Source organism: Enhydra lutris, unplaced genomic scaffold, assembly GCF_002288905.1.
Source record: "Enhydra lutris kenyoni isolate GAN:26980312 unplaced genomic scaffold, ASM228890v2 scaffoldscaffold31, whole genome shotgun sequence".
In the NCBI taxonomy this organism is placed as follows: Eukaryota; Metazoa; Chordata; class Mammalia; order Carnivora; family Mustelidae; genus Enhydra; species Enhydra lutris.
The window spans coordinates 8,850,156-8,994,334 of NW_019154115.1; the positions used below are offsets into that span (position 1 = coordinate 8,850,156).

Sequence of the window (144,179 nt, forward strand, 5' to 3'; positions counted from 1 at the left end):
TCTTGTTGGATACACCCTTTAGGAATGATGTACTGTCTTGTATCTCTGACTACAGTCTTCAGCTTAAAATCTAATTTATCTGATATGAGAGTCGCTACCCCAGCTTTCTTTGAAGGCCCGTTGGCATGATAGATGGTACTTCATCCCTTCACTTTCAGTATGAATGTATATTTAGGTTCAAAATACATCTTGTAGACAACATATGGATGGGTCCTGTCTTTTTATCCAGTCTGCAACCCTGTGCTGTTTTATGGGAGCATTTAGGCTGTTCATGTTGAGAGTGATTATTGAAAGAAAAGTTTTTATTGTCATCATATTGCCTGTGAAGTCCTTGTTTCTACAGATTGGCTGTGTAAATTTCTCTCCTATATCACTCTTGGGGTCTTTCTTCTTTTTTAGAACCCCACCTTAATATTTCTTATAGGGCCAGCTTGGTGGTCACATAATCTTTTAGACTTTGCTGGTCTTGGAAGCTCTTTATCACCATCCATTCTGAATGTCAGCCTTGCCGCATAAAGTATTCTTGCTACATATTCTTCTCATTTAGTGCCCTGAATATGTCTTGCCAGCCTTTTCTGGCTTGCCAGATTTCTGTGGACAGGTCTGACTTTATTCTGATGGTCCTTCCTCTGTACGTAAGGAATCTCTTCCCCCTAGATGTCCTTAAGACATCTTCTCTGAATTTACAATTCACAAATTTCACAATCACATGTCTGGAGGTCTTTCTATCCTCATTGACCTTGTGGGGTGCCCTGACTCTAGGACACAAACACTGGTTCCATTCCCCAGATGAGGTAAATTCTCATCTAGGATTTGTTCAACTATACCTTGTAGTCCTCTCTCTCCACCCTCTCAGGGATCCCAATAATTCTGACATTGGAAATTTTCATGGCGCCATTTTTTTCCCTAATTGTTTTCATGACTTCTAAGATGTTTGTTCCAGGCCTCCTCCTGATCCTTCTTTTGTATCAGTTTGTCTTCTAGATCACTAATTCAATCTTCTGCCTCATTTACCGTAGCTGTTAGAGTATTTAGATTAGACTAGATCTCATTGATAGCATTTTTAAGTTCTGCCAGATCAGTTCTCACTTCTACCCTTAGAGATTCTGTTGCCACTAGTGGTCTTCTCCAATTTAGCCATTGTCTGGACAATTGTTACCCTGAATTCTATTTCCAACATATTTTATGTCCATATCCAGTAGTTCTGTGGCTGAGGTCGCATATTTATTTATTTAATAAATAAAGTTTTGGAGAAATTGGAAGTCATCACCAAAAACAAAAAAAGAGGGGGGAAAAAAGGAGAAAGGAAAAAAAAAAGAGAGAAAGAAAAAAACCAGCCAAAATGAGCCCCAAAAGTAAGATTTATAAGGCAGAAAAACAAACCAAAAGACCAACAAAAGAAAAAGAAAAGGAAAACTCAGCCAAAATGAACCCCAAGAATAATATTTATATAATACAAAAACACACAGAAACACTGACAAAAGAATAAGATGGGAAGGTGGTTTTAAACCCTCAATGTGGTCAAGGAATATTATTTCAGTTCTTGCTGGTTGTATCTTATCTTCACGAAAGTACTCAACTTTCCAGAGATACAAGGAAATTAAAACTGGTTCATATATAGGGATAGTATTGAATAGGAAAAAAGGACTACCTTGAAGCATATATATATATATACACAGAGAGAGAAACAGAGGTATACGTATGAAAAAAGTTCAAGTTAAAAAGTTATTATGGAATATGTTGTATTAAACATCTAGTTTAAATGGTAAGTAGGTAAAAAATAAAAGAAGAATCATGATAATGAATTAGAGAGAGAGAGAAGTTGTATCTATGAAATATATAGTTTGGGGGGCAATCCCGGGAGCTTAATATATTGTCTTCCCCTAATGTTGGAGTTTTATTTTTGGGGGGACCATGTGGTTGTTGTCCTCTTGTTCTTTTGGCTTGTCTTCTGGGGGTGGGGCTTGCTACACTGTTTTTCAGTCAGTCTTGCTTGGGCTGAATCGCCCGTCCCCCTATCAAGGGGCCACGCTCTGTGGAAACAGGTTTTTCAGGCTCTTGTTCTCTGGAGGTTTTTGTTTTCTGGTGGCTTTTTGCACCTTTCTGGAGGGTCAGAGCAGAGTAAACTGTCCACAGCCAGACCTCTGCATCAGAGAGAAGCCTCAGTCTGCTCCCCTCTGAATGGTCCAAAACACAGACTCCCCCTCTGCAAACTCTGCTGAACACCACAACCTCCCACAGGCAGTGTGCACCTCCAGCCACCTGTCTCAGTGGTTGCCCGAGGGCCCCACTTGTCTCTGCATCTCTGTGCCACTAAAACCACAAGGGATACTGGTCTGGGCAAGCCCAATCCTGGTGGTTGCTGTTCCTGGGACTGCTGTCTGGAGCCCATGCCCACACCAGGTGCACTCAGTCCCAGCAGTGTTGCAGGCAGCGGGAGACTGCGGGCCCAGGGACCACCTACTGGAGCCTGGGCTGGGCTCTCTCAGGCGCAGGTGGATGCCAGCTGTGGCTGCCCTGGGACCATGGGCGTAGGTCCATACCTGTGGCCACCCAATCCCACCAACTGACCCTTAAGTCCCTTTGTTCTTTTTGAGTGCTATTAACCAGTCTCCAAGCTAATGCTGGTCCCCAAGCACACAGCACTTTTGTGTTGGGGTACCACTTTCCAATGGGGTCATTTCCAGTGGCTCCCTTCCCCTCTGTTAATCCTCCAATATCAGTCCAAGCACTGCCCCTCCTCTGTACCTCCCTGGTGATGATCTCCTGCCTCCATAGAAATCCAGAAATGTATAAATTTACATCTCAGGCTGAATTCTTGGGTGCTCAGAGTGTTCTGGTAGATATTTAGCTCAATTCAGGGGACCTGTTGAAACAGGGTCTCCTATTCCTCCACCATCTTGCTCCTCCCCCTATTTTTAACTTTTCAAGAAAGCCTCATACTGTTTTCCACAGTAGTCGCACCAATTTACCCTCACTAACAATGTACGAAGGTTCCTTTTTCTCCACAACCTCACTGTTTGTTTTTTCTTGTCTTTTTGATACTAGCCATTCTGAAAGGCAAGAAGTGATACCTTGTTGTGGTTTTGATCTGCATTTCCTGACGATTAGTGACTTGAGCATCTTTTCATGTCTATTGGCTATCTCGGTATCTTCTTGGGGCAAACGGCTATTCACATATTCTGTCCATTTTTAAATCAGATTATTTGGGGTTTTTTTGGTTTTTCGTTGGTTTTTGTTTTTTTGGTTTTTTTTTTTGTGTGTGTTGAATTGTATAAGAGTTTCATATATTCTGGATATTAACCCCCTTATCAGATACCATTTGTAAATATCTTCTCTCATTCAGCAGGTTCCTTTTTCTTTTTTTGATCATTTCCTTTCCTTTCCTTTTTTTTATTTTGGTGTAGTCCCCATAGTTTAGTTCTGCTTTTGTTTCCCTTCCCTGAGGGAACATATCCATAAATATGTTGCTAAGGACAATGTCCAAGAGATTACTCCCTATGTTTTCTCTTAAGAGTTTTATGGTCTCAGGACTCCCATTTAGGTCTTAAATCTACTTTTGTGGGGGGGGTGGTGTTTGATCGGGGGAGCTCGGTTGGTGTATGATATAATAAATCAGTTCAGTTCATTCTTTTACATGTAGCTGTCCAGTTTTCCCAGCACCACTTATTTAAAAGACTGTCTTTTCCTCATTGTATATTATATACAACATATATTGTATATTACTGCCTCCTTTGTCAAAGACTAATCAACCATAAATACATGTAAATTTATTTCTGGTCTCTCTATCCTGTTCCATTGATCTATTTGTCTATTTTGTCTATTTTTCTATTTTGTGTCAGTACCATACTCTTGATTATTTTATCATAAAATCTAGGATTATGATATATCCAGCTTTGTTGTTCTTTCTCAAGATTGCATTTGGCTATTTGAGATCTTTTGTGGTTCCTATACATTTTAGGATTTTTCTAGTTCTGTTATTATAGTATGTCTTTCACCTCCTTAGTTAAATTTATTCCTAGGTATTTTATTCTTTTTGGCAAAAATGCAAATGTAATAGTTCATTTCCCTTTCTCCTATTCATGTATAGTATATAGAAATTCAACATACTTCTGTATGTTAATTCTGTATCCTGCAATTTTACTGAAATCATTAGTCCTAATAGTTTTTTAATGGTATCTTCAGGGTTTTCTATATATAGTATTGTATCAACGGCAAATAGTGAAAATTTTATTTCTTCCTTACCAATTTGGATGTCTGTTATTTCTTGTCTGATTGCTATGGCTAAGCACTATGTTGAATAAAAGTGGTGAGAGTGGAGATCCTTGTCTTATTCTTGATCTTAGAAGTTTTTTACCAAGATGTTAAGCTTCCAATTGTCCATATATGGCCTTTATCACACTCAAGTATATTCCCTCTCTACCCACTTTGTTTTTATCATGAATGGATATTGTATTTTGTCAAGTGCTTTATCTGCCTCTATTGAATGAATTTTCATCTTTTTTATTGTGATGTATCATGCTGATTTATGAATATTAAACCATTCTTGCATCCCTGTAATCCTAGTTATCATCTTTTAACATATTCTTGAATTCTGTTTGCTAACATGTTGAGAATTTTTGCATCTTTGTTCATCAGAGATAAGGGCCTATAGTTTTGTTTTGTTGTTTTTATAATGGTGTCTTTGTCTGGTTTTGGTATGAGGATAATGCTGGCATCATAGAATGAATGTGGAATTTTACTTTAACTTTTTTTGGAATAGTTGTAGAAGGATACGTATTAACTCTCCTTTAAATGTTTTCCAGAATTCACCTGTGAAGCCATCTGATCCAGGGTCTTGTTTGGGGGGAGTTTTTCTTTTATTACTGATCTAATTTTATTGCTGGTAACTGGTCTGTTCAAATTTTCTATTTCTTCCTCAGTTTTGGAACATTGTATGTTCCTAGGAATTTATCCATAACTTCTAGGTTATCCGATTTGTTGGCAAATAATTTTCTTAATATTCTCTTATAATCCTTTGTATTTCTGTGGTCTTGGTTATTTCTCTCCCCTCCCAGCTCATTTTAAGGCCTCTTCTTGCTAAGTCTGGCTAAAGATTTACCAATTTTGCTTGTGTTTTCAAAGAACAAACTCCTGGTTTCATTGATCTTTTCTATTTTTTTCTCTATTTCACTTATTTTTGTTCTAATTTTAGTTCTTTCCTTCTACTAACTTTAGTCTGTTCTTTTCTAGCACCTTTAGGTGTGAGATCAGGTTGGCTGAGATTCTGGTTTCTAGAGGCAGAGTTGAATGACTATAAATCTCTCTTAGAACTACTTTTACTGTGTCCCAAAAATTTTGGACCATTTGTTTTTATTGTCTCCATGTGTTTTTATTTATTTCCTGGTTCTGTGTTGTTTAGCCTCCATATATGTGTTCTTTCCAGATATTTTCTTATAATTTCTAGTTTCCTACTTTGTGATTGGGAAAGATGCTTGATATAATTCCAGTCTTCTTACATTTATTGAGTCACGTTTTGTGGCCTAACATGTGATCTATCCTGGAGATGTTCCATGTGCATTTGAAAAGAATGTATATTGTTTCTGTATTAACTGTACTATATACATGTTAGGTCCATCTCATCAAATAGGTTATTTAAAGCCACTATTTCCTTGTCGCTTTTCTGTCTGTATGATCTTCTGATGTAAGCGGGGGGTTTAAACCTATTATTGTATTACTGTCAATTTTCCCTATGCTAATATTTATGTATTTAAGTATTGTTTTGTTAGGTGAATAGATATTTACAAGTGAAACAGCCTCTTCTTGGATTGACCCCTTTATCATTATGCAGTGCCCTTCGTTTTGGTTTTTTTGTTTTGTTTTGTTTGCTACAGACTTTGTTTTGAAGTCTTTTTTCTGATAGAAGTATTGCTACCCATTCGGCCAATGTGTAAGTCACTTAGCTAGCTTCCGGATTTTTTTCAGCAATAATTGCTTTGTATTTAACTATCCCTTGTGTGTCCATGGAAGGAATAAAGTTCAAGAGGCTCCGATGTTGCCATCTTGGTCAGCCATCACCTGATAGCTTGTTAAAAATACTAATTTTTTTAAGACTGTAAGTTTCAAAAACATTTCATTAGATCTGCTGTCTTAACTATACAAAAGCTGGGACAGATGATCACCTGTCAGTCCTGGAAGAACTGGTAAGAAAAAGGATTCATTCTAGTCACAAAATAAAAAACTACTTCATAACAATCTATCCGATTCTCCAGAACACCTTCTTTTACTGATAGATTTTTTTTTCCTTAAATGAATAAACATATTGAGCACCAACTGTGTCCAGGCAACATACTAGATGCTGTTTAGGATATCAGCTAGTGACTAAGTCAGACTGAGCTTAATTCTAAGCTCTGCTAGTTGTGACATGGAGCAAGCTATTCAATTTCTTTTAACGTCATGTTCCATATCTGCAAAATCAGGACTGACCTAAAGGGTTGTGAATATTCTAAAATACTATATGCAATATACCTGGCTATAGTAACTGGCATTAGATTCTTACAACTCTGGAAGTAGGTGGTACTACATGTTTGCAAATGTGTGAGCAATGGTACTAAGAGGTTGTGACCTCTCCTTTGAGATGTTTTCTCCTGCACAATTTTTATTTCCATTAAAAATGGGGGAAACTGTACTACTACAAAGTCAAAAGCTACTAGCCCTGGTGTTTGGCAGTATGAAGAATCAGAGCACTGAAGAGAAACTCTTAACAATACAAGGTACACACCTATAGTTTAACAAAGTATGTTGTATTAAATGGCAAAACCTTTTAATCAGGTGGGCTTTTATACTTGCTCACTCCCTACACTCCATTCCTTGCTTTCAAAAGAGGAAATACAGGGGTACCCAGCTGGCTCAATTGGTTAATTGTCTGACTCTTGATTTTGGCTCAGGTCATGATCTCAGGGTCCTGTGATCAAGCCCCAGACTGGACATCACACTCAGCGGGGAGTCTGCTTAAGGATTCTGTCTCTCCTCCTCCCCTTCCCCCTATTTGGGTGCACTAAAACTTTAAAAAAAGAAAGAAAGAAAAAAGAAATACCTAAGTCTCATTAGATTTACACTAGAAAATTGTGTAGAGTAACTCAGACTAGAAAGGCATACTTCACTTGTGTTCCTAGGCGTCTCATGGCTTGGCAGCAAACTAATTATCTATCATTTTATTGTAACGTATTAAAGCAAGCATTTAAAAGAACTGAAAACTGAGTTCCTCAAAAATACTAAAGAACCTGTCCCTTGTATTTTTTGGTTGGTTAACATTTTTTTAAAATATTTTATTTATTTATTTGACAGAGAGATCACAAGTAGGCGGAGAGGCAGGCAGAGAGAGAGTGGGGGAAATAGGCTCCCTGCTGAGCAGAGAGCCTGATGCGGGGCTCGATCCCAGGCCCCTGGGATCATGACCTGAGCCGAAGGCAGAGGCTTTAACCCACTGAGCCACCCAGGCGCCCCAAGGTTGGTGAACATTCTTTAGGTATTAACCAGTTCTTCCCAATTCATTGTCATTATTTCTATTTTTATACTTTGTGGCTCCTGAAGTATTTCTTCCATCAGCAAAGCAAGGTACAGGCAAAACTTTTTTTTTTTAATTTTTTTTTTTTTTAAGATTTTATTTATTTGACAGAGATCACAAGTAGGCAGAGAGGCAGGCAGAAAGAGAGGAGGAGGAAGCAGGCTCCCTGCAGAGCAGAGAGCCCGATGTGGGGCTCGATCCCAGGACCCTGGGATCATGACCTGAGCCTAAGGCAGAGGCTTTAACCCACTGAGCCACCCAGGCGCCCCCAGGCAAAACTTCTTTAAGGACCTTGCCATACCAGCTTATGCTCAATCCTTCCTGAGATTTCTTGACGTATAAATGCACCAGCCAAACCCAGACATGCAGGTTGATCTATCACCACTAAACAAGTAGACATAAGCAAAATCTGGTAGGCAACCTAAAGCAAACATTGTTCCTCACCAAGTCTCCCAACAATGCAGATCTGACTAATACTGACAAAAAAATGCTTCCTTTCTTAATGTAGTTCACTGCTGGTAATTTATTCTTTTATCTTTCACGTTACTGGTTATTTAAAAAATAAACTCCAGTAAAGCTAGCACATGGCTACACACTGGTTTCCCATTTAGTCACACTTACCATTTATCTTCCATGCACCAGGGACCTAATATGTGCCTGCGATAAGATAACCTCCCTGTACCCTTGGAGATCATGACAGTAGTGGGCTGCCTTGGTTTGCTGCAGGATGGAGATATGTATTAGTCAAGATTTTTTATCACAAACGTTGAAAAAGTAATCTACTGGCAAGCATAGGGCCGCCACAGAATGAGAGATTACAGAATGATATCCAGTAACTGGTACCATAGGGAAGGTTGTATGGTAGAAATACCGTCTTCAGTCCCCACATGACGCCTTCAATTAAGATATAAAACCCAGGGAATATTTTGGTGCAGAATAGCTCAAACCCGAGGCTCAAGTAGTGGCACCAGAATGTACAGATTTTTACATTCAGAACATTAAGAATACATTCTTAAGCAAAAGGTCACTTCTTAAAAAGAAATTCATCAATAGACACAACTGATTCAAATCAACATGAGGCTAATGATATTGAATATAAAGACATGCAGGGCAAAATTTATGAGTTGCCTTTTCAATTTTGTTACATATCAATAAAGAAATACTGATTTTTGGAAAATTCTTCCTATAGACTTTGAAATTGTGTTCTTTTTTGATACCAGTTTTCCCCTTATCAACAGTTTTAATACAGCAAGCTACAGTCTTAATTTTTACAAGGTAGTCTTCATTCAGTATTAGAATTTACATTATAAATATTTGTAAAGTCTAATGTCTTTTTTCAATCTCCATTTAAAATGTAAGCTAAGGGGGCGCCTGGGTGGCTCAGTGGGTTAAGCCGCTGCCTTCGGCTCAGGTCATGATCTCAGAGTCCTGGGATCGAGCCCTGCATCGGGCTCTCTGCTCAGCAGGGAGCCTGCTTCCTCCTCTCTCTGCCTGCTTGTGATCTCTCTGTCAAATAAATAAATCAAATCTTTAAAAAAAAATAAAAAAAATAAAAAAATAAAATGTAAGCTAAGGGACAAATAAGTTCCTTTATATAAATTAGCCCTTAAAATAGTGGGTGACAATTCACTGTTTAAACTACTAGCTGACAAAGAAGAAATGTATTGCCCCTCCCAACCTTCGTAACAGAGAATGGGGAGTAAGATGCTCTTAATAAGTGAATTTTCTAAGTGACATTAAAAGCTAAAACTAATGTTTTAAACTCTATGCAACCCTGTCTGCAGTGTAATTAGTCCACAAATTCAATTTAGCTATATTTACCCCCAAACACTAATATGCTCCACCTTTGTCCTAAGGCAAAGCCCACTGCTTTGAGTTTTGTGTGGTCACATAGCCAATCCTAAGAGCTAACATTTTAACACTTGCCACTATGGTAGTGACTTTGAAAAAACTATTTTACAGGGGCGCCTGCGTGGCTCAGTGGGTAAAGCCTCTGCCTTCAGCTCAGGTCATGATCCCAGAGTCCTGGGATCGAGCCCTGCATCGGGCTCTCTGCTCAGCAGGGAGCCTGCTTCCTCCTTTCTCTCTGCCTGCCTCTCTGCCTACTTGTGATCTCTGTCAAATAAATAAATAAAATCTTAAAAAATATATATTTTACAGTATTACCTAATTGGATCCTCATAAAAAAAATCCTCAGGTTAGTCATATTATCATTTCCATTTTTCCAATCAAGAAATTAAGGCACAGGGGCGCCTGGGTGGCTCAGTGGGTTGAGGTCTCTGCCTTCGGCTCGGGTTGTGATCTCGGGGTCCTGGGATCGAGCCCCGCATCGGGCTCTCTGCTCGGCGGGGAGCCTGCTTCCCTTCCTCTCTCTCTGCCTGCCTCTCTGCCTACTTGTGATCTCTGTCTGTCAAATAAATAAAATCTTTAAAAAAAAAAAAAGAAATTAAGGCACAGTCAAGTTGAGCATCACTCAAGTAACCTATAGTCCTCTCTCACAGCCATCAGCAGGACTTGTAAAGACTGGATCTGAGGCTCTGGATAAATCCTTTTTAGACACTGGCACTTGGATGAATACAAATTGCTACCTCCTCCATCTTCTGTGTGAAAAAGAGGCAAGTTACCTAAAACTGTTGGCATCTATAAAAATAGAGTGCTACTTCACTGGGTGTTAGGAAATAGGTCAGTCCTTAACGGAACTTTTCTACCAGATAAACATCTTTCAAAGTTTTATTTTTTTTTTACGGTTTTCTATTTTTAAGAAATGAGATTTAATAAGTTTCCTTTAAGTATACTATACACCCAACGTGGGGCTGAACTCAAGACCCTGACATCGTGAGTTGCATGCTCTACTGACTGAACCAGCCAAGTGCCCCTTAATGTTTCTTTTTGCTACCCTACAGGGTTTTGTAAGGCAAGTGTGTAAGGAAATGCTTTCCAATGACTTCCAGTGTTTTATTACCCTAAAGCAATTGGAGAACATTAAAGTTCTGTGTATCAAGTGCCTGGAAAATTTTATGCCTTTCTATTACACTAACTGCCCAGCAGAGGTCTCAATCAGACAAATAGAAACAACAGTACTGTACCAGGCCCCTTCTCAGGCAACATTTTAAAGGGACAACTCAGTGATCCAACCAAGTTTAGAGAGTTGCAGGGGGTAACATGTGGCATCTGCATCCATAGTTTATAATGATACCTGGGGTCTCAAAATACTATGAATTCCTGATAGTTAAGAGAACAGTCTGGATGTTAAGCTTGAGATGCCATGTCAGTTCTTCCTTTTAGCTCAATTTCCCATATTGATGGACTTAAGGCAACAGCTTGCTAACTAACAAGGTAGGAAATCTAACAGGAGGTAATCTTTAATATGTCTATATTAAAGCAAACATACATCTATGGAGTGAAAACTTCAAATAATTTAACAAGTCTTTGGTTTCTTACATTATTTCCCCTATATAACCCTAAGATTGTAATTTATTCTAGATTCTGTCCTCAAAAAACAATACAACTGAGTTACTTAATATCTTCAAAGTTGCAAATAGGGGCGCCTGGGTGGCTCAGTGGGTTAAGCCTCTGCCTTCGGCTCAGGTCATGATGCCAGGGTCCTGGGATTGAGCCCTGCATTGGGTTCTCTGCTCAGCAGGGAGCCTGCTTCCCCTTCTCTCTCTCTCTCTGCCTGCCTCTCTGACTACTTGTGATCTCTCTGTCAAATAAATAAATAGGATTTTAAAGTTGCAAATAATGTAGAAATATAAAAACATTACATATCCAGAATATATTTTTAATTAAAAATGTATCTATTTCAGTAGTATGTGGGAGTGAGGGAATTATTTTCTTCCCACTAATACTTCCTTTACTTTTTTCTAAACAAAAAACTTGTAGTTATGTTACAAAAAAGGATCTTATGTGCAAATAATTTGTGATGCTAAAACCATAAATTCTATTTTCCAAGAACAATTAGGAGCTTTATAAAAGAAAGCCACATATCTTAAAAGACACTGCAATTCCTCTGCTTTTAAATCATTGCTATGCTGGAAAAATGTATTTGGTTCTATCAGTAATCTCAGAATTAAGTATTCTCCAAAGTGGAAAGTATACGGTGCCACTTCAGGAGCACATTATTCAGCTCTTACCCCCAGGATTAAGAGCTGCCTATCAAAACAGTTAAAGCAGGTCAACACAGTCCAACATAATTAAGTTTCAATATGTGAGGCCAATATGCTCTTCTAAGATGCTAAGAAACCAAAACAAATACTGAAATCAAAAGATTACTTACAGCTAATTATCATACAGTTTAGTTCTTTGTTGTAAGCCCCCTTTCTATAATATTAATAAAGGGAATACTTTACTGCAAAGAAAATTTATTTTACATATTGCTAGCCATGACTTTTGTTGTTAGTTCACATAAATTTGCCTAGTACCACTATCCAAACAGCAGGACCATTGTATGTCCACATTTGTATTTACAAAGAGAATTTGCATGACTTACATAAATATAACTCTCAGTAGGTTTAACAATGGAGATGGAATCTAACAGCCATAATGATAGCAATGTAGGAGAGATGTATTTTTAATTACCTTTCATTTGAGTGACCTTATTTAAAATATAAATTGATAACTCAAGTTCCTGGTCTCCTAAGGAGATTTTCAAAAACACTTATAGAAACAGTGAGATTTTTAAGAAACATCCTCCATGTCCACATCCTGTTGTAATTTCTGCACCATTTTTTCTTCCAGCTGCTTTCCTTTGCCTTAAAAAAAAAAAAAAAAAAAGAAAAAATTCAATGTGACCTTGCCAAACTTATACCAATACTTAATAAAGGATCTTAGATGTTAAGAAATTTAAGTATAGTTAACTAAACTTACACAGGTCTTACAATCTGCCATGCATAAAGTAAGTATTCCATACACCCTCCTAACAACCTGCATTTTAAATGAGGGAACAGAGACCTAGAGACAGATGAAATTGTACCAAATCACTAAGTAAGCCCATTAAGTCAAAGAGCTAGGATTGGAATCCTGGCCCTCTGGATCCAAAGTCCCTGCTTTTAACACTGTACTTATCTACCCTCAGTGTTACCTAAAAAGTTAAATAACAGTTCATTCCTGTTGTTTGGGGGTCAATTCATATCACCTATACATGAAATAATGCTCCAGGATTTTGTTTATTTTGTTTTAATAAAATTTGGTACAAAAATTAATCTATTTAACCTATTCAACATGCAGTTTCAGAATTTGACCTTTACTAAAGTTTAGGCAGGGAATCATTCAGGAATCAACTCTTCAACTAAATCTCACCCAAATTTCTTTCCCTTCAGGTAATCTGCATAAGTAAATTATATAACAGATGGTATCTGGTGCCTGCTGAGTAAAAACTGGTTTTCCAGCACCTCACAAAAGAAACTATGCACACAAACGACTGCCCAGATGGATGACCACAGGCAAGTTACATAAACACACAAAAAAGGTTTTAAAACCCAAAACAGCAGTTCTCAAACTTGAGTATCAAAATCAGTGTCAGAACCCAGAGAGCTACGAAGGAATGGAAGCTCAGACTCAAAAGGCCTGGGCCTCCATATTTATAAATTCCCCCAATTAATTCCCATTCCTACGAAAGTTAGAAAACCACTCCTATAAAACAGTGTTCTTAATAAAAACAAATAGAAGCAAAGTCTATGAAATTGTTACTTGAATCTTTGGACTAGCTGATGAAATATGATTCTATGAAGAGGGAAAGAAACACCATATGCAATAAAATTGGAACTGGGAAATACACTGTATAAATCATATTTTTAAAAACCAAGTTGTATCATAAATCAGGTATTTACATAAAAAAACATAAAAAGCTGATACTCATTTACATAGACTGCAACAATGTAGATTTTTCATCTCTCTACTGAAAGAGAACTCCTGTGTAATGTAGTACTTACCTGCAAGAGGGGCCCGGATAAGATGAATGTTTTGTTTAACTTCTTTGATGTCCTGAACTTTCTGTAATTCTTTATTTTTCTTTAATCTAGGATAAAACATATCAAAGCCAAAATTTCAGTTACTTCTTTAAAAGATATTAATAATTTATAAAAATAAATTTTATTAGCCACACAGATAAGCAATGAGAACTCAAAATTATTTTCTAGTTCCTAATAAGCATAACAAATCAGGATTTCTACACTACCAATTTGTTCATTGATTATATCCCTAGTACTGAGTTGGGGATAAAGTGGAGATTAATATATATATATTGCTGAGTGAATGAAGAAATGTGATTGAGAGAAAGAATTAAATCTCAGACATCAATGTCTATTATACAAATAAAATGCCTAGATCTTTTCTCCTCAAACTGAGAATACACTGTTACCTAATTTTTTTAAGTCAGTAATTATAAGAACACAAAACATGTAAAACATTCATTTTAGACAAACAAGCTAACAGTCTTTCTCAAACATTTAGGCTCCCTTTTCGTAACAATTCATTTTTTTAAAGCCAGAAAGCTGTTTGCACATGTTTTCTAAGACAGATTTAAATAGTGATGAGATAAAAAATAAGTAAATCTACTTTAAAAGAAAGACCAATTCTAGGCTAGGGCCAGGGAAGTGTAAGATGAGGCCACATCTTGTTAGTCATAAAGAAAGGACCCAAAAAAAGATGAGAAATTGTCAAGATGACATGGAAGCCTGCCTGAAGGAATTCCCACCGGCCAATCTGGAGCACTTAGAACATCAAAATAAATAATGACAAATAATTATAACCCACTGAATACCATAAGAATGAATGAATACACACAGATCTATGAATAAACAATAAAGGAATACATTTTGAAATTGTAAAAGGGAGACGTTCTTTTATATGGGAAAGCCAACTAATAAGTGTGGAAGAAATTACTGAATTGGAAAAATCACCATTTAGCAACAATCACTATAATAACAGATTCAGACAAGGTTCCACTGGATGCTAACACCAGTAGGCATCAGTTTGAGAAATAAGGGACTCTTTGTAGAGTGTCAAAGTATTCCCCTAAGATATGTACTAATTAAAAAGGAGGGAAAGAACTTTCCCTTGGAGAAAACTGGCAGACAACCCTTAACCAAGTGATCAGTCACTTGGGATAACATGTGCCTCCTAATCCGTATGTCTTTCTTATGTATCATTCCTATGATATTCTGGCCAAAAGTACCTAACCTGAATCTAATCATGAAGCAAACATTAGACAACCACAAACAGAGGAAAAGTCTATTAAAATAACTGAACTGTACTCTTCAAAAATGTCAATGTCATTTAAGACAAAGACGAGAAAGTGTCCAGATAAAAGGAGCTTGAGGAGATATTACCATTAAACGCAATGAAAGATCCAGGATTGTCTGTTGCTATAAAGAACATGACTAGAACTGCTCAAATCTAAATAAAGTCTGTAGGTTATTTAATAGTATTGTTGAATATTAATTTCCTGATTTTGGTAACTATACTACAGTTAAAAAAGAACATGTTCTTATGTTTAGAATATATGCACTGAAATATCCTCAGGAAAAGGGCATTATGTTTTCAACTTACTATAGAGACAAGGATACAGTAAAGAATATACAAAAGTTCTTTATAGTATTCTTAATTTTCTGAGGTTAAATGAAAACAAAAAGTGGAAAAAAAAATCTCTGGATTTCTAGTAGTAATTATTTTTCCGAGAGTTACTTGATACATATATTCATACCTGTTCATTATAAATTTAGCTTGGCGCTTCTGTTTGATCTCTTCAACTCTCTTCATTGCATCAACTACAAAAAAAATTCATTAAGAGTTAGCAAATTTTTGCATATCCAAGCAAAAGCTTTAATGATCACTCCCCTTTATTCCCATTTAGAAATGTATTAAATGAAAAACTCATTGTAAAAACAATCCCTACTAAAATAGCTGAAGAAGGTAAATACTCTTGGCTGACATCACTGTTAACTATCTTTCACAAATAAATCTCTATTTTTATTTTACAAAAGCCTTTATTGCTACTAAGTTTTCCTTCTACTTTAAACTAGCCCAATGCTTCTCAAACTTTACAGAGAATGGATTAATGGCAACTAATCCCTTCTTAGCTTGTCCTCTCCCTTAATAAAAGCACCATTCTGGGCATAAATACTATTTCTCTAAGTGCCTGGGATATGATCTGGACAGGATGAATACTGACAGAATAAACCAATCATTTTACCATGTTCCCAACCACTAAAATCCAACTGTTCTGGGAATTGTGTAGAGGAGCTGAATCCAAATATGCTCTAGAATCTATACCAGCACTAAGAGAAACCACACATATAATTTTAAATTTTCTGGCAGCCACATTAGAAAATAAAGAACAGGTCAAAATCTAATAAAAGATTTTGTTTAACCAACATATCCAAAATACTGTCATTTCAACATAGTATAATTACTGAGGTTATTTTATGCTTGTTTTCATCTGAAGTCTTCAAAAACTATTTATTTTACATTTACAGCAAACCTGGATTTAGACTAAACACATTTTTTTTTAAAGATTTTTATTTATTTATTTGACAGATCACAAGTAGGCAGAGAGGCAGGCAGAGAGAGAGGAGGAAGCAGGCTCCTCACTGAGCAGAGAGCCCAATGCGAGGCTCAATCCCAGGCCCCTGGGATCATGACCTGAGCCGAAGGCAAAGGCTTTAACCCACTGAGCCACCCAGGTGACCCTAGACTAACCACATTTTAAGTGCTCAGCAGCCCCTGTGGCTGCCATATTGGGCAAAACACTCCCAATCTAATTTCTTATATTCTATGGATCTGAAGAGGAGCAGGATATTCACATAATCTTAAAATAGCTCCCCAAAATATACTTATTAATTACAAAGGATAAAATACTAACTTTACAGTGAGGAAATGTACCAGAGGCCACCTTAACCAAGGATCAAAGTTAACATGGCCAGAAATTGGACCCCAATGGATAGCATATGCCTCCATATGGCAGGACATAATGATAAGAACTCAGCATCACATCTATGGTATTCTTACCAAATGTATACATTACCCAAATCTAACCTTGAGGCAGTATCAAACAAATGCCAAGTAAGGGATTTTATACCAAATGCGTGACTCACACTCTTCAAAACTATGAATGTCATGAAATATCAAAACTCACAAAATATTAAAATTTTGAAGAGAAAAATAACGCATGTACTATTCTTACACAGGTCTGAGATTAAATGATAATACTAATCAATGCTAATTTATTGATTTTAATGACTATGGTTCTATATGAGAATGTTCTATTTTTTAGGAAATATTGTATTTTTATAGTTCTATTAAACCACTCAGGGATAAGAACATTATGTATTGTCAGGCGCCCCTTAAGTATATAATTTAAGTTCAGAAAATTATAGAAGGAAAGAAAGGGAGAGAGAGAATAGGTAAATTTAGTAAAATGTCATTTGAGGAATCTGAACAAGGGAATTCTTCAACTTTTCTGTTGTCTAAAATTAACTCAAAATAAAAACATTTAAGTGTAGGATGCCTGGGTAGCTCAGTCAGTTAAGCATCTGCCTTTGGCTCATGTCATGATCTCCGGGTTCTGAGATCAAGCCCCACAGCAGGCTCCCTCCTCAATAGGGAACCTGCTTCTCCCTCTCCCTCTGCCTCCCCTCACCCCCGACTTGTGCTCGCTTGCTCTCTAATAAATAAAATCTTTAAACAAACAAAAACAAATACACATTTAAGTGTAACATACTTTTAAATGTATTACTTAATACACATTTAAGTATAATCCGGGGTCCAGCAACATTGGCATTATCTGAGAGCTTGTTAGAAATGCAGAATCTTAGGCTCCACCCAGACATGCTGTATCACAATCTGCATTTTAATAAGACTCCCCAGACAGCCCCATGGGGGCACTGTTATTAAGATGATGCTTCTGTGAATAGTATAAGACAAAGTCAACTCTACATCTGCACATGCTAAATATGCCAGATATACAACTTTTTCTTTCTTTGCCTTTCAAAAGAAATTAAGGATAAGGTCTAGTACTCAAAAGTATTTCTATACCTCAGAGTTACTCAGAAGGGAAATAAAAACACAGAAGTGGCAGGTAAATCCTTTCCAAACAGTAAGACACTACATTTCCAAATATTCCATAAGATTGAAAAATTTTAAATGTAAGAAGCACCTGATACTAAAAACTTGATCTAAAATACAGAGACATAAGGGATAAAATACAAACTATTCTTACTTAGTATTCTTGTTTTGGAAGTTTTCCTACTGTTGACATCAGCATCCTAACAAAGGCTGCTCAGTCCCTATCTTGACACAATTTAAAAATGTAAATAATGAATATAAAATTATTGCCAACAGATTAGCTTACAGACCTATGATATTGAAATAGGGGTTGTGGGAAATCAAATCTGAGGAGGCTATCTTGAAATAGTAACAAAAAAGAAAAGGCCAAAATAAAATTCAATGGGATATAGAAATGCTTTAGGACCTCTAAAAATGTCCTTGACAAGTTTGCCTTTTAGAAACACTGTAAGAATTCGTATCAAAAATGTGTGGTGACAGATGTCAATTAGATTTACTGTGATCATTTCACAATATATACAAATATCAAATCATTACATTGTACACCTGAAATGAATGTTATATGTCGATTATATCTCAATTAAAAGAATCCTATTAATCTCTTCTGAAATCCTTGAGTTTGAATCCATTATTTTTTTAGCAAATAAACCTAGTAAAATCCACTGCTCTTCAGAAATTAACTCTTCCTCTAATTACAAAACAGAAGGAATGACTTTATTTAAAAAAAAACACCAAGAAGCAAAATACTTAAGGCCATGTGGAAAAGGCAATTCCAAAACTGGACTCTGAAATCTCCACATGGTCCAGGAAGATAAAAATCTTTTAGAGGGTGGCAAGTACTACCACAAAGCCCCTAATTTTTCAATTCCTCCCCCAAAGTGCTGTGACTGGGCAAAAGGAGATAAAAAGCCCTGCCTATGAACCATTCAAATCTGATAAAGTCGGGGCACCTGGGTGGTTCAGTTGGTTAACTGTATGCCTTCAGCTCAAGTCATGATCCCAGGGCTCTGAGATCATGCCCTGCACTGGGGATGAGGGGTGGGAGGGTGGAAATCCCTGCTCAGCAGGGAGCCTGCTTCACCCTCTCCCACCTCCCCTCTGACACTGTGCTCTCTGGCTCTATCTCTCTGTCAAATAAATAAATAAAATCTTATAAAAAAAATTGGCAAAGTCCACAGGACTCTGAGCCCTAGGAACTTCTAATTAACAAAACCAACTATATCACCTCTACACCCAAGACTAGAAATGGCTAAAGACTGCATAAGACAGCTGTAGGGAGAAGAAAAGTCAAAGCCAAGAGCCTCAAACATACACATAGGGGCATCTACAAGCTAGCTTAAGGAATTTGGTTTTACTACATATGGGATTTTTTTTTTTCATTAGTCTCTGCCTACTTCGGAAAAATGAAAAAGACAGGGAGTAGTTATCCTTGCTTTTAACTTCAGTAGTCGATAGCTTGATTTATACCTAAGTCATGCACTTAGAAGTTCTCTTAGGAAATATAATTACCATCTTAAGTACTGTACTTTTCAATTTTACAGAAGCATTACATTTTATAAGGTATACAGAATATAATGTTTATAACCCTAACCAAATTATTTAAACTTGTAAAGTATCTTAGGTTTTGTGTATATTTTACCTTTGCCACTCACCCCAAAAAAAGTATTCTCCACCTCTATTCTCAGATTTTTAAATCTTTTTATATCTTTGTATAGACACTTCAAATAATATAAAATCTAATAATTACATTTTTAAAAATATTTTATTTATTTATTTCAGAGAGCAGTGAGCAGTGGGAGGAGCAGAGGGAGAGAACCTCCAGCAGACTGCACACTGAATGCAGAGCCCAACACAGGGCTCCAACCCACGACCCTGAGATCATGACCCGAGTTGAAACCAAGAGTCAGATGCTTAAATGACTGAATCATCCAGAAGCCCTTACATTATTTTTATAATGGACACATCAGCCAATTCTGAAAAGGATTTGGGGCAGCTTATCATAAAAGATGCAAGTACAACAGAACCATTAAATGAGGAAAAGAATAAAAGCCAACCAATGAAAAGAAACTTAATATTTAAATATTAAACATTAAATTCAAAGCACTATCCCAAAATAGTCTCTCCTCAAAATTCCTGGTAATTTTTTGTGACTTACTAGTTTTATTCCATAACTCTCGCTGGTATTTGACAGGTTCATTTCTACGTTTTTCAAATTCAAATGAATTATCCTGTAAGAAAAGGAAAAATATGGTTCTAAGAGAGATACAAAAGGAAGCATTTCTTAAAAACTTCTCTTCGTCACAAGAGTTGTGTTTCAAATCACAGACACATATTAAGATTTCCCTAGGGTGACCCTAGCAAATGCCAAGTTTTCATATCACTTCTCATTTACACACCAGATGTACAAGACAGCCCTACTGAAAACATCAATATAAAAGTGATTTTTAAGAAGACAAGAGAAGGAGGGTATCAGCCCCATCCTTCAGAGGGTCATATTACAATCATGAAAATTTCCAACAAACTGAAGAGGCTTCCCTAATTTCCCATTCCAAGATAAGACAGACTCACAGGCAGAAAACTTTCTATTAGGCTGAACCATATGAATTACCACTTTTCACAGATCAAAAGGAGTCAAACTTTGAGAACTTCACATTGTTGAACCTATACACCTATCATGTTTATACATTTCAGTATTGATATAGCTTTATTATAACATCAAAGTGTAAAACTACACATCTTCAAATAAATGTGGTGCTGCTCTGCATGACAAAATTTTCTCCCAGAAATTTTTCAGGCCCTCACTAAATGTAGGTCGTATTTTGACAGTTAATAAACCCTACTTACCTCAAAATATGTGAAACAATTTTAGAGAAACACTACAAATTTCTTCGAAAAACTGCAGGTCTATTTCTTAGTTTTCAAATCTATCTGAGATAGGCAAATGGAACAGCACTAACTCTGTATTTACCCATTTCATTTACATTTACATGACCTGTTCAATCACAATAACCTCAGCAAGGACAAGGCAACTAACTGGTCACCAGCAAATGACTGTGACTGGCATCCTTTCTTCTCTCATGAATTTGTCACTTGCATTTGAAGTGCTGTTTATTCTCATCCATACCGGAAATTATTTTTGTGACAATAATTGTGAATTGGCTTTGCACCTTGTCAAAAAATATTCTTCCCATTCACTGAAAATGAAGCCAGGAAAGGTCTTCATAGCAATTGCATAGAGACTGACCTTAGGAACCCTCACACACTGTTGGTGAGAATGCAAGTTGAGCAGCCACTTCAGAAAACAGCATGGAGATTCTTCAAAAAGTTAAAAATAGAGCTACCCTATGATCCAGCAATTGTACTACTGGTATTTACCCCAAAGATACAGATGTAGTGAAAAGAAGGGCCACATGCACCCAATGTTCACAGAATGTCCACAATCGCCAAATTGTGGAAGGAGTCGAGATGCCCTTCAACAGACAAATGGATAAAGATGTGGTCCATATATACAATAGAATATTGATCAATAGGACGAATACCCACCATTTGCATCAACATGGATGGAACAGGAGGAGATTATGCTGAGTAAGTGAAGCAGAAAAAGACAATTACACGGTTTCACTTTTATTTGGAACATAAGGAATAGTATGGAAGACATTAGGAGAAGGAAGGGAAAAATGAAGGGGGGTAGAAATCAGAGGGAGAGACAAACCAAAAGACTACAGACTGCGGGAAACAAACTGAGGGTTTCAGAGGAGAGGTGGGTAGGGGAGTGGGTGAGCCCACTAACGGGTATTAAGGAGGGCACAGACTGCATGGAGCACTGGGTGCTATACACAATGAATCAAGGAGAACTACATCAAAAACTAATGATGTCCTTATGGTGACTAATATAACATAATAAAAAAAGAAGAAAGAAAAGAAAAGAAAGAGATACTACCCTTAAAGGAGTAGAGAGGTGGGAAAGAGGAAGTCATGGAGGGAAGGAACAGTTTAAAGATCTTCCTCCTTCAAAGGCAGCTTGGGCAACAGCTTTCACCTCCTCCTTTTATAGGGGTCAAATGTGGACAAGCTTCACCAGGCCCTTGTACCAAACCAGTAACAACCTAATGATGGACGCTCATGCGTGAAATTCCCTCACCCATGACTTCCCATTATTTCTCCTTCAACACACACTTCCCTGCTCTCAAAGTCCTGTAAGGAAATCCAGAAACTAACAAATGAGTCTACAATGAATCTCATCAGAGCCCTCAATGGTATTAAGGAATCCTTTAATCTGTTAGCTTCCTCTTAAAATCCTTGATTAGTAATTTCCAACTTCACCCCAATCCATTTAAATTATCTTCCCTTTTGTGTGCAGGAACTAAAAAATGGTTTTTTGAGAATAAGGAAAATCACTTCCATAAACTGAATTAGGAATTTTTTCCTTTACAGAATTCTGCAGATTTATGGTTTTTAGGATGTTACAATATTATTACAATCGCCAAATACAAATAAATCACTCACCAATCTTGTCATAAAAATTCTTGGTATAGGTAAATTACATTTAATACCTAATAATAACCTTCCCATACCAAAGTTAGTAATTATACTGATAGCTAACTATACTCACCACTGTAAGCTCTTTACCAGCTGCTTTACGGAATGCTTTAGTCCACCTGACCTTGCGAGGATTCCGCTTCTTTTTAAAGTTTTTATGACACTTGGATTTACAGAATCTGAACACCTACAAAAAAAGTTAAAATACTGGAGTCAACATTAAGAATGTTTCTATCCTAGGATGTTATGCATGCCATAAAAATATAGTGCAAAGTCTGAGAAATGACAATGGTTCTAACAACTCCTTCTACTTACAACACCATTTAAAAATATGTGAGACATATAAGATTAAATGTAAAATGAACTATTCTTTTTTACTATTATTTGACTATCAAATATCATCACAACTAATGGCTCAAGAGCCCCAAGTATATGGTTAAAAATCACCAGTCATTTTTATAGATTAACAATAAAACCTTAAAATCATCATGAATAATAACAACGGTTTCAAGGAAAGTCATTTATTTAAATCCCTTCCTACTTAATAATAATTCTCAAATTTCACTTGCTATATACCTCAATGGGGGTGAAAGTTTCAAACACCTATTCCAAAATCTCCTTTGGTTCTTTCCATCTTTTTTGTTAACAGCACAAAATAATTTCAAAAAAGCAACTAACATTGGGTATAGATTTGTGTTCTAAAGTATTTACTCACAGGTCTACTAGGAAAGTTCTTCAATATTATAATTCTCTACCTTTATGCCAGAAGATATGACCCTTTATCAGTGCTAACTTATGATTTAATGATGCTTCAATGTGCCCCTGAAATGGCTTACTGGGACTCACTGGAAGTCTAAAATACTTTATTCCTTTTTAATGTCTTAGAGCACACTGCAATTTGTACGTGTAGAGGAAATCTGAAAAGAAAAAGTACTACTTTTAGAGTACTAGATCTTGACAAAGAATCTTAAGTTTAATTATCCTACCTAGAAGATGTGGCCCATAAAAAAAAGTCAAAATGAGGTATAAATATTTCAAATTGTGTGTACAGATCACAAACCTGTGTGTATATATCACAAGCCAAAATACTTTTCATTTTATATACACTTTGCTCTATGGGGGAATTCAAGCAGGTCCCTATACACACTAGGACACAGTTTTCTTAGAACAGTATAATACTAGTTTAATCTGACCCAGGTAAGTACCTCCTAGAGAGGACAGGAGTCAAAACATGTCTATATTGTTGAATTAGTTTCAAGGCAAATGGAAATATATGCATACAAGTGGATCTCCTAGAATATCCCACTATGAATTCACTATCAGTAAATTTTTTAGTATTTTCAGGCCAAAGGACTATTAACTTTTTAAGTAAAAGCCTCCTACATTTAACACCTTCTAGATAACTCCTAGACAAGTCCCCATTTCTGAGATATACCGAATGAGATGCCTGAACTGAATCCTGGGTCTCCTCAATTCCAGAGCCAAGGAGAGTTACAGAGAAGTCTACTTGAACTCTATATCTAATAGATGTTAACTTTAAAAGAACAAGGAAGTATCTGAAGAGAATGGAATCACTGGAGATGTGAAGGGAATTCAATCCACAAATAAGGTTCTACTATGTACCTGATATTATCAGGTGCTAGAGATACAAGAACAATTAAAATATGATACTCTACCATGAGAAGCTTAGACTAGCATTATTAATAGTCTCGATTTACAAAGGAGACATTGAGATCAGGATAGGGCATACACAATACATACAATGATCATGTTTAAGTAACATGGAAATACAAAATAAGGGAGTGATTTAATCTATGGTGGGGTAGGTGATGGATAGATTGTGAGGCAAAACTTCATAGTCCTCTATCATCATCCTCAGTTTGCAACAAATGATCTAATATTTCAGCTTCAAAGTTCTTCAACTCTTTCTTAAATTCCACTGATTGAACACTTATTAAGGACTCATTAAGGGCACGTGTATTTTCTATGTTTGCAAAGTACATGAAAATATGGAACATTAACACTAATTCTACCATTAAGAAGCCACCCAAGAAGCCTAAGAGGGGCGGTTTCTATGAGAAACAGTCTCAGATGCTAAGAGAAAAAAGGCAAAAAAAAGAGTGGCTATAAAAATGACCAGTGCCTAATCTGGAACCAGAGTGGGATGGCAGAAAGAAAGCAAAGACCACTATACTCTGCACAGGCAGATCGATGACCTCATAACTAAATGAAAGGTGCAAAGATGATTCACACACGTCTAGCAAAACTGTCTAGACATATGACAGTGGTATTAATTCAGAAAACAAAAAAGATCTGAGGTAATTAGGAATTCTTTCAATAGGCTCACTGCTGGTTACAGACAGGATCTCCGCATCCAGTGGAAAATTCAGACTAGAGCTAAAAAGATACAGATTTGAGAATCATTAACACAGAAAAAAAAAAAAAAAAAAAAGAAATACCTATCTTCCTTAGAGCTTCAGGATCTCTGCTTCTTATATCCCCAGCTAACTCTGTTTGGGATCCACGGGTCTTCCCTAGAGTAAGATGGCTCCCAGCCAATTCTAACCTGTCCTTGCTAGCAATACAGACTTCCTCATCAATAGGAATTTCCACTGTGTCTGCCAGATCAACACCCAACTCTAGATAGCTCCCATGATCTGTTGTTTTAATTCCTATACCCACCTGAGAAGCAGTGCTCGACAAAAATCATAAAATTATGATGACCAGATCATCTACAAAGCCATTGTGCCCACTGTGAATTAAATGCCAGCCTAACAACTATTTAGTTCGTTTCTATAAACTTTTTATCATGTTCTGACAACAGATATTCAAAAATCTTCTGCATGTTCTTTCAAGTTCCCAAACCTAGCTTTGGTCCCACACTTTCCGCAGGAACCCCTTGCTCCTAACTAATGACGTCAATATCTTCCACCTGTAAGAGATATACGGTGATGACATAGGATCTGTATTTCTTTAGCATATCAAAGTCACCTGTTTGGAATCCTAGATCCTCTTCTCCTCCCCACAAAGACACCAATTTAACAGAGCTAGTGGAAATGAAAAATCTTTTTTTTTTCACCAGTGCCCAGTGATTCAGAAACAAATATGAGAGGTCGAATTCTGAGAAACAATGTATTAAATAAGCATAGAATGAGATTCATTCTGCTATAGGACAAATTCATGTATCATTCAAAGTCTTTCGCAACCAGGCCTCGTAATTACGTTTATATTTTATGTTTACGTACGTAACTTTTTGTATACAGACTCATAGGTGTATTTATAGCCTTACCCCTGGCCTCTATCACGATATACAATGCACTCACTTCCCTAGAGGCTGCTTCGCAGCGCCTCTACTCAACCGTTCACTTCACTTGCACTTAGAATGCACTCTCTTCCCTTTTTTACGCAACATTCAAGACCCAGGATAAATGACATCTCCTTTCTGAGCCTCTTCGTATACGACCCTCCCCAAGTCACCTGCGCCTTCGTAATACAGGACTACTACTAAGCTACAGGTAACAGTTCAATCAACTTCTACACGTCACGGACATTCTCAGGTTTTATTCGTCTCTGTGGACACAGGCCTTAGTAATGATGCTTGACTGGGCATACATTCAACAAAGTCTGCTGAATTCAAGAACTTCACTCACGTACAAGAGAAACCAAACAGCCCAAACACAGCCCCGGATTCCATTCGGCGCTGGCTCAAATAACTGGGGAACCTCGCCGCCGCCAGCCTTGTCCAAAGCTGGGCTGCTGAAAGGGCTCGGTTTGGGACACCCACAAGGAGTAATGCCCTCAGGTCAAGGACGAGGCCAGAGCTCCTTGTAAAATCACCCTCTTGTGAGGACAGCGCATAAGACCCGAACCAAACGCTCCAGGAGCAGGAGAACCCGGCCTCGAGCCCGCCCCGCCTCACGCTCGCTGGAGCGTGGCAGAGCGCGCGCTCGTCTTGGGCGTCTCACCTTGCAATCGTTGCGTACAAACATCATGCCGTGGCCGGGGTAAATAGGGCCCGAACAGAAATAACACTTCTCAATACGCATGTTGAAACCGCGTGAGGTCCCACTGCCCAGACGCCGATCTTAAGTGGAAGTGACGCAGCTGGGTCACAGGAAGTGATTCTCTTCAATACCCGACCCGGAAAAAGCGAACGTCCTACTTCCTTGAGGGCCCTGGGATGCTGTCCGTATGTGACGGCGCCACCCAGCGGCCGGGCAAGCAACAGCGCTGCCGTTTGGCGCAGGCGCAGAGCTGCAAAATTGGCCTCACGACCCTCGCTTTTCGGGAGTGAAACGTGCCGCTGTCTCCTTTCTGAGCTCGCTTCCACAACGCCTAGTTTTCCTATAACGTACCCTATAACGTCATACCCTATAACATCAGCATTTACTCATATCTTATATGGTTTGTGCTTTATCCCCGGCTGACTCCACCCACTGGGACGCCTCTAAGAACTCCTTTCTCCGCTGCCTGCCCTTTTACCCGCCCATGATTGACGTCCCCAGCGTAGCCGGGTCGCCAGCCGCACTGAGAACCTACTTCGGACATTAGGACCTACACATAGGATTCTCAGAGGCTCAGAGAACGTTACCAGCAGTTGTTTAAAGACTTGTAGTAATTTTTTACCTTTTCTCCCCCTTTTATTTAATATACATGTGGTAAAAGGGAAAAAAAGACATTTTTGTAGGAAACAAAGTTTCGTTCCCTCGTCAGACCTCGAGATCTCATTCCCGGTGGCAATCGGCTCCTTTTATTACCTGTCAAAGATTTTCTGTGCGTAGACAAACATGTTTATGTCTGTGTGCCTGTGCCTCCCTCTTCTTTTTAACACTAATGAGCATCCTATTCACCCTTTTCTGCATTTCACTGTGATCTGTCCCCTATTATTGGAATAAGAGCTCCAAGAGGATAGGGTTTTTGTCTTTTTGTTCAGAGCTACAGCTCCAATATCTAGAATAGTTCCTGGAACATAAATATATATTTTCTTATTAATGAATATTTAACATTTTTTTAAGATGTATTTATTTGAGAGAGCGTGTACACCTGTGAGCGGGTGAGTGGTGGGGGGAGTCCTCCAGCAGACACCTGCTGGGTGTGGAGCCCCTCACCAGGCTCAATCCCAGGACCCTAAGATCAGGACCCGAGCCAAAATCAAGAGTGGGTGGCTTAACCGAATGAGCCACCCAGGGGCCCCTAACATTCTTTTTCATAGTTTGTATGTATATGCTGTTGTATGAAGGTGTCATTTTTTTTTAATTTTATTTATCTATTTGACAGAGATCACAGGTAGGCAGAGAGGCAGGCAGAGAGAGAGGGGGAAGCAGGCTCCCCGCTGAGCAGAGAGCCCTATGCTGGGCTCGATCCCAACACCCTGGGATCAGGACCTGAGCCGAAGGCAAAGGCTTTAACCCACTGAGCCACCCCGGCGCCCCTGAAGGTATCATTTTAATTGGTCGCCTATGGATGGACATTGTTTCCTATTTTTTTGGTATAACAAACATCCTTATATTCCTGGCAAGGAATTTTGCACTCCAGCAAAGACAGAAGGGAAATAGAAAGCAGAAAGCAGTTTATTAAGGACAGTATGCTCTCGAGGTGAGAGAGTGGGCTGGCCCAGAGGTGGCGACTGCTCTAGGACTAGAGGGTTTCTTTCTTTTTATAGGAGCGGGGGTCTTCTTCCAAGAGGCACGGTCTCTAATGGAGGCTGCTTCCAATCATTTGCGGGACTCCTCCCACAGTTTGGGGAGGGGGAGTTTTTGACCCTATAAGGTTTGAACCAAAACTGTCAAGGCAGCCTTTGCCCACTGAGTGGGGCTAAAAGCGCAATGCAAATGTGTTATAATGAGTTTAGGGGTTACCCTGGGGCAGAGGTGGAAGAGAAGAGCCAATTCTGCACCTGCGATTCTTGGTCTGTTAGCCGCAGGGACTTGGATGCCACAAAGTCAGGATGTTGTGCCCCCAGGCTTCTAACGTGTCACCTGTTCATCGCCTTCCTTGCCTCCAGCTCACTTCTAACTAAATGCCTACTCTATCACTTACTGATACACTTTTTTTTTTCTTCCAAAAGAGAGTTTACAGAGAAAGGCTAGGTCAGAGGATATGATAGGTATTCTTTTAAAATTTGGAAGCTAATACTGAATGCTCTCTAAAAGGTTTTACCAATTAACACTCAACAACAACCACTAAGATCCTGATTTCACTACATCCTTGTCAAAAAAATAATCTTTACCAGTTTGAGGTTAAAATTTACTTCATTATTATTTTCACTTGCATTTATTTATGAATGAGGTTAAGAATTTTTCCAAATTTTCAAAATCTATTTTGTTCTGTGAATTGCCCCACAGTGATTCTTAACAGCACTTTACGTATTAAGAAAGTTAGTGCTTTGCTGACATTAGATACTATTTCCCAATTTATTGATATTTTAAATTTTGCCTATAGTATTTTTCCATCCAGAAGTTTCCTTTGTATATATCCAAACTCATACTTTTGTTTGTTTTGGATTTGCTGTTTTGCTTAGAAGGCATTTCCCTCTGCAAAGTTGTTTTTCAACAATTTTTCTCCATTATTTTTACAGTATTTTTCACATTTGAATTTTTAACTAATCTGGAATTTACTTAAGTATAAATGACATAGGATTCCAGTTTTGTCTTGTTTTTTTCTAATAACGTATGTTGAGTAAGGCATCATTTTCTTCCACTAATTCAAAATGTCTCTTTATGTGCCAGTTCTGAAATGTTTAAATTGTAATTTTTTAAATAACTGGGTTTACCTGCAGCCCTTCTCTCACTTTCTTGGCCTTCTTTTTCATTGCTTCTCTGGCTATTCTTTAAAGTTTATTTTTTCAGTTTAACTTTAGAATCAGTTTGTCTAATTAGAATCAATAAATACATATAATTTTTCCTTTCATCTGGTCATTATATTTACTTTTCTTCTCTAATCATTTGACTAGTAATTCCAGAACAATGTTAACAACAAAGGCACATATCAGAAATGTTAGTAATAAACATTTGCCCAAAATTTATTGTCAACCAAGAGACTGAAAATTATTTAATCCTTGTTAAATCCTCTCCCTCTCTTATTCCCATCAACAATTACAGAAGAGTCTCACCAGTCCTCCCAAGCTATTTACACAATTCCCTCACAACTCTGTTTTATCCTGCTACTCAAAAAAGAAATCTCCTACCCTTCTCACTTACATGATCACCCAGCATCCCCCTCTTACCTTCAATATCAGAGGCCACATCCTTTATCAGTGGTCTTAATCCCGTGCCCTAAGGTTTCATTGGAGTCTTTGTTCCTTTCAGCCTATAAGCATATTCAGTACTTTACTTTAGGTTGAATGGATGAGTAGCCTGTCTTCAAAGCTTTTTTCTTTCCAATTATTACAACAGAATGCATGCGAAAAGAGAGAAAGACATGGAGACCACATCCAATAAATTGAGCTAAAATCTTGGAAATATTATTTCTTTTCATTCATCCTGCTTGAGACATGATTTCTGAATCTGAAAGTATGTGTTTTATCATTACTAAAAAATCTTCAGCTCTTTTCTTATATTGCTTCTTTTATTTTCTCTAATTTCTTCTTCTAGAATTCCTAATGGATATAAATTGGAGCTTTTATCTTTCCTCTGTATCTCTTTCCTTAGTTGCTCTTTATCTCTGCTGAAGTCTGTGTAATTTCCTCCAAACTAGCTTCTAGTTCACTAATTCTCTCCAACTGTGTCAAACTCGCTATTCAACTTTTGACCATTAAGTTTTGAATATCGATGGCAATATTTTTCATACATGAAGTCTTCATTCAATCCAATTTTGTAACTTTAATAATGCCTTCTTGGGGCGCCTGGGTGGCTCAGTGGGTTAATGCCTCTGCCTTCGGCTCAGGTCATGATCTCAGGGTTCTGAGATCGAGCCCCGCATCGGGCTCTCTGCTCAGCAGGGAGCCTGCTTCCCCCCCCCCACTCTCTCTCTCTGCCTGCCTCTCTGCCTCCTTGTGATTTGTCTGTCAAATAAATAAATAAAATATTTAAAATTAATAATAATGCCTTCTTTTTCCAGGTGTTTCAATTTCTTTTGTTTTTAATTTTCTTAAACATTTTTACCTTATGATCCCCATCTGATAAATATATTATTTGAAGTTCTTAAGTGTAAAATACTGCTGCTTTGGGTTTACTGACCCTTACTCATGATTGAGGCTGAGAGAGCAGTGAAGGAATGGGTTGTCATTTTTAATTGCGAGTTCATCCTTGTAGAGTGTTTTCTGGAAGAGTCCTGTAAAGTGTGGGTGGAGATGTTCCCTCTGAAAAGATTTTGCTTTGCTTCTACTAAGTCGTCCAGAAGTAGTACCAGTCACAAATCACTTTTTAATGTTAACTTCTTGGCTTAGCCATTCTCAGACAAAAAAAAAAGTAGGTACTATAAATTTGAACCTAAACCCGTATAAAAAGTTCTACGTTTATCAGGAGAGACTGAGACATAGAGTGGATCCTGGATTTTTGTCTCTTTGGGGGTGAGGGCTTCTTCATTCCAGTGCCCTACCTCCACCATATCTAAGACTTTCTCCCCTAATGGCATGTAGTCACTAAAACCAAGCACCTTGGTTACTAATACTGGCAAAATGAAACCAAAAGCAAACCAGACTTAGTATCAAGTTGTTGAAATTTCTTTCTGTTGCTGCCATTGCTGTCGCCCTGTTATTGTCTATTTTGCGGGAGGAAAGGGGTGGTCGCAGAATATTTCCCTTACTTTATTGAAAGATCAATACTACATTTTAAAAATGGCGCCTGGGTGGCTCAGTGGGTTAAGCCTCCGCCTTCAGCTCGGGTCATGATTTCAGGGCGCCTAGGATGGAGTCCCATGTCGGGCTCTCTGCTCCACGGGAAGCCTGCTTCTCTGTCTCTCTCTCTCTCTCTGCCTGCCTGCTTCTCTGCCTACTTGTGATCTCTCTCCCTCTCTGTCAAATAAATAAATAAAATATTTTTTAAAAAATACATTCATTATGGGGCACCTGGGTGGCTCAGTGGGTTAAGCCTCTGCCTTCAGCTCAGGTCATGATCCCAGGGTCCTGGGACTAGCTCAGGTCATGATCTCAGGGTCTTGGGACTGAGCCCCGCATCAGGCTCTCTGCTCAGCAGGGAGCCTGCTTTCCCTCCCTCCCGGCCGTCCCCTGTCTGCCTCTTTGCCTACTTGTGATCTCTGTCTGTCAAATAAATAAATAAAATCTTTAAAAAATATATTCATTATATTCTATTCAGCATTATCTACATGTTTTATAGTGGAAGAACTTTCCAGTTATATAGTCACCAATACTGCCAAAAATAGAAGTCCTAGAAATAAAATACCATACAGAAATTTCCAGTTTATAAAAATGTCAATCAAAACATTCCCTTTGAACATTTGTTAGATTGTAGCAACCTTGCCATCAACTTTAAGATACAGAATGTACTTCTCAGATTTCCCAATTTCTCACATAAACCATAAACACATGTGAGCCCGTCTAAACATTTTTGAAGCTGTTTTTATTTTCAAATTCTACGCCTCTTTGAACATTAACAGTGACTCCTCTTTGAAAACTCATTCAGTTGACTCTGCTGCCACTGAAGTCCTCTGCGCAGTTCACCAATAATGTACTGTGTAGTGGCCCTTTTCTGTATAGTGGCAACACAATTCTGAAGAAAGTTGCCTGAGTCCCATTTGTCATGGAGTTTATATCTTTTCTTTTTTTAAGATTTATTCATTTATTTATTTGAGAGAGAGAGAAACAGCATGAATGGGAGGGGCAGAGGGAGAGGTAGAAGCTCAAGCAGACTCCATAATGAGCAGAATCCCCAGAATAACCTAGAATACCTCAGAAGGAGAAGTATAATGAAGTTATATTCACACACAAACTTGGCAGACTAGACCACTTTTTAATTAAAAGCTTAATTGGCACAAAGTTCGCTTAGAATACACTTCACTTTTACAGTCTTATAAATAGAAAAATGTACTGATGCCCAAAAATGATGCTTTAACACCAAATTCAAACAAAGGATTTCCAAAGAGAATACAGGTTATTTCAATAATTAAAGATAGTTCTTGCATGTGTACTGTATCATGCATATGTTTAATTGTGTATTATGCGTAAAGCCAATGGGGAATTAGCTGACTGCTAATTGCTAAAAGTGAAACATACAAATATTGTCTTCTTTTGAACTACATAACAGATCATATAAAATGATGCCTGATACATAGCTGTAAAATTAGGATTTGCTCCACTGAAGTCTACAGCAACTTTAGAAGGTACTGCTGTGATTAGGGCACTATCTTGTAATGTCTGGATCTTTTCCTTACTGGAATACACAATCCAAATGCATAGGACTCAATGACTTTCTTAGTATTTAAAAGAAGTCTTCACTCCAAGGATAGAAACATATAAGATTTTACTAATCACAGCTAATTTTTTTAAGGGAGTAGTAGGAAGGAAGTGGCAAAGAAATAGGATAGATACTCAATAAAAAGCTATTTGAAAATAACCATGTAAAAGTAATTACTTCCATCATAGCTATATGCTCCTAACTACAGTTCTTCCAATCATTTGCCACCACAATATGCATTTATTATTATTCTTTGTTTAAATTATAATGAATGGTAATTCTTTCTAAATAGCCACTAAACTCTTCGGAAATTTTAATCTAATTTACTTAAACCACTTTAATAAATAAGAATTTCCCCTATGACCTTTATAAACGCCTGCCACGAAGCATATTTTAAAACTAACTTTAATCTGATACAAAGACACTTAGGCAATGCAGAGGAATTCATGATCTTGGCAAGACCCAGCAAGTACAATAAATGCCTGTGATCTCAATAAAAAATATAGGTTATTTAAGGCTTCATTTTTCTTATATTGAGCTATAGTATAAATGTAACTGCTTAAATACAAACATCCTTCTTCTACCAGATAGCAAACATTTTATGTAATTAAAATCTAATTCCTTCAATTCCACCACTGTAAAAATAAAACAAGTTGCAAATATCAATAATACAAAGCATGACGGTGAAGACAAAAAATTAGTAGTTTACAAGCTAATTAAAACTGCAGTCTGAGGATGCCAGACCAACATTATAAATATGAAGAAAAAGAAGCTAAATGCTTACTTATCACAAATAACTTTGGCATAAGCACCAGCTATGTTCAAATGTGGCCAGCGTGTAGGCCAAGTATAAACACACAGATCATAGTGAAATAAAGCCACAAAAATTTAATTCCCTGATCCTTCAATCAACCCTTCAGAGCAGTGGGAATATAGCAGGAAGCTAGAAGCCCCACTTCCGTTGCTCATACTATATTAAGGTACCCCTAACCTCATCCCCAATCCCCTTCCTACCAACAAGAGTCATAGTGAATATACAATTGGTCAATCCACTTTATCCAGTCTATAGATAAAAGCATCATCTATGCTATATTCATTTTAAAGACACTGTTCATATAAATTAATACTCAAGGACATTGAAATGATGTTCGTGTATATTCTTATTTAACAATCAAGTGGTTTAGATGGCATTTTATAAGGTCACCCACAGTACGAGTAGTAGGGTTTTTTAATTTGGATTAAAGATTGGTAGTTTTATCATTGTATCTAAGATTTTGAGTGTTAGACTCTGGACTGATGTATGTTAAGGCAGATGATGGTATCTTTAGTCTTTCTACATAATAAATGCACTCTGTTGTGGCTACGAATTCCTCAATTCTGAATCATCTACTACCATGCACTAAGGTTTTATAAGGCACTTGTGGCTCTGCGAAATATTTCTCATAACTCTGGGGCTGAATGTTAAGTATTTACAGAGCTGCAGCAAATAAATTTTAAAACCAGAGAGATCTAATTGAAATGGTAGAAGCAGTTTGTACGCTATGCCTGTTCATCTCTCTCTGTGCCATGTATCGCCCATAGAAAAGACCACAGACACGGGCCACTTGAATGACTGTGTAGCTCACTGGACTCTTCAACAGCCACAGATCCCCTTCTCCTTTTCTTCATTCAAGTGATCTCTAGAGGTGTGACCATTGGACCGGACCACTCCTTCAGGAATCCAGGATTTGTCTACACACCGTTCCATTCGCTTCATTATCAGGTCCAGGAGCATCTCAATTGCTTCGCTTACGTTTGTCCCGTTGGCAGCACTAGTTTCAAAGTAGGGAATTCTGCAAGACAGAGACAACTCAGGTAACAACATATGGAGGGAAAAGACAGTGACCTTTGCCCTTGATAATTCAACTTCAAAAATGAGGATAAATATATAAGGTAATAAAAACACTTTACCACAGGGGCACCTGGGCAGTTCAGGGGGTTAAGCATCTGCCTTCAGCTCAGGTCGTGATCCCAAAGTCCTGGGATTGAGTCCTGCACTGGGCTCCCAGCTTGCTAAGGAGTCTCTTTCCCCCCTCCCTCTGCCCCTTCTCCTGCTTGTGCTCTCTTTCTCATGAATAAATAACATCTTAAAAAAAAAAACCAAAAACTACCACAACAGTAAAGTAAAAAAAAAAAAAAAAGACTCAAAAATAATTGACACTTCACTCCTAATAGAGAAAAACCTCTGGAAATTTTCATTCCCATTTCACAGATGATTAAACTGAGGCTCAGAAAGATGAAGTGATTTGCCCAATTTCATAAAGATAGAAAGTAGCAGGGCTAGGATTTGAACCCACAGTGGCTTGATTCCAGTGTAACCAACTTAACCATAAATTCTACTGGTTCCAAACTAATCTACTTTGTATGAGGATATCCAGAACAAATCCCTTTCGTTTGCTGCACTTGCGGGAGAGAGGGACTGACATCAGAGAGGAATGCAAGCTCACTGGCTGTGTTCATCAAAGGTTTTGCCACTTGTCAACTCCAGGCTGTATTCTTGGGCCATAAACTTGAAGACATTCTAAAATCTACAACATCTCAGAGTTTCTCAAGGACATCAGTCCTTTATTATCCAAGGATCTTGGTAAATTTCTTTAAACTTGTAATAACTCACAAAATATAGTTTCAAAACCATAAGGCTGCTTCTCACATAATTTTGAGAAATCAGTCTTCTTGCAGTGGGTTAGTCTTAGTGGATTAATCAACTTCTACATTCTTCCTGCTTCTTAATGAAGCCGTGAAAACAGTGATAAAACTTTATTTTCTCAAACTATTGAGTTCATGTCTACCATTTAGTAAGAAATCTCACCAAAATGCTCTGAGATATAAAAACTGCAAAATAAAGTTGTTTGAGAACCTCAGGGTGTTCTGCAATTGAATTCAGTAAAGTGTTCCTTACATTTATGGGGACTTTAAAATCCTCCACCAGTATTAATTTTCTTGGAGAACACCTTTGTTTTCTCATGTTCTCCTAGAATGTTAACACTACATCAGTGACTCTGATTACAATGTCAGTTACTCTTTCTATTATTTCTTGGCTAGGAGCAGCTTCTACAATGAGAGCTTTATATATAAATATATATAATATGTAATATTATATATAAATATATATAATATGTAATATTATATATTAATATTATATATAATAAATATATTAAAAAGAGCTTTATTTATAGATTTCTTTTTTAAACTTTCTAGTGCTTTTATAGATCTTTCCACAGCTGCTTTGCTTCTCATGTCACTAAGCACATTAGGGGGTACACGTGTAGGAATGGAAGGCTATTTCTCCATTATGATTCTTTGTGATGCTATCTTATTATCTGCACACTTCCTGTAAGAGCTGACAGGCCCTGTAACTGGATCTCTTCAATTCTCTCCTGCTTTAGGATAGCTCTTAAAAACTGGATGAGGAGGGGCGCCTGGGTGGCTCAGTGGGTTAAGCCTCTGCCTTTGGCTCAGGTCATGATGTCAGGGTCCTGGGATTGAGCCCCACATCGGGCTCTCTGATTGGTGGGGAGCCTGCTTCTCTCTCTCTGCCTGCTTCTCTACCTACTTGTGATCTCTCTCTCTCTGTCAAATAAATAAATAAATAAATAAATAAATAAATAACTGGATGAGGAACTCATAATTCATCTGAGCATTTATCCATCCACCTGTGAGTACTGTGAGACATGGTTGCTCCACCGATTCTACCATGCCCACAATCAGATCCCTCAGACTAACTCTAAAACACATTAATCAGAGAATGGTATGCTGTGCAAATTACATGGTCTTAATCTTTTTGAACCTCCTGCCTGGCTACATCTTCGTTGTTATCAGTCTTCTTAATTCCACCTTCATCTGCTGCCTTATCCACAAAAAGAAGATAATGCATCTTTCCCATTTCCCTGGTCACATGCAGTATTTGATTACCAAGTATTAAGAGGGTATCCTTTGTGGGGATTCAACACTTATTTATCAAGCACTTATGATGTTTTTGAGCTAAATCATTGGAATGGTGCTTTATGCTACCATTGTTACAGGAATACTTTGAGATTGAGAATTCTCAAAATTTCAATACTTATATTTTCTTCATCCTATGCTTTCTCAACTACACCATGAAGAATCATTTAAAGTCTACAGAACATTTCTCATACTTAAAAAGAAGGCTTAAAAATTCTATCACCAGGGACGCCTGGGTGGCTCAGTTGGTTAAGCAGCTGCCTTCAGCTCAGGTCATGATCCCAGCGTCCTGGGATCGGGTCCCACCCACATCGGGCTCCTTGTTCTGTGGGGAGCCTGCTTCTCCCTCTGCCTCTGCCTGCCACTCTGTCTGCCTGTGCTCGCTCTCTCTCTCTCTCTCTCTCTCTCTGACAAATAAATAAATAAAATCTTTAGAAAAAAATTCTATCACCATTCAGAAATAAATTGTTTCATGGAAAAGCAATGGTAAAATTCATCCCTCTCCCCAAGAATAATAAGCTGAAATTGGAAAGGCAAAAAGAGAGAGAAAGAGAAAGAAAAGGAGGAGGGGGAGGAAGAGGAGGAGGAGAGAAGGTGGGAGTGAAGGAGGAAAGAAAGGAAAGGAAGAAGAAAGAAAAAAGAAAGGAAAGGAAGAAAGAAAAGTGAGCAGAACTTTATCATAGTAATGCACATCTGATTTTTTGAAATCCCCTTAAAGTCCATTATAAAAATAGCTTTTGAGTTCAAGTCCTGAGCCTCATTGATTTCCTCAACTGAATCTCCATTAAGCTATTTGCATTTTCCATTGTTTTTCCCTCTCAGCTCCTGAAAATTGCCTCAGTTATTTTTGAGGCATAAATGAGAAATCACAAGTTGAAAATACTTCTAAAATCCATAAAAATCTATGCATAGAAAGAAATCCATAAAAATCTATGCATAAAAATCTATAGAAATCTACATATAGAAGTTAGAAACATCTTGGACAAAGGTTAAGAGCCATAATCTCTGAAGTCAGGCTGCCTGGATTCAAATCCAAGAACGACCCTGGCAAGCCATGAAACTCTGTGCCTCAGTTGCTTCACCCATAAAACTAAATAATATCAGTGCCTTCTTGTAAGGATTAAATAAGTTAACATTTAAAGTGTTTATATCTGAACTGACACATAGGAAATGTGTCATTTTTGATACTTGTGTCACTGATAAATGTTTCTTATTTCCAACACAGAATAGGGTAGGTACAAAAGTTTCCTTGTAATTTTGTTGTTTAACACTCAGAACACATCATCCCATAGAAACAGTGTCACTGAGTCACGGACAGTCATAGCTCCAAGAGACCTGAGCAACATTATAAACATTAAATTCCCAAACTAGCTTACAAACTATTGATTTAATCCGTAAGGTAACTGATCTATAGTACTGTCCTAAATTCTAGTACCTGGGACCATGCTTCCTTCCCTACGTCAGAGTTGGCTCACTCAGACCTGTCCTTGCTGAAGTGCTTCATGCTCCAAAGCATCTGCCTACCATGAGTCCCTATCGGATTCCTCATTGCCCCAAGTGACCTTCACCAAATGCAGAGAGAAAGGGATCTGACTTTACTGATTAATACTAAGGTATAAATGACTGGTACCTCTAGCAGACCTATAAGCTATTTAATATATTTACTAACTTAAGCAAGTATTTATTTATTTTTTTAAGATTTTATTTATTTATTTGAGAGAGAGACAGTGAGAGAGAGCATGAGAGAGGAGAAGATCAGAGGGAGAAGCAGACTCCCTGTGGAGCTGGGAGCCTGATGCGAGCCTCGATCCTCGGACTCTGGGATCATGACCTGAGCCGAAGGCAGTTGCTTAATCAACTGAGCCACCCAGGTGCCCTAAGCAAGTATTTAATTGGTAGAACTTCAGGGTATAGGAGGTAAGTTATAATTTTTTAATTCACTCATAGAAATATTGTACATCTTTTAATAAGATGTAGTTTATTAGGGTACCTGGGTGGCTCAGTCGTTAAGCATCTTCCTTTGGCTCAGTCATGGTCCCAGCATCCTGGGATCCAGCTCTGCATGGCATCAGGGCTCCCTGCTCAGCAGGAAGCCTCTCCCTCTCCCACTCCCCCTGCTTATGCTCCCTTTCTTGCTGTCTCTCTCTGTCAAATAAATAAAATCTTAAAAAAAAAAAAAGATGATTTTTTAAATTATGTTCAATTAGCCACTCTATAGTACATAATTAGTTTTTGATGTAGTGTTCAGCAATTCATTAGTTTAGTATAACACCCAGTGCTCATCACAACATGTATCCTCCTCAATACCCACCACCCTGTTACCCCCGCCCCCACCTCCCTCCCCTCTGAAACCCTCAGATTGTTTCCCGGGTTCCATAGTCTCTCATGGTTCATCTCCCTCTCTGATTTCTTCCCATTTAGTTTTCCCTCCCTTCCCCTATTGTCCTCTGTGCCATTGCTTATGTTCTGTTGGGGTCGATTCCACGTTAAAACCTGTTAAACCCCTAGGGCCTGCCTGGGCCTACTTAGCCAAAGTGACTCCATGTTGCCTAGGTAGACATTTTGTTGTTTAATAAATGCCTCAGCAGTTACTGATATCAGTTCCAGGTAACTGTTGCTAAAACACACACCTAAAACAAGGCCATTTTGTTTAATAAACACCTCAACAGTTATTGATATCAGTTCCAGGTAACTGTTACTAAAACACACAGGTAAGAGACACATCCAATCAGCCAAAGCCACATACATAGAGGTCTGTGGTTGCGCCGTATAAAACTAACCCGTAAGACCAAGGAGGGGGGGTGTCGCTCTCTTCGGAGGCGGCCCTGGCCGGTCAGTCTGACTTATAATGCTTGGCATAGAATAAAGCTTTACATAACTTTCACTTTGTCTCAGTCTCGTTCCTTTGATAACGGACCCAACATGTTCCACATATGAGTGAAACCATATGACAATTGTCTTTCTCTGCTTGACTTATTTCACTTAACGTAGTTTTTTTTAAAAGATTTTATTTACTTATTTGATAGAGACACAGCGAGAGGGAACACAGCAGGGGTAGCAGGGGAGAGAGAAGCAGGCTTCCCACCGAGCAGGGAGCCTGATGCAGGGCTCAATCCCAGGACCCTGGGATCATGACCCGAGCCAAAGGCAGACACTTAACGGCTGAGCCACCCAGATGCCCCTTAACAATTTGACTCCAAATTCAAGGAACAACCTTCTCTCCTTCGAGGATATTATCCTACAATTTGTGAAGTTCCAGGTCATGTGACCTGGAGTCTGATTAACTATCTTTTTTTTAAGATTTTATGTATTTATTTATTTGAGAAAGAGAGAGAGAGAGAGAGAGCACAAGCAAGAGTGAGAGTCAGAGGGAGAAACAGGCTCCCCGCTGAACAGGGAGCCCAATGTGGGGCTTAGTGACGGGAACTTGGGATCATGGGACCTGAGCTGAAGGCAGACGCTTAACCGACCGAAACACTCAGGAGCCCTAACAATCTTAATCTTTAGACTAATCATTCAGAGTCTTTTGAACAACTGGGGCAATGTGATCTTTGTTTCTACAGGAATTAGTGAATGCTCGAGTTCTCTCTGCTCTGCTCTCTACTCTTTAAGCCGTCAGAGGAGAAGCAAATGAGATCCACAGAGAAGAACCTGAAATAAGACTTTATTTCCACAACAAAATGATGCTCCAAGGACAGACATGGGCCTTTGTGTTCACATTTGAAAACTGGTCTGTCCAGCTTGTGCTAAGGACAAAGGAGTCTAGAGGATAGAGTTAGTACTATTTTTATGTCCACATCTTCTTGATATTCACTTTTCGAAGGCATCTGGGTACATCATCCAACCACTTCTCCATACCTGTAAAGAGGGTAACAGTGGTTCATGGAGTCATGGCAAGGAGAAAATGAGATGCACAAGCATAGCATCCAGCAAGTGCTCAATAAATCTGACTCTAATGGACTTTTTTCTTCTCTAAAAATAATATTCTGGGGATGCCTGGGTGGCTCAGTTGGTTAAGCCTCTGCCTTCGGCTCAGGTCATGATCCCAGCGTCCTGGGATAGAGTCCCACATCAGGCTTCTTGCTCGGCAGGGAGCCTGCTTCTCCCTCTGCCTCTGCCTGCCTCTCTGTCTGCCTGTGCTCACTCTCTCTCTCTCTCTCTCTGACAAATAAATAAAATCTTTAAAAAAATAATAATATTCTGTTTTTTCTAAAACTTACTAGGCAAAAATTTAGTAAAATTAGCTGACATTCAAGAGGATCAATTGTCGCCCTTTTTAACCATAGAGTGATATGGTTCCTTCTCTCCACACGGTGGTGCTAATGGAGCATTACTAGGGCCAGGATAGACCAAATCTTTGAAAAAATCCTGTGTAGCTATTTGTAATTTTCAATTCAAAAATGACCACTCAACAGCTGTTTGGAATGCATGCAGAACACCAGTTATGATACATTTTTTAAAAAGAAATATATTAGTCATAGATTTTAAAATAAATATGAAATATGAGCAAAATGGCAAACGACTTCAAATCAATCAATGAGGGGGGTATTATTATCACTTACAGCCTTTCACCAGGATATCTAGATCCTGCTTATGCAATATATTGGTCAGGATCCACATCAAGCTGATTTCTATTATTTATTTCCCCAAAACTAGAAGATCCTAGATTATAGTTACAGGTTACCAGGAATGAAAGCAAGTGTATTTGATGGTGCTGTTGAATGGTTCTGGATTATTTGGCTCACATGTGGATCCAGAGATCATGGAAAATTTTTTCACTAAATTAAGAAATGAGTCTCACTACTTTTCACAGTCTGTTGAATGCTAAATGAGCAAGCACTTACAAGGAAGGACAGGTGTATGGACCATTTCAACCCACAAGATTGTGCCAGATGAAATCTAGGTCCTCCCCGGAGTTGCGGGGGGCTCTGAAAATCAGTCTTGTATGTTTAGTTTTAGTTTAGGTGTGTGGTTTTAAAACATGCCTGCCCAATGATACATCATTATTTCTTGAATGAAGGAAGGATGTCATAAAGTATACAAAGAATCAAATTATTGGCGATCAAGTTATTCATGCCACGTTTCAGTCTAGCTAGGACATGGCATTCTGCTGAGCTAAGCCACTCAAAACCCAGAAACGGTCTGTGCTCATATTATTAATGTTGTAAATAAATGTTTTTAACACGTTCTTTAATCCAGAAACTCTTGAACACCTTCGTCATCAACAGGCACCATGCTTCAGTGGGGAAAAAGTCATCTTAAATTTGCTGCCCTTAAGAAAGTAGATCGTAAAAGTTATCATCAGAAGAAAAACAATTGGGGCGCCTGGGTGGCCCAGTCAGTTAAGAGTCTGCCTTTGGCTCAGGTCATGATCCTGGGGTCCTGGGATCAACCCTCACATCGGGCTCCCTGCTCAGCGGGAAGACTGCTTCTCCCTCATCCTCTGCAGCTCCCCCTGCTTGTATGCTTGCTCTCTCTCTGTCAAATAAATAAATAAATCTTTGAAGAAAAAGAAAAAATTATAACTGTATGTGCTAATGGATATTAACCAAACTTATTGTGGTGGCAATCTATACATATATCCAATCATCACTGTATGCCTAAAACTAATACAATGTTATATATCAATTATTTCTCAATTTTAAAAAATGTTCTACCCATTCCTTTGTATAGCACATGAAATATGTACACATTCAATTATCACGGTTTCATCGTATTCACAATTTTCTGTATGTCCTTCAACTCAGAATCAAAAATGGAAAGGCTTGTAATGACCACCAACTATCCTGTGTAAGAAAAGAAGACTGAGAGGGCATTTAGATGCAGCCGTTTTTAACTCACCAAGTCCTTGCCTGCTCACTTATGGCTGGCATACCCTCAGTACCATCCCAGTGTCCAGTTCCAGTCTATATTACAGCGGATTTAATCAACTGAGAGAAAAAGTATCCTCCCTCCTCAAACATGGATTTTCCAGTGATGAGTCATTAAGCACATTTCCCTCACCCATGCAAGGCACATTAGACAATGCTTCATATTCTCTAATGATTTATCCAATTATACCATCAACAAAAGTATCTGCCAGTGTGCACACCTGTAGTAACTTGATACGCATGCCATTGGTTCTCAAAGCACTACCTTCAACCACCTGCAGGAGGGAATCAGTTAGAAACGAATTTCTGGGTTCTACCCCAGAGCCACTAATCAGAAATTCCTTAGGAGTCAGAGTTCAGGCAATTTTGAAACACACTAAGGTTTGAGATCCAATAGTATCACCTCAAAGAGGAATGTTGCCAATGCTGGTTCTGTTTGCCCTTCCAACATGTTTTACTTTGTAGCTATTTTCTTAAAGTGTTTTGGTAACAGTGTAGACCATCCTTATTTTGACTGGCAGGAGGACAAGTTTGGGCAAACCTGTTTTGCTCCTTTCTCTGACTTCATTGACAATATTACTCAATATAACATACTAGAAAGCATTATTTTGCCCTTGTTCTAGAAAAACCTGAAAATTAAAAGGAATTAGATGTAAATGGATTCTTAGTCTACTAAACACAGCACAGTTTCTGATATTCTTCATCATACATGTAATTCACCCTTTCCATTTCTGGCTCCTGCACGAAAGTCTTATTCTCAGATTTCCTTGTTGTCAAAGACAGATTTATTTTTCATATTTGTACTATAACATGTTCTTTATTAGGTTTGCAAAGTTTTTCTGAGACACTGACTTTCATTCTTCAAGTGCATGTATATTTAAGAGAAGCACTTATGAACCAATGATTCATTTTTAGGTACTGGAGAGGAAAAGGTGCACAATAGTAACAAAATGCAAATTTATCAGACAATATACAAATAATGCAAAGAGACGCCATAAACCTTATTCTATTTTACCACTACTAGCATGGAGATGAACTGACCAACACAGCCCTTTAGTACACGTGCAATCAATGAAAATATTATGATTAAAAATGAGAAAAATCTGTGAAAATAATCATTAAACTTACATGTCAGGTTTGTGAAATGCATATGCACTAAACTGTTTCTTTTTGCTTCTGAAATGATCAAACAGCTTACAGTATTTTTTAAAGATTTATTTATTTGAGAGAGAGAGGGCATGCAAATGCCTGTACGTGGTGGGGGAGGTAGAGGGAGAGAGCTAGAATCTTAAGCAGGCTCCATGCCCAGCAAGGAGCCTAACACGGGGCTTGATTTCACGACCCTGAGATCACGACCTGAGCTGAAACCTAGAGTAGAACACTTAACCAACTAAGCCACCCAAGTGTCTGCAGAACAATATTTTATGCTTCCTAATCTTTTTTTTTTTTTAAGATTTTATTTATTTATTTGACAAAGAGAGAGACAGTGAGAGAATGAATACAAGCAGGGGGAGTAGGAGAGGAAGAAGCAGGCTTCCCGCTGAGCAGGGAGCCCGACGTAGGACTTGATCCCAGAACACTGGGATCATGACCTAAGCCAAAGGCAGTCGCTTAATGACTGAGCACCCAGGCACCCTGTGCTTCCTAGTTCCTAAGGAAATTCAGTTTCTCTCTCTTTCCTTTCTTTGCCAATAGAAATGCCTTCTCTCATTTTAACTGAATTCAGAAACCTGAGATTGAACCTCTCTTATGAAGTACTCCCCAGACCTTGTGAGCTGGGAACAGATGAAAGACATTCCCTGGCCCCCCCCAGACTCCACCTACAGACAGAAGGCAAAGTTGGGCTCTTTGCTATGAAGCAGGAAGTGGAATCCTGAGAACCAGAAGGGAAGAAACAAACAAAAGGCGGAAGAAACCAGGTGAGGGGAGCAGTCCATCCTGGCTCCCCTCTGGTACTTGGGGACACAATTATTGGATCTAGCTAACTCCCTTAGATGCCCTATTTCTTTTGGCCTCACTAACATACTTCTCAAAAGCATGGTCTGCATCCACAGTTTCCATTGCTTCATCACTTACTTCCTCCTCGCCCCCTTGCAACATAGCTCCCAGCTCCCAGTTTCGACACTTAGGTACTCTCCGTGGTATCTAGCCCTCCCTCTTTCCTTCCTACTGCATTACCGGAGTGCCTCTCAAGGATAGAAGAGCATATCAGAATGGCCTGTGGGGCTTTGCCAGCCTCCACCTCAGAATCACTACTCCAGGCGCATTGTGTCAAAAGCTCAGGAGGTATTTGCTGAAAGCTCCCGGGCACTTCTAACCTGACAATCATGCGGAGAGTTTCTACGAGACACCGATGCCCAGGCCCTCATCTGCAGGGTTTTGTAACATGTTAACTCGGTTCGGTTGAACATTTCCCAGAACTTCCTTTCCAGTTAGGGTGGATCACAGGAGAGATCTGGGGGAGCGGAGGGAGTGGAGGTGGCACTGCAGCCATTCAGTAGCTCTCATACCTCGTTGCTTAGCTGCTGGCTTGTGTGGTTGCATAAACCAGGACCTGGACCTGGACCTGTTCCACCTTCCCCAAGACCCTCCTTCAGTTTCTCCAACTCCTCGGCCCGGTGCATGTGCTTAGCCCTGTGACAAAGGTCCCTGGCTTCTCTGGGATACCCAGACCATCCCGGTCAGAGGCAACAAACCCTGAGGCAGGTCTCAGTCTGTTATTATGGGTCTTTAGGTGGTGTTTGCTGGTGTTTGCTCTCCCCACCTTAAACCCGCCTTCCCTTCCTGACTGCCTGACCTGTGGACTTCAAGTTTCAGTGTCAACACCTCAGAGACGGCTTAACCAGCTGCCACAAGTGCATAAGGTCAAATACCTATAACAAATGCCTTCGTATGTATGTTTCTTCCACTGAATCTTACCTGAAAAACCACTCCAGACCAATGACCTCAGAAGCTCAGAGGTGAGGCCCAGACACAAGCATTTGTTAAAAGCTCCTCAGGCTTCTAACATGGTTAAGCACCATCTACACTAGAGTGAAAACCTTCACTTCCTATTGCAAATATATGCCAGAGCGAGCTAGTATAATTGATGGGAATAGATACGCCCCACCACCCCAGGCTGTCTTGCCCACCCCTAGAATTGAAAAAGATCTAAAATCCTATTCTGCGCCCCCTTGCCTATTTTGTCCAATTTATTCCTTTTTCTTTTCCACAAATACAGCTCATACCCGTCTAGCAGATCACCACAATCTTCTTGTCTCTAGGATTTCCTCCCTTCACATTAGCCCACCCACCTCTCCCAGACTGATCTAGAGAAGTACTTACCACATCCCTCCATGTTCAAAGGATTTCAGCAACTCTCCTTACCAGGTATTCTAAACTTTCTAGACACTGACTTCTTCCCACCTGGCCAACCTAATCCTTCTATTCCCTTCCCAATGTGAAAGCTATCCTTGAGTGTTCTTTGGTCCTCCATCAGCCCAAAGAAGAACAAAGCAGTTGTCACAAAATAAAAAGAGAAAGGTCCTCCTCTGGATTCCTTGGATTCTGCCTAAAAACCAGGGCCAGGAGCTGGGTAACATCCCCTCTCTCTCTCTCTCTCTACTTCCCCTTCCTTCTCAGCTCCACTTACTGCCTCCCATTTATATTAAGGGTAATTAATACATACACACTTGGGTTCTCATTGTATTAGAGATAGAAAGAAAGCAAAGCACAAATTCCTTTGTAGAGATGCCCTTGACATTTTAATAAACAGTGGCTACCCCCCTTCTTTCATGTCCAATTAATGCTACTGTGATCCTATTCCCAGAATTCAAGGAAGAAGACAGTATTTAGATGATTCTCCACCACAAAAACACAACCAAGGGAATCTTCATGCTCATGCACCTCTCCCAGCACAGAAATTTCAAAGCTGATAGGCCTTTTCTTGTATGCTGGGACTCTCTACAGCAGCACATGAACTGGTTTCGAAATTTTCTTGCCGAATAGAGAGAATTTACTTACCCCACACATCTCCTACTTGCATCTTGGGAAAGCAACTTACATAATTAGGGCATTTGCCCTCAAAGGTGTCTTTGAACAGCAAGAGATTGAGAAAATGGTATTGAGGCATGGCCCTCACCCAGTGTTTTTCTTTGGGTTCCCATTATCACATAATATTAATATGTAAAGTAGATATTATACTTCCCAAAGCCTACATCTAAGTGTGCTGTTTCAACTGTTTGCTTTTGCATCTCCTGTTATCCATTCATGTGCTACTGTTTGATTTGGAAACGTTTTCTCTAGATTCCTCCACAAAAATACTCACCCATATTTCTCTGCAAGTCCTCTTGCTTCCTCCTCTTTTACTACTCTCTGGTCTTCCAGATCACTCTTATTTCCACATAACACTATATCTGGGTTTTCACAATATGCATGCATTTGTAGCTGGCCTGTATGAAAAATTATCATAGGTAAATAATATGTGTGATCAATGGAGAATATACGCAAATGTGCTCTGAAAACTTTTGGATATATCCAACTTTAAGTGGATATACGGACATAAGGAAATGATATAATGCTTTCAAAGCATCAGTAACCTAATCTGCAGAACAGAATGGACAGGGCAGAGATGTAGAACTTATCCTTAAACACATATCCCATCTTATTTAAATCAGAGAGGAATGGGAGAAATGGCTAACCCTCTAATAGTGCACATGTGCGTGTGAGCAACAATGTGTGCACACCCTTGTGGCTATCTCTCTACTGAAGGCCATTTGAGAAAAACTTGGGAGAATTTTTAGTTCTTATTGTTAACCATAAAGCTCTATTTTTCATATGGTGTCTCCCCATAGCAATATTTTTAAAAGAACTGTCTTCTTTTGAATGAACTAGCTTGTTTCTATCTGAAATGTTTTCACATTTTTCTATTATCCTAAAGCAGAATCAATTGAATTAATATAAGAAAGATATAAGATTAAATGAGAGAAAACCATTCTAGAATAAACAGGAAATGACTGTCACCAGAACTAAGGGGAGCAGAAGACTACAATTCTTATTCCACAGCTTTTATTTCTTTTCACCTGAAAACCTGTAAATAGGCATACTTTTAAAAAGCAATGAAACAAAAAGAGCTTCATTAAGCTAAATAGTTTAATCTCCAAAGAAGTAAAAGAAAGCTTTATTTCTTATTCATCTTATTCATAATGAGATTAAAGCAGCCCAAATTTTCACAATAAGACATACCTTAAAGTTGATATGGCCTAATTTATTTATCATAGTTAACCAGAAAAGTGTTGACATTTTAGTTCCTCATTACAAAGTCATGTTCATTATATCTTATCAAGAGAAAATCTAGTCAGCAAGAATTCAGTGGTCATTAACATAGGCCAGATACTTGGTACAGAATTTCAGGGCCCTGACCTTTGCCTTCAAGAGACAGCTGGGGAACAAGGCCTACATAGGCAAAACCAAACTGTGTATGTTTCCAATAATGGCCATGTGCTTACTTTCCTCCAAGATGGTACACATGCTGTTCCAATGTGCTTGAATACCCAACCACCACCCTCCTTCCATGAATTTCCACCCTTTTTTTTAAGACTTGCCTCTCAGTTACCTCCATGGTGAAATCTTTCCGATCTCCAGAGTGGCTCTGTGTTCTATTGATCCCATACATGTCCAGTGTCATGATTATGAGCATGAACTCAGGACTGACTGTATCCTAGACTGAATCCTGGCTCTACTGTTTACTAGCTGTGTGACCCTGAGGAAGTCGTTTCCTCGTGTGTAAATGGTAATAATGATGGTACTTACTTTGCAGGGTTAAGGTGTGGATTAAGTGAGTTAATTCAGTGGTTCTCCAGGTATGGTCCATGAACCTTCCCATCACCAGGAAACTTGTTCGAAATGTAAATTATCAGGTTGCACCCCAGGGCTACTGAATCAGGAATGCTGGATATGGAGCCCAGAATCTGTGTTTTATCAAGCTCCCTGGGTGATCTAGATGTACACTCATACTTGAGAACCACTACATTAATATGTGAAAACATTTAGAAGTGCTATGAAGTATCACCAATAATGATGTTTAATAGCATTTGTTTATTTTGGAGACTCCAGGAAGTGCAATTATTGGGGATTTTTCCTTTTATTTCTTCCTTCCTAATTTTTCTACAAAGACTGAATTAGTTATATAAAAAGCAAATTAATCAATTCTTTAAAAAACCCCACTAAGAAAAAGACATATACATAAATAACTACTACAACTCATAGTGGTTAAAAGCCACTAAAAATCCTATAGGTAGTACAAAATATAATAGCAGTTGACAGGAAGGAAAAAATTTAATCCAACTACAGTTACAGAAAATTTCATGGAGCCCATAATTTGTCATATTTTAAAGAATAAGCAGAACTCCAACCAGTTTTTTAAAAGGGGTGGTTATGGAGGGAGTGAGTGTGGGGACCGCTTTTCAGACAGGCAATATTTTTTTTATAGGAATAAAAATACACAGGCAAAAACATGTAAAATATATACCTGTTGGGCTCTTTATACCATTCACATGAGGTTACAGAAACAATGTTTAGAAATTCAGACTACTTTAAAATTTCTTTACAAAATAGGCTGCCACTCAATGAGGAATACCTAAGGGCATGACTTGCTCATTCTCTGAGCTCTAGGAAGATAGGTAAGTGAATACAACACTACCTGATTCCTTCCATGTAGCAGGCTGAGAGAACTCAGCTCTCTGTTCAGGCTTCTGAATTCAGCAGGGCTCACCTTTCGAGTTGCATGTATCCCCTTTCCAAGGGGTATGGACAGCTTTGGAGTCAAGGGAGAACTGACTGCCAAGGCAGACTGCAAAGGAAGGGTGCAGACCTGCTCTCCTCTCCCCAGGCCACTCAGGGCCAGGAGCCAGCTACTTGTTTAAGGCAATAGTGCCTTTGTTCTAGCATGCACCCCCCAAACGTTAGAAATAAATAATCCCTATAATATTCAAAATGCTAACAGGCAGGGGGGAAATAAAATGTATAGACATTAAATTACTATTCCTAATGAAGATTTGATGTTATTATCTTTGATCCTCAACACTAACTTTTTTTTTTTTTCAAAGGCGGGTTGGGGGAGAATACTTTCCATTGAAGATATGAAATCTTCAAAATGTGTAAGTTTTCTCTACCTAATTGTGCAGTAAGAATTCTCTTACACTCTAAGTATAACAAAATGAAATGTATACATTACACATAATTTCACATAATTTTGTTATTTATCTAATCAGCTAAAAAGTCCAGATAGGCAAGATTTATCTGTCTCAGAGTTTCCATTTTTATCTGTGAAAACAGATGGGTTGATGACAGTCCTTATCCTAAAACAAAGACACATCACCTGTCTGAATCTTCACCCACAGTGCTTGTGAGGATCAGGTACAAAGTATGTGAAAATGCTTTGAAAATCACGATGTACCATGTAAATTACTTATTTAAAAACTCATTCTTAAAAATAAGGTTATCAAACCAAAAGGCTATCAAAACCACAGCCAATGACCCCATTGTAATACCAAAACACCAAGTTATTTTTAAAATTGTAGGTATTTTTAAGTCAGTATTTTCATTTTAAGGATTTGGATGTTAAGAATTTAACACCACAGCCTTCCCCAACAGATTCTCTGGGTTTACACTAATACAACTAATGGAGAAAAATGTAGGTTTGCAAGCTGTTATTTATCTGATTAAGTGGTAGGATTTTAAGTGGCTGCTAACCAACCATTTGGGAGATCAGGATCTCTGCAAAGAGCCAAGATGAGGGTGTGTGTGTGTGTGTGTTTCCATAAGTGTCTGTGTGCACGTGAGTTTCTGTGTGTGGGTATAGTACTGGGGACCACTTTTGCCAATGTAATTTTAGAGTCTTCCATGATGAGATTCTTCTGGCAACTTCCCTGGCCTTAAAAGGAGAAAAGGGAACTCTGAGTAAAGAAGAGACATGGAGCCAGGGGTATGATCTTCTAAGCCTTCAAAAGATATTTATGTCTATGTAATAGATGTATTACACCCTGGTGATATAAATTATGACAGCATAAAATAGGCAAGCAGATACTCAGAGATTTAACTTTTATAGGTTTCTGTTTCTTTATCTATAAAATGGGGATAAGAGCATCCTCTGTTTTCCACATGTAAAGTGCTACCATGTGCCTCCAGGATAAGAACTACTCAACAAATCAAAGTTAGTATTACTAGGCAAAGCAGAATATCTCAGTAATCTTTCCCACAAAGTAAAACCCTTGCTCCTTTAAACAGCATTTTTAATAGTACTAGGAGCTCCTCCAAAACAATTTAAAACAGAAGTAGAATTTAAGAGAGCACTGTATTGTAGGAAGTGGGGAGTGGGAGATGGAAACAATAGCACTTACTTATCCAGTTTCTGACATTGAGGAAACTCTGCTCATTCGTCAGATCAAAAAGCAGAAGAAACCCCATAGCATCTCTGAAGAAGGCTGTTGTCAAGCTACGAAACCTAGGAACATAAAAGCAGATTGGTCAGCTAAATTATGACCCCACTCCTGAAATATAAAACTACCAATAGTGCCCTCAGTCTCTTCCAATAATTCATCAATAACAAATTAGATGTTTAATAACGTGCCATTGTTACTAATAACTTCACATTATACATGCAAATTGTATCTCTTTATTACACAGGATTTAGCAAATTATGCTACCAAATAGATATCTAAAGTCAGAAAGAATACTTGAAAATATACTGAGACTTCATAAAACACCAACAATTACCAAAGTTGTATCTGGAATTCAGTCTTATAGAGAACAAACTGATGGATACCAGAGGGGAAGGGGAAGGGGGAAAGGATGAAATAGATAAAGGGGATTAAGAGGACACTTATGAGGAACACTGAGAAATGTAAGGAGATACAAAGTCACTCTATTGTACACCCAAGATGAATATAACACTGTACATTAATTATACCAGAGTTAAATAAAAATAAATAAAATAAAAATGGTCTCTGTAGATTTTTAAAAATTAAAAAAACAAATTGGATGGTGATATTCCAAAAGTATGTAAGACATTTATTGCTTACATAAGTTTATGTGTTAATGGACCATGTGATTTGAAAAATCAGACTGCTAGACAGGGATCACAAGAACTGGCTCATGATCCCATAGTCTCAGTCAAGAATTTACTTAATTAAGGGGCACCTGGGTAGCTCAGTCATTGGGCGTCTGCCTTTGGCTCAGGTCATGATCCCAGCCTCCTGGGATCGAGCCCCACATGGAGTCTCACATTGGGCTCCCTGCTCAGCCGGAAGCCTGCTTCTCCCTCTCTCTCTCCCCGACTTGTGTTCCCTCTCTCGCTGTGTCTCTCTCTGTCAAATAAATAAATAAAATCTAAAATAAAAAAAAATGAATTTACTTAGTTATATAGGCCTAAAGCAATGGTTCTTGCTGTGTATGTTTTCCTTATCCCGAGAAAGTTCTGCTTGACTTGATGTTATAGTGGGTTCCATGACCTTTTAATTGCAATCTCTAAAGAGGTCTCATAACTCTGATAACCTTTTCTTTGGCTTTAAGGTGGGAGTAGTATTGACTCAGTCCATATCCTTTCTTGGTACTCTCTCTTCCAAGGCTTAATCCTGCCATCTCTCCCCTCCCTCTAAAGGTCAGTTTCCACTTTATTTTTATGTAAAGTCAGCAACTGACAAGCAGAGATTCCAGGGAAGAAATACTAGTATGAAATTGTCATCTAATCTTTTAAGTTTTCTCCAATATTTCTAATCAATATTTTTACAAAAAGAGTCCTTATCTTTTAGGAATACATACCAAAGTAGTTATAAATGAAAACATCTGATATTTGGAATTTGCTTCAAAATAATTTGGTGGGTTGGGTAAGGAGGGATGGAGGTATACATGAAATAAGATAGGCCACAAACTGATGACTACTGAAAATGGGAAATATGTACACGATTTTATTATACTATCCTCTGCAGTATATCTTTGAAGATTTCCATAAGAAAAAGTGAAAAAACAGAACACTTCAGGGGTGCCTGTGTGGCTCACTCAGTTAAGTGTCTAACTCTTGGTTTTGACTCAGGTCATGATCTTAGGATCCTGAGATTGAGATTCAAGTGTGGATTGAGCCCACTCAGTGTGGAGTCTGCTGAAGTTTCTCTCTCCCTCACACCCTCCCCCTCCCCCACCTTGACACATTTTCTCTCTCTCAAATAAATAAATAAATCTTTTTTTTAAAAATAAAAAACACAATACTTCAAAGAAACTGTGAGAGAAAATAGTAGCTATAACTAAAAGAAATTTTATATCGATTTCATGCGACTTATTTTGATCAAGCAACTTCATATGACTTAATTCTAATCAGATTTTCTGTGAGGTTTCAACAACCGGGTAAGAATAATGCATGTAATTCTGAAGTTGTCTTTGTGGCTGTGTAAACAGCAAAGGTAAATAGAGAAAAGTGTGTAAATCTTAAAGAACAAGAACATGAAGAACAAGAAGAACAAGAACAAGCAAAACGAAGGAGGAGGAGGAATGAGGAGGAGAAAGGAGGAGGAGACAGGAGAAAGATGGAAGAAGTAGAAACTGTATAAGTAAGATAGTCTATTTGGAAAAGGATTCATTTTTCCTTTGACCTTGTGTGAAATAGACATCATTATCATTTCAGACTGATAGATTTCCTGCTAAATTAGCAGCATGTCTTATCTAGGTCCAAGTCAACTAATCAGCTGGCCTTTTCCTGCTCAGGTATGGTGTGAAGGGCATAGCTGGTTTTCCCTTCCCTCCGTAAGGAACACATAACTGAAGATCTCATACCTCTCCTGCCCTGCTGTGTCCCATAATTGCAGATGGATTCTCTGGCCTCTGCCAATGGCTCCATCAAGTCCATTGGCTCTGTACACCTAAAATAGCAAAATGAAAGAGAAAAAGAAAACTTTTGAAAACAATTAATTCTTCTCACTTTTCTATTCAGTAAAGATCCCATAAGCATCTAGACTTCTAAAACAATTCCATCTGGAACACAACCTTATTTTTATATCAGTCCAAATAATTATCTTTGGATAATACAATAATTTGTATGAAAACAAATATACACATTATATATTTTTATAAATATATTATTAAATATATATAACACATAATTTGTATAAAAAAATAGTCTGCTCACTTTTCCTCAAAGTTCCCTCAAGTCACTAGTATTTTTCCCTAGCCCATCTTTAAAAAGTACTCTAAAGCAATTTTATAGGAAGGACCTCTGATGATCTCTTCCTCCATAAAAGCAATGAAACACTGGCAAAAAATGTCAAAATTCACTTTTTCCAAACACTGAAAATTAAGACTCACAATGTTTCAAGAAGCATCTAATAAAAATGGCTGAATATCAGTAAAAACAGTAAACTTTGTGCTGTTTTAATTTATCCTATTCCCAAACCACTCTCCCAAGCTCCTCAGTAGCCTTGAAAACCAAGAAATGCACTATTATGGTAGCTGTGAAAACAATCAGCATAGTAATCACTGAAGGGAGTAGAAGCAAAACAGGTTTGAAGCTCCCCAAAGTCTCATCTCCAGAGAACCGTCTGAAGTTGCCTGTAAAGCTCCATTCCCAGGACTTGACTTGACTTTGCTAAACCCAGAGCTTGCTCTATAGTAACCTTACCCTTAGGGCATTTGTTGAAAACAATCAGGAGCAATTATTTAACATCACAGCTACCAAAGGCAGCAGTACCAACTGGGGCTAACAAAATCCTAACCAAAAAACTTGAAGACAAAAATAGGGAAATGAGATGTCCATGGGGAGATTTGAAAAGCTCCAAAATATTCCTTGGAATGTACCAGGCCAGTCTCATACATAGTGCTGTACATATGCCTGGGAAAGACTAGAAAAGACCCAATTATCACATCTCTAGTTAAATTTGAGGCTCTTCTCAAGCAGGAAATGAAGGCTAAGGCAGAGTTGTGAACTATCCATAGGAGCATTAGCACCTGTCCCAAAATGAACACACACACATACAGAGTGTGTCATAAACAGCTGAAAGACTTACTGATTCAAGAAATCTGTCTACTCAGGGGCACCTGGGTGGCTCAGTCAGTTAATTGTCCGAATCTTGATTTTAGCTCATGTCATGATGTCAGGGTTGTGAGATAGAGCCCCATGTCAGGCTCTGTGCTCAACACAGAGTCTGCTTGAAATTATCTCTCTTCCTCTCCCTCTGCCCTTTCCCCTCCTTGGGAAAGGGGAGAAATCTGATTCCAGAGTTGCCAGATTATATTATTTAAAATGTCCAGTTTTCAACAAAGTTTATGAGACACAAAAAGAAACAGGAAAGTATGGCTCATACACAGCAGGGGAAAAGAAATCAAAAGAAACCATCCTTAAGGAAGGCCAGATGTTGAACTCACTAGACAAAGATTTTAAATCATTTATTATAAAAATGTTCAGAGAACTAAAGGAAATCATGTCTAAAGAATTAAAGTAAATAAGATCGATAAACCCCTGGCCAGACTTATCAAAAAGAAAAGAGAAAGGACCCAAATAAATAAAATCATGAATGAAAGAGGAGAGATCACAACGAACACCAAAGAAATACAGACAATTATAAGAACATACTATGAGCAACTCTACGCCAACAAATTTGACAATCTGGAAGAAATGGATGCATTCCTAGAGACATATAAACTACCACAACTGAACCAGGAAGAAATAGAAAGCCTGAACAGACCCATAACCAGTAAGGAGATTGAAACAGTCATCAAAAATCTCCAAACAAACAAAAGCCCAGGGCCAGATGGCTTCCCGGGGGAATTCTACCAAACATTTAAAGAAGAACTAATTCCTACTCTCCTGAAACTGTTCCAAAAAATAGAAATGGAAGGAAAACTTCCAAACTCATTTTATGAGGCCAGCATCACCTTGATACCAAAACCAGACAAGGATCCCATCAAAAAAGAGAACTACAGACCAATATCCTTGATGAACATAGATGCAAAAATTCTCACCAAAATACTAGCCAATAGGATTCAACAGTACATTAAAAGGATTATTCACCACGACCAAGTGGGATTTATTCCAGGGCTGCAAGGTTGGTTCAACATCCGCAAATCAATCAATGTGATACAACACATTAATAAAAGAAAGAACAAGAACCATATGATACCTCCATAGATGCTGAAAAAGCATTTGACAAAGTACAACATCCCTTCCTGATCAAAACTCTTCAAAGTGTAGGGATAGAGGGCACATACCTCAATATTATCAAAGCCATCTATGAAAAACCCACTGCAAATATCATTCTCAATGGAGAAAAACTGAAAGCTTTTCCGCTAAGGTCAGGAACATGGCAGGGATGTCCGTTATCACCCCTGCTATTCAACATAGTACTAGAAGTCCTAGCCTCAGCAATCAGACAACAAAAGGAAATTAAAGGCATCCAAATCGGCAAAGAAGAAGTCAAACTATCACTCTTTGCAGATGATATGATACTATATGTGGAAAACCCAAAAGACTCCACTCCAAAACTGCTAGAACTTGTACAGGAATTCAGTAAAGTGTCAGGATATAAAATCAATGCATAGAAATCAGTTGCATTTCTCTATACCAACAACAAGACAGAAGAAAGAGAAATTAAGGAGTCCATCCCATTTACAATTGCACCCAAAACTATAAGATACCTAGGAATAAACTTAACCAAAGAGACTAAGAATCTATGCACAGAAAACTATAAAGTACTCATGAAAGAAATTGAGGAAGACACAAAGAAATGGAAAAATGTTCCATGCTCCTGGATTGGAAGAATGAATATTGTGAAACTGTCTATGCTACCTAAAGCAATCTACACATTTAATGCAATTCCTATCAAAGTACCATCCATTTTTTTCAAAGAAATGGAACAAATAATCCTAAAATTTATATGGAACCAGAAAAGACCTCAAATAGCCAAAGGAATATTGAAAAAGAAAGCCAAAGTTGGTAGCATCACAATTCCGGACTTCAAGCTCTATTACAAAGCTGTCATCATCAAGACAGCATGGTCCTGGCACCAAAACAGACACATAGATCAATGGAACAGAATAGAGAGCCCAGAAATAGACCCTCAACTCTATGGTCAACTAATCTTCAACAAAGCAGGAAAGAATGTCCAATGGAAAAAAGACAGCCTCTTCAACAAATGGTGTTGGGAAAATTGGACAGCCACAGGCAGAAAAATGAAATTGGATCATTTCCTTACACCACACACGAAAATAGACTCAAAATGGATGAAGGATCTCAATGTGAGAAAGGACTCCATCAAAATCCTTGAGGAGAACACAGGCAGCAACCTCTTCGACCTCAGCCGCAGCAACATCTTCCTAGGAACATCGCCAAAGGCAAGGGAAGCAAGGGCAAAAATGAACTATTGGGATTTCATCAAGATCAAGAGCTTTTGCACAGCAAAGGAAACAGTCAACAAAACCAAAAGACAACTGACAGAATGGGAGAAGATATTTGCAAATGACATATCAGATAAAGGGCTAGTGTCCAAAATCTATAAAGAGCTTAGCAAACTCAACACCCAAAGAACAAATAATCCAATCAAGAAATGGGCAGAGGACATGAACAGACATTTCTGCAAAGAAGACATCCAGATGGCGAACAGACACATGAAAAAATGCTCCACATCACTCGGCATCAGGGAAATACAAATCAAAACAACAATGAGATATCACCTCACACCAGTCAGAATGGCTAAAATTAACAAGTCAGGAAATGACAGATGCTGGCGAGGATGCGGAGAAAGGGGAACCCTTCTACACTGTTGGTGGGAATGCAAGCTGGTGCAACCACTCTGGAAAACAGCATGGAGGTTCCTCAAAATGTTGAAAATAGAACTACCCTATGACCCAGCAATTGCACTGCTGGGTATTTACCCTAAAGATACAAACGTAGTGATCCGAAGGGGCACGTGCACCCGAATGTTTATAGCAGCAATGTCTACAATAGCCAAACTATGGAAAGAACCTAGATGTCCATCAACAGACGAATGGATAAAGAAGATGTGGTATATATACACAATGGAATACTATGCAGCCATCAAAAGAAATGAAATCTTGCCATTTGCGACGACGTGGATGGAACTAGAGGGTATCATGCTTAGCGAAATAAGTCAATCAGAGAAAGACAACTATCATATGATCTCCCTGATATGAGGGAGAGGAGATGCAACATGGTGGGTTAAGGGGGTAGGAGAAGAGTAAATGAAACAAGATGGGATTGGGAGGGAGACAAACCATAAGTGACTCTTAATCTCACAAAACAAACTGAGGGTTAATGGGGGGAGGGGGGTTGGGGGGGGGTGGGATTATGGACATTGGGGAGGGTATGTGCTATGGTGAGTGCTGTGAAGTGTGTAAACCTGGCAATTCACAGACCTGTACCCCTGGGGATAAAAAGATATTATATGTTTATAAAAAATAAAATTAAAAAAAAAAAAAAAGAATTAAAGTATAACGGCTCCTGGGTGGCTCAGTCGGTTAAGCATCTGCCTTCAGCTCAGGTCATTATCCAAAGGTCCTGGGATCAAGCCCTGCATCAGACTCCCTGCTCAGTGAAGAGCCTGCTTTTCCCTCTCCCTTTGCCACTCCCCCTGCCTGTCCTTTCTTATTCTCTGTCTCTCTAAAATAAGTGAATAAAATTTTTAAAGAATTAAAGAATAATGCCTCACTGAATAGAGAATATTAACAGAGACAGATAACATAAAAAGTAAATAGAAATTCTGGAGTTAAAAAGTACAATAACTGAAGTGCAATATTCACTAGAGAGGTTCAATAGCAGACTTGAACTGGCAGAAGAAATAACCACTGAATTTGAAGACAGGTCAGTTGAGGTTATCCAGGCCATGGCACAGATAGAAAAAGAGTAAAGGAAAATGAACAGAGTCTCAGAAACCTATGGAACCATCAAACATACAAACATATACATACTGGCAATCCTAAAAAAGAAGACAGACAGAGGCAGAAAAAAATTTGCAGACATAATAGCCAAAAACCTCCAAAATTTTATGAAAAACATTCATCTGCATATTCAAGAGGGTTCTAATAAATTAATAGAGATTGACTAGACACCTCATCAAGCTGTCAAAATCTGAAGACAAAATGAGAATCTTAAAAGCAGCAAATAAAAAATGATTCATCACACACAAGGGATCTAATAAGACTAACAGCTGATTTGTTATTAAAACCAATAAAAGCCAAAAGGCAGTAGGATGACATAATCAAAGTGCTGAAAGAAAAAAGACTATCAACCAAGAATTGGTTATTGTTTAAAATTGAAAGAGAAAGTAAGACATCCCCAGATAAACAAAAACTAAAAATTCATCACCAGCATACTTGCTGTATAAGGAATAATAAATACAGTGCTTCAGGCTGAGGTAAAAGGACACTGTGCAGTAAGTCAAATCCATAAAAAATGAAGAGCACCAGAAAGATAACTACATAGATAAATATAAAAGAAAGTATAATTTATTTTTTGATTCAATTTAAAATATTTTTAATATTTTTTAAATTTTAAATTAAATACTTTAAAGTATTTTTTAATTCTTTTCTTCCATCTGATTAAAATACAACTGCATGAATAATTATAAGTCTGTTGATAGACACATAACATATCAAGATATAATTTGACAATAAGTGCAAAGGAAGGAGTAGGAAGTGAAGCCATATGTAAACACAGTTTCATGATAGTAAAGAAATTAAGTTGGTATTAATCTAAAGTAGATTGTTAAAAATTAAAATGATAATTATAATCCCTAGGGGAACTATTAAAAAAAAAACTCAAATATATAGTAAAAATAACGACAAGGGAATAAAAATGATATACTAGAAAGTATTTAACACAAAATAAAGTAGTCATGAAAAAACAGAGGAACAAAAAATAAGACACAAAGAAAACAAATACAAAATGGCAAACATAAATCCTTTTTTATCACTAATTATATTAAATATAATGAACTGAGGCCTCTGGGTGACTCAGGGGGGTAAGCCTCTGCCTTTGGCTCAGGTTATGATCTCGGGATCCTGGGATCGAGCCCTGCATCAGGCTCTCTGCTCAGTAGGGAGCCTGCTTCCCTACTCTGTTTGTCTCTCTGCCTACTTGTGATCTCTCTGTCAAATAAATAAATAAAATCTTAAAAAATAAATATAAATGAATTAAATACTCCAAATAAAAGGCAGAAATTGGCAAAATGGATTTAAAAATATGACCCAACTATTTACTGTCTACAAGAGACATACTTGAGATTCAAAGATACATAGAGGTTGTAAATAAAAGGATGAGGGTGAAATACCATGCAAACAGTAACTAAAAGACAGCTGGAGAGGCTACACTAATACCAGAAAACAACAACAACAAACAAACAAACAACAAAACCTTTAAGACAAAAACTCAATAGGGACAAAGAAGGATATTTTGTAATGATAAAAGGGTCACTCCATTAAGAACATATAGGAAAAAGTGTTCATCATCATTAGCCATCAGGGAAATTCAAATCAAAACCACATTGGGATACTACCTTACACCAGTTAGAATGACAAAAATTGACAAGGCAAGAAACAACAAATGTTGGAGAAGTTGTGGAGAAATGGGAACCCTCTTACACTGTGGGAATGCAAATTGGTACAGCCACTATGGAAAACAGTGTGGCAGTTCCTCAAAAAGTTAAAAATAGAGCTACCCTTGTGACCTAGCAATTACACTACTGGGTATTTACCCCAAAGATAGAAATGTAGTGAAAAGAAAGGCCACATGCACCCCAATGTTCATAGAAGCAATGTCCACAAATAGCCAAACTATGGAAAGAGCTGAGATGCCCTTCAACAGACAAACGGTTAAAGAAGATGTGGTCCATATACACAATGGAATATTACTAGTCATCAGAAAGGATGAATACCCAACAGTTGCATCAACATGGATGGGACTGGAGGAGACTATGCTAAGTGAAATAAGTCAAGCAGAGAAAGTCATAATACAGTAAGACAACACAACACACTGTGGTAGAACAGAGGACAAAACCACATGACCATCACTAGAGATGCAGAAAAAAAAAAAACCTCTGAAAATATTTAATATCTTTCAGATAAAAACTCTCAAAAGTAAAAAAGAATGTCCTCAACTTGAACAACAGCATCTATGAAAAACATAGAGCTTACATTATACTTAATGGTGAAGGTCTGAATGCTTTCTCCCTGTAATCAAACAAAATGAGGATGTCCTTTCTCATCAGTTTTATTCAACTTTTACTGGAGGTTCTTGCCAGGGTAATTAGGGAAGAAAAAAAAGATCTCCAGATTGGAAAAGAAGTAGTAAAACAGAAGATGACATGATCTTGTATATAGATATACAAGGAGTATCTATATTCCAGAAGGAATATAGATACATATTACATATATATATATAACCGTAAGGAATAAACACACACACACACACACACACACACAATTAAAACTAATAAATAAGTTCATCAAGGTTTCAGTCTATAAGATGAATTTACAAAATAAATTGTATATGTCTATACACTGGCAATAACAATTCAAAGTGAATTAAGAAAACAATTCAATTTCCAGTAGCATAAAAAATAAGATACTTAAGAATAAAATGAACAAAAAAGCATAAAACTGACACTTTGAAAGCTATAAAACATTGTTGAAAGAAATTAAAGATCTAAATAAATGGCAAACTATCTCATGTTCATGGGTCAGAAGATGTACTATTGTTAAGATACTAATATTTCCCCAAATTGATCTAAAGATTCAGTGCAATCCCTATCAGAGTCTCAGCTAGCTCCTTGATAGAAATTGATAAGCTGAACCTAAAGTTCAAATGGAATTGCTAGGAATCCAAAACAATCCTGAAAAAGAAGAACAAAGTGGGAGGGAGGACTCATGCTTTCTGATTTCAAAACTTAGTACAAAGCAGAAGCAATCAAGGTAAGTACTGGCTTAAGGATAAACATCTAGATGAATGGAACAGAACTGAGGGTCCAAAAATAAACACTTATATTTATGGTCAACTGATTTTCAACAACAGCATCAAGACCGTTCATGGGGGAAAGCATAGTCTTTGCAATAAATGCTGCTGGTACAACTGGACACCCCTATGCAAAAAAAAAAAAAAAAAAAAAAAAAAAAAAACCCCCCCCCCCCAAAAAAAAAAAAAAAAAAAAAAAAAAAAAAAGTTGGACCCCCTTCACACCATATATAAAAATTAACCCAAAATGGATCATAGACCTAAACTTAAGGGCTATAATTTTATATATATGATATATATCATATATATATAATTTATCCAGAATATATCCATATATATATCCATAAATATATATTTGTCCATATATAGAACATTTATCCAGAATATATTTTTAAAACTCTTTAAAGTAAGGAATAAAAAGACAACCCGTTTCAAAACCAGCAAATAATCAGAATAGACATTTCTCCAAAGATGATATACAAATGGCTAATAAAGCACATGAAAGAAATGATTGCTCAAAAACATCTGTCATCAGGGAAATTTATGTCAAACTTATAATGAGATACCATTTCACACTCACCAGAATGGCTATAATCAAATAGACAATAACAAGAATTGGTGAGGATATGGTGAAAATGGAAAACTCCTACGTTGCTGGTAAGAACGTAAAATGGTGCAGCATCTTTAGAAAAATCTGGAAGTTACTCAAAGTTAAATAGAGAGTTATCATATGGCAAATCAATTCCATGCCTAGGTATATACCCAAGAGACCTGAAAACATAAGTCTACACAAAAAATGTATATGACTGTTAATGGAAGCATTATTCATTATAGCCGAAAAGTAAAACAACCCAAACATCTATCAATGGATGAATAGGTAACAAAATGTGGCATATCGATACAATGGAATATTATTCGGTCATACAAAAGAATGAAGTTATGATACATGCTACAACATGGATGAACCTTGAAAACATTATGCTAAGTGAAAGAAGCCAGACAGAAAAGGCCACATATTGTATGATTCCATTTAATGGGATATGTCCAGAAAAGCTAAATCCGTGGAGAATAGATTAGTGGCTAGCAGGAGGATAAATAGGGAAAGATTGCTAAAGGGCACAACTGTGAATATACTAAAACCCACATGTTGTACACTTTCAATGGGTGAATTTTATGTCATGTGAATTATATGTCAAGAAAGTGATTTTTTTTAAAAACAAGGTTATAAAATGGGAATAAATATAATCACATACATATATACTGATTCTAGCAATTATATGACAATACTAAAAATTTAATGAAATCCTACTCTTACTCAGTGGGTCTGAGTCTTTGTAAGATTCTCTGACACTGGAAGAAAAGACCTCAAGTGAGTAAGAGGGAATGAATTCTTCTACCCTAGAAGCCAGAGACTGTTTATCTTTTCCAGGTAGAATATGATCCATTGAAAGATCTTTGTCTCTTGGCCACTTGTTGACCTGCTTCATGGTAACAGTCAGTTTTTCAGCAAGAAATACAGTTCATGATGAAGGCCATCTTCTCTCTGCAACTCTGATACAGTGACCTCCTTCCCTGCCTCCACCAGCGTAACTTTCAGCCCTACAGTCCCTTAAAGAAAAGAAAAAAGAGCCTCTTCCTTCACCATCCAGTAGAACCTCCGTATTCCCCTGGTTACTTCCCAGGTCAACATACGCTTGTGGCATTCTCACTCCCATGCCAACCTCACCTTCCTGGCAGGAGTGATGAGTCTGCCACTTAGTGTTCCATGTGGGATTGAATTAAGACAAAGGCTATTAAAAATGACATCAAAGGTAGAAGAAATAGTCCACAAAACAGGAGCAGAATGCTAAGGTGGTTTGTAGGCTTCATAACAAATGTAGACAAATAACTTTGAGGTGTTCTGAGGGAACATGCATGTCAAAAGGATATCAAGAGAAAATTGAAAGAAATCTTCACATTCGTCTCATTGGTTTTATAATAAAGGTCCTTTGGCACAACCTTTTAAATCACATTTCCTAGACTGAACATAATACACTTTCACATGCACCCTTCAATTTTATATTCCAAACTTTGTCCTTCTAATTCCTACAAAATAAACTAGACAGACAGGCAAATGCTGATTCAGAGATCACATTTTTTATATAGAACTTACCACTCTCTTTTCCCTGAAATCAATGCCCACTGTCGTGATAAATTTGGAGTTAAATTTACCATCTGTGTACTGGTAAAGTACACTGGTCTTCCCTACTCCAGAGTCTCCCAAAGCCAAAAACTTGATGAGGTAATCGTAGTCGCCATCAGACATAATGAAGAACTCAGTGGTTCACCTGTAAAATATTAAAAAAATGCATATTTTCTAAAAAGCCATTAAGAAATATTAGCATCATCCGTGAATAAGGTGAATTATATTAATACCCAGTTCAATAATTACTGTGTGACACCCATATGCCAAAGGGTTCTGTGAAGAGGATTAGATAGTATTCACTGCCCCAAGGACCTAATAATTTGCTAGAGGAGATGTTAGTAAAATAATAAATAACAGTTTAATTTAAATTTAATGTGCATATTATAGTACCATTAAGACAAAAATTCCAAGTCAGAAAAAAAATTAAGAAGATAACCAGCACTAAGTCTTACATGCAGATCACACAGAGTAACAACTTTAAAAAAGAAAGAAGGAAGGAGAATGTTACAGGAATAATAATAATTCTTAGAGTACAAGTGGTTCCAATTCCCCTTTCTTTTTCAAAGTCTCCTAGTGCTAGATCCTTGGTTTTTCTCTTTTACCAGGACATCTAGGCAATTTCACTTATCTTATTTATTTTCAAAGGTCATTATAGTTCCTTCAAAGACTATGCTAAATTCTCAAGTAAAATTTGGCTGTGGCTTCCTTATTTTTTTTTTTTAAGACTTTGTCTATTCATTTGACAGAGAGAGAGATCACAAGTAGGCAGAGACAGAGAGGAGGAAGCAGGCTCTCTTCTGAGCAGAGAGCCCGATGTGGGGCTCCATCCCAGGACCCTGAGATCATGACCTGAGCCGAAGGCAGAGGCTTAACCCACTGAGCCACCCAGGTGCCCCTGTAGCTTCCTTATTTTGATAATGATGATGATGATGATGATGATGATTATATACTGCATATTAAGTCAGACTTTTCAGAATACCACTGCTCCCCTGGGAGCTAAATTCCGGATTTGGCCAGTCACTATCCAGAGATCACAGTTCCATTACAAAGTGCTCATCTCTCTATACTTGCCTGGGTACTCAAACAAGAAATGCTACCAATTCAGGTCTTAGATACTGACTAAAATGAAAGTATTCCTTAGAGAAGAAAAATTCTTGTTTTTACCAACAAGGCCTAATAACCATGGTAATTTTTATCTTTTTTCAATGAACACTTTTCATGACTTGTTTTTATTCTCTAAATAGATTCCAACTATTCAAAGTATCAGTCCAGCTGAAAATGTAGTCTATCTCCAGGGAAGGCTTACTTCTTTTTATGCTTACATTTCTAATACCAATAAACCCTCCAGAAAAATCAGGGAAATAGTCAGCTATCCCACCACCACTGACAACTCCATATGTCATTCAAACATGCATGTTCACCCATCCCATCATCACCCCCACACATTAGATGCGCTACATTAGATACTGCTGATTTTCCTCTCAATGTCTAATTTCACCCAGCCTCACATTGAGAAACTTTACAATTCTCAATGCTTCCTATAGGATTATCTCTATAGATCCTCAAAATTAATAAAAGCTCAAGGAAGGAAATTTATTGATTTTCAAGGGTTCCTCCCCCGACCCCATCCTCAATTTGGTGACTCACCTTATGCTCAAAATTCCTGAACGCTGACCCCCAAGAGCCACTGCAATTTACTTCTTCATACTGCCTCAGCAAAGATCTGGGACCTAATACTCAGATATGGCTAGTCAGCTGATAAGGGCAGAGACTCCACAAACATTCATATTTGCAAACTATAAAGAATGACACTTCACAGATAACGGCTTCCCTATATTATAGCTTCTGTATTTACAGGTTTAAGTTGCCAGTATTAATGGTATATAACAGAATTCCTCTCTAGAAGATGACCAACAGGGTACAAATAAATATTCTAGCCCATCATATCATAAGATCTCATTTAGCTCCAAGTTATTCATTAATTAGAGCTAAGAATTAAAAAGCAGGTCCAGATAATGTTTAATCATTTTGGAGGTTCCTCTAAAAATAAATGAAGAAGCAGAAAGCAACTCCAAATTCTGCAATGAGAATGATACAAGACAACACTGTCGTTACCTTACTTCCTCTTTACTTTTTAATTTGAACTAAGGGTGGTCATTCCTACATCTATGTTTTTATATCATTTAAGGTGTAGGAGAAAATGCTGTCACCAATGGCATCAATTTTCTAGAACTCTCTAAATCTACTTGAATGGAATTCAAAGACAGATCAAACTATATTGGCTGCACCAAAATTTACTGTGTTTAGTTATCATGGGAGAAGAATCACACATATAAATCTTAAAATTTTCTTTGTGGGATTTTCTATTCATATTGACAGCAATACATAACAGTTTGTTCCCAAATCAAGACATCATAAACAAACATAACAATCATAACAAACCAATACAACTGCTGAAGGTATATAAATATCACCATCAATATTAATCATAGTTTGCACTCTTCAGATCACACCTCTAGGCAATCTGCCTCGTTAATCCGAAAATAAATGTCTAGACCTCTCACTTTCTGGGTTCAGTTTTCCAAAGGATGAAATAGAACCCATAGAGGTTAACTCATTTGCACAGTCTAGAATACAAATCCCTTAACTCCAGGTTCAATGTCCTGTCTACCTCCAAGCTTATTGTCTGTTACTCACACTTCCACAAATGTATGTTGGGTTTAAAGGTGACCAGGTATTATATCATACAAGGTAGCCTACTAGGAAACACATGACCTCCAAAGTCAAGTTGACCTGGGCTAAATTCCATGTTTCCCACATACCTCAGATGTCTCTGAGTCTTGGATTCAGGTTTCCATCCTATGAAAAAGAAGATACTATACACTCCTTCACACCATTGTTCTAAAGATTAAACAAGATACTTTGTGAAGCACCCAACACAGTGCTTGGCATATGCTGGACACTGAGTAAATGTTAGCTCACCCTCTTTACCCCATTCTGGACAGACCAGACTGGCCCTGAAGACCTAGCACAATCTCTGAAATTATCTCTGAGTAGCTCAAAACACATTTCTAGCATAAAGGAATTCTGACTGGCTCAGAGTCATTTGCTGAGTCAACACAGACCACTTTCAAAGTAATTCTGATCTTTTTTGGCTGATTTAAAACATTTTCATTTTAAATTGACCTGATTATTGCAAAAGAAGTTATGACCAGCCTAAAAACAGGTTCAAATCTGTATAAAACACTGCAGTCCATGCTACTAAACTCATCTTGTTAAAAAAAAAAAAAAAAAAAGAGCCATTCAGATTTTTTTTTAAGTATTTATTTATTTATTTATTTATTTGAGAGAGAGAGAGAGCGAGCATAGAGAGAGAGAGCAAGCACAAGTGGAAGGCAGAGGGAGAGGGAGAAGCAGGCTCTCCACTGAGCAAGAAGCCCAATATGGGGCTCGATCCCAGGACCCTGGGATCACAACTTGAGCTGAAGGCAGATGCTTAACCAGCTGAGCCACCCAAGTGCCCCCTGAATGGTTCATTTTAGTTCAGAATGAAAGAGTTGAGTTCAAAGAGGTTACACCTACAAAACTACTTCTGGCTGATCTAAAGCCACTTTGACTAAAACTAAATATATTTAATGAAAATTACTTGGGTCGGGGCGCCTGGGTGGCTCAGTGGGTTAAAGCCTCTGCCTTCAGCTCAGGTCCTGGTCTCAGGGTCCTGGGATGGAGCCCTGCATCTGGCTCTCTGCTCAGCAGGGAGCCTACTTCCTACTTTCTCTCTCTCTCTCTCTCTCTCTCTCTCTCTGCCTGCCTCTCTGCCTACTTGTGATCTCTGTCAAATAAATAAGTAAACCTCAAAAAAATTATTTTTGTTTCAGGGTGCCGGGGTGGCTCTGTGGGTTAAGACTTTGCCTTCAGCTCAAGTCATGATCTCAGGGTCCTGGGATCAAGCCCTGCATCTGGCTCTCTGCTCAGCAGGGAGCCTGCTTCCCCTCTCTCTCTCCCTGCCTCTCTGCTTACTTGTGATCTCTGTCACAAGGTCACATACACAAATAAAATCTTTTTTAAAAAATTATTTTTCTTTCTTATTCTTGTTATTCAAGTCTTGAGTGGTATTTCAGGGGCCTAGTTTCCACAAAGAAAATACTTCAATCCCCAAATATGGAAATAACATAAATGATGTTTATGTTGGCGTTTTAGAGTGGAAAGTTAAACACTGAAAACACACAGTGCAGAATTTGACATTTGGGACACCCAAACAACATTTTGTGTGTACTATTTGCAGTGAGCATTCCAGCCTATTGATGCTTAAGAAGCCGGTTCATGGTTTTTCCCAATTGCATTACTTTTGTTAAAAATGGGTCAGAAGCCAAGGTCAGATGCCCACACACCAAGTACTTCACAGTCCTTACCACAGCCCTACAGTAAGGTGCTACATACCAGAAACACTTCCTCTCTCAGTAGGATCTCAGTGCCATTCTATCATGAATGCCCCAATGAGAAGATAAGTAAGTGGGTCTTGGGCAGTCTATTCACATGCTATCATGGGCTCAATTCCAGCGCATTGTTGAGAGAAAAAAGTGGAGGTCAAGAACATGGACTCTAGAACCAAATCACCTGGATGTGAATCCAGTCATTTCACTTTATTTTTTTTTTAAGATTTTATTTATTTATTTGACAGAGAGATCACAAGTAGGTAGAGAGGCAGGCAGAGAGAGAGAGGAGGAAGCAGGCTCCCCGCTGAGCAGAGAGCCCGATGCGGGGCTCCATCCCAGGACCCTGGGATCATGACCTGAGCCCAAGGCAAGAGGCTTTAACCCACTGAGCCACCCAGGTGCCCCCCCAGTTATTTCACTGTAGAAAATTCAATCCCTTGGTGTGCCTGGGTGGCTCAGTCCATTAAGCGACTGACTCTTGATTTCAGCTCAGGTCCTGGGATCTCAGGGTTCTGAGAGGGCTCCAGCCTGGAACTCTGCACTCAACTCAGAGTCTGCCTATCTCTCTCCCTCTGCTCCTCCCTCTTCACGCTCTGTCTTCCAAATAAATAGATAAATAAAAGTTTTGTAAAATAAATAAAAGAAAAACAATTTTTAAAGAAAATGTAATTCCTTTTGCCTCAGGTTCCCCATTTTAAAAATGGAAATGGGGGCACGCAGGTGGCTCAGTGGGTTAAGCCTCTGCCTTCAGCTCAGGTCATGATCCCAGAGTCCTGGGATTGAGTCCTGCTTCCTCCTCTCTCTCCCTCTGCCTACCTCTCCCCCTACTTGAGATCTCCGTCTGTCAAACAAATAAAATCTTTAAAAATAAATAAATAAAAATTAAAATGGCAATGATTTTTAATTAATTTTTATTTTATTAATTCTAGCATGCATATGCTTTCTTATTTTAACTTCTTTATAATTGGGGTGAGTCTTACATTTCACAGTCTTATAACTCATGACATCTTTCAACTGTTACTAAATGAGATAGCACTGGAGATAGTTATGTGAAAAATCTGTCATTAGCATCCTCTAGCAAGATCACAAAGCCACCATCAATACATTCTAGAACTGATGAAGTGGTAAACCTATCTCAGAGGCTTTTGTAAGGACTGAGTTAATGTAAACATGAAGAGTTTAGAACAGTGTTTGGCACAGTAAATCTTGTATAACTATTAACTGCCATTAGCACCATCATCTTGCAATCTAGCCTCCTACAGTCAATATGCAGGCTTACTTTCTTTCCTAGAACTGTAAGAAGGAACTACGCCCCTAAACTAAAAATTAATTAAAGTAAAAATAACAATCTATGAAGAGCACTTGAACCAAAGTTTACTTCTTTATATTCTGTATCTCTTTATATTCTGTATCAGGAAGTGGCATCTGAGATACCTCAAGGAAATGTCTTCTAAAAAGTCAATTATGACCCTAATTTGGGACCTGCAAGAGACTTTCTTACTCAGTTCACTTCAATCTCTCCTCCCTACACAAATATTTTTTCAAAGTGCTCTCCACCCTCACTCTCACCAGATTAATAATAGAAAGCAAGGAACACCCACTTCCTCAACATAGACTAAGTGGTGATAATTGCCTGCTGAGAGAAAGTCAATGATCTTCTTCCTTATTTAAAAAAATAAAACATATCTTAATCGTTCTCCAGGGAATAAGATAGAAGAAAGTGGTTTTAGTTAAGAGCAAAGGAATTAGATTTCTCTCCCTCCCTCCCTCCCTCCATCCCCACACACACACACCACCTAGCCCAAATACTCCATAAAGCTTCCTATGAAAGTCAATCATAGACTGCAGCCTTAGGATCCCCTAGCATGAGGCAGAATCATTCTGAAACTGCCTCAGATAGGTCAGGCATTTCCTGAAAGCTAAATTTTCCCTCTATCACCCATATTTAATACAGAGGGCAAAAAAAAAAAAGAGGGATGGATAATATCAACTGAATAACCACTATGTGCCACAAACAGTACTAGGCACACATGATATTATTTTATCAGCATATTATTCTTAAAGAAGAGTCAATGGTCTGTACAAACCTTGTACTACATAAAAAGTGATGTTTTCTTAATATGATGAGAAGTAGGCCTGGGTTCAAATTCTGACTCTGTGCATGACCTGGTCTGAGTTCTTTACACTAAGCCTCCATTCTTTCAACTATAAAATGGAGATAACAATGATTATTAAGTGACATTAGCCCTGGAAAGCTTTTAGTGCATTGCTTGGTGTATGTTAAATGTTCAATAATTGAAACATGTCTTTAGATATACTACTAGTAACCTCATCAAGTTCTCAGCAAGGCATGTCATTTTGTGATCTACTCTTAATTTAATCCAGTACCTCAACCTCTAGAAAATTCATAGGAAAAATTCAATTTAGGTGCAATCACTTATGAGGTCGCCATCTGATACAAAAACTATCTTAGCATTCCAATCTAACACAGTTTTATCTGTGTAAGTGTTGGCAGTTTCAGAGCTGGAATGTTCATAAGTTGAATACTTTAATTACCAGAAGAGGAAACTGAATGAAGCCCAGAGAAGACAAGTGAATATTACAAAAGCAATCAGCAGGTTAGATGTGGAGCTAGGCTAGATCCCTACGCTCCTAAATTATAGTCCTGTATCCTTTTCTAACATATCACGATTTTTATTCTCTCTGTATCCTTTCCTTCAAAGCCAGGAACCTCAGGTATAGTTGCTTTGGTTCAAGAATCAAAGTTTTCTGTGGTGCCAGCCAGATACAGAGATGAATTACTTTATAAGTAAGGCTTACACTCAGGAAGTGGAGATGAAGGGCCTGTACTTCTGCCTCTCAGTCACAAAGCTCTTCTTCTGATGTGTTCCCCCCAGGAGACAGATCTTAAACTGAGGGCACATCTGCCTCTTGTTGGTCATAGTAAATGTAAGAAATTATGTATGTTGATCCTTGTGCCATCTCCTGTAAATCCTCTTTATGTAAGTCTTTCTTGTGGCTTCAAAATGGAGAGAGAGCAGGAAAATCATGAAGTTTCTCATTTCCCTACAGATATTTTTGATATTGAACTTGGTGCTTTCTTCTCAAATCAAGATTATCTCCTGTGGTTCCACTTGAAGCTCTCTATAAGGATACGTCTTTGGGCTCATTCACTCAGTCTTTCATTCATCAAGTATTATTTTAGTGCCTATTCTGTGCTTGGTGCCAGAGCACAATGGGAAGCCAATACTCAACATGGAAACCTTACACTTTTAGCCACATCCCCATCTATGTTCTCCTAATAACTATAACCACCTCTTTGGGTTTTCAAGAAAAGCCAATCCTCAAGAACATTTTTTTTAAAGATTTTATTGATTTATTTGACAGACAGAGATCACAAGTAGGCAGAGAGGCAGGCAGAGAGAGAGAGGAGAAAGCAGGCTCCCCGCTGAGCAGAGAGCCCAACGCAGGGCTCGATCCCAGGACCCTGAGATCATGACCTGAGCCGAAGGCAGAGGCTTTAACCCACTGAGCCACCCAGGCGCCCCCTCAAGAACATTTTAATCTTCCCTTGTAAACATAACACAACAGGACATCAAAATTCACATCCCCCTATTGCTTTTTCCCTGCCGAAAAGTGCTCGTCATACGTCTTGCATGCATATAAAGATACAAAAGGAATAAAAATGTAAAGCTCAACAGAGAAGAAACAGAGAGCTTTAATAGAGAAGCATGATGTATATTGTAAATCATTTTTGCCGGACAGTATTTTGAATTTCTTAGAAAGGAGAACAAAATATTACAGTGTTCCTAGAGAGCTTATGGACTTCATTTGCCTAGCCCAAAGTGATTTTCTATGTAGAAATAGGAAAATGTGAATATAACTATTACTTTTCAGATAAAACATAAAGCATCAGCATATTTGAGAACTATATTGCCTCATGTTCTGTCATACATATTAATGTCCTCTTATTCAAGGATTAATTTCAAGAAAGATGTTCACATACCAATGACTGGCACAGAATAAAGTCTATCAGTGTTTTTTAAATTTAATGTTAAAAAGCAGTAGGCTTTTCTTGTTTTGTTTATGGCACCACTGTTGACCCCCTTCCTGGCATTCTGAAGGACACATATGATAGCGACAGCAGAAAAGGGGAAGAGAAATCATACAAAGTGGAGCAGTACAGGAAAGGCATTTTACAATATACCAAGACAGGAGCAGGGACTTGTGTTTATCAAATAAGCCCTAGCTACAACTGTCTTAGATCATTGCAATTCCTATACCCTAAAGTCAAACACATCTACTTTCGCTACAAAAACAACATGTGTTCTGCCCAATAGTGGGGCTCCCCATTTCCAAAAGAGGTGACTGCCTCTGCCCTCTGTGCATGTGAGCTGCTTCTTCTCAATTTCTGGTCTAGGTAAGAGTAGATAGGTTTCTATCCTATCCTTGAGTGGAATAGCTGAAATTATAAACAAAGAACTTGTCTTGTTTGTGCAAAGATCCTGGGTAGAGAGGAGTACATAGAAACCTAACAGCTTTGAAAAATAGAAGGAAATTGTAATCTAGGTCTTTCTTGTCTCCTTATTCAAGGATGAGTTTGATTTTATCTAAATTGAGATTACATAACTGCATTAAATATTCACCCATAAGCTATGATTCATAGATGTATTCCTATCAGTATAGTGTTTGTAGAAATATCATGGATCTGGCCTAAAAGTGAGGAGAGATGTTCTTGGCTAAAAACTGACAGGATCTAAATTTGCATATCATTTGGCTTAGTAATTATAAATGTGCCTGCTGCATAGGAATATTTCATTCTCCCCATTTTTTTTTTAATTTTTATTAGCATATAATGTATTATTTGTCCCAGGGCTACAGGTCTGTGAATCATTGGCTTATACATTTTAAAGCTTTCACCATAGCACATACCCTCCCCAATGTCCATAACCCAACCACCCTCTCCCTACTCCCCCCATCATTTACCCCCATTTAAACAAAGTAAAAAGACTATCTTGTAGCAGATGATGATATTCCAACATAGCAAGTTATTCAGAGAAAAAATAAAACGACCCGTAAATACCATTAAATATACATTTCCAAATATTAGCAGGACATCCAAACATATCTTCACTTGTAAAAGCTTCCTCCAGACATTTGCAAATCCTTTATGAGTATTAAAGAAAAAGATGAGGGTAAAGAAAAATTAAACAGTCTCAATCCAGGACTTGACCCATTATTTCTACAATGTTACCATCAACCTCAGTAGGCGAGCAACATAACCCAGTAAATAAATAATATAAGCAACTACACATTAGGGAAGAAGGGGACACAAATTATTCTTGCAAATAGAAAAGTGTTCTTCTCCAAGATCATTGTGGAATGACTCAAATGATATACCAGTTGTTTTGTTGTTGTTTTTTAATTTATGGAGACCATTGATTGATTCATTTACTTCAAAGATGTTATTTGTTGCCCAAGCCTGTCTTAGGATCAGAATATGAGTGTTTATAGCAATTTGTGGAAAGTAAACACTGGTTGTTAAATTATGCAGGGTGTGATAAGTACCTCTTGTTTTATAGATACAAGGTAATAGGGAAAGGGCACACTATAGACTATGTCATTTATAAAATATGGGCTGTTCTGTGACAATAGGAGTGGCTGTTTGGTTTGTTGAGTAAGATGTCAAACAATGTGAAAGCAGCCCCATAATGGGCACAACCATATGTGACTGCAATGTCCAACCCATGGCTCAATATGCTTCTTAATGACACCATGACCCTGGAAAATCTCCAAGAATTTGATACAAGTGCAAAATTCTGTAAAGTCTACTCCCATGCAGTGGTTGCTTTTTATATATACACAGAAGATGGTTCTAACAGACATTGGAGTCAAGGTCTTCTGTGTTCAAACAACAGGATACCACCACCTACCTGGGTAGAGTGAGAAGCAAAATGCCCAAAGGATATCGATGGGTGACAGCTCTTCTTATAATTACAACAGATTAAAGCTTGAACACTGACATTGTGGCCTTGAGCCTGGTGCTTCCCCCAACACCTTAAGAATGACACCGACACGTCACAAAACTCTCAAGGAATGTAGTGAAAACATTTTCCGAAAACGGAAACGGAGGAGTGACGTAAGCTACATGGAAGATGGGATAGCTGTGAGCCCAACTGGTTGACAGAGGGGATTCTGATCTTAACAACTCAAATGGTGGCATCTGGCTATGTCAGGGTGCCACCAAAGTCTGGGGCCTGGGACTAAGAGGCAGAAATACTAAAAGTGACAGTGCCGCTACCCCAGCCAGGGCTGTAAGGATGACAAATCAAGCAGCACACAAAGGGCTTGATATCGGAACGTGCATTTCCAAGATCGCAAAACACACACAACACATTTTCAATTTTCACTTAGAAATGGAGTCAGTAGTTCTGCCAAGCCTTATCCTCCCTGAGCATGGAACATGTGTGGTGAGACCTTTGACCAGCGCAGGTTGGCTCTCTCTTGCATCTCAGTGCTTGCATGCTTTCAGTTTCGTGTATGTGTGCTGCCACACAGGAAAGGTGTTAATTTGTCCGGAGAAACACATCAAACAAGAAGCAAACCACTTCACTTTGTGAAGTAGTGATGATGCTCCTTTCATTCCAAGAAAAATTTTAAGATGGTAAAAGAACTTACAAATTATAAGCCAGATCTACTGAGGATCACTGTCCAAATAATAAAAACAATTAGATAATGATCCCGGAGTTGAAAATAACTAGGGAAGAGAGGAGCTCCCTTATCACTCCCTTTTTAAAAAATGAGAATGTGAGCACTCTGTATTTATTCACCCTATAGAGAAAGTGTGTCCAGAATATATATCATCTCCCTGTCTTTCCAGACCCAACCGTTGGCACACTAGGATATTATTTTCACTGTGTTTTGTAAGTATGATTTTTTTTTACACTATATTTTAATCATTTCACCGATTTCTTCAGCAAAGGACAGGAACCATACTTTAACTTCTCTGTGATGAGAGATGCTCGTACCCTCACACTTACAGGAACTGTGGACCTTGAGAGCTCCCATCCCACATGCCCTACCCCAAAGGCTAAACTGAGCCGTTGGTTTGGTACACAGATGCCTACGATGGCTACTACAATGCACTGATATGGTTCCACTTTTCCCTTGTCCTGCCTGCCCCACCCCCTCACCTTGGGTTGGTCACATCACAGCACAGCTATTCTCAGCTCCCAGGAATATGCTCCCAAGGTACATGGCAGCTTACTAACACACACGGTTCCAACACTTCACAGCTGGCTTTCTTTTCCACAGTCTAACATCCACCCTACAATCTCCCCATGTTGGGTTCTAACAGCCTTGTTTCTAATAATTACCCTTGTGCCATGACCTCTCTACTCTCCTTTTCCCCTTTCTGGCTTTCTTGTCTCTTGTCTCCAGGTACTTTTCCCAAACTCCAGTTTGTGAGTGCAGCAACTGACCTCACACCGATAATGCCGGGTAATGAGTGCACATTTTTTGGTAACACAGTGAGCTGCCATGTTAACTTCAAGGTATGGGACCCTCCTTAGTAAGCTCAAGAGCTGCTGTGTCCTCAAGAACTTCTACTTTTCCAATAAGGAAAAGAGCTTTCTTCTATCTATTCCTGGGAATAGAGCCATTTCAGGAATACAAATGCTTCTCAATACTGTGTCAGTTTTGGTTTTCCCATAATATTAATGAATAGGCAGCATACTGGTACAAGTTGGTCCTGAGTTTAAAACATCTGTAGGGGCACCTGGGTGGCTCAGTCAATTAAGTCTGACTCTTGATCTCACCTTAGGTCTTGACCTCAGGCTCATGAGTTCCAGAAAAAAAAAAAAAAAGGCAAAAAACAGTAAATATTTCTACCATACAACAACCTTTGAGAGAGAGAAAGAATGCATGAGCAGGGTGGGGAGCAGAGGGAGAGGGACAAGCAGGCTCGCTGCTGAGCTCAAACCCAGGACCCTGAGATCACGACCTGAGGCAAAATCAAGAGTGGGCCGCTTAACCAACTGAGCAACCCAGGCACCCCACAACGTAGTCCTTTCAAAAACACTGAAATACTTGTGCTCCATGAAGGAGACCATCAACAAAATGAAACGGCAACCTACTAAATGGGAGAAATTATTTGCAAGTCATATATACCTGATAAGAGGTTGATATCCAAAATACATAAAGAAGCCATACAACTCAACATTGAAGAAAAACAAATAACCTGATTTAAAAATGGGCAGAGGACCTGAATAGACATTTTTCCAAAGAAGACTTACAGAGGGCCAACAGATACATGAAAAGACACCCAACATCACTTATCATCAAGGAAAGGCTAATCAGAACCACAATGAGGTATCACCTCATACCTGCTGAATGGCTATTATCAAAAAGACGAAAGATAACTTGATGAAGATGTGGAGAAAAGCCAGCCTTCCTAGACTATTGGTAGGAATGTAAATTGGTACAACCACTGTGTAAAACAGTGCCGAGTTTCCTCAAAAACTTAAAAATAGAACAACCATATAACCCAGTAATTCCACTTCTGGTTAAAGAAAATGAAAAAACTAACTCAAAAAAATATGTATACCCCATGTGAATTGCAGCATTATTTACAACCGTTAAGATAAGGAAATAACCGGGGGCGCCTGGGTGGCTCAGTGGGTTAAAGCCTCTGCCTTCGGCTCAGATCATGATCCCAGGGTCCTGGGATGGAGCCCTGAATCTGGGCTCTCTGATCAGCAGGGAGGCTGCTTCCCCTCTCTCTCTGCCTACTTGTGATCTCTCTCTCTGTCAAATAAATAAATAAATAAAATCTTTAAAAAAAAAAAAAAGATAAGGAAACAACCTAAATATCCATCAACAGGTGAATGATAAAGAAAATGGGATAGATACATACACGCACGCGTGCACACACACATACACACACACACACCCATAAAAAAGGAAATCTTGGGCGCCTGGGTGGCTCAGTGGGTTAAGCCTCTGCCTTCGGCTCAGGTCATGATCTCAGTCCTGCATCACGCTCTCTGCTCAGCGGGGAGCCTGCTTCCCCCACTCTCTCTGCCTGCCTGTCTTCTACTTGTGATCTGTCTGTCAAATAAATAAATAAAATCTTTGAAAAAAAAAAAAGGAAATCTTGCCATTTGTGACAACATGAATGGACCTTGAGGATATTATGCTAAGTGAAATAAGTCAGACAGGGAAAAACAAACACCATATGATCTCACTTATATGTGGAATTAAAAAAAAAAAAGCTCATGGATACAGATTGATGATTGCCAAAAGCAGGGAAGAGGGGGTGGGTAAAATGGGTGAAGGGAGTCAAAAGGTATAAACTTCTAGTTATGAAATAAATAAGTTATAGAGATGTAATATACGTGTAGCATGGTGACTCCCGCTAATAACACTGTACTGCATATTTGAAACCTGCTAAGAGAGTAAATCTTAAAAGTTCTCATCACACAAAAAATCCTGTATGTGTGGTGACAGATGTTAACAAGACTTACTGTAGTGGTCATTTTGCAATATATGCAAATATCAAATCACCTTGTAGACCTGAAACTGATACATTGTATTCATATTACATTGTATTACACCTTGATTTAAAATATAAGAATTTTTTTTAAAGTTTGTATTTATTTATTTAGTTGTCAGAGAGAGAGCATGTACGTACAAACTTGGGGAGCAGCAGGCAGAGGGAGAAGCAGGCTACCCATTGAGCAAGAAGCCCAAGGGGGGACTCAATCCCAGAGCCCTGGGATCATGACCTGAGCCTAAGGCAAATGTTTAACTGACGGAGCCACCCAGGCATCCCAGAAATATAAGAATTAAAAAAAAAAAATTTGAAATAGGCTCAGAATATCAAACTATTTCCTGATGCTTTAGCACCACTAAAACAATAACACTAGGATTCTTAGCCCGGCCTATTAGGTGTCAGTAAGGTACAGACAGCTGGCTGTAGGTCTTTTTGGTCCCCCTCAGGTCTGCTCTCTCAGCAATGTATTTATAACGTGCTGAATGGCTCCCTAAATGGTATCATATTCTTTAACAGCTGAATCAAAAGGAAAGAAAAGAAACTCACCTAATGGATAAGGTCTAATGAGATATACTTCTTACTGATTCTCAGGAAGTCTTTCCTTGTTTCTCCTGTTCAGTATGCAGTCTTGGAATGGACTGTTTGCACTTGTGTCAGCAGCTGTTTATAGAATGGGGTGTGCCTTGGATTTACTTATGCAAAAGGACTGAGAACTACAACCAATCAGTTAATTTCTAAATCAACCTGTCTGATCACAGTTGGCTCTTTAGCTATTGCTGTTGATTTCTAATTTTATTGCATTTTGGTCAGTAAATGTGATCTGCAAATTAACAAGTAACAGATTTGTTAAGTTTCATAAATGTTCCATTATTTTTTAGAAAGATTCGTATACCCTGTTATACAAAGGATTATATACATAATAGGTCTAGCTAGTTAATTGTGTTTTTCAATCTGATACAGCTTTATGTTTTGCTCTTTTATCTGTTCTTTTCTGAGAAAGGTATATTAAGAAATGGGATATTTATTTTTAAAAGGTAAGTACAAGGTAATGTCCTAAAGGAGATAAACATGAAGCATCATAAAAGAACAAGGCATTGCAGTCCCTACTCAAAGAGGTATTAAATCTGTGGTCTTCATTTTGTGTTCCGTAGAACTCTAAGATCCATGGATGTACTTCAAGAGTTATCTAAACTCTTATTCAAATGTCTGTTTTCCCTTTATTGTTATTTTTTTGAATGGAATAAAAACTCTTACAGTCAAATGATTTACATACCAGATTTAGAGACCTCCAAAGTGCTCACGTATGCTGCTTGGCTATTTTTTGCTTCTGCCCTTACAGCACATACGTTATTTGAAATTTCTATAAATGTGTCATTAATTTAGAAAGCTGTACTTTGCACTAGGCTTTTTTCTCTTTCTTTCTCTTTTTTAAAAAATTCAGAGTGGATTCATGTGTCCACTCTCACGAAATTATTTAAAGAAACATACGCAAGCCATACTCAACACATGATAGCAAGGCTCAGGCACATGCGTTCAGCACATTTGCTTTCATCCTCTTAGGTCAGTTGAGCAATAAGAAATGAACACAATACTTTACATCAAAATATTCAATTATAAAAATAAAAAGCAGAATGTAAGTGCAGTAAAATTCAGTTCTGTATAATAACATAAAATAAACATTCACTTATAGACCGCTGTAGAGATGATTTTATATTTGGGGAGCTTCTTGTTTGACTTCTATAAATATGATAGAGCTAGTCTAAGTTTGGGTTACTTCTTATCTATAGCAAATCAGTATCTTCACAGCCAGCTGGATATTCCTGCACAGGGTCTCAGAAAGCCTACATAATGTCACTATAGCAAACCTTTCACTGCCTCAGAAAACTGTGATCCAGCTAGTAGCAAACTTTCTTTAGCAAATTTTTTTTCAAATGAACTCTTACATGGTACTCCAACATAAAAAAAGCAATGAGAGTAGAATCTTCTGGTGAAAAGAAGAAGATGAGACCTGACCTCCAAGGCCTGTGGCCCAATAAGGACTAACAAGAGCTCCTTTGTACACATTTGGAAGCCAATGAAGAAAGCTCTACCTTCAACCCTACTCTGAATCATCTCATTTGCCTTTGTACCCAAACACTTCCTGTCTGCCTAATCATCTTAGACTGACAACTCACTTGGAAAGCCTGCCAGGCTTTTCTATCAAACATCTCCTAAAGATGCCATCTCTCAGATCTCCCCCATTTACCACAATCTTAGGAGTCCTCTCACCAGCAGGGAAAAGCCAAAATGTATTGGGTGTCCCTGGTGAGGACTCCAAGAAGGGCTACCTAAAGCTTGAGAGAGGAAGATAAGCCTATAAGAAAGAATCGTGGAGACAATGCTCATTGGGTCACTCACAGGAAGGGAAGAGCTCTGGGTCTAAGTCTAAAGAGTCCTGGAAAAGTCCAGATCAAACCAAGAGGCAGCACTGCCCCCCCCCCCACATACACACCCCACCTTGGGACAGGAACCAGTGTCCTTGAAAATGGAACCTGGCAGAAGGATGTTTATACGAGCTATACTGGTGATCCTTTCCTAAAGAGTCTAAACGGACACATTAAGGCCATCAGAAAATATATCCAGGTTAGTCTCAATAGACTCAAGAAGCTATACTTGGGGTGGAACCCTCAAAAGTCAAGATATGTTTTGAAAACAGAATGAAACACTGATATAGCAAACTTAAAACAACTGAGAATATATTATTTTGCACTATGTCCAAAGCCACTAGATACTAAATTATAACCAGAATAGCATAAAAAGGCACAAAGTTGTTTGTTTGTTTGTTTGTTTGTTTTAAATACTGATGGGAGAAAAACTGAAAATTCTCTCCACTAACCTGATTGATTTTCTTTTCTATGAATTCAGGAGAAACTGCTAGTATTACATTTTATCCACAGAACCCCTTGTTCCAGCTAATGGCTATGTCCTGAGGAATGCTTTTATATGAAAGCATTGCTACTTAAAACTATTAGGGAGTTCCAGGGAAGCAGGAAGGGGCATGAGAAAATAGGAAAAGAGCAGCCTCTGGTGTTCCCCACCAGAGCAGACAGCCTCATGTGAAGGTGACAAAGAACTAATTCCAGACATAAGGGGTTAAATACAAATGGAGGGTCCCAGGCAGGGTGTCAAAGTCCCATCAAAGTCAAACACCAACAAGGTAAGGAACAGATCAAAAAGGGGAGAAGTGGCTCATGGATGGTGGGAGAGTGTTCCAGGAATTCAGGAGAACCCCTAGTCATACAGACTGGACAGACCTTTTAGCTCGTTACAGCCAGCAAGGAGCAAGACCTAGAAAAGGCCCTTAGTGGTTGTTGCTTTATCAAAAACCAGAGAGATTCTCTTACCTTCTAAGCCAGGGCAATTTTTTCCAACCACTTGCTCTCCTGTTAGCCTATCCAATCACAGAGGCTCCCTAACTGTTCCAACCAGGTTCCTTCATTGTTTCCTCCTCCTACCCTGGGCAGATGAAACCCAAGTGTCCAGGTTAGCATTTGGTTCCCCAAAACCATTCATGTCCTTGTCATTAGCCAAGCCTGAGATGAGGGCACCTATGAGAACCAAGCTTCTGTTTCCTGAATGATATTTTAAAGCAAGAGTCTAAGTATATAGGGTCTAAAGTGAGTGGGCACGATGGCCACTCAGAAAGAATCCAGAAAGCCTTGTTTTAAAAGGAGCAGATAAAGAAATCTCCATATAGATTTACTAACACAAAATAAAAATTTTGACAGCAAGAGAACAAGCTAAGAGGGTAAAGAAAATTACAGACAAGAGGAGTATGAAGCACATGACAGACCACCGTGAGGATGTAGGAATCCACGAGTTTATAAGAAACTGATAAGCAATGACTTCAGATATTTTGTTTGAGTGGTTAGAGGACATTAAAGAAACAATATTAAGTTTTTTATTAAGGATGAAATGAGATTCTATATATGAGAGGTGACTGTAAAGTAGTAAGAAAAGCTGTTATAAGTCACACATGAAAAATCGATCCCACAATTCTACAAACATGTTTTAATAAGACCACTTCCTAAAATATAAAGTTAACTCCACATACCAACAAATTTGATTGTAAAAGTTTGTAAGCTGAATATTTTGACCTCAGGAATTACCTTTCCATAAAAAAACAAAACAAAACAATGTTATCAATGGTATCCTTTTTAAATTAGAACTTTTCCATATATATTTGCTTATCACACAAAAATACAATTGCTATATAGCTATTAAGCATTAAAAATAAACTAAAACTAACAATTGACCCCAATGATACTAATCAATTTTTAAGGAGAAATCACCTTAAAAATTCCGATATGAATGTCCCAGAATGTCACATTTCAGATTCCACTGCACAGAAATTATAATTTTTAAATAATTGAAATAATTTCCCTTATTTTTTCCTAATTTCCCTTATTTTAAATAATTGAAATTATTTCCCTTAATTGCTGGTGCCTCGAAGTAGTGGAGATACACGTTCCTTCAGCTGCTGCAAAATAATTCTAAACTGTGAACATTTTGACACCGGAAGGAACAGATATTAAAGCCCTATTACCACCAATCTAAAAGGACTTAATCTGGGGCACCTGGGTGGCTCAGTGGGTTAAAGCCTCTGCCTTCGGCTCAGGTCATGATCCCAGCGTGCTGGGGATCGAGCCCCACATCGGGCTCTCTGCTCCGCAGGGAGCCTGCTTCCTCCTCTCTCTCTGCCTGCCTCTTTGCCTACTTGTGATCTCTGTCTGTCAAATAAATAAATAAAATCTTTAAAAAATAATAATAATAAATAAATAAATAAATAAAAGGACTTAATCTTATGTTCTCTGCAGAAGACAGAAGCTCATAAAAGAACACATGTAGGCTTTTACTATTAGAAAACTGGACATTTTTCATGTCCATTCTAGCAGAAGAGGTTTTTCATTTTGTCCAGATGCAAAATGTTTAAGAACTCAGGAGATGCAGTGTGGTTTTCCAAAGCCAAACTTGGGGCTTGTGGTCAGTGGATTTTTGTGATCCTTTCAGAAAAAGGAAATATAGTTTGGAAGTATAGTTTAGTTGTCAAAGTATTGCAATTTCTAAAGCATCTCACTAATTTATGGGGCAAATACATAAGAATACGTACAACAAGACAGTGCCAGAAACATCCACAGATTTGGTCACCACAACACATGCACAGATGACATGCATAATTTTTTGGGTTCCCTGCTCTTCTCACACCAGGGATCCGGGGTGAGGCCCTATTGATTGCCATAGTAGGGAAAAAGGAAGGGAAGTTGTTTCAAAGGAAACTTCCTTACCTATGTTCCTTCTCTCACAGCCTCAGTAGTTAATACAATAACCACAAATTAAGCCAAATGTTCCTCTACTACTCCACTCCTACCCTGGAAACCTGTCTTCATAAGCCACATCCTACTCTGGATATCCCTTCAACTAGAATTTTCTCACTATGTTTGAGTGCTTTATCTTTCTTAACTTACAGGAGTATTATGCTGCTTTGAAGTACTTCTCTCCCTTCCCACGAACGTGTCTCAACTCTCCAGTAAACTTGCACATTTCCTGAAGACTATCTTCTAGTGTGTTGCCTGTCCCCCACCCCACATCACCAGACTGTCATTCAACTGCTAATTGTGTTTACCATCTGGCTTTCTCTAACAGCTTCTTCCTTCCTCTGGTTCCCTCTGTTCCTTGCTGATTTCACTCAGGAGTGACCCAAAAGAGTATCTTGGGGCTCCACTGATAGCTGCTCTTTTTTAGTAAATTAAATTGTATTTGTGTTCAACTCAACACATTTGGATAAGCAACTTATATGTTGCCCATTACTGTGCTAGCAACTATGAAGGGCATGAAAGAAATATGTGACCCGGCCGCTCCCCTCAGTAAGCTGGTAACTGGGATGAGGAAACAAAATGAACTAATTTTCAACAAAGGACAAATAAGAAAATCAGGAAGCAAAATGTCTAGTATGCCATGCAGACCACCCAGCACAGGACATTAAAAGTGCAAAGGAGTTGAAGTCAGAAGACCTGAACTCTGTCACTTCCTTCCTAGCTGTGTGACTTATGACAAGTCACATAACCTCTCCCAGGCTGTTTCCTCAATATGGAAATATTTATTTAGCAAAGCTACTGGAAGGACTAAAGAATACATTATGTGAGCAAACTGCTGGGTACCTGGAAGACGGTGGTTTGACAAGACAAATAGACCCTGGGAGGTCAGAAAGAGGGAACTATCTGACCAAGCTTTCAAGCAAGAGCCAGAGCCTGAGCTGAGTACCTTCCAGCCCAAGAAGAATTTAGCAGGGTAGTCAGGAATAGGAAAGAAAGAAAAAGCATGTTTGGTGCACAGGCATGTTTTGATTTCAATCTAACAAGCACTGAGAAGCCCTGTCAACTATTTCGAAGGCTACAAATATGATGAAGAAATAATCCTTCCCCTAAAAGTTTAGTCAGAGAGACATAAGACAAGTAACTATAAATTCAAAATTCAAAAGTAACTACAAATTCAAATATAAGGTCACATGGCAAGTTGAATAGGGCTGGACGACTAACCCATCAGTGTGTGGGTTTCTAAGTTCCGGCTCTGCAACCCACCATGGGTCACTATCCCTCTCCAGGTCTGTTTCCTCAAATATGAAATAAGAGGTTTCCACTCCATGGTATCTTTCCTAGAAAACATTCTATTCTCTGATTCTAGGTTCAGAGTCCAGGGCTTAACCATGTGAAAATTAAATGGGGTCATGGTGGCAGCAATCCCTTGTATCTCCTCTCAGTCCTTAAAGATGAGAGCCTAGACAAGGGCACCAGCAGTGGGAATGATGTGGAAGGAATCCAACAGATGTTAATTTTAAAAATAATAGAATGCAGTGCCACAGTGGGTAGAAGAGAAAGCAGCAAAGACAAAGAGCTCCAAAAAATAGAACTGGATGGGGCACCTGGGTGGCTCAGTTGATTAAGCATCCAACTTTTGGTTTCGGCTTAGGTCACGATCTCAGGATCCTGAGATCGGGCCCCACATTGGGCTCTGCAACAGCTCGGAGTCCGCTTTTCCTTTCCCTTTCTCCTTCCCACCCTCCCTCACTCACTCTCTCATAAATAAATAAAGTCTTTAAAAAAAGAATGAAACTGAGCGACCAGACAGCAAAGGGGTCAAAGTATTGCCCATTACTGCAGTCAGCAACAGGCCATTGAAGTGGGGGAAGGGAAAAAGTTGGAGTGGACATAAGGTTTTCATGTTGGGCATCAGGTTTTTGGAGGGGAAAGATGATGAGATCGGATTAGGACAGGTGGCGTGTTAAATGGTCAGCAAAGACACAACAGAGAGAAATGCCTGAAAACTACCTACCTTCCTATGGCCCCACATTTATCTCTGTCCTTGGGATAGATGCAGAAGGGCCAATGGTGAAAGGTCAAAAAAGAAGGCCCTGACTATAGCCACCACAGAAGAAGGATCACAGCAGGGATTCTCGGCCAAACTCTAAATTACATAGGACATGGTGGGCAGTCTCTGCTGTTCTTTTTTTTTTTAAGATTTTATTTATTTATTTGACAGAGATCAGAAGTAGGCAGAGAGGCAGGCAGAGAGAGAGAGAGGAGGAAGAAGGCTCCCCGCAGAGCAGAGAGCCCGATGTGGGGCTCGATCCCAGGACCCCGGGATTATGACCTGAGCCAGAGGCAGAGGCTTTAACCCACTGAGCCACCCAGGTGCCCCAGTCCCTGCTGTTCTGACAAAATTTTGTTTGCATTCCTCTGTTGTAAGGTAGTTTATCTGGCAATGAGTAAAAGGGAAATGTCAGGAAGAGAGCTGGATGTCATTTTGCCTCCACAGCATTCTCTCCTTTGGGAAGCTGACATTAAGCCATTCACTCAGTTTCAAAACTCAGACCCTTGTCCATCATCATACACCACCCATGTAAGTGGGTTGTTGATGAAAACACACACTGACCAGGAGTAATACCATTTTCATTCAGCCTCCTTCTCTGCCTCCCTTTGACTTGAAAGAATGACCGCTTATAGCACTGATATTAAGAAATGACATGTCAAAACCCATCTCTAATTATTTAATGCCTGTGGGTTTTCAGAGGAGAATTAGCAGAACTAAAGCACGTGCCCCCCATGTTTTGTTCTCATTTAAAACTATACTGCTATAAATACGCATGTGCAGGTCTCCTGATGTCTGCCAGCATGAGTGTCTCTTGAAAATTGCCTCCTAGCCTTTTTCCTGCTATTTTATTTGTATGACAACCTGGAGCAAATGCTCATGATCAAAGGCAACAGATCTGGGGGCTCCAACTATGCCAGACCCTACCCACCCACCCTGGCAGAAGGAGGAGTTCTTTTTTTTTTTTTTTTTAAGATTTTATTTATTTATTTATTTGACAGAGAGATCACAAGTAGGCAGAGAGGCAGGCAGAGAGAGAGGTGGAGGCAGGCTCCCTGCTGAGCAGAGAGCCCGATGCGGGGCTTGATCCCAGAACCCCGGGATCATGACCTGAGCTGAAGGCAGAGGATTAACCCACTGAGCCACCCAGGCGCCCCAGAAGGAGGAGTTCTAAACCAACTCACGACATACAGAAGAGGAAGCTCTGCTCTAGGATAGGTACCAAAGAGTGAAATTCCTGGAGCACAGGTATGTACCTGCTCATAATACAAGATAATGCCAAATAGTTAACCGATATAGTTGTTTTACACCCCCAGCTACACTTTTACCAAGATCTGGTGGTGGTTGTCCGACTTCTCAAAATGGTAACACATCAGTGATCTAAATTAGCGTTTCTCTGATTGCTAATGTAGTTGAGCATATTTAATTTGTTGGCCATTCAATTTCTTCTTATGGAAACACATGCCTACCCTTTCCCTATTTTTCTATTGTGCTCTTAATAAATTCCGGATACTAGTCCTTTGTCAGTTACAGATGTTGCAAATATCTGCTTCCTGTTTGTAGTTCATCTTTTCACTTTTCTTTCTTTTTTTAAAAAGATTTTATTTATTTATTCGACAGAGAGAGACAGCAGTGAGAGAGGGAGCACAAGCAGGGGGAGTGGAGAGGGAGAAGCAGGCTTCCCGCTGAGCAGGGAGCCTGATCCATGGATCCCAGGACCCTGGGATCATGACCTGAGCCTAAGGCAGACACTTAACACCTCAGCCACCCGGGCACCCCATCTTTTCACTTTTTTAATGGCTCTTAATCTTCAAGTACCAAAAGAAATCCTTCTTTACCAAAAGTGATAAAGATACTTTCCTATATTATTTTCCTAAATGTTGCCTTTCACATTTAAGTCTTCAATCCACTGGAAATTTTTTAAGGTGTATGTAGGGATCCAATTTCATTATTTTTTTCCCCTGAAGGATATCTAATTGTCCTAGTACCATTCATTGAAAAAAATTATCCTTTCCCTAGAGATTCACTATATATGGGCAGATCTGTTTCAGGGCTCTCTCTTTTGTTCCTGGTCATTTTTACTATCCCTGGGCCAATGTCATAAGGCTTTAGTTACTATTTTGCTTTGGCTTCTATTGAGAAAATTAGGTAATTTTTCTCCTTCAGTGTGTTAGCTAATAAGCTTTTACATTCTGCCTTTGATCTTTAGCTTTCTGGTCTCCTTTTTTCTTTAACTCTCTTAACTTCTATTCTTTTATTTATTTATTTATTTCTACTTATTTGACAGAGAGAGAGATCACAAGTAGGTAGAGAGGCAGGCAGAGAGAGGGGGAAGCAGGCTCCCTGCTGAGCAGAGAGCCAGATGCGGGGCTCCATCCCAGGACCCTGAGATCATGACCTGAGCTGAAGGCAGAGGCTTAACCCGCTGATCCACCCAGGTGCCCCTTAACTTCTATTCTTGATTTATACTTTCTACCCAAGACTTTTCTTTCAAAGTCATTCTGTTTCTTCCTTGTCATTCCTGGAGTGGGGAAGGCTGGAGTTCTCAGAGTCATTCATACATATTTGAATGAATAAAAAAAATGAAATGTCTAATAAGTGCCAGGTATTTGAGGTGATTACCCAAAACTAATCTTCAAATATAACACAATACATTTATATAAGTTGCTCTTTTTTGGAGCTAAATTAAAAAAAGCTAAAAAAAAAAAAAAAAGTTACTTGAGATGCAGTCTCTTAGAGGCAGAATTATCATAGCAAGTTTTTTAATTGAAATAGTGTTCCACCCCCTAGAGAAATATCAGAAAGTCATTAAGCTATCTTTTGAATTGTCTTTTCAAAATTATTCTTGACTATAAGTACTAGAGCTCAAGTTCCCCCATTACAACACCTAGCAATTGGAGGCAACAAATTTCAAAAATAGGCGATTTGGAAAGATGCAAAGTACTGCTTATACACATTCTGTAATTTAACATTATCAGTCAGAAGAGTCAGTCCATACCTCAAAACTTGGTTCAGAACCTCAACCCAAACCTGACCAGCCACAATGATGATTTAATTTGTACAAACAATCCAGAGACAGAGGGAAGAATATAGGCATTTCCTTTTGTTTAAAGCAGGGTAAACAAGTCTGATTTTTGCCATGCTGCATCAGGGGGTGTTACAGCTCTGGAAAAGTCTGGTTCTTTCGTAGGTTCTGTCTTAATCAGGGATTATATGTTTGTTTATTCATTTAATAGGTGAGTACCCACCACACACTGTGCAAAGTGATAAAATGCAAATAAGACAGCTAAAGCACCTGTCCTCATAGAGTTAACCATCTAATGGAGGTCTCAGAGCACTGACACAAGATGCCAAGAGTACCTATAGTAGGCATAATGAAAGGATCCCTTGAGATTAACACCTAACCTAGATATGGTCAGGTGGGTGAGAGGAGGTTTCTGAGAAGTGGATGAGGAGGTTTGCTGACTTGGGATGCAGAAGGTCTCTAAGTACTTTGCAGTCCTAAACCGTAGGTGTAAGGCTAGCATTCTGTGGGGGGAAACACTCTATAGTCCGATGGTGTAGACCAGGAGAGGGGAAAAAAGGCTGAAAGATCCAGAACCCCATGCACACACTCCCCCCATCTGACCCCACTGCCCATAAACATATGCAACCCAGGAAGCTATAGTTTAAAAAAGAAAAAAAAAAAAAAAAAAAAAAAAAAGAAAGAAAGAAAATCAAGATCCTCACCAGATACTTGGAAAAATGACTAAAGATGGGTATGAAATGTTATACTCTAGGCTCTACCCAATCTGCTATCTCCCCTCTGCTAGCAAAAGTGTGAACTTATTACTTTATAAAAGGTGACAACATCTTAATTTTAAAATTAAAGAAGTTGAAACCACATTTCTAAACTCTACAGATTCCAAATTCTAATTATTTAGGATGTACTTTAAAAAAAAAAAAAAAAAAACTTCTCCAAAGATTTTCATTGGTCTATGCAATTATCCTGAAATCTGTTTCATTTAATTCCATTAAATGCATCTATTTGACCAAGGATGTCAGACAAGTTGTATTCTAGAAGTGAAAAGGGACACTTACAAAAGAAATAGAAATCAGCCAGCAACTCTGTAACAAGGCTCTAGAATCTTTAGTTCTTAGAAAAACAAATTAAACCTCACAGGTGTTTATAGCATTGGAGTCTATATCCGACTCCAAAGGACCTACAGCCTCTGCCTGCAGTAAGTTTTACAGCATCTTTAAAAAAAAAAAAAAAAAAAAAGTACATTTTCATTTTTTGATTTCCACAAACCTTTAATCACTTTTAAACACTTTTAATAACTATTAAAGATTTAAAATTGATTTTTGAGCTAGTCTAAGCAGAATATTTAAATTTTTTTAGAGGAAAATAAACTTGGCTCAACTGACAAATGCAAAAATGATAAAAATTCTACAGCGTAGGAAGATGTTGGGAAGGGTAGTACTGCCTGGGACAGGTTTGGAAGTACTTCTCAAGAAACCTACACCAAATATCCCTCAATGCAAAATGACATACAAACACCAACACAGAAAGTGTTAATAATCTCAAATCAAGTTTGATAAGTAGACTGGCCTAGGACAATGATCAAAAGACACAACTGTGGAGAGAGAGCCTATTTTTTTGTCGTTGTTGTTCTTGTTTTTTTTTGTTTGTTTGTTTTTTGCTTTTTAAGAGAGAGACAGAAAGACAGCACAAGCAGAGGGAGTGGCAGAGGGAGAAGCAGGCTCTCCAGGAAGCCTGATGCAGGGCTCCATCCCAGGACCCTGGGATCATGACCTGAGCCAAAGGCAGACACTTAATGACTGAGCCATGCAGGCACTCCAGGAGAGCCTGGTTCTGATGATTAAAGTCAGGCACCAGCCCATAAGCACATGAGTTAAAACATCATGCATTTAACGAACCAGGATCCAGAACATGCTTTGCACTCATCACTATGTGAAACGCTGAGAACGTAGCTCTGGAAGAGCAACAGTCTAACAGAAGCACTCTCTGTGGGAATGAACAGTGAAACAAGAACCGTAACAAACATGCACACAATGCTGGACGGGTGGAAGGGCTGGGGCAGAGGGGGTTAGAAGGAAGGGGAGACATCCGATATGCCTGGCAGGGGAAACAGGAAAACTTCACAGAGTAGCATCTGGGTCAAGGACTAAACCACACACCAAGGGACAAGCGATACATGTGAATGGACAAAAATCACCAGCTCACCAAGCGAGGTGACAAAGGACTTCACATGCCAAATAAGCATCGTCTATTAAAGACAACAGAAGTTATCAACAACATGATCTTTGCTGCTAATCTGAAAGGTGTAAATAACTGTTGATGGCATTGGGCAAGGGCTGTCTGGCATTCGAAGTACAGCACCCAGACGAGGCTTCCAGCCTTGAGAGAGGAGCAAGTGCTGCGTGACAGCCTGGGAGGGTGGGAGTGAAGATGTTGGCACTTGCAGAGGTGTAAGCGGGAGAAGGGTATGGGTGCCCATAGGGAGCCTCAGGTGCATGGCCATGGAGAGGATGTGTCCAGATGGGCTAGAAAGGTGGAAGAGACTCTGCAACCGATGCCCGAAAGGACTCCTCTGTAATGTAAAAAGTCCGTGTTATCCTCTGCAATGGAAAGCCACTGCAGACTTCGATAAAAGAGAGGGACACGAGGTGTCTGCCTTAGAGAGATCTTTCTGGCAGCCCGTGGAGACTGGGAATACACAACAGAGGGTCAGCATGGGATGGGAGAGGTGATGATTTGACTTGGGTTGGTTACAGTGGGAAAGAAGAGGAATAATTCAAGACATATTTTAGTAGGTAGAAAAAATCAGTATAACTTCTTAACTGACTGGTATACAAGTTAAAGATAACCAAAACTTTTGCTTTATTAACAGAATTAATGGTATTATTGTTAATGAAGACAGGAAAAGATGACTTGAGATTATGATTATTATAACTGACACTTACTGAGTGCTTTTCTAAGTCCTTTAAAATGCCAACTTTTTTAGGGGTGCCTAGGTGGCACAGTCGGTTAAACATCTGACTCTTGGTTTCAACTCAGGTCATGATCTCAGGGTCATGATATGGAAGTCAAGCTCCACACCCCACATGGAATCTGCTTGGGATTCTTTCTCACTCTGTCCCTCCTGCTTGTGCTCTCTCTCTCTCTCTCTCCTTCTCTCAAATACATAAATCTTTAGAAATAAATAAAATACCAACTTATTTAATCCTCATAACAACCCTATAAGGGCTCTAATTTTCAGATAATAAGACTGATACACAGAAAGGTTAAATAACTTCTTCAAGGACGCATAACCAATCAACTGTAGAGCCAGCATTCAAATCCAGACACACGACTACAATGCTACAGTGTACCAGACATGATCAATTAAATGTCCCTTAGACATGCTGGCCATCCAGGGAGTTGCGTTTAACTCGCATATGGAACACAGAACTAGGGTTCAAAAGAAGAATCAGTGTTAAGAATATGGATTTTAGGGGCGCCTGGGTGGCTCAGTGGGTTAAAGCCTCTGCCTTCGGCTCAGGTCATGGTCCCAGGGTCCCAGGGTCCTGGGATCGAGCCCCATATCGGGCTCTCTGCTCAGAGGGGAGCCTGCTTCCTCCTCTCTCTCTGCCTGCCTCTCTGCCTACTTGTGATCTCTGTCTGTCAAAAAAATAAAATCTTTAAAAAAAAGAATATGGATTTTAGAGTTACGAACATAATTGATTTCCTGAGGCCATGGGAGAGCTGAGAGGACCAATGAGAATGAAGAAAGACCCAAGAAGGACACTAGGAAGAGATTTTTAAAACAATAGTCCACAGTCACCAAAGCACAGAGGTGGCAGCTTAAAGACATCTGGACTTTCTCCTTCTTGTGCAAACAGGGGATCCATTCAATATTTGCAGAGCGACGAATCTCGCATTCATAGCTAAAGGTTCCCTGCTCAGACAACATCAGGGAGAAGAGAAACCTAAAGGAGTATGAAATGGAGAAAACAAACAAACAAACTGATGTTCTGGGTTCCTGGAAGGATGATCGGTATTTTTGTGTGAGCAAGGTGCCTCCTGCCTCCAGAGAATCATCAGCAATGCAAACTCCTCTCCTGAGCAGCACTGCTGATCTCACTCATCACTCCCTCCCTCCCTACCCTCCAGCCCCCAGAGAACACACCCAGGCCAGAGGGCAGGGCCCCAGCCTTACTGCGGTAACCCCAGGAGCACAGAAGCAAGCTGGAAGACGTCCTATTGCAAAGACAGCACAAATGAATTACGGCTTCTGCAAAAATCAGCCTTTGTTTTTAAGGGGCTTTATGTGACTCATCAGCCCTGACTGTGCTCTGCCCTGAGCTCTAGCTACAAATCCACCAAGCGCAGAGGGCAAAGAAAGGAAGGACAGCCAAAGATGAAAAGGGGTCTCAGGAAGCTTTAATCCTAAAAGGAGAAAACAGAAACAGAGGGAAGTGGTGGGCATTTCCTCTTTCAGCACTCGGGTGCTGAGGGTCTCTGAGAGGACGGAAACTGGAACAGCAGCAAGAGAAGCCTGGGTTCTGGGACCCGCTCAAAGGCGCAGGTCTCGGTTGCTATGGTGCCATCCTCCTGGCCACAAGGTTTCATCAGCATTTGCTGCCACAGTTCCTGTCTTGTGAGCAGCAGCAACTAAAAAGAAAAAAATCATGTTGTTGTTTTCTAATGGCTGCTGGGTCACTGAACACTGTGTCTGGAAAGGACAAGGGGAAAGTTGTAAGAGACACAGAAAGCAATCAAGATGGGGATAAACTCCTTTGGAATGTATGAACTCCAACCTGGACGGTGTATGGATACGATGCCCTCATGAATAAACACTCTGGCCACAACACTTTTTCTTTAAAAAAAAAAAATTTTTTTTTTTAAATTTATAATCCAAGAATCTAGACAGACAAAGTCGACTTTTAATTAAGGTTTTTCCCATAGTTACTTCTGATCATCAGGGCCCTGGATTCACTCCTACGAGAAAGGCCTGGACTCGCAGCAAAGAAAACAAAACCAAGAACTGGTCAGCATCCCGGAGTGGAAGTCGGGACTTGCCTGGACGCTGACACTAATCAGCTGTATGACCTGAGTGTCTGCCTCCAAACTCCTTCTTCATATAAGGACACTCAGAGAGGGAAGACGAGAAGATGAGACACAGGGAGACTCGGCCATCGGCAAGCCAAGGAGAGGGGCTTGGAACGGATTCTTCCTCATCGTCCTCAGAAGGAACCCACCCTGCCAACACCCTTCTGCCCAGTTTGTAGCACTTTGTCAGGGCAATCCTGGCAAACCCACACAGACCCGGAAGGAGAGAGAACTGTGTCATGAACATGAAACCTCATGAGACCCCACCCCCAGGTCCTTCACTCCTGCGTCCTGTCACTAAGCACCTACAAAATATACCGACCTTTCCTTACATAACCACAATACTACCCCAAAACCTAACAAAATTAACAATTCTTTGGGAGCAAATTTAATTCATAGAAGAAATATACCTTATGGTAAAACACATATTTAGATAAAGCTTTTCTCCATTAAAGCTGTTAACAATATTAAAAACAAAATCCCAATAAGCTGGAATTTTTGTGAAATCCTCAGAGGATGAACAAGACTCTTAGAGCAATTTCATTCCTTGATCAGCTCTCTTATTCAACATATTACCGGAAACTAATGATGTACTGTACACTGGCTAATTGAGTTTAAATAAGAAAACATATTATCTGAGAATAAAAACCTATGTTACTTTATTACAGTTAAGAAAAGAAAGGAAAAATGCAGTCAGTATTCATATATACCCGATGGTATTTGAAAATTTTCAAACTACACCCCCAGAAATTAAGCAGGTGTTTTAGAGTCTTTGGTTTAAAAAGAAAAAGTTAACACAGGCAGTGGTATTTTATGGTAAATTGAACATACTCTAAGTACATGAAAACTGGCATGGCAGAATTTGAAACCTCTACAAAAAAACATGTATATATACATACTTCTTTTCTATTTTTTTTTTAAGATTTTATTTATTCACTTGACAGATCACAAGCAGACTGAGAGGCAGGCAGAGAGAGAGAGGAAGGGAAGCAGGGTCCCTGCTGAGCAGAGAGCCCGACACGGGGCTCGATCCCAGGACCCCGAGATCATGACTAAAGCCGAAGGCAGAGGCTTTAACCCACTGAGCCGCCCAGGCGCCCCTATATACATATTTAAACACAAAACCATACCTTGAAGGAGGGAGTATAAGTCGTTGGTGGTTTTTCTAAAACTTTAGAAACGTTGCTCCCAACACTTCAACAATTAGACAACGTCCAATCACATGTCCTCTTCAAAAAGGTTACTTTTTGTCTATGTAATACAAAAAGAAATGTTAAAGTCAGAATCGCCTGCTTATAAAAGTTTTTCAAAAGAGTCTTTTGAAAAGCAGTCCACTCCAACAACTTTCAAAATCAGGCATCTCTGTAAAAAATCCACAATCCAGCTAATTAGTCTCAGCTGTTCGTCATATGGCCTGAAGACCAGTCAAGTGATTTTGCTCCTTTCAAGCTTACTAAAACCCAATTCCACTGGCCTCTCAGACCAAAGGGAGCTGTATTAACCTCTTCTGGTGTTAGAAGACTGGTACTCCAACTCTTTCTTTTCCCCCAATCAAAAGAGTAGAATATTTGTTTTCTTGAGAAAGGATCTTTAAAAGTATTGCATTCTTCAGGTCCTGAAAGGTTATACAGTAGTGTTTCTTCACAAATGCAATGCCTGATTCAATCAAACAACACAGGAGTTCAAATGAAAGTGGCTGAAGGGACAGGGCTAGATGACTTACCAGGCCTCTCCTGGCCTCCAGACCCAGAAAGAAAACTCTTCACTGGGAGGTCCACCCAGATTTCTTGCTGGCATTTCAAACTCAACATGTCCTGTCCTTGACTTACCTCCTTTGCTCTTCTTTCCAGACCCTGCTTCAGACCCCCTCTCTTCCTGGTTTTGGTGACACAATCCCAACACCAAGCCAGCCAGAGAGCTGATGGTCCACTGTGACTCCTCCCCCTCTTCCCCTCCCACTTCCAACTGGCCACCAAGTTCTAGGGGTCTTTCCTCCTCCCACCTGTACTCCAAGCTTTTATTATTTCTCATCTGGATGTCTATGATCATCCACTTACTTAATTTCCTGGCCTCTAACCTAGCCCTGCTGCTGATCCATCCTCCACACCACACCCAAAATGATCTTTCCAAAATGCAAATGGGTGTCCACCACTCTCCTCTGGAAAACCAGACCCCCCACAAGCTCCCTAATGAAATCCCTACTCCTTAGACTTCTGCCTTCAGTATCACCCACCATTCCCTGTCCCCTGACTCCAGCCACAAGAACTCTTTATAATTCTCTAAAACCAGTGGTTTTCAAAATGTGAAATCAGTATCATCAGCATCACCCGGGATGTGGTTAGAAATGCACATTCTTGGGCCCACCCCACGTGCACTGAGTCAGAATTGTCAGGATGGTGACAGGGTCTCTGTTTTAACAAGCCCACCAAGTGATTCTAATAAACACTAAACTGACAGCCGCTGCTCTAAACGCACCAAGCTAGGCTCACCAAATCACGTAGCCTTTTGGCTCCTTCTGCCAGTAATGCTAAATTAGATGCCCCTTCTCTGTGCTTACTCTTCCCTAGAGCTGATCAACCCTACATGGTGACATCCAAGTTATGTTGGTTGGTGAATATTTTGAAGACAGGAATTGTATCTTTTGTTCCCTCATCCCACAATCACTTGCTGAGCATATACCTGTCACTGTGACAGAGGCTGGGCTTAAACTAATTAATCTATCCTTTGCCTTCAGGGGAAGCCACCCTCTAACTTTGGCAGCTTGATGTGTGACTGAAAACTCAACCTACCCAATCTATAAAACCCTATCACCAGCCTCAAGAACTGTGGGCAGCTTAAAAAGCCTGAATAGAACCAGTCTGAAATCTCTCATGGCAAATGACATGGAATTTTGGGTTCACATCTGATGTTGACTCAGATGGACAGACATGGTTTATAAAGGGAGAAAGGATGCTTATTCATGAAAACTTACATACTCCTCTATATTATTCACAGCAACCTCTAGAATTTGGAGAATTTAGTAAGTGAATATACCAAAATTTTTAAGTCCTAGATTAAGATGCATTAAAATTAGCTTATCCTAATTACAGTAGGAATTGAGTAAAGTACTTCATATTAGCACTTCTCAATCTTCAGCATGCTTAGGACGCTCCTAGGGATTTTGATAAAATGCTAATTCTGATTCAATCAGTTTGGGTGGGGCCCAGGTGATACCCAGGTAGGATGGGTAGTCCTAGTCTTAGAACTACATTTTGAGTAGCACATAGAAGTAAAACTTCCATTTCTCATAGAACTAGTGATCTTCCCATTGGAGCAACACAATTTTTTTTTTTTTTTTGACAGATCACAAGTAAGCAGAGAAGCAGGCAGAGAGAGAGGGGGGAAACAGGCTCCATGCCAAGCAGAGAGCCCAATGCGGGGCTCGATCCCAAGACCCTGAGATCATGACCTGAGCCGAAGGCAGAGGCTTAACCCACTGAGCCACCCAGGCGCCCCAGCAACACAAACTTTTTTTGACTCTCCACAGTGAAAGTTTTCTAAAATGTCTTTCCAACTTTAGGATAAAGATGGCGTACCAAACACACACCTTAGGTCAGCTACCTCCCCAAATCCCACTAACATAACAGTAAAAAGAGGGGTTTGGTTTTGTTTTGTTTTTCTTTTAGACATGAACTCACAAGGACAAAGAGAATGAGTGAAAACAACAGCAACAAAATGTGGAAGCTAGAAAGTAAATGGACAAGAGGTAACTAAGGAGCAGACCTGAGAAAGATGACTCTTTACCTGCCACTAGGGAAAGCCAAAAAGCAGTTTATCACACAATCTACAGAAAGCCTCAGGCATTCAGAGCCCCAAACACTGCTGGAGATGAGGGGAGGGTAAGGTCAAGGCTAAAAATACTGGAAGTCTGCTTAGAACGCAGTCCTCTAAATACTGAGATACCTCCGCATCCCCCCACCCCCCCACACACATACTCTGGAACTTCCAGAACACAGGCATTCTCCACAGGCGGGTGGTTCAAATGCTCTCTGGAGAATCCGCCCAGCCCCAGAGGGAAGATGTAAAGAAAAAACAAGCCCAGGACGTACTGATCTAACTAAAACTATGACAGAACTTGAGAGTAGGGGCCAGAAATGGCACACACGTGTGGTAGAGGCAGATGTGGAGGAAATGAGTTAAAATTCTCTTCTTCCGTGGTAAAGTGTCTAGGCATAGGCATTTAAATAATGCTTAAAACTGAAAATTGACCATAGACATATCCAGTATGTTGTTTAGAGACAAGAGATGTAACTACCAGCAAGAATCACCTAATTACAAGACTTGAAAGCAGTCTCTGCAGAGCAGGAAATGAGCTGGGGGAGGGGAGTAATGGCTTTTTGTCACACTATGTCCATGAATAACTTGATAAAATTTTTTTAAAAATTAGTTCCTACAAAATACAGTAGTACACCCTCCACCCCATCCACGGTTTTGGTTTCTGGGGCTTCAGAGACCTGGGGTCAGTAGCTGTCCAGAAGCGTAGGATCCCTGACGATTCATCAGATGGCCAATAGTTGCCTAAGGCTACATCACTGTGGAGGCCGAGAAAAATTAAGGCCATCCCACCTCAGGTTTAGCCTTAGCATAAGTACAGCCATCTTAGCTCTGGCAGCCATCTCAGACCCCTGTGCCCAAGGGCTGAACTTTCCCCTACTTCACCTTAGTTCTAAGAAGCCCCACCCTGCTTTAGTTCCAGAGACCCCCACCCTGCTTTAGGAACAGGAATTCCCACCCTGCTTTAGGAACAGGAACCCATAAATACCCCTGCCTTAACTAAGCTTGGGGTCCAAGTCCCTGCTCCGCTGTGTTGGGTATACTTGGGCCCAAGCTTAAGCTTGTTAAATAAACCCTCGTGTGATTGCATCGGTGTTGGCTCCTTGGTAGTCTCTCAGACGCAAAAACTTGGGCATAACAATCAGAAAGCCTAGGTCATCATGTCACTTCAACACATCACATAGTTATGTTATCATCTTACATCACCACAAGAAGAAGGATGAGGACACTACAGTAAGATGTTTTGAGTGAGAGAGAGAGACACCACATCCACATAACTTCATTTACTATATTGTTATATTTGTTCTATTATTAGTTATTGTTAATCTCTTTCTGTATCTAATTTATAACTTAAACTTTATCATAGGTATGTATGTATAGGAAAAAACATAGTAGATATAGGATTTAGTACTAACCACGTTTTCAGGTATCCACTGGGGACTTTGGAACATATTCCCATGGATAAGGGGGGACTACTGTAAAATGTAATGTCCATGCTTTATTTTTTTTTTCTTAGGTGATTCAGGACATTAAAATAAATATCACAAGTTGTTGTGCTACCTCCTCAGCATCCAGGATCTACAGTGAATCAGGATGTTGAGGATCTGGGCTCTGGAAACTTTGAATCTTGGCTTTACTACTTACTGGCTGTGTGATCTTCAGCAAGTTAGTTAACTTCTCTGTGCCCCAGTTTCCTCATCTGAGGAACAGGGATAATAGAATTATTTTAGAAGAATTGAATTATGTGATTCCTATAAGTGCTTAAAATAGTGTCCAACACATAGTGTTCAGTAACAGCTATTTTTATTAAGGTATGTTTGCCACTGTGATAAACGTCTCCTGACCACTGTAATGATTTCATCTTTTACTCGTTTAGACTTCATTCTCCTTGCTCCCACCTTCAGCCAGATGTCCCTGACCATCGTAATCAGTGTGCCTTTCTACAATAACCACTTCCCCTTCCAATGTTCAGTTTCTAATCAACAAGGCACCTGGAAACCAAATAACCAAGCTTTTTAGAACTGCTTGTAAGGGGCGCCTGGGTGGCTCAGTGGGTTGGGCCTCTGCCTTCGGCTCAGGTCATGATCTCAGAATCCTGGGATGGAGCCCAGCAAGGAGCCTGCTTCCTCCTCTCTCTCTGCCTGCCGCTCTGCCTACTTGTGATTTCTCTCTGTCAAATAAATAAATAAAAATCTTAAAAAAAAAAAAAAAGAACTGCATGTAAAATGGAGGAAAGGGGGTGTCAAGGAATATTCTGAAAGTCTCTGTGAGGCAAATCAGCAAGTTTCCATATATGAACCATCTGACTACTCAGAACCCTCTGGGCTTACTTCCGAACTATCAGCTGTAGGCCGGTGGGTTGGGTGACCAACTCAGGGTAACCAACCATCCCAGTTTACCCAGGACTGTCCTAGTTTTAGCACTGGCAGTTGGTTTTTTTTGTTGTTGTTGTTTTGTTTTTTTTTGTTTTTTTGGGTTTTTTTTATATTTTAAGTGTTTATTTGAGAGAGAGACAGAGACAGAGACAGAGCACAATCTGAGAGAGAGGGCAGGGGGAGAAGTAGACCCCACTGACCAGGAAGCCCGATGTGCAGCTCAGTCCAGGGACTCTGGGATCATCACCTGAGCCCAAGGCAGACGCCTAACCAACCGAGCCCCCCAGGCACCCCTAGCACCGACCGTCTTGCATCCCTGGAAACCTCAGTCCCAGCCCTGAGAAAATCACCTAATCCTCCTGAGCTTGTTTCATCATTTGTAAAGTGAAGGATGATATCTCTGCTGAAAGTCTGTTGAGGATGAAATGAGAGAATGTGTGCATACTTCCTGACGCGGTAAGCACTCAGGTTGTAGCTTGAGCCATTATACTGGTTACTCACTGTTATTGTCAACTCTAATAGCAGTGGCTACAGAAATTATTCCTAGATACTTACCCTGTAACTTGGTTATTTTCTTCCTGGAAAAATAATTTGCCTTATATGCAGAGGATCTCAGGAGACCGAAATATGTGCTTTTGTGGATTTCCTTCTGCCCTTGCCCTACACAATTTTATTTCAGGGACTAAGACATATTAATGCTATTTAATATTTCCACATTGCTGACTCCTCCACTGGGCAAAGGCCTGGGAGGTTCTCGCCATCTTCTACACATGCATCTTTTTTATACGATGGGAGACCTGGGGTACGTATGTCAGTAGCTGCTTCTAAACCTATGGACCAATCAGCATGCCACCTCACATGGAAGGACATCAGGCAGAATAAGAGCATTCTTTTTTAATTTGCATCTTACTTTTTTCCTTCATAATGGAACCAAATCATATAGTTTCCTAATGGACTGACATCTCATTCATTAAGATATGTCAATTCTATCCCTAAAAAGTAAGTATGTATGTTATCATCAAACAAATGAAACCCCATTTCTGACCTCAAAAGCCAAAGCAACTCAGAATTCGATAGATATTAATTACAGCCTGGAGGAAAGTGCTCACAGCTGTGCATCCCACCTACACAAGGGTGAAGTTGCTCTAAGAAAACTGCACAATTTGGGATACATAGCAGAAAGGATCAAGTTACTCAAAGCGAAAACATGGCCTAGGAACCCTCTAAGAGGCAGCAGAGAGTAGAAATATGAGACGACTTTATACACACCCCCAAGCTTCCTCCCCCTAGGCTCATATTTGTTCTGCCAACATCCCCACCCAGTGCCCAAGGCCTGCGAGCACACAAAACATGGGAGAACCACAGGCCCTCATCAAACCTTGAGGAGCACCTGCTCTAACCACCGGGGGTGGGGCTAGGATAGGATTTCTCCAATTATGGCCAGATGCCCACTAGCAGCAGAATCCAGAGTCCTGGGTTCCAACCAGGCCTTGGAATTAGGATCTCTGAGAGAGAGACTAGGGAATCTGCATGCATAACAAGCTTCCCAGGGGATTCCCGGTTATCCATAAGAAGGGTTGAGAGTAGCTATTGTAGGGAGACAACAGATAGCAAAATGTCAAAGGACCCGTATAGAAAACCACGTTTAACCTCCACCAGCCTCCCTATCCCAAATCTGTAAAATACGGATACTAATATCCACCTAGTAGGATGGTGGCGAGAATTAAATGAGAGAAGTAATAGCCTCACATAGGGCTCCTCACACATAGCAGGTGTTCAGTAAGTATTAATTCCCTCCCCCACCTTCCCTTTGTATGGCATTCTAATGAAGACTGATAACTAGAGGCCCCATTTTGAATAAATGCCATCAAAGAAAACAGATGTCTAGCTTAACTTGAGGCCTTGATGTTAATGAGTCACAGACTAAAAGGCCGAGGCTGGCAGCTTTAACCAATGGTTGAATTGCAAAATGTACCCATGGACAGTGGTTCTCAAACTTGAGTGTGCATCAGAATCTTCTGGATGGCTTTAAAATACAGACTGTGTAGGGGTGCCTGGGTGGCACAGTCAGTTAAGCATCTGCCTTTGGCTCAGGTCATGATCCCAAGGTCCTGGCATGGAGGCCCGCATCAGACTCCTTGCTCAGGGAGCCTGCTTCTCCTTCTCCCTGAACCGCTCCCCCTGCTATGCTTGCTCGTGCTCTCTCTCTTTCTCTCTCTCTCTCTGTCAAATAAATAAATAAATAAAATCTATAAAATAAAATAAAATACAGACTGTGGGCCCTACCTCCAGAGTTTCAAAGACAGTACTTCTGGGTAAGAATCTGCATTTCTAACAAGTTCCAGGTGGTGCTGATGGTGTTGGCCCCAGAACCACCCTCTGATCATCATTCTGCAGCCCCAGAATCTAAATCTAACTGATCTGACACTTTGTCATAAAAAAAGAAAAACTAGGCCGTATGTATTTCCTGTTTGACAGGAGACTGGTTAGTTTCATGTAAACAAAGAAAAAAAGTAATAAACCAGCAATTTCCGAGGCAGTGCTGCCTCTGCCCTTGAGAATCTTTGTGGTCGCGTTCTGTGAACAGTGCAGAGAGAGGGCTGGGAGAGTTGAGTGCCATCTCTCTGCTCACCCTATGTGAAAGCCTGAGTGAGGGAGGCACTTAATCTCTCTGAGCCTCAGTTTACTTATCTGGAAACAGGGATGGGCTCAGTCACTGGTTTCTGAACCTGGTTGTGCGCCATCCCTCATTTTAGCAGCATTTCAGAGAAAACGTGGATTCCCCAGGCGTGGCTGCAAACTAACAAATTAGAATCTGCAAAGGAGAGACTGGAAGATGTGTGGCTTCGTGTGGGTATGTTTTACTAAATCTCCCCGTGTGATTTTCACAGGCAGCCAGTTGCGAGGAAGCATTACCATGGTGATCTTTCGGGCCTCTTCCAGCACCGCAGCTCTCGGATCTTTTTGATTTCTAAGTCCCTGTGCCCTGTGTCTGTGCTTACCAAGTAGCTGTCTTCTTTTATATGTGCTCCCCATGGAGTTTTACTGCAGGAAGCAAGTACATTAGCCCTCAAAGGAAAAACTGCTAACAGTTCCACTTCTCATCAGTCAGTAAACTAGCATTCTGGTTTTAGTGCAAAAAATAAAGTCCAACATGTAAGAGAAAACAGGAATTACATAGCACTAAACCTGTAAAGCAATCTTCTCTATCACCAACTGCTCATTTACTTACTCTGTCATTCATTCATTCATTTTTTTAAAAGAGTCTATTTATTTGAGAGAGAGAAAGAAAGCTTGAGAGAGAGCACGAGCAGGGTGAGGGGCAGAGGGAAAAGCCGACTAACTCCCTGCTGAGCAGGGACCCTGACATGGGGCTCCACCCCAGGACCCTGGGATCATGACCTGAGCCGAAGGCAGATACTTAACCCACTGAGCCATCCGTGTGTCCCTGTCATTCATTCATTATCATCTGTCATGTGCCAGGTATGATTCTAGGGGTTAAACATGTAGCACTTCACAAAACAGAGAAAGTTCCTGCTCTGTGGAGAGAACATTTTAGCAGGAAGAGAGAAACAATAAATAAGTGAACATAAGGATAAAATAATTTCTAACAGTAGTAAGTACAGTGAAGACAACAACCCAATAATGGGATAGTGAGTGTCCAGAGGCTACTTTAACACAGTCATCAGGGTGAAAGTCATCACCCGCCTCTTTGAAGAGGTGATATTTGAAATTAAATCTGAATGATGCCAAGGGGCCAGGCAAGGGCAAGTGTAAAGGCTCTGAGAAAGGAATGAGCTTGGCACCTCAGAGAGACAGAAAGGAAGGAGATGAGCCTGGAGATGGAGGCACAGGGATGAGCTGAGGTCATAGAGGCCAGCAGAGCCCAGATCACGGAGACCCCTACAGAGCACAGTCAGAACATCTGAATCTTATCCCAACTGCAGTGGGAAATGGCAGAAAAATTTAATGCAGAAGAAGGATGTGATCTGATTTACATTGTTTGAAGATCACGGGTTTTGTGTGAGGAATGGGCTGTAGCAGGGCCCGGGGGAGGGGGCAAGAATGGGACCAGAAAAGCAGCAATATAGGGAAGAAATGATGGTGGCCTTTCACTGGCAGCTGGCATGTCACCATAGCAAGCGCCCAGTTATTTCTGGATGGCTTTAATTTAGGTTAAAATCACAATATACTTGTTTCACTTCCTGTGATATTTCAGAAGGGTCAAGGAAGAGATACGGTTTGTTAAAGTTCCATCTGCAAGTTAAACAACAAAACAACACAATTTTGTCCTGCCCGTGTTATACCTGGTTACAATCAAGAAATAGGAGCATAGGGACATGGAAAGAACACAGTGGAGAACCAGCAGACAGACCTGTCTTCTAGAACCTTCTCTGTCATCAATTAACCATGTGACCTGGAGCACAGCTCTGAACCTTTGAGGTGGAGTGAAGGCTAAGCCACCTGGCTTCTAGGGCCTACCACCACTTGAATTACACGACGCTCAAAGCACAGCAAATGAGGTTTCCTTCCCTGGGTGGCAAAATGGGCTGATGACCTAGTGTAGGGAGTTTTTGTTGTTGACTTTTAAATCTTTCAGAGAGGCTCTAGTTAACCGAAAATCAGGTGTTCGTGAGGAAACTGTCCATCTTTTAAAAAAAATATTTTATTTATTTGACAGAGAGAGAGAGAGAGATCACAAGTAGGCAGACAGGCAGGCAGAGAGAGGGGGAAGCAGGCTCCCCACCGAGCAGAGAGCCCGATGTGGGGCTCGATCCCAGCATCATGACCCGAGCTGAAGGCAGAGGCTTAATCCTCTGAGCCACCCAGGTGCCCCAGAAACTGTCCATCTTAATATTTCCTTGGGAAACTCTGATGTCCAAGGCACTCCTGGCACAAGGGTATGGAAGCTGGCTGGAAACCTGGGGAGTTGACAGTCCTGGTCAGCTGAAAGCTCCTCATGCATAGGTGTGGAGAGCACAGGGCTCTGAGGAATTTAGAGACCAAGCCTTCAGTCACAGTGCTCTCTTTGGGTTTCTGGCAGGCTTCCAGTTATGCTGCATCACATGGCAGACCTCCTGTGGACACTGTCACCACAGTGTCCATTCCTCTCAGATGGTCCACCTGGCACCCCTACAAGTATCTCCTCCATGTGATCCCTGAGGGCAGGGGTTCACAGTCCCCACTGCCCATCAGTGTCGACACCCGGACCCTATTCTACATTTAATAACTTAGAATCAGGGTAAGTGAGAGGTAGAAAAGACAACAGTGGTAGAGTCAGTCTTAGGGAACTTCACAGGATAGAGAGAATGGGTAACTCAGAAAAACGTTAGGCCAGGGAGATTCACTGATTTGTCTAATGCGGGGATTTTCAGCCTTGGCACTATTCATCTTTTGGACAGGGTAATCTTTTGTCATGAGGGGTCGTCCTGTGTCTCTCTATCCACTAAATGCCAGTAGTAACTCTTCAGTTTTGACAACCAAAACTGTCTCCAGATATTGCCAAATGTCCCCACAGGAGGAGAGGGTCAAAATCAGCCCTAATGGAGAACCACTGGCGCAATATCACACAGTTAATTATTAGCAGTATTAGAGACCAACACCCAGCCTTCTAAGTCCAGCTACATTGGCTCCCCCACATTCAAGCAGGAGCTCTAGAACATAGAGGTGAGTCACTCCCTGAGGAAGCATCACAACCCACTTCATGGCTTTCTGTGCTGAAGCAGAACAGGGCAATGGACACTTAACCTTGTCCCTGACAACCGAAGCCCAGTCAGGAATAGCCAAGCAACTTCTTTGGCCACATCTGGTCTCCAGTATCAAACAAGAATAATACCTTCTCTTTTTAAGGACTGCTAGACCTTTTTACTCATTCTTGGGATCACCCCCTTGCAGTGGTGAGATTCATTATGAAAATCAATCACACCTTGTAAGAAACAAAGAAATCCTGGCTACCACCATAGATTGTATTTTAAAATTCTTAGGTATCTCAAACGAACATTTAATTCATGACCTATTTCTATATGTCTTATTCCTCCCCATCTTAGGGTTGGTATAACAAGAACAAAAGTACCTTATCATAAGGTTTAGTTAGTTGACTGACACCCTGTCTTTGCTTTTAACGGTACAAATACATAGGAGATAAGTAATCAGTCATACTCAGATAAGACTTGACCAGCCACCCATGTGGTGGGATCAGGGTAGGATACATGAACTGCGGTTAATAAGAATGAACAGATTTTTCAGTGTCTTGGCAACCAATTTTATTATTATGCTTTGACCTGGCAGCTGGTAAGGCTTTACATGAATTAATCAGCGAATCTATGAAAAAACAAATTAGTGGCTCTGAAATACAGTATTCTAGTGACAGAGGAAGCATGTTCATTTTCAAGGTTGCTTTCTTAAATAAGTATAAATAATTTTAAGATAATAAACTAACTCAGTGTTTTATAAGAACACATCTCTACAGGGCAAGTCACCTATATCTATGAAATTTATTTATCCTTCCCATAGATCTTCCATATTTGATGTACCACAAAGCAATGCAATGAGGAGTTTCACAGGAGTAGGCCACAAAGCAAGCAGGCTGTCAATAAGACAATACTTCGTTGTTGTGAAATTACTCTCAGTAAGTCAACTATAATCAAAGCATCAAAACTTAAAGGGGACAAAATTATTAACAAGACCTCAAAAGGAATAAAAACACATTGAATAATGGGCTTTCTGGCATCATCACGGGAATACAACCAAATGGTGGTTTTTGACGGTCATGTGGCTCTCCAAGAAAAGTCAAAGGTGTCTCATGAGAGTGGCTTTGCCTGCCACTGGATCTGGGGACTGGAAGGACTGTGTGATAAGGGAGTGATCATAGGATGGCGACAAGAGAAGTGATTTAGGGTGGGAATTGCTGAATCACTATATCGTACACCTGAAACTAATATAACACTGTATGTTAACTATATTTGAATTTTTAAAAAAGAGTGATTAAGGGTCAACATGAAAAGATATATAGACATAGATATAGATATAGATATAGATATATCCTATAGGAAGATATTATGCAACAGACCAACCACTGTGCCTGGAGTTCCAGTCCTGGCTCTTCCACTAACTCTGTGATCCTACAAAGTGACTTAAAGTCTGTGGATATGAGTTTCCTAACTACAAATAACTACAAATAACTAAAATAAAACTAAATCCTCCACTTCCTTCCATTTTTTTATACTCCTTGAGCTTATAAGTCTTCTCTGTCCTTAAAGATTTTTTTTTTTAAGTAATCTCTATACCCAATGTGGGGCTCAAACCAATAACCCCAAGGTCACTGGTCGTATGCTCCACCAACTGAACCAGCAAGGCGCCCCCTCTCTGTCCTTAAGATAGACACATGTATGGTCACCAAAATAAGCCATAGGTCTCTCACTCTTTGGACATTATCATGATCAATTCATTTCCTGCTCATAAACGGTTTATCAGACTAGAGTTGACAGATTAAATACAAGATAACCAGTTACATTTGCATTTCATAAAAACAACAAATAGTTCCTTAGTACAAGTATTCATGGAACACACTTATCGTAAGAAGTTATTCATTGTCTATCCAAAATGCAAATTTTTCTTCACTTGTTAAATCTAGCACCCTACCTCCAACCCCACATTAAAGGTTCGATTTTAATAATCAAACACGCGGGTAGTTCTAAAGTGGCTGGGGCACTAAATGGAAGGCCTTCTCAAGAGTAACATATACAGAGGCTATAAACAAATAAACAAATGAAAAAATGACTCTCAACTTTCCTCTTAAGTAAGCGAGGCATCAAATTTGAGTTAACAGTAAATAAAATGTGAGTGTTAGTAGACCTCACTCATACAGAACAGAGAATGTGGTGTGCCTTCTCTGTGGCATGACCAGACAGGAGGCCAATGGAGCTCAATGCTCCCTGCTCCGCATCTCACCCTCCGGACATAAAGTTAATTACAAACCCTTTATCTCTTCCTCCAACTCAGGGCTCACATCTGCTCCCAAGTAATCAGCTTAAGGGAAACCAGATCGTAAACTTAAACTTCCTGACCAAGAAGCAGGAGAATAAATGTGGTTCTAGTAAAAACTACACAAGGCATAAAAAAGTAAAAGCAGTGAAAGGGAAAAATTACTCTCTTCGGAAGGCAATCTTGTTTTGATAGTGGCAACACAATCTTGCTTCTTTGGGGCTCACACTATTTTTTCTTAATTTTAGCTTTATTGAGGTAAAACTGACAAAACTGCAAGGTATTGAAAGTATACTTCATGATAATTTGATGAACATTTACATTGTGAAAGGATTTCCCCCATCTAGTTAGTTAGGGGCTCAGACTTTAAATATGCAAGCTCTGTTTTGTTTTTCAGGGAGGGTTAAACCTATAATTCATTAGAGAAAATATATATTTTTATAAATCCCCTATATATGTATAAATAATCCTTTTACATATTTTTCAGTGAAGATAGAAATAGAGTATATCCCAAGATAAGTTTAAATAATAATGGAAGGCATATTCAATTTTTAAATAACTTGTAAAATTAATTACCATACTCTCTAGGCTGATTAATTCAATTCTTGCTGAGAAAGGGCAGCAGGAAATCCTATTCAACTGTAGTCAATACTGCTCTGTCAGAAACAGCAGAATAAGGTAGACTAAAACAAGCTATTTATAGCTGTTGGCTAAGAAAAATTAAATGTATGGGCTAGAAGTTTCCAATGATAAAAATAAATCCAGGTTAATTCATTAACTTATTGGTACACTCAGCAAAAGTTTATTGAACATTCCTTTTATCCAAGATACCTTGCAGTATAAGCCTTAAAAAGTGAGCTGTAGGGACGCCTGGGTGGCTCAGTTGGTTAAGCAGCTGCCTTCGGCTCGGGTCATGATCCCAGCGTCCTGGGATCGAGTCCCACATCGGGCTCCTTGCTCATCAGGGAGCCTGCTTCTCCCTCTGCCTCTGCCTGCCATTCTGTCTGCCTGTGCTTGCTCTCTCTCCCTCTCTCTCTCTGACAAATAGATAAATAAAATCTTAAAAAAAAAAAAAAAAGTGAGCTGTAAAAAGTCATACACTGCCTCCAGGATATTACGATCCAGCCATAAGACATATAAGACAACATATATATAAACAGTTGATGGTCTAAAGAAGTTACGTAATTAAATGCCAAAATGTGTGTCAGGAGTTGCAATTTCAGTTAGAAGCCAGAGAAAGATTAATTCACTGTAGTGTAAAAATGAATTTCTATTTTCTTGGTTTAATACACAAGAAGGGTATCACTGGGGCCGCCTGGTTGGCTCAGTGGGTTAAAGCCTCTGCCTTCCGCTCAGGTCATGATCTCAGGGTCCTGGGATCGAGCCCCACATCAGGTTCTCTGCTCAGCAGGGAGCCAGCTTCCCCCTTCTCTCTCTGCCTGCCTCTCTGCCTACTTGTGATCTCTCTCTCTGTCAAATAAATAAATAAAATCTTTAAAAAAAAAAAAAGGAAGAAGAAGAAGAAGGGTATCACTGGAGGGAAGAGCCAAATGCCCCCACAGAGTCTGCCCAGGCTACAGAGAAGAGGGCTCCCCACTGCCACTGTGGGAAGAACCCAAAGCCTTTCCCTTTCCATGCAGGCTTAAACCATTGTCATGGGGGAATAAAAGAACAGAATAGGACAGACATGGGAGATGTTAGTGTAACTAACATTACTTGCTTGGACATTGCTTCTATTAGGTGACGTGTGAAGGAACAGAGAGAAAGGAACAATAGAGTGATCCTCCTTTCTCAGTCTCTCGTTCCCTTTTCATTCTTTCCACACATATTTTTTAGAGTTTACTACATGCCAACAACCATTCCAGGTGCTATGTACACCACAGTGAACAAGATAAATTCCTGACCTTCATGAAGCCTATTCTACCAGTGGGAGACAATAGTTGTGTGTGTGTGTGTGTGAGAGGGAGAGAGAGAGTATGTGTGTGTGTGAGAGAGAGAGATTGTGTGTGTGTGCCCCCAAAGTTAGGGGGCAAAAAATTATGGGTGTGGTGAGGGATGCTGTTTTAGATAGGATGGTTCATGTAAGCCTCCCTAAAGAAATGACTTTTGACTTGGATGAAATGAGTGAGAAACCCATGCAGACATTTCAAGGAAAAAGCATTCCAAGCAGAGGAAGGAACAAATGCAAAAGTCTTAAGGAGTGGGTGAAGTGGAGGAGGCAAGAGGAGAATGATGGAAGACAAAACCACAGACCACATAAGGGGCCTGTTGGCCATGATGAGGACTTTGTTTTTCTTCTAAGATAAAAAGCTATTGGAGGGCGCCTGGGTGGCTCAGTGGGTTAAGGTCTCTGCCTTCAGCTCGGGTCATGATCCCAGGGTCCTGGGATCGAGCCTCACATCGGGCTCTCTGCTCAGCGGGGAGCCTGCTTCCCCCTCCTCTCTCTGCCTGCCTCTCTGCCTACTTGTGATCTCTGTCTGTCAAATAAATAAAATCTTAAAAAAAAAAAAAGCTATCAGAGAGTTGTGAACAGAGGGGTGAGTGGCATAATGACCTCTGGCTGCTATGTTGACAACACACTGTAGACTAGTGAGGGTAGATGCACGAGGCCCTGCTGGGAGCTTTTGCAGTAATTTCTGCAGTGACAGAAATGACAAGATCTTGGGAGAAGCAGTGGAAATGGTCAGAGATGGTTTTTATCCTATATATATTTTTTCAAAGTAGAACCAAGGAGATTCACTGAAGAATTAGATGTGGGAATGAGAGAAAAGAATCAAGGGTCACTCCATAGTATTTAGTCTGAGCATCTCGAAGAGTAAAATTGTTATGAACTGAGATGGAAAAGACTAAGAGAAGAGCAGATTTGGAAGAGGGAAATCAAGAGTCTGGTTCCTAGAGATTATTGCCTATTTCAAAACCCTTACATCTGTTATAAAACCAAATCAACAGAAATTGGGAAACTGATCTTAAATTTCATATGAAAATTCAAGAGACCCAGAATAGCCAGAACAATTTCAAAGAAAGAAGAGCAAAATGGGAGGACTCACACTTCCCACTCTCAAAACGTACTACATAACCACAATAATAAAGACAGTATGATACTAGCATAAGGATAGACAAATAGATCAATGAAGTAGAATTAAGAGGAAGGAAGGAAGGAAGGAAGGAAAGAAGGAAGGAAGGAAGAAGGGAGGGGAGAGAAGGGAGGAAGAAAGAAGGAGGGAGAGAGAAAGAAAAAAGAAAGAAAGGGGGAAGAAGGGAAGGAAGGAGGAGGGAGGAGGAGGAAGACGGAGGGAGGGAGGAAGAAAGAAAGGGAGAGGGAGGGAGCAAGGGAGAGAGAGAAGAAAGGAAAGAAAGAAGAAAGGCTGAGATAGCTAAATGAGTAGGCTTCAGGCATGAAAATACAATAAGTTCATGATTTAAAAAGAAAGAAAGAAAGAAGAAAGTAGGAATGAAAACTAACATAAAATACAAGAAAAAAATTATCTTTAGTCAAGTGCTTTCAGTACTTTATGAACCTTTCTTAATCTCTAACCATCTATAGAACCCTATTTTACAGATTGTTTTGCCCCTAAAGCAAGTTTTTAAAGAGGCCAAAAGGGGGGGGTAGGAACAATGGACCACCAATAAATTAAAAAAGCAATAATTACAGAAAACTTACAGGACGTTAACACTACTTCCCCTCCCAACATCTGAGTGAAGAACCAGCCAAAAAGCGAGAATCCATGGAGTAGGAAAAAACAGCTGTTACCCCACTGAGGTAAGGAAGAGGACCCTGTGGCAGAACATTCTGTGGCCATGTGGCCTAGGTGGCCAGCAGAAGTCAAAAGCTGGGAAGATAAAATCAAGGGCTCACAAGATATCCTCCTCCTGAGGCCTGACTTGGCGTAATTGGTGATCTACTGAAACAGAGACAAGGATTTGGCAATAGTTCCCAAACCTGCCTCCACATCAGCCCCACCACCCGTGGAGATCCAGGGGCTGGCTGTGCGGTTGGGTTTCCTGCCTGACTGACAGGGTAAGGGAGAACCCTCGCTCACGCAGCCAGTTTGCCGTCAGGACCCTTATCAACAAGGACGTAAAGACGTTAAGTAATTAAACTGAGAACCACAGGTGGGAGGAAAGAACTATGGGCCAGTGCCGGAGGTCTGGGACCTTCCTCCTCTCCCGCCAGGGAAGTTTCCTCCCCCCACCGCCCTCCCCGACGGGGACCCAAGTGCCTAGATGCCCCCCGGAGGGGACCTCAGCCCCGTCCCAAACCTGGAACTGCTAACCGGCACCCCGCCCATGCCGCCCCCCCACCCCCGGCGGTTGTCCCCATGGGTCTGCGCTGAGGGACTCGGGGGTCAGAGCAACTTTTCGGGCGGGCTCACTCGCGCCGAAGCTGGGCGAGGACTCGCCGCCTCCCCTGCTAGCCCCAGGGCCAGCCCTGCCAGTCGCCCGCTAGCGCGCTGGGCTCTCCGGGCTGGAGCGGACCCCACCGGCCGCCGGGGGTCGGCCGCCCTCCCACGTCCCCCGCAGCCGCGGGGCTCACCTGGCTGGAGCTTGCTGTCCCCGCGCCGCTGTGTTGCGCGCGCGCCGCGTCCACCGGTTGCCGGCCCTTTTTGGGTCCTTGGCGGGTATTTTCCGTCTGGCCCCACATCACTTCCCGTAAAGGAGAGCGAGGTAGGGGCGGGACCTCCTCTCTACCCTCCACCTCCCGCTTCCTCCTGTCACCTCAGGGAGCACCCCGCCCGACTCCGCGAGGGCGCCTTGCCGACGCCTCCTCGCTCCCAGCTCCGGGTTCCGCCGCACCTGCCGCGGGTCCTCTTGTGAGCCACGAAAAGGCTCCCGCACGCTTCCTTTGGCCTATTATCAGGTCTCCATGGGCCTTTCCTGGAAAGTGTGAAACCTTAGAGACTTGTTTTCGCGTGAAGACACAGACGTGACATTTCCAAACTTCTCCAGGATCCGTGACCTGCCCGGTGTGGTTTGGGGACTCTGGCCAAATCTCCTCCCCCAAAGGCCATGTTCTAAAGGTATTTTCCAGGGCATCAGATCACTGCCTCCGCTGCAGGAGCCAGGGGTGCTGAGTAGCTGCAAAGCCGGCCCCACCCAGGGCTCCTGGGGCCCAGTACGCTCCTTCCTGAGGCAGGTCCTCCCTAGTCCGGCTCCCTAGGGGCCGGCTCCGCGCCGAACGTCGGGCTCTGCCACTGTCCAGCCGACCTCGCCAGCTCCTTCCTCACTCGGATGCGCCTGGGCCTGGCCTTCCAGCTCCGGGATTCTTGGAAACGACAGGAGGGAAGAAAAGTAAAATCCTGGCAGGAAAAATGTATTTCTGAGAGGAAATAAACGGGGTCTCTGCTCATACAGGGTAGTTCGGTTTAGAGAGTTATTCCAAATTTCTAAAAGATAGCAATTCGTTTAAAAAAGAGAGAGAGAGGGACGCCTGGGTGGCTCAGTGGGTTAAGCCGCTGCCTTCGGCTCAGGTCATGATCCTGAGGTCCTCGGATCGAGTCCCGCATCGGGCTCCTTGCTCAGCGGGGAGCCTGCCTCTCGCTCCGCCTCTCTCTCCACCTCTGCCTGTCTCTCTGCCTGCATGTGTGCTTTCTCTCTCTCTTTCTGACAAATAAATAAAATCTTTAAAAAAAAAAAAAAAAGAGAGAGAGAGAAGGCAAAATGCAGCAAGATTAAAAAAAAAAAAAAAAAAAAAAAAAAACTGCTTTGAGGAGACATCTGCGAGCCTTTGCTGCCCCCCAGCGGCTTCCTTCTCTCAGCGCTGAAGGGTACCTATACGTCCGCTTGGAGCTCCAGCTGTGAAGGGGGTTCAGGCCACCAGGTTACCACTCAGAGCCAGACAAATTTCTCTTCCGGTGGCCTCGAGGTATGGACAATGGCCTTTGGCCTTGCTTCTGTGGACTCCCAGCCAAAGCACGTCTGAACCAAATAATTCTACATCTAAGAAGAGCAAAAAATGATTGAAAACCCTAATCCGGCTTCTCTTACCGTCTACTTCCACCACAAATTCCAGTGGTCCCAGGCCCACGCCCCCAAACCCATCACACTTCGAGTTTGCAGCTACTCACAGTTTATGCTACAATACAATTAGCTTCTCAAATATGTGTCCAATTTACAAAATCACATAGAGCATAAACATATGAAATTGTGAAATACTGAACATGCATCCAATCTAATATTTATAGGGAAATATAACAGAGTAATCTCAGAGTTAGAGATAACAGATTTCAGTAGGGTGATAGTGTCAAGGATGTTCCCCAGCTAAGAAAGGCCATCAGACTGTTGTTGGTGGAGGCTGGCAGGAAAAGTAGCCCCAGGCTCATGTGTAAAGTCCTGGGATTTACTGATCAGCTAATAGTTGGGGGCGAACAATGAAGCAACTGTTAGTGGCTGATATGATACGAGAGACTTCCCCTTCAATCTTCCCCACTCCTGCAGGGGACTGTAACCACGAGCTTACCAAGCAGATCAAAAAACAGACAATGGTAACGTGGCCCATTCATTATCCTTTCATTCACTGAATGAGTCCAAATTAGGATAGTACTAGGGATGGAATAGTGAACAAGGTAAATTGGTCCCTACCCTCAGGAGCTTGACAGACCAGCAAGTAAGCAGTTAATTTCAATGTGGTGACATAAGATCATCAATAAGGGAAGTAAGCGTGTTATTGGAACACAAATAAGTGACACCAAATCAAGACTTCCCAGAGAAAGTGATGTATAAATTAAGAAGGATGAATAAGGCAGAAGATGAGGGAGAAGAGAATTCTAAGAAAAGAGAGCAGAGAAGAGACTTGGAGCCAAAAGACACTATCCTATAATAGTTCAGAAAAGCTGAAAAACTGAGTAGAAGGAAGCAATCAGGGAAGAGACTGGAGGAATGGCAGAGGCTGGATTTTGAAGAACTCTGGAATGATTATAATTTATTGACCACTTACTATGAATCAGCCAATATGCTAAGAAATTTGCATATATCCCCTCATATACCTCTCACAAGTGCCCTCTGAAATAAGTACTATTCCTGTCTTTGTATTACAAATAAGGAAACTGAGCCTGAAAGCAATGAAGCAACCTGACCGAGATCATACAGCTCAAAGTGGCACAGCCAGGATTAGAACTTAGAACTCATTTTCTAAATGCCTATTAAGGTTAAGAATGGGTTTCAGAGACCAGTTAGCATGCTGAAATCCAAGTAAGGAATAACAACAATCTGGTTTAAGACCATGACCATGAGGGCGCCTGGGTGGCTCAGTGGGTTAAAGCCTCTGCCTTCAGCTCAGGTCATGGTCCCAGGGTCCTGGGATCGAGGCCCGCATCGGGCTCTCTGCTCAGCAGGGAGCCTGCTTCCTCCTCTCTCTCTGACTGCCTCTCTGCCTACTTGTGATCTCTCTGTCAAATAAATAAATAAAATCTTAAAAAAAAAAAAAAGACCATGACCATGAGGATGAAGATGAATAAACAGATTTGAGATATTTAGGAGAGTAAATCAAGACATGATTGTAGGTGGTGAGGGAGAGAGAAATCCATGAAAATGCCTGTTTCTGATTTGGGCAACTTGAAACCCTTGAGCAAAAGGAAGAGGGCCCTGTTGCAACAGGGTGAAATAGACCACAAGGAAGAAGTTTAGACATTTTAACTTTGACACATCAGAGCTGGGAGAACATACAAGTGAAACTGTTCAGTATGCAACTGAACAGGCTGATCTGAAGCACAGAACACAAGGACAGAAGCTATTGCCCAAGAGGGTACTCAAAGACATGAAAGTCAATGAGCTAGTCTAGAAAATGTACTAAGAGGGCAAAGAGGGGGCTTGGTACAAAACCCAGAGGATCACTCAGTTAATGAAGTCTGAGAAAAGAGTGCCCAGAGAAGTAGGAAGAAAACAAAGAGAAAAAGTTATGACAGAAACTAAATATATTGAATAGATCTTGTATACCAATTCAAAATCCTCTCTACACCACTTCTTACTCTAGTCACAGAACTGGTCACAGTATAACCTTGCTTCCTACTCTGGGTCTTTTCTGACACTGCAGGCTGTTGCTTGAAACATTCACAGTCCCACTCCAGTATCACTTAACGGGGTGGAAATTGGAAATATCAGTAAAAACTCATGATTTTTAATATGTAAACTAGATAGGAATAGAATTATATATTAATATGCATGTATGTATGTACTTTCCAGAAATGTCTGCTAAGAGATCCTAAAAGCAACTATATCACAGTAGTTATGAATACATTAGCATGTAGATTTTGATTTCTAAATACCCTTCTAGAATAAAAGCAACAGGCACATGATTATATCTAAAATATCTACAAAAAAACTATTAGAGCTAATAAATAAGCAAAGATCAGGATACAGGATCAGTCGTATTTCTACGCATTGGCAGTAAATAAATCTGAAAAGGAAATTAAGGAAAAACCCCTGCTTGAAATAGCATCAAAAAGAATAAAATACTTAGGAATCGATTTAACCAAGGAAGTGCAGGGCTTATACACTAAAAACTACAAAACACTACTGAAAGAAATGAAATGAAAGAAGACTTAATAAAAGATAGTCCATGTTCATCTTTACCTAATATTATAAAGATAGCAATATGTCCCAAAGAAATCTACATATTCAACACAATCCTTATCAAAATTAACTTTATCAAGATTTTGTGCAGGGATGTAAGAGTTGATCCCAAAATTCATGTGAAATTGCAAAGCACCTGAAATAGCCAAAACAATCTTGGAAAAAAAAAACAAAAGAACATGGACTTTCTGATTTCAAAAGTTAACATAAGATGCAGTAATCATAACAGTGTGGTATTGACGTAAGAATAAACATGTATTTGAAAAGAATTGACATGAGAGTCCAGAAATGAACTCATAAATCTGTGGTCAATTGATTTTCAACAAGAATGCCAAGAGTATCAATGAGGCAAGAAAAATCTCTTCAATAAAACTGGTTATTCACATGCAAAAGAATAAAGCTGGACCCTTATTTCATACCATATATAAAAATTAACTGAAAATAGATCAAAGACCTAAATTGCAACCGCTAAAACTGTAAGGCCTGTGGAAGACAACAGGCACAAACCTTCACTACCTTGGATTTGGCAATGGTTTCTTACATATGATACCAAAGGTATAAGAAATGAATAGGTTAATTAGACTTTTTTAAAATTTTAGTATTTTATCAAAGGACACAAGAGAGTGGAAACACAACACACAGAATGGGAGAAAATATTTGCAAATTATGTATCTGATAAGAATATAGTATCAGAACATAATAGAGTTCTTACAATAAAAAAGATAACTCAATTAAAAAGAGGGCAAAGGACTTGAATAGGTTTTTCTCCAAAGAAAATATAAAAATGGTCAATAAGCACACAAAAAGATGTTCAATGTCATCAGTCATTAGGGAAATGCAAATCAAAACCATAATTACTCTTTCACATCTATAAAGCTGGTCATAACTTTTTTCAAAAAGAAAAGAAAAATTACAAGTGTTACGTGAGGATACGGAGAAATCGAAACCCTATATATTACTGTGGAAATGTAAAACGATGTAGTCACTTTGGAAAGCAGTTTGGAGGTTCTTCAAAATGTTAAACAGAATGACCATATGATCCAGCAAGTCCAGTGTGATCTTGGATTAGTTCCCAGACCAGGAAAAAAAAAACAACTGTCTATTGATCTAAAGGACATCAGTAAGACTTGGTAAAATTTGGATAAAATCTGAGATTAGATAATATTGTGTCAATTTTAATTTCCTGATCTTGATCATTATATTTATGAAAGACAAGGAGTTTGTAGGAATTACACACTGAAATATTTAGTAGTAAAAGGGTATCATGAGGGCAACTCACTCTCAGAGGGTTTAGAAAAACAATAATGTGGTGTGTTCATGTGTAAATATACATACACGGAGAGATTAAAGCAAATGTAGTAAAATGTTAACATTTGTGGAATTTTATATAAAACTTTTGTACTTTTTGCACCTTTTCTCCAAGTGTGCAATTACTTCACAATAGTTTAAAAAAAAACTTTTGAAACTCACTTTAGCAAGTCCCATTGGATCAAGTCTAGTGGCCCACTTAAAAATCTATTATTTTCGTGGCTTCCCCTCTCACTTTTTTTACTCCCACTATCTGCTCTCCTTAAGAGTTAGAATGGATTTGTGCTGAGATTGGAAAAACAGCCACCCAATTGTTACATGGAAGGCCCTGATGATATTCCTTTCACTGAGGCACAGGTGAGGAGGCCACTGACATCTCTGAAAAGCTCCATGGTGGTTGCCCTTTATAGGCTGGGATTGACAGTTGAAGATACTGCTGCAACAGGTCTCCCTAGCATCAGCTAGAAATAAAAGGATCCCCACTCACTAAAGCTACAGGTATTCCCTGTCCCCAGTACTTGTCCCAGGCCTTGGTAAAGCCTGCAGGTAAGCACCCTCCACACACGGGATGCCTCTGGATGAGTTGGCTCTGGTGGCCAGAGGGGCTAGCTCTGGTGGACAAAAAAGCTTGAGTTCCTGGGCACCAAAGTACTGTAACAACTAGAAAGGTATTTTGGGGCAGGCCACTATATCAAGGGCATTTCACAGACTGCCAACAGAAACACACCCCCAGTCTGTCTATGAACAAGGCCCATTTACTCGCTCTGTAACTATAACCTGATGGACAGACTTTAGTTTTGTCAGATATGTGCAGACTGCAGAGGCACTACTGGGAATGTAGCCAGGGAAACACCATCTTTGCACACCCCCTTGGCCTCATCGCAGCTTACTGGTATCTCTCAGAAAGTAGTTGATACACTCACCTGAAGTCCCAATTGTTACAACTTTTACCAAGAGGACACCTCCAAATCTCCTGGTCTATAGATCAGCAGGGTCTACAATTGTGTGCCCACAGGACTATATATTTACATAAGTTAAGAGCTGCTGCCCAAGGATTTGGCTTCCACTTAGCCTGAATCCAGGTACTGACTGAGATCACAGGTCACACCATCCACAGCTGGGATCCATTGAAGAACAAATCAGTCTACTTAGACAATCACAAATGTTCCAAAGACAAATAAGAGCTAGGGCAAGGTTGAAAAATAAGGTTCATCTCCTACATAAGACCACTCCTTCAAGACTGGGAGAAGTAGCTGTTTTGCACTATACTTAGAAACAAACATGGAGGGACGCCTGGGTGGCTCAGTTGGTTAAGCAGCTGCCTTTGGCTCAGGTCATGATCCCAGCGTCCTGGGATCGAGTCCCACATCGGGCTCCTTGCTCATCAGGGAGCCTGGTTCTCCCTCTGCCTCTGCCTGCCATTCTGTCTGCCTGTGCTTGCTCTCTCTCCCTCTCTCTCTCTGACAAATAAATAAATAAAATCTTAAAAAAAAAAAAAAAAAAAAGAAACAAACATGGAGAGTCAAGGGTAATGAGGAAACAGAAAAATAGGTTCAAAAAAAAAAAAAGAGAGCAAGAACAAGACAAGTCAGAAAAAGACCTTAATGAGATGCAAAAAAAAAAAAAAAGTAATCTGCCTGATAACAGTTCAAAGTAATGGGTATAAAGATGCTCCCCAAACTCAGGAGAACAATGGATGAATACAGGGAGAACTTCAACAAAAAGATAGAAAATGTAAAAAGAAACAAAACAAAAATCACAGAGCTGAAGAACATAACTGAACTGAAAAATGCACAATACCATTCAACAGCAGGCTAGATGAAGCATAAAAAATGGATCAGCAACCAGGAAGGAAGACAGGGCAGTGGAACTCAAACAGAACAACAAAAGAAAAAAGAAATTTAAAAAGAGAAGATAGCTTAAGAGACTTATAGAACAACATCAAGGAGAATAATATTAGTAGCATAGGGGTCTCAAAGGGGAATAGAGAAAAAGGCAGGAAACTTATTTGAAGAAAATAATGGCTAAAAATTTCCCTAACCTGGGGAAGGAGATGGACATCCAGGTACAGAAAGCAAGGAGAGCTCCAAACTAGATTAATCCAAGGAAAGCCACATCAAGACACATTATAATTAAAATGTCAAAAGTTGGGGTGCCTGGGTGGCTCAGTGGGTTAAAGCCTCTGCCTTCGGCTCGGGTCATGATCCCGGGTCCTGGGATCGAGCCCCGCATCGGGCTCTCCGGTCAGAGGGGAGCCTGCTTCCTCCTCTCCCTCTGCCTGCCTCTCTGCCTACTTGTGATCTCTGTCTGTTAAATAAATAAATCTTTAAAAAAATAAAAATAAAAATACAATGTCAAAAGTTAAAGAGAGAATCTTAAAAGCCTCAAAAGAAAAGTTTCTTATATACAACAGAACCCCTTAAGACTACTGGAAGATTTTTAGCAGAAACTTTGCAGGCCAGAAATGAGGGCCATAATATATTCAAAGTGCTGAAGGAAAAAAAAAAAAAAATCCAACTAAGAATACCCTGCCCAGCAAAGCTATCATTTGGAACTGAAGATAAAGACTTTTTCCATATAAACAAAAGCTAAAGCAGTTCATCACCACTAAACCAGCTTTACAAGAAATTTTAAAGGGACTTCTTAAAAAATGCACTAATAACAAAATATAAAAGTAAAAATCTCACTGGTGAAGGCAAATATATAGTAAGGGTAGGAGAATAACCACTTATAAAGTTAGTATTAAGGTTAAAAGACAAAAGTAACAACTATAATTACAACTGGTTAACAAATACACAAAATAAAAAGATGTAAAATATAACATCAAAAACATAAAACATGGTGGGGGAATAAAAATGTAGAGGATTAGAATGTGTCAAAAATTTAAGTTACTATTTACTTAAAATATGCTGTTAAATACATAAGCAGTTATATATGAACTTCATGGTAACCACAAAGGAAAGACCTATTGTAGATACACAAAACATAATGAGGGAAAAAAAAAAAAAACCTAAACAGAACACTAAAGTCAGTCATCAAACCACAGGGAAAAGAGCAAGAGAAGACAAAAGGAATAGACGGGAAATATAAAAAGAGATGGAAAACAAAATGGTAATAAGCAGATACCTACCAATAATTACTTTAAGTGGACTAAATTATCCTATCAAAAGACATAAAGCAGGTAAATAGATTAAAAAACAAGACTCATCTATATACTGCCTAAAAGATACACTCTTCAGAAGTTAAGGACACACACAGACTGGAAAGGGAAATATTCCATGTAAATGAAAATGAAGAGAAAGCTGGTGTAGCTATACTTATATCAGACAAAACAGACTAAAGACTATAAAAGACAAAGTAGAGAATTACATAGTGAAAAAGCAGTCAATCAAACAAGAGAATATAAAAATTATAAATATTTATGCATCCAACATAGGAGCACCTATATAAGACAAATATTAACAGACATAAAGAGAGAAATTGTTCACAATACAGTAATAGTAGTGGATTTTAACACCCCACGGACCTCAATGGATAGATCATCTAGAGAGAAAATCATAAGAAAACATTGGCCTTAAACAACACATTAGAGCAGATGAATTTACTAGAAAAATACAGAATATTCAATCCAAAAGCAGCAGAATATACATGCTTCTCAAATGCACATGAAACATTCTCCAAGAAAGATCACATGTTAGGCCACAAAGCAAGTCTCAACAGATTTAAGAAGACTGAAATCATATCAAGCATCTTTTCTGATCATAATGGCATGAAACTAAAAATCAATTACAAGAAGAAAACTGAAAAAAAAAATCACAAATATGTAGATTAAACAACATGCTATTGAACCATCAATGGGTCAACAAAGAAGTCAAAGAAGAAATCAGAAAATACCTTGAGGCAAATGAAAATGTAAATATAACAATGCAAAATCCATGGGATGCAGCAAAAGATGTTCTAGTAGAGGAGTTCATAGTGACACCTGCCTACCTCAAGAAGCAAGGAAAATCTCTAACTTCACATCTAAAGGAACTAGAAAAAGAATAAAGCCCAAAATTAGTAGAAGTAAGGAAATAAGATCACAGAAATAAAATAGAAACTAAAACTAAAATTTAAAAAATCAATTAAACTGGTTCTTTGGAAGGATAAACAAAATTAACATTTTGCATTGTTATATTTACATTTCATTTGCTACTTGAGGGGCATTCTGCCTGAGGTACTTGACTTGATTCACTTCATCTATAAACAGTACTATAAACACCATTTCCAGCTAGTTTATGAATAGAGTCTTGTCATCCCTTGATCCTGTTTATGCTGCATTCCCAGAAAAATAACATCAACTGGGAAACAAAAATTCTTTAGACATTTATTTTAGTTTTTAAAAATGACAAAATTAAACACTACAATTGACAGTGCTTGTTTTAAAATCATTACCTATGATTTGCGTTTAAAATATACTTGAGGGGTGCCTGGGTGGCTCAGTGGGTTAAGGCCTCTGCCTTCGGCTCGGGTCATGATCTCGGGGTCCTGGGATCGAGCCCCGCGTCGGGCTCTCTGTTCGGTGGAGAGCCTGCTTCCCCCTCTCTCTCTGTCTGCCTCTCTGCCTACTTGTGATCTCTGTCAAATAAATAAAATCTTAAAAAATATATATATGTATATATATATACTTGAGAACTTTTTACTAGATTATTTATACTCAATGCATAATTTCAATAGAATTTAAACAATTACAGTTTAACTCCATGTAGTATTAACTTTTCTTCTCTTCTGATTCTTGTGCCAATTTCAACTTTTCTTTTAATTCCATCTGATCTCGGTAATACTGTTCAAATATTGGTTGATAAATATACATCCCTCCAGCAATTCCAAGGATGCTAGCAAAAAGCAGTTGTGGAAGAGTCAATCTCCCAAACATTTTTCAACAAATGCCATACAGTGCTTTTGCCACACGGTGGTTTTGAAAAATTACAGTCAACATCCAGGAAATATCTTCAGATCTGTGTACAAAGAAAATAGAAAGCAAACCAATAATTCAGCATGACATCCTTTTAAAAGATTCCATGTCACTACTTTGTTCCAGAGTGAATAGTATTTTCATCATATGTAAATATCATTTGATTTAACTAAAATAGGAATATAAATACACAGAGAATATGATAAATGGGTTAGGGGGTGGTGTTAAGACAAAGCGAAATCCTACTACAGAATTTTCTCAATGGTTTTAAATAAATAATTCTTAAAATGACAAAAGTGGGGGAGAGGTTAGGAAGAGGCATGCTCTTGTCACCTTTACATACCATCATAAAACTATCAACTAAACGAAACAGCTGCCCCCAAAAGTTGAAAGTGGTTGCCAAGCCAATCTGGAAGTAAAAGAAAGAGAACTGTTACTTTTCATTATTAGCCCTTTTTTATTTATTTCATGTTTTTCGCCAATATGCATAATTAAAAACAATTTTTAAAACAGGCTAAAGGATTTTATGAGTTCCCTTTGATGCTTTAGAAGGTACAAGTAGACATTAAATATATGTAAATAACTTGCCATCCACTTTTGATAAAAATATAGAGATCTGACTGATTCTACTTTTAATAATTGAGGAGTAAAGACTCCAGTACTTCTCAGAAAGTTATACTTGTGAACACCATAGACTCTGGAGAAAACAGTTTATGAAAGAGGAAAGCAGAATAACGAATTTACATGTTTGCTTATAATGTAACAGTCTTTCACCGTCTCCTAGACAGGCCCTCGAGGTTACAAAAATCATTAGTGGCAGAACCGGTCCTAGAAACTAGGTTGTCCTTAACATCGCTAAAATGTAATTTAAACTAATATGGGAAAGAAATGCCTGATTGCTCTTGGACTCTACGATTAACTAGATAAATGACAACTTATCAAGCATGCTACGGTTCATCGCCTGCGGAAGGACGGAGGGAGGGAGGGGGTTTTTTGCAAGTGGGCTCCTTGGAAGATAAACCACATTAAATGGGAAGGATCCCCTTTTGCCTCTAGTTTGCTAAGTGACCCTGACCGAGTCACTTAAGTTTCCGAACCTCATTTTCTACATCTGTACAAGAGCTTAAATCAGCCCTACTCCGCCTACCTCGTCCAACAGCTAATGTGAGATCACCCAATCAGTGAAATGTTACACAAACACGTCTGCAATTATCATTACTACTAACGTTGCCACTTAAACACCTCCGACCGTTGGGCTGTCGCTTCGCGTCGCTGACCCCGCCTCCCGTCTGCCCAAGTCTAGGAGAGTTCTGGCTCCTTCCAGCAGTTTCCGGAAAACAGGGCGCAGAGACCACGAAGCCAAAGGCGGACAGCAATCTCAGGAGAAGAAGCTAAAGAAAAAGCGCAGACCCGCTCGTGACAAAGCGTACCGGTGCCAAACAAACCTGCAGCACTCGGCGGCAGACACAAACAGCGAGGGTCCGTGCGAGAAAGCGGCCTTTTCCCAGATACCTCCGCGCCTGCGAGTGACGGCTGCTGCAGAGGCCAAACTTAGTGAGCGGAAGAGCAACGCGCGTTTCTCCAACTCCCGTCTCCCTCCTCGTAGGGACTGAGGTGCCTAGGGATCCTCAGCCGACCTCGAAGGAGGTGCAGGATGAGGCAAGAGGGGGACGATAGCCGACTCTTTTTCCGCGGCTTCCAGAACCGCTCCCAGGAGAAGATGAAGCTGCGAAAGAGAAAGTCAACCTTGTACCTCAGCCCCCGGAAGAGCGCCTTGCGCCACGGAGGTGAGGGGGTGGGGGTGGGGGCGGGGGCGTGGCGCGGACGCCGAACTCCCAGGCGGAGGCGGGAAGCCGCGGACCCTGAGCTAGGGCTCCATCTGCTGGGCGGGGTTGCCAAGAAATCGTAGTGCACTCGAGACCGGATTCTCGGTTCGTGCCACTTGCAGGGCCCTTTATTCCGCATTGGTTAGTTCTGCCGCGGCCGTGCGGAGCGAGTGGACGTGACGTAGCCATCCGCATTTTAGAAAAACACCCGGGCTGGGAGTTAACCTGAGATCTCGCAGCTACGGAGGGACTGGTTCCTGGGGTTGAACCGGGTCTGACTGCCACCCCATTTATTTTTCCCACCCTCGCCTTCTCTCTGGTCCGGTGTGATGATGTTGACAGGAGCAAAATCACCCCAGCAAGTGGACTTTTGATCTGTCAGACGGGGGTATTTACTATAAAGAGGGACTTCTCATTCATTCAGTCATTATGTATTGTGCGCCTTGCACGTGCGGAGCACTGTGTAAGCGGCATGAAAAGAAAGCCGAGTTTCCCCCTGGAAACCTGCGACCAAGAAAGGAGAGAGTCGTTTTGCTAAATGGAGGATTGTGACGGTTTGGGGGGGGGGGGGGGGGGGGTTAGCTGGGCCCGAGTTCTGTCGCTCTTTTCCCCTAATCCTTCCTTTGTTAGAAGTTGGATCCCTGAGAGTAAAGGTTAGTAACGACGGTGAATTACCATACTGGTCACAGACAAATAGTAGAACTTTTAGGTGATTCAAGATCACTTGTTCGGGGGCCCGCTCTGAGCTCTGCACCAGTCCACAGAGTAAAAGGGTTTTTCTTTCAGCAGATATAGTTCAGTCGGGGTGTTTCTTTAGGTGCTTCTGAAAGATGAAAGTTGAGATGGGGCATGTGTGGTGTGTTGAATGTGCCAATCGTCTGAAAAATATTTAAATATGTTCCCAGAGAATAAGGAAGGAGAGTGGCAGGAACTAGAACTATATAGCAAAAGACTCAAAATGGATCACAGGGCAAACACAATTACTCAGGAGGCCAAACAGGCAGGTCTGAATAAATTAAAGCCCCTTCTCTTAAAAACCAACTGGGTATTGCCAGTTGAGCTTTGTTGTCAGATCTTGGTTGTGAAATGCTGCAAATCTTTTATATTGAAAAAGATTTTAATACAAAGTCGGATTTTTAAATGTTGACAACTAAATTCACATTTAAAAAAATACTCTGTATGCAGCTGGTGGGCTGTCCAGTTGTGGCAAAGAACAGGGCTTTGGAGGCAGCAGACAGACCTCGTTTTTAATCCCATTTAGTCATTTATAACCTTTTTGACTTTGGACAAGGCAGGTTAACTTCTTAGTCTCAATTTCCTCATATGTGAATGGGGCCAGTACCTACCCTTTAGCATGATTTGGAGGATCAAATGAGATAAGGCATGTGAAGGAATGAACTCAGCGCCTTGCATAGAGTAAGCATCAATAAGGATTATTTAAAAACATGCAGAGGACCGGCAGTTTGATATGCCACTGTTTGCCATACATAGGAAGAGTTGATCCTAAGTAATTTGTTAGCTTTCCTTTATAGGCAACCCATATAGTTAATTCAGTGTTATCTTACTATTCTCCTTATACAATTAATTGCAAGAAAGATTGGTTAAATGAAAGGTGGTAATTTCCCAGTGGTGAGGCTTGGGCCCTTGTATAACTGTCTGCCCAGGTCTGCTTTGAGAGTAGTGCCGACGGGCCAGAGTTCTCTATTGTACCTTCACAGAGTCTGAGCAAGGTGCCAACCAGAGCAGCAGATTTTAGTTCTCTAAGTGGAACTTCCCTGACTTTTGTGCCACGATTACCTGTTTTGTTTTGTTTTTCAGATCTCCTTGGTGAAAGCATTTATCTGGTCTTGTTTACCATAGCATTACGAATATGTAACTGTTTTTTAGTCCAGACAAGTTTTGTTCCAGATGAATATTGGCAGTCTCTTGAAGTTGCACATCACATGGTTTTCAAATATCCTTTGTAGTTTCTTTTCTGGACTAGAAATGTATATTCATTTTAGAAATTGTGCCAGCTTCTCATAAATTTTCTATCAATTTTACTAAGTAATTTTACTTATCAAATTATACCATTATTTTACACTGATATTTCTTCTTTCTTTGATGGTAATATATTTGACTCAACCTTTAACCAGCAGGTATTCCCACAGAGCTTAGTACTGTGGAGGATATAGATGAAGTAAAACACACATTCCATTCTTAAAGAAATTATGAGTTTAATTGGCCAACTGCATTTTTTATTCAAATAACCAGTATAAAATGCTATGATTTTAAGCTGCTTTATCCAAAAAAATGGAAATTTTTCATGCACAGAAATTAAAATAGATTTTGTTTCAGTGCTGCTTAACATTAGTCCTTAATATTACTAATTATGGTTATTTGACCTGGGAATGGACAGAAAGATTGAGGGGTTACACTTATCCCTTAATCTTTGCAAGCATTTACAAGATCCTGCATCTTTTGGGGAAAGATAGTGTTCAACTGTTGGTAAGTTTAAATAAAAGTAAATTAAAAAGTAATTAAAAGTTGATTTATTCCATCCTTTTTAAAAGGCTAATGTATATTAACTAAATGACTTTATTGGTATCACAAGGTTTGTTTTTAAAAAGATATTGTTACTGAACTCTGACCATATCTGGGCAGCCTACAGTTCTGAAAACATACTGCAATGTGTAACCCTTCATTATGTGCTAAAACAAAAACTGAGCATGAAAGTGTCCTACTTAAAGGAATCCTGTGAATCCTATTAAGATAGTCAGACTTTCAGAATGACTACATTATATATTAATTATTTGGACTTTAGAAGTATTCTTCCTTCATGAAATAATCATGAGAGGAGTGTTGTATTTTGTTTTAACTTGTGAGCAGAAGATCCTGTTATATGAGCTTATGAAGAACACATATAAACCTACTCAGCATTTAGTGTTGAAAATAAATCTTAGAGAAAATTAATTTGATAAGAATTTGATAATATGCACAACCATTGTGCTATGTATATAGTAATTAGGCAGCAATAGTAAGTAAGGTTGTAATTCCTAGATCATGTACTTCTGGGGTCAGTTGCCAAGAGAGGGTACAAAAGAACTAATGGGGCCAAAATTTCCCTAAACTCACTCTCAAGATCTTTTAAGCTGTCCTCAGATTAGACTCAGAAGTTTGGGCCTTCCCCATTTTCTGTTAGGGAAGTAACCCAGAATTCCAAAGGCAGTCCAAATCCTGAGGGTTTCTTAGAACCTGGAAAGACACATGGAAGTATCATGGGGAAGGAAAATTTAGAGCAGCAGCAGCATTTCTTCCATGGACAGATGTTGAACTTTGGGGCTGTGAATTCCCTTGTCCTGAAAGGGTTTCTAGATTATTTGGGGTAACCATAAAGCCTGGAACCACAGGCAAATATACGTAATGCTATCAAGGATATCTTATATCTCAAGAAGTCATCAAGGATATCTTATATCCTAAGAAGTAGATTATATTGTGAATGAAGGAGTCTTCAAGATAGAAAACTTCCTATTCCTCCAGAACCTATCCACTTCCCTCAACCTCTAGCTGACCCACCTGTGATTTAAAGTAAGCCTCCTCTAGTCCCCATCCCCACCCTACTGTCCCCCCAAAAAATCTGGAGCTTGACCAGATGGAGAAACTTAAGATGCTATCAGTTAGTCATTCATACTGTCATATTATCTTTTTTTTAAAGATTTTATTTATTTATTTATTTGACAGAGATCACAAGTAGGCAGAGAGGCAGACAGAGAGAGAAGCAGGCTCCCCACTGAGCAGAGAGCCCAATGCAGGGCTTGATCCCAGGACCCCGGGATTATGACCCGAGCCAAAGGCAGAGGCTTCAACCCACCGAGCCACCCAGGCGCCCCATCATATTGATTATCTTAAACATACACCACATGATTTTGAAACTAGAAGGGGTCAGAGAAGTGAAATAAATAGACCAAGGTCACAGGATGTTAAAAGCAGAGCCAAAACTAGATCCTGGGGTGCCTGGGTGGCTCAGTGGGTTAAGCATTTGTCTTCAGCTTGTCATGATTCCAGGACACTGGAATCAAACCCCACATCAGTCTCCTTGTAGGGAGCCTGTTTCTCCCTCTCCCTCTGCCCCTCCCCTCCACTAGTGCACTCTTTCTCTCAAATAAATAAATTTAATCTTTTTAAAAATTTTTTTATTTTTTATTTTTTATTTTTTTAAAGATTTTATCTATTTATTTGACAGAGATCACAAGTCAGCAGAGAGGCAGGGGGGGGGGGGGGGGGGGAGCAGGTTACCTGCTGAGCAGAGAGCCTGATTGGGGCTTGATCCCCGGACCCAGAGATCATGACCTGTGCCCAAGGCAGAGGCTTAACCCACTGAGCCACCCAGGCGCCCCTAAAATCTTTTTTTTAAAAAAGAAAGAAAGAAAGAAAGAATAAAACTAGATCTTAGGTCTGCTTATTCATAGCCTAGATACCTTGTCCCCAAACTGCATAAAGTGTGTTTACAGAACTAGTAATGGCTTAGAATTGCACTGTCTAATATGGTAGCCACTAGCCACATGGGTCTACTGAATATTTGAAATGTGGCTAGTCCACATTGAGAAGTGCTATTAGTGCAAAATTCATACTGGATGTCAAAAACCTAATACAAAATAAAAATGTAAAATGTTTCTGTAATATTTTATTTTGATGAAATGATAATATTTTAGATATATTGGGTTAAACAAAATAACAAATTAATTTTACCTGTTTGGGATTTTTTTTTACTTTTTAATTTGGCTACTATAAAATTTTAAATTACATACATGGATCATGTTATATTTCAACTGGACAGCACTGGCTTAGAACACATGAGAAGAAAGGGATATAGAAGACAGACCTGAATAGGGGACCAAAGTGGGGGCTCTCAATAGTCAGAAGACATATAAGGGCATTTGTCCTCTGGAGATTAATGGAAGAATCAGGAGCTTAAAGAACAGGAGAATGGTGAGCTGCCAACACAGTGCCATATTCAAGATTTACCCCTTGCACGTTCCTTCTCTTTGCCCCACCCCTCTCCTTTTCATTTCCAGAAGTCATATGCAAGTGTTACTTAATTCTTCTCAGATCCTTACTATAAACCTAGAAAATTACAGTATCTTGAAGGTCTGGAGAGAGTTCTAATAACTGGGAATTTACATCTCCACTTACTTTTGTGTTGAACTAAAATCTACCTTCTTTTATCTTTATTATTTTTAATAGTTTATTTATTTATTTGAGACAGAGAAAGAAAGAGCAAGTACAAACAGGCGTAGAGGGAGAAGCAGGCTCCTGCTTAGCCAGGAACCCAAAATGCGGCTCTCTCCTAGGACCCTGGGATCATGACCTGAGCCAAAGGCAGTTGCTTATATGACTGAGCCACCCAGGGGCCCCAAATGTACCTTCTTTTAAATTCAAGTTTTCTACAAGACAACCCTTCAAAAAGTTTTATTTATCCAGGATAAATATCTCTATTTCTAAATATCATAATCAGATAATATCCTTAAGACATCTTATAATTTATTAAAATCTGTCTTAAAATGTAGGTCTCCAAATTGAATATAATATTGAAAGCTAGGGTAACTAGTTCAGAATATAGTAGAACCATTAATCCTACAAATGTTATACTCCCGTCATTGCACAACATATAGTTTCAGTGGCTTCTTTGTACTGTTGGCTTATATTAAACTCGTAGCTAAACTGAATTCTCACATAAACTACTTTCAGGCCTGAGAGGCAAGAATGAAGCATAAAGATCTCTAGGCAGAGTAAGCAGAAGGTATGTACATAGGTGCCTTTTGCTGTATTTTACAGGGCAGAGTTTAAGTGAAATTATGAAGTACAGCATACCTTTAAAACTTAAACATTTATTTAAAACTTACTGACAAAGAGGAGGAACATATAAAGCTAAAGTGTTAGAAGCCATTGGCACCTGAAAGTAAAGCCACTCTAATTACACTGTAAAATTAATAAAGACTGGTCCAACACAAGTAAAAATTTAAATATATTTTTAGAAAACATCTTTTGAGCTAACCTAGATTAAATTGTCCTCTATCAGTGTGTTATTTGTTAATGATAACTGTGACACATTTTTTTAAAACTCTCAAAGATGTCATTGTGTAGCATTAGAATTACTAACTGTAATTAAGTTATAATATTTACTCTTTAGTTTTACCCTTAAATTTACTTTTTAATGTCATCTGATTACTGTGTTTCTGTAGTTGTAGAATACTCGTCCTTTTATAGAAAAAAAAAAGTAACTCATTTTATTATCCATATTGCAGGATGGGGAAGCAGTGTACCTTAGTAGTTAAGAGCACAGTCTTTAGAATCAGGAAGACCTGGGTTTGAATTCTGGTTTCTACACTAGCTGTGCAGCCTTGAGAAAATTATTTAATGTCTCTTTACCTCAGTTTCCTCACTTATAAAGCAGTGCTGATCTCACAGGGATTGTTAGGACTGAATGCGCTGATACACGTAAAGTACTTGGTATGATACCTATCACATATTACTATAAATGCTTCATAAAAATTTAATATTGTTATGCTAACAAAGATAATTAAATATGTTTCTAAAATAGAACCTTAACACTGTGAACTGTTTTGTTGGCTATCTATATTAAAAGTAATAGTGTTGTGGGTGCCTGGGTGGCTCAGTTGGGTAAGTGACTGCGGCTCAAGTCATGATCACAGAGTCTCCGGATCGAGTCCCTCATCAGCTCCCTGCTCAGTGGGGAGCCACCTTCTCCCTCTGACCTCCCCCACTCTTATGTTCTGTCTCGATCACTCTCTCTCAAATAAATAAATAAATAAATAAATAAAAATTTTAAATGGTTGTAGTGTTGTAATGTATAAATTACAGAAAGAGAATAAAACTACCTTGGGCATATCCCTGAAAAATTAATGTCATTTTTGTAGAAAAACAGGTATTTTTGCAAAAGAATAGAATACTATATTACATTTATTTTTGTACTAAGAATGGCCTTCAATTGATAGTTGGATCAGTTTGTTGATTTCTTAATGATAATTCTGTCTGAACCAGTACATGTTTTTTAATATCTTCTTTTTCTTTTTAAACTATTGAAGATTTGGATTCCTAGACTTGCCCAAGCACTTTTGTCTGCTATAGCAGACATCAGACTCTACTCATTAATGAAGCAACTTGAAAATCAGCAAATGGCAAAATGGGTGGTAAGTCCTAAACACTTTAGAAACTATTCATTTCATTCCTAATAGCATGAAGCACATGAAAAAATACCAGTTCTCAAAACAGCTTCAAAAGATAATTTGTACAACTTTATAGAGGTACTTCCATATTGAAGAACAGCAAAATGCAAGTGGTGCATGCCATATCTCTACTTCTGATTGCTCCCCAGGTGACTGAAGCCACTAATGCCCTCAAAATCTTTGAGAGGCTAAACCCCAGGAACAGGCTTGGAAGCACTTTCACTCATCAAACCTGTCAGAGTCCTTGCCTCACTTTCTACAGAATTCAATAGGAATTGTTCTAATCATTGCCTATCTCACAAATAACCTCTACTGTGTACAACCTTTTTTCACTACCTCTAGCTACCTGAGACTGAGCCTAAGAAGCAGGTTTTCACTGAAGCATTCTTGCACCTCTAGCCTGAGTGTTTGAAAGAGTTAGACTCTGTAAGGGAGAAAATGTGGTATAGAAAACTGTCCTTTGTCAGACTGGCTTATTTCACAGTGGGGAGATAGATTCCTGATACCACATTCAAATCTTGAATGGAATTTCTCATTGAAACCATATCCTGAAGAGTGATTGGATTCTTTAGTATTGTAGTTAACCTCCCTTGGGTCTTTCTTAAATAAAATTTTATACAAGCTAGCTTAGAAATCTTACTACCTTTTTAATACTGTTTCTCCCGGAAAATATATTCCCAATTCCAAGTAACCAACTTATCAACAAATTTCTGGAATTTAATTTATTAATAAATATTAATTAGTTTGCTAATTATTACTAAGACATGTCTATAGATAGTGTGTTTATTTGCATTAAAAAGACAGGAGGGTTTAGCGATTGAGTCCTTGTTAATGGATTCAAGGATAAAATCAGTCTACTTTGTGCTTACATACACTGAAGAAGGCTCAACCTAAAATGTCAAAAAGTGTAATATCTTTGAAATCCTTCCTCCAAAGAAGTAGTACCAGGTTCTTCTAGATTGGGAGAAGCCTTTAAATCCACAAAACTTTGGAACATTTTTTAAAGGCTGTATTTGAAGAGCTAGGAATCTAATACCACATGTTTAACATCCTTGCACCAGCTAACAAGTTTCTTTTAAGACATTTGCTTTGTAGACTTGATGCTTCTGTTTGCATGTTCTTCTAAAACCTTCTTTATTATTTTAGTCAATTTACCTGAAAGTATAAATTTAGTAACTTTAACACCTACATATCTGGTATTATTATAGACCTATGTATAATGTAACTTCTTGAAAACAATGTTTGGGCATGCTTATTTTCAATATCATTTATGTTTTGATGTGATTTTTGCAGTATGTATACTTGCTGTTTTCCATAGAAGAAGATAATACTGAGCTTTTCCCTTTCCCACTCCATATATGTTTGCTTACAATTGTTCTTAGTTTTTTTGCCAGTTGTGCTCTTGGTTCACATGGTATTGCTGTACCAGAACTCTTACAAACACCATGGAAACTGTTCTCACTATAATTGCTCTTTTCTACTATCCTTTGGAAGGTTCAAAGTCTATGAACAGGTGAGATATATTACTGTTAATTATGTACAAGGCGTGAAAAATCTTAAATAGCAATATATTGTAATGTCTCGTGGACCCCCAGGATGTTTATTATTTCATGAAGTTTATTAAAACCACACTGTCAGTTGATACATTTCTTATAGTAGGAAACAGATATATGCAAACTAGGTAATGAAGGGCAGTTTAGTAAAAGGACTATGTGTAAATATTTGGGCAATGTTTAGAAAAGCCAATAAGGGGACAACCATAGTATCCCAGGGCTAGTCATAGGAGGAAGTTTCCGCTACTCTGTGGCCCCAAAGTGAGGTAATTGTTATGGGAATCCATACAAAGGTGTAACTCAAGAGAGGGCCCCAATAGGGGACGTGCACAGCCAGCCTTTAGCCATAGCAAGAAGAGAACTGGGGAAATAAAATGCCCTGACTTAACTCTTCTGCCCTCCAGTCAGTCAAGGCCAGTCAGAAGCCAGAAACCAAGTGAGCTCATTGATATAGACCAGGTAGGTCAGCTTCCCTGCACATAGAGCAAGTGAAGAATAGAGGAAAAATAGATCTGGAAGGGCAAAGAGAAAATATAAGGACCCAGGAGATTGGGTCCAAGATGGCAGCACAGGAAGATTCTGAACTCACCTCCACCTCAGACATGCCATCTATAGGAACATATGGATCACTTCCTTCCAAAAAAGATCTGAAAGCTAGATGAATTGCTCTCCACAACAAAGGGTAAAGATAGGTAGAACAAGCAGAGACACAGTCTTACAAAAAACCCCACATGCAGCATGGCAGCATACAATAGGGAGAGATCTCACCAGCTAGACGCTTCTTCCAGAAAAGCAAGGGGTTGATGCCCCCAATCAGGCACTCTGGCCCCTGAAATCTGCACCAGAGAACAACCTCCCAGAACATCTGACTTGGAAAATCAACTAGTTGATATCCAGGGGTCCCCAAGTTCTATAGGAAACTGAGGCTCCCCACTTGGAAGTCTCACATGTAGTCTGTTTCCCTTGAGACCCAGTGGAAAAACAGCCATTTGAAAAGTGTCCAGCAGTGACCTCAGCAGGAGGGATATCATAGGTGTGGAGGTCATCCCTGTGGAGTTAAGGGATTCAACTCCACATCAGGGACCCCCTGCCTGGGGATCTGCATCAGGAGTGTGAGTCCCCATAAGGTCTGCTTTTAATATCAGTGGAGTTTAACTCCAAAAGACCTAGAGGCCTATAGAAGACCTAGACTCTGCTCTTAAAGGGCCTAGAGACAGCATCACTTGCTCCAAAAACCAGTAAAGCAGCAGCAGTTTAAAAAGCAGCAGTTTAAAAATCACCTGAGCCAGACATGAAGGAGATTTATTGACAAATTTTAAGGCATGTACCAGAGAGGCTGGGCACTTTCCCCAGGAACAGAAGTGCTGGTGGGCACCATTTTTCTTGCCTACCTTCAGCCCAGCCGGCCCAACACTGGCAAATGACAGTTCTGACACTTTCTATCTACCTTGCCAGCATAGCTTGCCCCACCCTGGCATTCCTCTGCAGACCTGCCTCACCCAACCTGGCAGATGCCCCTCCAAAGCAACTGCCACCATTCCATACCCAAGTGGCAGCCACTGTCAGGGCTGGTACCCCTCCACAGTGACTCCAGTCCTGGGTAAGAAGGGCATCCCTGCCCACCAGTACACCCACATCAATTGTGGCCTGTCACCAACGGGAGATCACACAGCCCATATAAGGATAGCCCTGGAATGCCTGGTTCTGGTGACCAGGGAGAATGCTTTTCTAGGCCCATGGGACACTACCTTTAAACAAGGAGACATAGCTGATCTACCTAATACCAATAAACAGGGGCGCCTGGATGGCTCAGTGGGTTAAAGCCTCTGCGTTTGGCTCGGGTCGTGATCCCGGGGTCCTGGGATCGGGCCCCGCATCGGGCTCTCTGCACAGCGGGGAGCCTGCTTCCCTTCCTCTCTCTCTGCCTGCCTCTCTGCCTACTTGTGATCTCTCTGTCGAATGAATAAGTAAAATCTTAAAAAAAAAAAAAAAACACAGAGTCAGATAAAATGAGATAGAGAAATATGTTTTAAATGAAAATAAGACAAAACCTCCAAAAAAGAACTAAAGAAAATGGAGACAAGTAATCTACATGGTAAAGAATTCAAAGTAATGGTCATAAATGCTCACCAAACTTAGGAAAAGAGTGGATGAACTCAGTGAAAACTTAAGGAGATAGAAAACACAAAAAAGAACCAGTTTGAGCTGAAGAATGTAATAACTGAAATGAAAAATACACTGCATGGAATCAAAAGTAGATTAGAGGATGCAGAGCAGCAATCTGGAAGACAGGGTAGTGGAAATATCCAAACAGAAGAGCAAGTAGAAAAGAATTTTTAAAAATGAGAATTGGTAAGGGACCTCTATTACATTAAGCAGACTAACATTCACACTATAGGGGTCCCAGAAGAAGAGAGAGAAAGGGGTAGAAAACTTATTTGAAGAGAAAATAGCTGAAAAGTTCCCAGAAGGAAACTGACATCCAAGTCCAGGAAGCACAAGAGCCCCAAACAAGATGAACCAAAAGAGATCCAAAATAAGACACATAATAATTAGGATGCCAAAAAGTAAAGATAAAGAGAGAATCTCAAACACCGCGAGAGAAAAGCAACTAGTTATATACAACAAGCCACCCATACAACTATTAGCTGTTTTTTCAGCAGAAACTTTGCAGGACTGAAGAGACTGGCATGATGTATTCAAAGTGCTGAAATGAAAAAACCTACAACCAAGAATGCTCTACCCAGCAAGAATTAAGGAGAGATAAAAAGCTGTCCAAACAAAAAAGCTTAAAGGAGTTCATTACCACCATACCAGTGTTACAAGAAATGTGAAAGGAAATCCTCTAAGCAGAAAATTTAAGAAAATTATCAAAGGACAATTTCACTGGCAAAAGCAAAATTCAGTAAAAGTAGTAGCTAGCATAAAATTTAAAGAGAAAATTAGTAAAATCAATAATTAGTTAAGAGATAGATGAAATAAAAATATGTACAATATGATATCAAATACATAATCATGGAGAGGGTAGTTTACTGTGCTTTTAGAATGAACCTCACGGCACTAAAAACCAATAATATATACACAAAAAATAGAAAGGAACCCAAGCATAACACTATGAAAGTCATGAAATCACAAGAGAAAAGAGCAAGAGGAAAGAACAGAGAATTACAAAAACAAATAGAAAACAGTTAACAAGGGGCACCTGGGTGGCTCAGTGGGTTAAGCCTCTGCCTTTGGCTCAGGTCATGATCTCAGGGTCCTGGGATTGAGTCCCGCATCGGGCTCCTTGCTCGGCAGGGAACCTGCTTCCCCCCTCTCTCTCTGCCTGCCTCTCTGCCTATTTGTGATCTCTCTCTGTCAAATAAGTAAATAAAATCTTTAAAAAAAAAAAAAAAGAAAGAAAGAAAACAGTTAACAAAATGACAGTAAGTACATACCTATAAATAAGTACATTAAATGTAAATGAACTAAATGCTCCAACCAAGAGACATGAAGTGACTGGATGGATTAAAGAAACAAAAACAAAACCCCATCTGTATACTGCATAGAAGAGACTTAATTCAGACCAAAAGACATGTACTGAAAGTGAAGGGTTGAATGTAGATATTCCATGCAAACGGAGGTGAAGAAAAAACTAGGTGGTAATACTTAGACAACAATAGACTTTAACACAAAGATTATAACAACAGACAAAGAAGGGCATTATAGGGATGCCTGGGTGGCTCAGTTGGTTGAGTGGCTGCCTTTGGCTCAGGTTATGATCCCAGCGTCCTGGGATCGAGTCCTGCATCGGGCTTCTTGCTCAGCAGGGAGCCTGCTTCTCCCTCTGCCTCTGCCTGCCACTGTCTGCCTGTGCTCACTCTTGCTTCTTTCTCTCTGACAAATAAATAAATAAATCTTTAAAAAAAAAAAAAAGAAAGAAAGAAGGGCATTATATAATGATAAAGGGATCAATCCAACAAGAGGATATAACAACTGTAAATATTTATGTATCCAACATAGCAGCACCCAAATATATAAAGAAAATATTAACAGGCCTAAAAGGAGAAATATAGTAGTAGGAGGAGACTTTAATGCCCCACTTGCTACAATGGGTAGATCATCCAGACAAAAATAAGGAAACAGTACCTTTAATGACACATTAAACCAGATCAGCTTAACAGACATAGAATATTTCACCCCCCTGAATACCCCACCCCAGCTGAATACACATTTTTTTGAAGTGCACATGGAACATTCTCTAGAAGAGATCACATGTTAGGCCAAAAATAAGTCTCAATAAATGTAAGAAGATAGAAATCTTACTAGCATAGTTTCTGAAAACAGTATGACACTAGAAATCAATTACAATTTAAAAAAACTGGAAAAAAGTGAAGGCCAAAAGCATGCTACTAAACAAGCAACAGGTCAATATAGAAATCAAAGAGGGAATGAAAAAATACCATGAGACAATGAAAATGGAAATATAACATTTGAAAATCTTTAGGACACAAAAGAAGAAGTTCTAAGGACATTTATAACAAAACAGGCCTACCTTAAGAAGTAAGAAAAATCTCAAACAATCTAGCCTAATCTAAATTTAGTAGGAAAAAAAAAAAAACCAACCCAGTTAGTAGAAGAAAATAATAAAGATCCCAGTGGGGGGAAATAGAGACAAAAAAAAAAAAATAGAAAAGATCAGTGAAACTAACAGCTGATTTTTTAAAAAGATAATGTTTAAAAATCTTTAGCCAAGACTACTCATCAAGGAAAGAAAGGACTTAAATCAGAAATGAAACAGGAGAAATTATAGCCAACACCATAGAAATACAAAGGATTATAAGAGACTATTACAAAAAAAATTATATGCCAGCAAATTGGAGAACGTAGAGGAAATGGATAAATTTAGAAACATAATCTTTCAGGACTGAATCCGGAAGAAACAAAATCTGAACAGACTGATCACTAGTAATGAAAATGAATCAATAGTCAAAAAACTCCCAACAAAAAAGAGTCCAAGATCAGATGACATCACAGGTGAATTCTACAAAACTTTTAAAGAAGTTAATACAGATCCTTCTCAAACAATTCCAAAAAATTAGAGAGGAAGGAACTCTTCTAAATTCATTCATTATAAGGCCAACATTACCCTGATAACAAAACCAAAGACACTACCCCCCCCCCAAAAGAAATTACAGGCCAGTATTTCTAATGAACGTTGACTCAAAAATCTTCAGTAAAATATTAGCCAAACTGAATTCAATAATACATTAAAGGTATCATTGATCATAATCAAATGAAATTTATTCCAGAGATGCAAGGATCGTTATATGCAAATCAACATGATATACGCAACAAAATAAGATTGAAAATCATATGATCATCTCAATAGATACAGATAAAGCATTTGACAAAATTTGACATCCATTTATGGTAAAACTTTCAAAAAAGTGGATGCAGAAGGAATATACCTCAACATAATAAAGGCCATAAATGACGAACCCACACCTAATAACCATACTCAGTGATGAAAAGCTTGAAGCTTTTCATCTAAGGTCAGGAACAAGACAAGGATGCCCACTTTTGCCACTATTATTCCACATAGTACTGGAAGTCTAGCCATAGTAATCAGATGAGAAAAAGAAAAGGCATCCAAATTGGTAAGGAAGAGGTAAAACTCACTTCTACTTACTACATATTGAAAACTGTAAAGACTCCCACCAAAAAAACTTAGAACTAATACAATAAGGTTACAGGATACAAAATTAATATACAGAAATCTTTGTGTTTCTATACACTACTAACTAGCAGTCAGAGATATTAGGAAAGCTGTGCCATTTATAATTGTATGTTAAAAATACCTAGGAATAAATTCAACAGAGGAAGCAAAAGACCCATACTCTTAAAAACTGTAAGACATTCATGAAAGAAATTAAAGTTGACACAAGTAAATGGAAAGATATACCATATTCATGGATTAGAAAATTAATATTGTTAAAATGTCCATATTACCCAAAGCAATCTACAGATTCAGTGCAATCTCTATCAGTGTACCAATAGCATTTTTCTCAGAAGTAAAACAAGTAATACTAAAATTGTATGGAACAAGAAAAAAAAAAAACAAACACCCTGAATAGCCAAAACAACCTTGAGAAAGAAGAACAATGCAGGAAGTATCACTCCCAGATTTCAAATTATACTACAAAGCTATAGTAATCAAAAAAAGAATGTATGGGCACTAAAATACATAGATGAGTGGAACAATATAGAGTCCAAAAGTAAACCCACACTTTTTTTAAGATTTTATTTATTTTGAGAGAGAGAAAAAGAGAGTGGGCATAAGCAGAAGGGATGGAGAGAGGGAGATGCAGAATCCCCACTGAGCAGAGAGCCCAATGTGAGGCTCAATCCCAGAACCCTGAGATCATGACCTGAGTCAAAGGCAGATACTTAACTGACTGAACCACCCAGGCACCCCTAGACCCATACTTCTATGGTCAATTAATCTATGACAAAGATAGGCAAGAATATACAATGAGGAAAAGACAGTCTTTTTAAAGATTTTTATTTATTTATTTATTTATTTATTAACAGGCAGAGATCACAAGTAGGCAGAGAGACAGGCAGATAGAGAGAGGGGAGGAAGCAGGCTCCCTGCAGAGGAGAGAGCCTGATGTAGGGCTCCATCCCAGTACCCTGGGATCATGAACTGAGCCTAAGGCAGAGGCTTTAACCCACTGAGCCACCCAGGCGCCCCAACAGTATTTTTAATAAGTGGTGTTGGATAAGCTGGATAGCTACATGGAAAAGACTGAAACTTGATTACTTTATCAACCCATATACAAAAAATAAACTTCAAATAAAGACCTAAATGTAAGACCTGAGACCATAAAATTCCTAAAACAATGGTAAACTCCTGGATGTCAGTTTTAGCAACATTGTTTTAGATCTCTCTCCCTAGGCAGAGGCAACAAAAGCAAAAATAAACTTTTGGGACTACATGAGCAACACAGCAAACCATCAACAAAATGTAAAGACAAACTACTGAATGGGAGAAGATGTTTGCAAATGATATACCCAGTAAGGGGTTAATATCCAAAATTATAAAGAACTCATACAATTAAAAAAATCAAATTAAAAAATGGGCAGATGACCTAAGTAGAGATTTTTCCAAAGAAGACCTACAAATGGCCAACAGACACATGAAAAAATCCTCAACATCACTAATAATCAGGGAAATAAATGCAAATCAAAACCAAAATGAGATATCACCTCACACCTATCAGAATAGCTATTACCAAACAGACAAAAAATTACAAGTATTGGCTAACAGAAATACCATATGTATGATCCAGCAATTCTGTGTCTGGTTATTATCCAAAGAAAATGCAAAATCCATTTTAGCCACCTGGGTGGCTCAGTCAGTTAAGCATCTGCCTTTGGATTCCAGGGTCCTGGGATCAAATCCTGATTTGTACTCGTTGTTCAGTGGGGAGCCTGCTTCTCCACTTGCTTGTGCTCATGCTCTCTCTCTCTCTCTCTCTGAGAAATAATAAAATCTTAAAAAGAAAAGGCAAACACTAATATGCACTTCTATGTTTACTGCAGCATTTTATTTACAATAGGCAAGATACGGAAGCAACCGAAGTATCAAAATAGATGAACAGATAAAGAAGGTTTGCATACACACACACACACACACACACACACACACACACACACACACACACACAGTGGACTATTACTCAGCCATAAAAAGAATGAAATCTTGCCATTTTCAAAAACATGGATGGACCTAGAGGATATTAGATAAGCCTGAGAAAGATAAATACCATATAATTTCACTTAAAAGTAGAATCTAAAAAACAACAAATGAATAAACTTGACAAAAACAGACTCACAAATACAGGGAACAAATTGATGGGAGGAGGAATGCATTGGATGGGCAAATTTGGATGTACAATTTTCCATTTATAAAATAAAGTATAGCATTGGGAATATAGTCAATAATGTTGTAATAATTCTGTATGGTAATAGATGGTAACTACTCTTTTTGTGGTGAGCATTTTGTAATGTATAAAAATGTCAAATCACTATATTGTACACTTGAAACCAATAACAATACTGTATATCCACTATACTTAAGTTTTAAAAAGTAAATTAAAGAAAATATATGGACTGGATTTAGATTTATATAAACTGGGGAAGCAAATACCAAACAAATGGAACAACCAACATGAGCAAAAACACAGAGCTGTAAAAGGCTTTCATTTTATTGTGGGCAGGTTGTCCATTCTACCATACACATGGTTGGAAGCATGGGAGAAGGGAAGAATAAAGGATGAGGCTGGAATGGGACTTTGCCCTTCTCCAGAGTTTGGGCTTTATTCTGTAAGTTGTAAGGAACAATTGAAGGCTTTTGAAAGCATGATATAATCAAATCTGAGTAAGAAAGCATTCCCTTGCAATACCAATATTTAGAATATAATGAAATATAATGAAAGGGAGAAATATAGTGAAATGAAAGGGAGGCTATAATGAAAGGGAGAAAGCCAGAATTCGGTCTATTTAAGAATCCATTCTTCCTATATAAAAAGGTGGTTGGGAGAATCAACTCAAGTAAGATCATTTCAGCATTAAGACTCCTGACTGCAAGAATAGGCATTCACGTAAGTTTACCTATATGAAGAGAGCCTTATTGTAGGGCTGAAAGTAAAAATAAGGAAAAGAGGTACCTTGTGGCCAGGCCTAGAAGAAAATTATAGAGTATCTCAGCCACATAAATGAAATGAATGAATTATGGCAGTTTTGGGGAAAAGTCTGTTCTGTTGTGCCTTTATAGCCCAGTCTGTGAATTTGTTTTAGTTGTCTAATTTTAAGGCTCAGCTAGTCTCCATTTCTGTCCTCACTACCAATTGGCCAACTTTTTCTATTTTGCATTTAATTTAAGAAAATCTGATTAGGTCTGTTAAATGTCATCATCCCTATAGTTTCACACTGGCCATATTTAGCTTGGCTGCCTGTGTTCAGTCAGGAAGAGAGGGTCACGTAGCACAGGCAACTGCGGTAAAAGCATTCTTCCCGGGATAAACGTGACAGGTACTATTCCTGGACTTAGAATATATGACATTTTGCAAACTTCTTTAAAAATTTTATAAATGAAAGATGTAAGGATGGACTGCAAATATATAAGCATTGATTTCTGTAAAATGGTAACAATAAAACATCTCTCTTCACAATTAAATGAAAATCTGTATAAAGTATATATAGCCCAGGGCCTCTTACAAAGTAAGTGCTTAGTAAGTGCTGTTGGTGACAATGATACTCAGTAAAGGAATATTTGGGGGCAACACACACAAAAAGTAAGACGACAACTTTGGGAAAATATTCCAGACAAGTGACAGGACTTCATGTAAAATGATGGGACTGGGAAGGAAACAAGGTGGATGTTGCTGTTTGAGGGACTTTACAATTTTAAGACTGAGAAACTGAGTGATGCTATAAATATTAGACACTGAGCAAGTTTCAGGGAAGGTTTGGGGCTTCTTTCAGGTGCTTTGATTTTGAGTGCCAGTAGCAATCTGTGTAGAAATATTCAGAAAAGAGTAAGAAATCCAAGTCTGGAAGTTTGGAATGAGGTTAGGACTGGAAGTATACACTTGGGTGTCCTCTCAGTAGTTTGACCATAGCAGAGGTAGCAATTAGGATGCGAGCAAATCAGACCAACCTACGAATATGTTTTATTTCACCTGCATAAGACTTTTTGTTTTTTGAAGAAACTACTTGGCAAAGTTTTTTAAAAATTGGGAGAACTTACATAAAAACCTTGGTTTCTAGTTTCTCTTGAAAAAATGAGAGCCCCAGCAATATCTTGGGTCAAGATCCCTTCATGACAATATCAGAACCTCCCCACAGTCAATATCATTCATTTTCATTACTTATGTGGTCTCTGTAAGCATTTGAATGGAATCCCTGCTCTTTTATCCTCACCAACATTAGAAATTCATCTATAACTCTTTATTAGTTAATAGATATAAAATGGTATCATAAAGTTTTATTTTGCTTGCCTTCAGTTTTTAGCAGGGCTACCACTATTTCCATGTGATAATCTACTGTATGTAGTCCTTATGATTAAATTATTAGTCTTCTTTAGCCACTTATTGAGGCAAGTCCTAATAGTAAAAATCTACATTTTTATCCATGATCTTAGAGGTTTGTATGGTAGGCTTTTAATCAACTATACATATAGACCTTTTATTTGCATAAAATTAGCAGCTTACTTTCAAAACAAAATTGTAGGTACTAAGAAGCCCAACATTGCCTAAATCCTAGTATTTCCTTAAATGCATTTATTCTTTTTTTTTTTTAATTAAAGAATGGTTTTGTGTGATTTTCTTTTATCTCCTTAGGAGAGGCTTGGTAATTTTTCCATCAGGAAAGCAATTGGCAGAGTTGTATGGCTAAAGTTAGTATGCCTTTTGGCAAAACAAGACTAGCATTAAGACATAGAATAACTTAATTTCAAATATTAGAATGGGCTATTAGAGCTGAAAAAGACCTTAGATATTACCTCTTCTTATGGAGGAGAAAAATTAAGAGTCAAAAAATGTAAGTAACTTACCCAACTTCACATATCTATACCAAAATGAAAATGCTCTCATTAGGAAAAAAAAAATGTTATATCACAGCATAAATAGTAGATAACTTCTACACTCATTTCCTAGTTTCTTGATAATACATTTTCCTTGCTTATAGTGTCAAGTACTCGTCCCTGGTGGCACTTGCCTTCATAATTCGTCCCACAGCTATCATTCCATGGATACCCTTGGTCTTTAGACATTTCTGGCAAGAACAGAAAAAGCTTGATCTTATTCTGCATCAGTTTTTACCTATAGGGTAAGTATGGCTATAATCCATCTATTAATGTCCATAACCTATAAATTATAGATTATGAACAAGATTTTACATCTTGTAGTCAATTATTATATCTTCTAATGTCAGTTAGAATTGTCAGACTAGGGAAACAGTATTTCTAAATTTATAATTTATATTTTTATATTTGTGATTATTAACTATAATTGTTTTAATTTACTTAAATGGGGATCTTTGGAACTTTTCTCACTTAGAACTTTTCTATACATTTCCTAAATATCTCTCATGTACATTTTAGAGATACTTGATTCTTTTACATTTGTATAAGGCTTTATAATTTATAATGTATATTTACATATTACCTCATGACTCACAATTCTTGGATCTAGACAATGTAGGTATTTTTAGTTTGTAGTAAGGAAATGGGGGGGGGGAGGCGGAGCATGGTGAAATTAAACATGCCTTAGCCAGAGTCTCTGGGTTGGTTGCTGTGATGGAACTAGGATTGAAACCCATGTCTTCTGTGTTCAATTCAATAGCATCTATACTAAAATTGGGACAATACAAAGAAGATTAGCGTGGCCCCTGTGCAAAAAAACAAGACCAAACCAAAATAAAAACACATGTCTTCTAATTTTGAGCTCCTAGGATCATACTTATCCCAAGTATCTAGTAGACTATCCAGAATAGTTATTTATTGAAGGGCTGAGTTAA

The 144,179-nt window shown here is 39.2% G+C and overlaps 4 protein-coding genes across 10 annotated transcripts in view; 1 reads left to right on the plus strand and 3 right to left on the minus strand.

The window, feature by feature from the left end:
* Positions 1-11,890: 11,890 nt before the first annotated feature.
* Positions 11,891-26,258, minus strand: LOC111153283 (ribosomal L24 domain containing 1). Its single transcript, XM_022512211.1, has 6 exons — positions 26,113-26,258; positions 22,221-22,334; positions 19,764-19,836; positions 15,249-15,312; positions 13,477-13,562; positions 11,891-12,297 (listed from the first exon to the last, which is right to left on the minus strand). Exons 1-6 carry the CDS (start codon positions 26,191-26,193, stop codon positions 12,224-12,226), a joined length of 492 nt encoding a protein of 163 aa, XP_022367919.1. The 5' UTR covers positions 26,194-26,258; the 3' UTR covers positions 11,891-12,223.
* A 5,777-nt stretch (positions 26,259-32,035) lies between these two features.
* LOC111153235 (RAB27A, member RAS oncogene family) lies at positions 32,036-111,794 on the minus strand. The gene is made up of 7 exons (XM_022512136.1): positions 111,714-111,794; positions 94,139-94,259; positions 63,488-63,662; positions 53,154-53,239; positions 50,729-50,832; positions 46,657-46,780; positions 32,036-34,331 (listed from the first exon to the last, which is right to left on the minus strand). Exons 3-7 carry the CDS (start codon positions 63,638-63,640, stop codon positions 34,133-34,135), a joined length of 666 nt encoding a protein of 221 aa, XP_022367844.1. The 5' UTR covers positions 63,641-63,662; positions 94,139-94,259; positions 111,714-111,794; the 3' UTR covers positions 32,036-34,132.
* Positions 111,795-119,337: 7,543 nt separating this feature from the next.
* LOC111153327 (PIGB opposite strand 1) lies at positions 119,338-123,654 on the minus strand. Of its 7 annotated transcripts, none has more exons than XM_022512288.1 (4): positions 123,455-123,654; positions 122,353-122,418; positions 121,787-122,052; positions 119,338-119,358 (listed from the first exon to the last, which is right to left on the minus strand). In XM_022512288.1, the coding sequence occupies exon 3, from the start codon at positions 121,968-121,970 to the stop codon at positions 121,806-121,808; it is 165 nt and encodes a 54-aa protein (XP_022367996.1). In that variant the 5' UTR covers positions 121,971-122,052; positions 122,353-122,418; positions 123,455-123,654; the 3' UTR covers positions 119,338-119,358; positions 121,787-121,805. The 7 variants fall into 7 exon arrangements, with proteins under 7 accessions (XP_022367996.1, XP_022367994.1, XP_022367992.1 ...); XM_022512286.1 differs by lacking the exon at positions 119,338-119,358 and adding an exon at positions 121,646-121,672; XM_022512284.1 differs by lacking the exon at positions 119,338-119,358 and having other exon boundaries at positions 121,693-122,052; positions 123,455-123,653.
* LOC111153326 (phosphatidylinositol glycan anchor biosynthesis class B) overlaps positions 123,655-144,179 on the plus strand; it is a 39,770-nt gene continuing 19,245 nt past the window's right edge. The window contains exons 1-6 of the mRNA XM_022512283.1: positions 123,655-123,796; positions 125,654-125,786; positions 126,202-126,322; positions 130,921-131,025; positions 132,444-132,574; positions 143,349-143,489. Of these exons, the coding sequence (XP_022367991.1) occupies positions 123,664-123,796; positions 125,654-125,786; positions 126,202-126,322; positions 130,921-131,025; positions 132,444-132,574; positions 143,349-143,489 (764 nt within the window). The 5' untranslated portion in view covers positions 123,655-123,663. The remainder of the gene's footprint in view (positions 123,797-125,653; positions 125,787-126,201; positions 126,323-130,920; positions 131,026-132,443; positions 132,575-143,348; positions 143,490-144,179) is intronic.

Bases quoted from the DNA above. Each gene is read 5' to 3' on its own strand.
- LOC111153283 (XM_022512211.1), bottom strand. From the start codon at position 26,193: ATGCGTATTGAGAAGTGTTATTTCTGTTCGGGCCCTATTTACCCCGGC. The intron at 13,563-15,248 runs GTATGAATATAT...GTTTTATCCTAG, and splicing joins GCTAAATTTATAATGAACAG to ATTAAAGAAAAATAAAGAAT. The intron at 12,298-13,476 runs GTAAGTACTACA...TTTTTTTTTAAG, and splicing joins TATCCGGGCCCCTCTTGCAG to GCAAAGGAAAGCAGCTGGAA.
- LOC111153235 (XM_022512136.1), bottom strand. From the start codon at position 63,640: ATGTCTGATGGCGACTACGATTACCTCATCAAGTTTTTGGCTTTGGGA. The intron at 50,833-53,153 runs GTATGAGATCTT...TTATGTTCCTAG, and splicing joins GACACAGCAGGGCAGGAGAG to GTTTCGTAGCTTGACAACAG. The intron at 46,781-50,728 runs GTAAGTGCTATT...TTTTTCATACAG, and splicing joins CAATGTCAGAAACTGGATAA to GCCAGCTACAAATGCATGCA.
- LOC111153327 (XM_022512288.1), bottom strand. From the start codon at position 121,970: ATGTTTGGGAGATTGACTCTTCCACAACTGCTTTTTGCTAGCATCCTT.